Source organism: Cryptomeria japonica, chromosome 1, assembly GCF_030272615.1.
Source record: "Cryptomeria japonica chromosome 1, Sugi_1.0, whole genome shotgun sequence".
NCBI lineage: Eukaryota > Viridiplantae > Streptophyta > Pinopsida > Cupressales > Cupressaceae > Cryptomeria > Cryptomeria japonica.
Window position 1 is genome coordinate 97,027,924 of NC_081405.1, and position 144,179 is coordinate 97,172,102.

The 144,179-nt window shown below is 35.8% G+C and overlaps 1 protein-coding gene across 1 annotated transcript; it reads left to right on the forward strand.

The window, feature by feature from the left end:
• Positions 1–57,200: 57,200 nt before the first annotated feature.
• LOC131041975 (peptidyl-prolyl cis-trans isomerase FKBP16-4, chloroplastic) lies at positions 57,201–102,502 on the forward strand. Its single transcript, XM_057975258.2, has 9 exons — positions 57,201–57,524; positions 60,319–60,374; positions 60,497–60,552; positions 74,826–74,883; positions 100,566–100,640; positions 101,085–101,174; positions 101,538–101,615; positions 102,247–102,287; positions 102,387–102,502. The coding sequence occupies exons 1-9, from the start codon at positions 57,272–57,274 to the stop codon at positions 102,412–102,414; spliced, it is 735 nt and encodes a 244-aa protein (XP_057831241.2). The 5' UTR covers positions 57,201–57,271; the 3' UTR covers positions 102,415–102,502.
• Positions 102,503–144,179: the final 41,677 nt, after the last annotated feature.

Genomic DNA, 144,179 nt, shown 5'->3' on the forward strand with positions numbered 1-144,179 from the left:
CCTCTTTTATAGGTTGGCAAGGAATATCCTTATCATCCAAGGCCTCATATTTACTTAATGTTATGTGGGTAGATAGATCACGAATAAAATGCATAACATATTCTTCTCTACAAATGTTTTCATGGTTAAGATAAGCTCTAGGAGAATAAGGGGGATCTAGAGAGATTGAAGCACCAATATTTTGACCTTGCCACCCTTGTGCTAGGGTATGTGTATGGAAAGAAGATGGTGCTATATTTCTCTTCAATGATTGATCTCCATTAGAGATATCATTGATAGGGGTGTTCACTCTTTCTTCATTCAAATGAGATACCCTAGGAGAGGTACAAGTATTATGTTTTTCACTACCATCTCTAGGATTATGATCTACAAAATATTTTATGTGATTTATGCATGTAATTCATTTTCTTAAAAATATCACCATAAAACAACATGCATCATGAATGAAAGCTTTGAGATTTAGTTGATTAGTAGGAAACTTTGAAATTCTAAAAATGCTATATGCCAAAGTTCTATGAATGAAAAGAAGCAATGTAAAGTGAAAGAAATTATTATCCAACACATGGTTTTGATAGATATAAGTGAAAAGCAATGTAATAATATGTGAAATCGCAAATAAATCTGATCTATTAAGTTCCATTATGAATTCCTAAGATCACATTTTAAAACAAAAGTTACAAATTATGCAACCCACAAACCAAATTAATCAAAATAAATTAGTTTTTATGATTTTAACCTCTAAATTTATATAATTTGATTAAAAATAAAATCAATAAGTGAAAACTTGAAAATTAAAAAGCCTATTAAATATATCTGAGAGCACAAATCAGAAATAGTGGTGTAAGAAGTCGGGTTCACTAAAATGTAAAGGTGGAAAATTAGGGTTAGGGTTAAATTAAGATAATAAAACCACTACATATCCTAATTAACCCATTACATTAGGAAGGAGAGGAATATAATAGATCTAGCCTTGCAAGACCAATATAGGGCCTTCTCCTCCTTGAGTTAAATTGATTTGGATTGTTGAAGATTAGGGAAAAATAAGCGATTATTGAAGTGATCTAGTAGAAACAGTGAGCTACAGATGTTGTATGGAGACACCAACCTGGATCTGGGTAAAATAAGATGTCACGGATCTGTTTCTAGAAGTTTGGCCTATTTTTTCGAGACCAGGTAGTATGAATTTGCCATGGTCCTTTGAATTTATCATCGTCGAAAGTTGAACTTGTTCATCTCTATTAACTATGTCGATCGAATGCAACTCTATACCTATTTCTTGCACATAGAAAGAAGGGAGAAATTATTGGGAATAGGGCTTTTCCTAAGTCAAACCCAAATTTAGGAATTAACCTTGAATGAAATAACGCAAATACTGAAATAAATGTTGAATAGATATACCTTAGATTTACAATTGTCGATGGTGATGCTTTACTCTTTGAATGTAATCACAAATATTGTATGAAATGGCATGATAAACACAAAACCCTAATAATAGACATATGCTTGCATAAGATTGATGTAATTTAGCTCCACAATGGGTGATGAATGAATATGTAGCCTTGAAGGTCTTGGAAAATACTTGATAATGAATGCTTCACGGATGCACAAATACTTTAGGTAAGTTGTGGATGGAGACTTAGATTGCTTAGATGAAAATGAGTTGATAAAATGTCTTTATATAGGGGTTTCTACGTAAATTACCATTTAGATCGACCTCCAATGGTCATGTGAAGCCATGGGGATCAAATATTACCAATGAGATATAGCCCCTACCCCATTTCAAATTGGGGTCGGATTGAGTGGGACCATGGCATTTGGGGCGACATGGTCCAAACTAGGGCATTCCACACCTCGTCCCACCACAATAAGGACCAAAATAATTCTGAAAGAGGGTGGGTATCCCATGGTAGGACCCACAAAAGGTTGTTAATAGCTTCAAAGCTGGAGAATAGGCACAAATGACTAGAAAGGCGATGAGGATAGGACACGCTAAAGTAGGGGCACAAACATGAGGTGTAAATTGGACCGATGACAATTTATGATGCTACACTTAGAAGAAAGTATGATATATTTATTTAGTTTAAATATTTTAAGGCTCTTATTGAAAATCAAACTAGTAGAAAGATTAAGTATTTGAGGACTGATAACCGTGGTGATTTTTTCTTAACAGATTTTGACGGGTTCTTTAAGGATCATGGGATTAAGAGACATAAGACAAATCTATTCACCTTTCAATAGAATAGAGTTGTGGAGAGGATGATCACAACATTAATGGAGAGGACTAAGAGTATTCTTAGTGGTGTTGGCCTTGAAAAAAATGTTTTAGGCCAAAGTTGTAACCACTACCTACAATTTGGTAAACAAATCTCTTACTTTAATACTTGTTGATAAGACAACTATGGAGGTGTGGTCACAAAAGAATGCTTCAACGAGACATCTTATAGTATTTGATTTTTAATCGTGTGCTCATGTTCGAAGTGAAAAAAAGATCTAAGTTGGAGAATAAGGCTATTAAGTGCATATTTATCAACTGAGGTGTTGGTGTAAATGGGTAGAAGCTTTAGGATCTAGTGACAGAGAAGGTTCTCTACATCAAAATTTTTATTTTCAAAGAGATAAAACCTTCCACTATTGAAGTTGTTGCAACTAGAGAAAGAGGAGATATAGAACAAGGAGGTAGTTTAGGTTCCTTCTACCCCTAAGAAAGAAGAATTATGAGCTCCTAATAAACTTAATTATGAGGAGAGCTCGAGTAGCTCTAAAAGTTTAGAAGAAGAAGAAGAATCTCAATCTCATCCTTTAAGGAGGTCTACAAGAACTGGGTGAGAATTGGATAGGTTTAGTTATTCATTGTTAGATTCTAGTTGTATTTTTTCTTTGACTGCTAACAATGATGGGCCTATAATTATTATAGAGGTTGTGGGCATGATTGATGTAATTTATTGGATGAAAGACATGGATGAAGTGATGAAATCTTTGAAGATCAATAATACATTGGTTTTGGTACCTTTACTTGAAGTACATAAGCTTGTGGGATGCAAATGGGTGTTCAAGAAGTAGCTAGGTCTCAATGGTAGTGTTGAAAAACAAAAAAGCACAATTGGCCGCGAAGGGGTATTCCTAGGTCGAGGGAATAGATTATGGTGATATTTTCTCTCCCATTGCAAAAATGACATCCATTGGGTTCTTGTTACACTTGCTATAGCTCATAACTAGGAAATAGAGTAGATGGATGTGAAGACAAAATTCCTTCATGGTGATTTGGAGGAAGAAAACTATATGCCATACCCAGATAGTTTCATGGTGAAAGGTAAATAAAATCTAGTTTACAAGTTGAAAAAGTCTTTTAGAGGTCTAAATTTGATCATTGTGTTTACTTCAAAAATGATAATGGCCGCATTCTCATTTTTGCATTGTATGTGTATGATATGTTATGCTTTGGGAATGGATTTTTTATTTGTAACTTGAAGTTTCAGTTGTCAGCACAATTTGAAATGAAAGATCTAAGTGCGGCTAGGTACATTCTAGAAATGGACATCATAAGAGATAAAGCTAATAGAAATATTTGGTTAAGCTAGAACAAGTATGTGCATTCTTTATTGGAGAGATTCAATATGACAATTTGTAAATCTATGATAGTTCTTATTACACGAGGAACAAATTTATCTATAAAGGATTGTCCAAACCCTCTTACGGAGGTGGGGGACATGGCCAATGTACCATATACAAGTTGTCACTATAAAAATTACACCATTTTTTATAGGCTAATGTCTCATGGGTTCCATGGCAAGGCATTACATATACTTATTCCATTATTGAGAAGAGTATATGTGTTTTCTCTCTCATTATGCATAAGTTTCTTACCAAAATTGTAGAGTCTTCATAATAGAATATAACACATTTTTATGGGCATGATGTTATGCAACACTTTGTCCCTGTATGTATATGTATGTATGTATGGATGAACTTCTATGTAAAATAACATGTATATATATACATAAAAATAGATCTATATAAATGTGTTATGTATATATTTATATAATTTTTTGTCTTCTATATAAAAACATCATGTATGTTTGTGATATTTTCTATACCTTAAGTCCTAGTGTGTTGTTGAGAAATACTTATAAAACTCTTTTTTTTTCTATCCATATGATTCCCTATTATATGATCTCTACAACATAAAAAATAAAAATTATGATGATGTTTATATATGTATTCTCACACACACATACACATACACATACACATACACATACATGTATACACATACACATACACATACACATACACCTACACGCGCACACACACGTACACGTACACATACACATACACATACACACACACAGACACATACACATACACATACACATACATATAAGAATCAAATTTACATGAAGCTTTTAGGAAAGACCTAATCTATTGGGCCATGAATAAAATTAGACTATAGTCTAACACATGTTCAATTTTTAGACATATGAAATAAAGTGTATAGAATACAGATTTACAAAGATAGAATGAATTTGATGTATACACAAATTGTCTAATGATTCCAATTATGAATTTTAACTATAATTGACCTACAATATTTACCATACAATAAACTAATAAAATAAAAAATAAAATATATAATATGTATTTGTGATAATATTTTTGTATCATAACTCTTGACAAGTTCTTGAGCAACACTTATGTTCTCATATATTATTTTGTAGTTCTATGCTTCCCAGTTTTTTTCCCCAATTCTATGATTTCTACAAAATAAAATTTAAAATACAATAATGATATTTATATATTTAAGCTCATCCTTATATATGAAATGGTATTCAACAATAATATTTACATATAAAAAATTAAATAGATATTTAGGAAAGGCCTAATCTATTAAGCCATGAATTAAGCCAAGCTATATTCATATACATGTTCAATTATGACACATAAAATGAACTACATTTGCAATGATAGAATCTTAAAGACATCATAATATTTTAAGTTATAAATTTAACATATAATTCACCTTTTATATTTATCATGAAATATAAAATATTACAAGCCTATTAATCACATATTAAAAAAAAATATAGATCATCCCTATATATGTGTATATAATTTTTTAATATTTATAAATAAAATGGTTTAAAGAATTAGATTTATATTTTGTCATCAATTTATAAATAGAATGAGATTAGTTTAACTTCATGCAATCAATTGGTATATAGAATGATATGAGCTTGATTGTTAAAATCACATAAGTGTTCAAAGTGTAAGATCAAATTGCAATCTATGGGGGAGATGGCCCATTGATGGTGTTCCCTAACTACATGGGTGTAGAGAGTGGCATACATACCATTCCGGGAAAAAAATTGCAGTCATGTAGTGAATGTATTGACATTTTCACATTATTTTGAAATTAATTTATCACATTATTTTTTATTTTCACCATTTTCAAAAATGATTCATGCTCACCCTAGTATCAATATATATAAAAAAATTGAAACCAAGAACCATTAAAAACCTTTATTATTCATGTCAACTAACTAACCAACCTACCTATATTATACCTAAATATTATTTATAATATGTTATTATTTTTTTACAAGATTAAGATAAATAATGTTATAGAGAACAACTAAAGAAAAGTAAAACTTGAATAGTTATAAGACAATGACAAAGACGTTATAGAGGGGATTTAAATGGAAACAAAAAGAGTACAAAACATTATCATCTATTACTTAAAAATGGGATGGTATTAATATACTAGCATTGATAATCAATTATAATTGTATTAAATGAATTCAACATTAAGGTTGGAAATCAAAAAGTTAATTGATAGTTGGATTAACAAAATTGGCTATTAAATATTTATTTTACATTATAGAAATAATGTAAAATATTTTTAGCTATAATATGTGCAATAAATTGGAATTATTGTTAGAAATGTTTTAAATGTATATTTGTGTTTTACTAATAATTTATTAGAATGCATAAATTTACCTAGATTCTATTATTTTCAATCTTCCTAGATGAAGAATAAGGTCCAAATAAGTACTGGACATTGTCCAAAGAGATTAATAAAGATAAGTCATTTGCAAAAAAGAGGCATAAGACTACAAGCTAATGATGGTATTGAATATGTTCCCAAATCACAACCAATTGATGATGTAGGTCAAGTGAAAGAAAATATTATGTTAAAGAAGATTTCATTGCAAAAAGAATGGAAAATAAATGATATTTACGTCGTCATTAAAGATGTTGAGGATAATGGACTTTTTAGTAAAGATATAGCTAGAGTAATTAGTTGTTTGGCTTAAGACTCGTAAAAGGAAAGGTCATCCAATAGTTGTGAATACAAATGAAGAATTCAAGATGGTTGAATGGTGTAAGGAGATAGTTGAAGTTGGACATAAGCTTGAAATAATATATCTGAAGGTAGAAGCTACACAAATATTTTAAACAAGGATGGACTCCAAAGAAAATCTTGTTTGATAAGGTTTAGCAAGTAGCATTGTGATCTTTCTTAGGATAGTTGAAGGGCATGCAAAAGATAGAGAACTAAATTTGAGGCATATAATTGTGATTTTTTTGTATAATGAAACATTATCAAGAGATTATGGTGTTAACCCTAATGGACCTTGCAAATTTGAAATTGTGATGAGACTAGTATTCAAGCTAGCCAAAATGAAGTTGAATATGAGTACATGCCAAAAGAGATAGAAAAAAGTAAATGTAATTAAGATATTTAGAAGTATAATATTTAAATATAAATAAGTTACTGAATTTCTATTCATATTGATTATATTAAAAAAAATAACTTGATAGAATTTATATAGATAAGAACATAGTTTTTTTTCCAAGAAAAAATTCCCAAAGTTCTTGGGTAGGTGACCTTTTTTACTACAATGTTTTAAGCCTCTTCTAGTGATGGAACACTAAAAAAATTGATATAAAAGGACTTTCAGTTACAAGATTGACACTATGATGAAGAATAATAGATAGTGGAGTCAGAATCTTGTTTGGGTATATAGACCTTGTTCATTCTATTAATTTTTATATTATATTTTGAAAAATATAGCAAACACATTTCCTTTTTTCACTTTTGGTATTTAGTTATAGAAAATGGAAAAAGTAATTAAATGTAATTATTTTAAATAAAAAATTATTATTTGGGATCACTAAACAATTTTCTATAAAATTACAATTTGTAAGGAGGTAAATCTTTTATTTATATGAATGGAAAACACAAATTTCCATCTCAACCACTAAACTTTTCCTTTGTAGATTTATTGAATCTAATCTAATATATTGTGACATTTATATGTAAATGTAGACTCAAATCCTGCATCTTATCTTTCTATAGAATTTGGTGTGGTTGGATGTGAAATATTATGACCAAGCATATATGTCTATGAATTATGAAGGTATGAATACCTGACTAGCAAGTAACACATCCAAATAGAATTATGATTAAAAAAAAAAAGATACTCTATTACTAAAATTGTCCAATACTACAGAAAGCCTCTATTCACATGTATAACTCCAAGCTCTCAATTTGAATTTAACAATTCAATATCCATTTTATTTGTTTAATTGTCATGATAAAAAAACTTGTTCTAGATCTTGACATTTGGAGAAAATATAAAATATCAGTTAACATAGTTGTTCATACTTTGCGTAAGGAATTATGGTCTCCCCTAAATAAGGATCCTATCCTTTTAGACTATTATGTAAATAAGAGTAGCTATCATTTTTTTGTACAGTGAATTTTTATTTAAATCATAAGTTTTTATGGTAGATTTATATCATCCACAAGATTGTTTTAGTTACCTAATATAGGAGCACGAGCCTCTTCATTTTTTACTTTAAGAACTTATCATAATATGCAGAGCATAGTAGGTTGCTTGTATGAATATATGTTGGTTTGCTATTGACATTTCAAATGGCCACCTTAGATGCATAGTGGGTGAAATAGGTGGGATGGATGAATTCCAAAACAAATTAAAATCAAGTACTATAATAAATTTTATAGTGGAAAAAGCTTATTAATAGGATTTACAAGATTGATAATGCCATGTGTAGAAATCGTATAACTGATTAAGGTCGAGCTTTAGAAGGAGAGTGTGCAACTAAAACTGAAATTTGAACTGCTTTTGAAACCTCACATGTTACATAAATCTGATGTGTCCATATCATCAAATACAAGAATAATGATAGAAAAAATTAACGCCAAAAGATATCAAAATAATGCATGATATTGTTTTTTAAACCAGTGTTAAATATAATGTACACAAATTCATTGATTGAATGACAATATATTTTAATACTTTAATTTTGAACTTTTGTTATATACTAATATTAAAAACACCCATTAAGTTTGGGTGGACAAGCATATAATAATAAACTTTCTAATTGGATTAGTTTTCCACTTTAAATTTATTTTCCACTTTATAATAATAATGATGATTTAAGTTCCTCGTGATATTTTGGGGGATTTATGGTCTTCCATCAATTTGTCGGCCAATCCACATGTTGTATTAAAATAATTACTTAAAAAGGTTAATTGTGTTTTCAGTGGAAGACTTTTTATTACATATTACACATTATGCAATGGTTTGATAGGAATAATGGGGAGATGCCAAGTGTTATTATATAAATTTATGGACCACTTTGTTTTCTCAACTTTTATATATTATTATTCAAATTAATTCATAAAATATTTTGTTTTTGTTGTGGATAATTTTTCTATCAATATTAAACATTGCATAATTTGTTAATGGTGGGAAAACTTGAATTTAGAGATTATTCTAAAGCAATTGCTTCCTCATGATCATTATAATATTATATATTTTTGTAGGGAAAGAAGGCTTATCTTACAAATTAATTTAAGGTGTATATATGGGTTAAGTCAAGGAGATTTAGAAGAGTTGTGAGGAAAAATGATTGATTCGACATTTTAGGGTTTTACAAGGAAAAGTATATGATGACAGGGGAAAAAAAATTTCTTTATGGTTTTTTAAAAGGAATATGGAATTGGGTTTTGCTTTTGAGTCAAAGTGGGAAGAGATGTTTCTAAGTGGTAGGATGCATTCTAGTGGTAAATATCCAAAAGTTCTCACTAGAGAATAAGTGTGAGTATCTAAGTTTCCATTTGGTGGTTGAAAGAGGCTTAGAGTGTTTGATCTTGGCTCCATCTATTGAAGAGTGAGTCTTATTGATGTATTTATTCTCAAGTACCTACTTTTTGTTTTCTCCTTTGAGGTTATTTTACTCTAATTTTAAAAAATAAAGAATCTTGAAAACCCTTCTATTGGTATTTTGGTATGGTTTTGTCATTGATGTCAACACCTATAACACTTATCAACTCTGACACTTTGGAGGATCAACAATGTTCACCGGCAAGCAAGTGACTTATGCACAGTCACCAGTATCTGGTACACCGACAGGATATATTGTTCACCAACACTTGTAATGACATGGAAAACATCTGGTTATGTCGAAGACATCGATTGGACACTTTGTCTTGGAGATTTGTTCATTGGCATATTCATCTTTGCATATTTGTTGTTACCGGCAAATAGGTCTAGGTTATGCACCGACAAGCTTATCTATTCCAGATCGGCACGACATGCTTTGAAGATGATTTTGTTGTTATTGTAAATGCATTAAGCTGACATGTTGAATCGGATATTGCATCGATTATTGATTTACTTGTAATTATTTTATTGTAATATCTTTTAGAGCCGACCTACTAAAATTGGGCTTAGGTTATGATATATATGTAAGATCAATATGTGATAGGGATAAAGAATTGTAAGAAGGTATATGCGAGAATAAGCAGAGCTATACACGCAGACATCATTTGAAGGTGAAGCAAGGTTTTTGTAAAGACAATCAGAACTACACCGGTACTAAATCCAGCATATGAAGATGCTATTTTGAGCAGTACATCATTATTGGGTTTAACCATCCAATCGTAGTCAATGTGACTCCTATTTGTGTTTGAGCAGTGAGCTCTATGCGTTTGGCCTTTCTGCATGTGCAGACCCCATTTGTATACACATATTATCTGCAGTAGTATCATCTGATTGTGGGTAAGGTTTCCCATCATGGTTTTTCCCCTTACAGGGTTTCCATGTACAAATATTGGTGTTATGTGTTGTGGATGTTATTGTCTTTTTGTTTCATGCATTAATCTTTACCGATACTTTAATTAATTGATAAACTGTCTACCGACATAAAGTTTTGTTTACCGGTATTAAGCATTAAGGTTGGTTAAGTTATTTTTGGTTTGAATTTATTTGACAACTGATTCACCACCCCACCCCCCTCTCAGTTGTCTTTGGGACCTAACAATTGGTATCAGAGCTTACTCCTCTTTTTGCAGAAGTTTAACAGCTTGAGGAGATCCAATGTCTACTAACTATTTCAAGAAGGATAGTCCTAAACTTGATGGAACCAACTATGGTATATGGAAGATCAGAATGGAGACACATCTAAATTGCATTGGAAAGGACATCTGGGATGTTACAAAGAATGGCTATACAACTCCTACATCCAGTCAACCTAATCCACCTACCTTAGGAAAAGATGAAGAAAATGATTGCAAAGCAAGAGAAGCACTTTTGAGCGCATTAACAGATTAGTAAACCATGGGATTATCAGATACATCTACTACTAAAGCTTTTTGGGATCGTTTGGAAACATTGAATGAAGGAGATTCCATAGTTAAAATTGCAAAACTTGAAAGCTTTCCGGTCAGGTATGAAAATCTGAAAAATAGAAGAAGATGAAAGGATTTCTGCTTTTATGGAAAGAGTAAATGAAATTATTTTGGGTATTAAATGTTGTGGAGGAACCTTAAGTGAAGATGAAATTGTTTCAAAAGTTTTAAGAGGATTGCCACTGGCATATAAAATGAAAGTTACTGCTATAAATGAGTTGAGAACAATGCCTAATACATCAGTAACTAGGGATACATTGATTGGAAAACTTTCAGCTTTTGAAATTGAGGAATTTGGTCCTGTTGCAACTATAAAGACAGATTTAACTTTTAAGGCATCAACATCATCTGCACCATCTTTTGACAAATCTGATTGGAAAGCCTTTTATGCAAGAGAACTTGAGGAAAGCAGGAGAGAAAATGAAGAACTTGAAGCACTATTTGCAAGGAAAATGCCTAAAGGTCCAGTTGGAAGTAAGTATGAAAGTAAAGCACCCTTTAAATGTTTTAACTGTAATAAGATTGGTCATATGGCTTCAAGATGCCCTGATAGACATGCTAGACTAAGAGAAGAATCTAGAAGAACATACAAGCCTAACCCTAAATATCAGAGATACAAATTTAAGAAGAATAAAGATAAATCTTGTTATCTTACTGATGAAGGAGTCACTGACGATTATGATGAAGATCTAGTAGATAATGGATGGGTTTTTGTTGCTATAACAGAAGATCAACCGGTAGAGAAGGCCCTGGTAGCTAAAGTTGAAGTTAAGGATGAATGGATCATTGATTCAGGATGTTCACATCATATGACTAGTGATAAAGGTAAATTCTCAAACTTTCAGGAATACAATGGAGGTCTGGTAAGATTTGGAGATGATAAAGCTTGTTTGATCAAAGGAAAAGGTACTATATCTCTTGATGGTAAGCATAATACTGACAATGTTTACTATGTAGAAGGTTTAAAGCATAATCTTTTGAGTGTTGGTCAATTAGTTGAAAAAGGATTTCAGTTAGAATTCAAGAATGGTAAATGCAAAATTATGAACAGAACTGGTTTGGAAATTGCAACCGGTAATCAAACTAGAGGTAATATCTTTCATTTGAATAACAATGAAAAGACATGCTTGATTACACACATTGATGAAAGTTGGGTATGGCATAAGAGACTCTGTCATGTAAATTTCGATTGCATGGTAAAAATCAGTACTACTAAGGCAGTTAGAGACTTACCTAAGATTGTTAAACCTCACAATCCGATATGTAAGGAATGTCAATTTGGAAAACAGGTTAGAGCATCTTTTAAAAGTATTCCAGAGAAATCCAATAATGCTCTTAACTTAATTCACACTAATTTATGTGGTCCAGCTAGAACTAAAAGCTTACAAGGTGATAGATATTTCATGCTAATCATTGATGACTATTCTAGAATGTGTTGGGTTACTTTTCTCATAGAAAAATTAGAAGCACTTGGGAAGTTCAAATTATTCAAAGCAATGGTAGAAAATGAAACCAGCAAGAAAATCAAATGTCTGAGATCAGATCAAGGAGCTGAATTCACATCTAAGGAATTTAATACATTCTGTGAAGTGAATGGAATCAGAATACAATTATCATCACCCCGGACACCATAGCAGAATGGAGTTGTAGAAAGGAAAAACAAAACTATCTTGGATGCAGCCAGAAGTATGTTATATGAAGCAAATCTACCACATTTATATTGGAGAGAGGCGGTAAGCACAGTGGTCTATACATTCAACAAAGTTCACATCAAAGGAGAAACCAGTAAGACCCCTCATGAACTATGGTTTGGTATTACTCCTACTCTTAAATATTTCAGAATATTTGGAAGTAAATGCTATATTAGAAGAGATGAGTATATTGTCAAATTTGATCCTAGAAGTGATGAAGGAATATTTCTTGGTTATTTATCTAAGAGAAAAGCATATAGATGTTTTAACAAGAGATTGCAGAAAATTGTTGAGAGTACAAATGTGAAGATTGATGAACAATTTAGAGGAACTTCAAGGTATATAGACTGAACCGACAGCAGAGATACTGACAAATGAAACTACATTGAATCCACCGGTATAGAATGAAGATCCAGTTACCCCGGTATCATCTGAAAATTCCACTGTAACTAAGGAACAACAGCAAACAAAGACACCCCGATATGTAAGATTGAACCACTTTGAAAATCAAATAATTGGGAATAAGTATCAAGGAGTTATGACAAGAGGAAGACTAGAAAATGAAGAGGTATGTCTTATTTCTCAAATTGAACCATCATCAATTAATGAGGCATGTGAAGATAAACACTGGATTAAAGATATGGAAGAGGAACTAGAACAAATTGAGAAGAATAACACATGGACATTAGTTCCCCGACCTAAAGACAAAAATGTGATTGGAACAAAATGGGTATTCAGAAACAAACTTAATGAAGATGGTAAGGTAATCAGAAATAAAACAAGACTAGCATGTCAGGGATATTCTCAGAAAGAAGGAATTGATTATAATGAAACCTTTGCACCGATAGCTAGAATTGAGGCACTTAGATTATTCTTGGCTTTTGTAGCACACAAGAACTACAAAGTATATCAAATGGATATTAAATGTACATTTTTGAATGGAGATCTTGAAGAAGTAGTTTACATTGAGCAACTTGATGGATTTTCTTTGACAGATAATAAAGATATGGTTTGTAGGTTAAGGAAAGCTTTGTATGGGTTGAAGCAAGCTCCAAGAGCTTGGTATGCTAGATTGGATAAATATCTTTTGAAGATTGATTTTTTTAAAGGTAATGCTGACATCAACTTATACTATAAAGTGACTAATGATGACATTTTGGCTATAGAAGTTTTTGTTGATGATATAATCTTTGGAGGAGAAGATGGATTATGTAAAGACTTTTCTATTGAAATGCAACATGAATTTGAAATGTCTATGATTGGAGAGATAAAATTCTTTTTTAGGATTGCAGATTTCATAGACTGATAAAGGTATATTCTTAAGTCAATCCAAGTACTTGAAGAAGTTACTAAAGAAATTTGGGATGGAGAACTCTAAACCGGTAAGCACACCTATGACTACAAATGACAAATTATCACTAAGGGATGAATCTACACCTGTTAATCCGACTAGGTACAAATCTATGATAGGAGGCCTACTGTATTTGACTCAAACAAGACCTGATATTATGAATGCAGTATGTATTGTTTCAAGATTTCAAAGTAATCCTAGAGAAAATCATGAATCAACAGTAAAAAGGATTTTCCTGTACTTACAAGGCACTACGAATCTTGGCTTATGGTATCCTAGAGATGAAAACTTTGAATTATGTGCATACACAAATGCAAATTGGGCAGGAGATGTGGATGACAGAAAAAGCACCACCGGTGGAGCATTTTTTTTTGGAAGTGGATTAATTTCTTGGTTGAATAAGAAATAAAGTTGCACATCTTTATCAACAACAGAATCAGAATATGTTGCAGCAACAACTAACTGTACATAGGTATTATGGCTTAAGCAAATGTTGAAGGACATAAAGGTAAAATGCAAGGAACCTATAACTATGTATTGTGATAACACTACAACAATTGATATATCTAAGAATCTGGTACTTCATTCTAAAACTAAACATGTTTCTATCAAATTGAATTTTCTGAAAGAGAATGTTGAAGCAAAAGAAGTAAAACTGGTTTATATGAATACTAAAGAGAAGATTGCACATATTTTCAGTAATCCTTTGCCTAAGGAGACCTTTGAATATCTCAGAGACCATCTTGGGGTCATACCCCCACCGGTAGAGACTTAGACAGTTGATGTTTGTCATCAACCGACAGAATTAACAGAGAAATCTTTTACTCTGGCCTTGATGAGGAGAGCTACTTCTCAGGGGGAGTAGTTGGCATACTGAATTGGTTGGAATTTTGTATTTGAACCTAGCTTTTTGGCTTTGGCATTTGATGTCAAAGTGGGAGAGATTGATATGGAAAAACACAAGGAAAACACATGTTACTCTCAAGGGGAGAGATTGTTACTTTGGAGAGATTGATTCTGAATTTTGATTTTTGGGAGATTATTGGCTTTTGGCATTTCTGTTTTGGCACTTTGATGGTTTTTCCATCTTGTGTTGCCATCAATTCCAAAGGGGGAGATTGTTGGTATTTTGGTATGGTTTTATCATTGATGTCAACACCTATAACACTTATCAACTTAGCAGTTTGGAGGATCAACAATGTTCACCGACAAGCAAGTGACTTATGCACAGTCACCAGTATTTGGTACACCGGCAGGATATATTGTTCACCGGCACTTGTAATGACATGGAAAACATCTGGTTATGTTGAAGACATCATTTGGACACTTTGTCTTGGAGATTTGTTCATTGACATATTCGCATTTACATATTTCTTGTTACCGACAAATAGGTCTAGGTTATGCACCGATAGGCTTATCTATTCCAGATCAGCACGACACACTTTGGAGATGATTTTGTTATTATTGTAAATGCATTAAGCTGACATGTTGAATCGGATATTGCATCAGTTATTGATTTACTTGTAATTATTTTATTGTTATATCTTTTAGAGCCAACCTACTAAAATTGGTCTTAGGTTATGATACATATGTAAGATCTTATTTGTAAGATCAATATGCGATAGGGATAAGGAATTGTAAGAAGGTATATGCGAGAATAAGCAAAGCTATACACGCAAACATCATTTGAAGGTGAAGCAAGGTTTTTGTAAAGACAATTAGAACTACACCGGTACTAAATCTAGCATATGAAGATGTTATTTTGAGCAGTACATCATTATTGGATTTAACCATCCAATCGTAGTTTGTGTGACTCCTATTTGTGTTTGAGCAGTAAGCTCTAGGCGCTTGGCCTTTCTGCATGTGCAGACCCCATTTGTATACACATACTATCTGCAGTAGTATCATTTGATTGTGGGTAAGGTTTCCCATCATGGTTTTTCCCCTTATAGGGTTTCCACGTACAAATATTGGTGTTATGTGATGTGGATGTTATTGTCTTTCTATTTCATGCATTAATCTTTACCGGTACTATAATTAACTGATAGAATGTCTACCGACGTAAAGTTTTATTTACCGGTATTAAGCATTAAGGTTGGTTAAGTTATTTTTTGTTTGAATTTATTTGACAACTGATTCACCCCCCCCCTCTCAGTTGTCTCTAGGACCTAACACCTTCAAAGGGAGTCTATTTTTATTGAAGGCAAAAAAGCAAGTTTCTAGAAGTAAAGCTCGAGGTTTTCCAATTGTAGTGTCTCTTCCTCCTCTTTTGACCTATGTTAAGGCTTTATAGGCTTCCATTAAAATTATAGAGTAGACAATGTTTGGAATTATCAATAGGAATCTAGAGGAGTTAAAAGAGATAGATGTCAACTCTCATGTTGTTTGTGCATTCCTAAATAGAAAGAGATTTTGATATATGTCTACTAAACAAGGCTATTATATCTACAAGTAGAAAGGTGTATGAGCAAGAAATTGACTACAAGGATGTTTTATATCATTGTTTTGCATGTTATAAAATTGGTAATGTAGCATATGAAAGTATTATCAAACCTAGGTTCTCATATTAGGTTCAAAAGAAAGAAGAAAAGGGTAGTTTTAGCTAAGATGCAACATCCTAGCAAGTTTTGACTCTAAGATGGGAGTTCATAAAACTAAGGAATTGTGAATGCCTCCATATGTCTCAATATTTGGCATTAGCCTAGGGATATTTTGAAGCATCTAAGAGAAATGATTCATTTATGTCCTTGGATGAAGGTTTGGTGGATTGAGAAAGCTTTGGTCCTATTTTAATAGGTTCAAATGATGAGTTGCACAATTAGAGTGGGAAACTCAAAGAGATTTGTCTCAATCAAAGATTTTAAGAGGGATTCATGAATCTCCTAAGGAGGTGAAGGTGAGGATAGAATAATAAAATAAAAAAAGAGAAGAAAATTCGATTTGAATTGATATGAAAAAAAAGCTAAAATGGATGTGGAAGAAAGCACACATTAGACATTATATGGATTCCGTATAGATATTGATAGAGGAAGGGGAAGTGTCCGGCACAAGACAAATTAATGGCATATCATATAATGTTAGAGAATATAATTCATAGCTAAATTATAATTGTGTCATGTACGTGTCAATCAAGATTCATTGACATGTCCAGTATTCTCCAATTCGTTGTTAAGAGTCTTCTATTAGTTATCATATTAGTTAACAAATTTGTAGCAAAATTGTAGGATGTAGTTAAAGTTGTTGTAATATGTATTATCTAATGAATAAGTTAGTGCGTTGAGTTAATTTGCTTCTTTGTTCCAAATTTTGATTTGGTATCAGAGATGTTTGATTTGTTGCACCAACTACAACCAAACAACAATGTAGATATAGTGAGATGTTCACCTATGCATGCTATCCATTAGAAGAAGAAGAATCTAGAGAAGAGTTGGAGACTTGTTGTTTTAGAGGAAGTGCACAACATCATGCATTTCACCCACATAGGCAACCAACCTTGGCATGGTGGAAGAAACCATATTCATGTGTGTGTAGGTTGCATGTAAGTGGCTTCAGTTAGCACCATATGTGATTGTAGACAAGGCAAATTAGTAGTTTGAGTCCATTATTTTTTTCATGTTTGAACAATTGTGCTTTTATATCTTAGTTTCTATGTTTAAACAATGAGAGAGAAATCCAAGTTGTTGCATTAATTTTTTGTTGGTTTGCTAAGCTTTTCTCATTAACTGTTATTGTTGTGGAGTGGTAAGAGTGCACTTTGTTGGAAGCCACCACCAAAGGGGGTAGTTAAGAGAATATGATAAGTAGAACTATGTGTTCTCAATTAAAGAGCAACTCAAACCACATGTTGATGCCAACAAAGAGAATTGTTGCGGTGAAATTAGTAAAGGTGAAAAAGTGTCAATGTACTAAGTTTGAGAAGAAGACTCCTATCAAATTCTCTTGAAAAGAAACTTGTTGTTGAGTAGTGCACTACAACTATAAGACCTAAGAGAATGTCAATCATTGTTGAGGAACCATCAGATGGTGATAATGATGATGATATCATTAAATATGAATTTGCCATATTTTGAAGAAGCCAATGCTTTGAAGATAGGAAAGGATGTAGAAGAGGCTAGAAAGATGCTCAATAGTTTGAGGCTAATGAGTCAAATAAACTATACCTCATTGGGGTTATGAGGCATACATGTGAGGATTGATGTCCAATAGTTCAATTGAGATATCCAAAAATCTATAAGTTCAACATTATACATTTACGAAGGGGATGAGACACTTCATGTGAAAATGGTGTTCAATGATGTTGGGAACTTAGATGATAGCTACATGGATATACCTATAGTTGAGGAGAAGGTTGAAGAATTCTTACTGATCCAAGAACTGTTTTCAAAAGATAGCTTCTATATAATGTACTATTTTGTTTTATGTTGAGTTATGTTTGTATTATGTAGAAATGTGTTAGAAATTTATCAAAATTCAATTGTTCATTAAGGGGGAATGTTAGAGAGTATAATTCATAACTGAATTATAATTGTGCCATGTACTTGTCAATCAAGAGTCAATAACACGTGTTGAATATTCTCCAATTTGTTGTTAAGAGTCTTCTATTAGTTATCATCTTAGTTAAAAAATATTGACATAGTCAAGGGAGGGAGATCCAATGAAGGACAACCCAACCTTGCAACTAAACACATAAACCATGCAAAGCATACCAATATCTAGTAATAAGGTGCCAAAAATAGCAGAAAGAACAACCGGTAACAACATAGAATAGATAATCGGTAAACAATATGAATGAATCTTATTACAATCTGAAGAATGATACATGCCACATGCTAGATCATAGTCCAGGATACAAATAATGCTTACAATACAATTACAAGATCCGCAGATCATCCTCATAAAAAAATAGCCTCCGATAACATTCTATTAGTTCTATCTTAATCCGGACCTGAGCCTTCCGACCTCAGTCCTATTGGATCAAAATCCAATCAGTTCTACATCTTTGCTTAGTCTCAATGCTCTGTATTCAATCTTCTAACTTCTCTGATAGAAGGCTCTGTATTCAATCTTCTAACTTCTCTGATATGTCTTCTATCTTCAAATGATTCACAAGCTTCCATATATATACCACCCACAAATAATTATAACTTAATCAAGTCGGCCCAAAGACCAACTAGTTCAAGAAATGTGCAATGGTAACATGTCGGCTCAAATCACTTAGGAACAATATCCAAAACATAAAATAATGCACAGACCTCTGGGAATACCAGCCAAGGCCCAAAGCAACACCTCAAATGATCCACAAGTCACAAAGATCAACCGCAACCTGAAATCATCTTCGCTCAACACACAACCAGGCTAACCGGTAAGCACATCAACCGGGACAATACCAGGATCCACATACTATTGAAAACAAGGCCAAAAGCTATGAAAATCGAACACAACAATGACCAAACACAAGGGCATAAACCCAAAACCACAATGCTAAACACTCCAATGTGAAGAAATGCCAAGCTCTCAAGCAACTCCACCAAAAACTGCTCAACTGATAAGAACTAGATAGGTGCTCCTACATCAAATATGTAGTAGAATTGTAGGATATAGTTAAAGTTGTTGTAACTATTTATATGTGTCATCTAATGAATAAATCAATGCTTAGAGTTTTGTTCCAAATTTTAATTAATGCCCCTAACAAAAAGAAAATTGATTAAACATAAACTCTTAAAGCATAAATTCATGTTTTTTCTTCTATAAAAATGTAATTTAGCATTAGATAACTTCTCTAAATTTAAAAAATCTTTTAATTTTTTACTAGTAAGGGATTGCAATGGAGACTAAAGGAGCTTTGAGAGGATTTTGCATTTCATGGAAACCGTAAAACTAGTAGTAGACTAAGTGGTATGATCCTAAAATTGGGTCTATTGTTCTTTTAAGTCACATAGAATTAATATCTCAAGTTTTAAAAAAATTTCTATAGGCCTAATGGTATCCAACGAGAAAAAAAATCTCTAATCAATTGGTTATTTTGAAAGATGTTAATGTTAAAATAGGGGGGATTTCAATATTGTCAATGGGGATAGACACATAACAAGAGTGAAGCAAGTTAATCAATATAATTTAATTTTAGGGCATTTATAGAAGGGAGTGAACTTTTAAACATGTACCCAGAAAGAGCATGTAAACTTGGTCAAATAAAAGGTTGGGCTTCTATTACATTACTAAGTGTATTCATTGTTTTATGGTATCTCCATCAGGGTTGCTTCTATAGTGCATGTCTAAGATTGTGCTCTTTGTAGTAGTAAGATCACATCATTTCCTTCTTAGCATTTATATTAAATCTAGTGTGCATCCTTCTACTTATCCATTCAATTTTAAGCTTGTGTTGGTTCTCTCTTCTAACATCAAAGATCTTTTTTATGCCTAGTGGAAGGAAAGTCCAAAACTTTTAGGTTCTCCTATGGATTGTTTTTCATAGTAATTAAATGTAATTGAATAAAAATTAATATATCATTAGATAACTTCTCTAATTTTAACAAATATTTAGCTTCTCACTAGCAACGAATTACAGTGGGGGTTAAAGAGCTTTAATAGGTTTGGGCATTTTATAGAAAATATCTTCACTAGTGGCAGACCTACTATCAAGTTCCTAAAACTATATCTACTATACTTTTAAGTTGCATAGAATAAATATCATTCTAGAAGATTATCTAATATATTTCCTCTTTCAAAGAAATCTTTAGTGTTCTATTCATCAACTTTAAAAAAAAATTATTTGCAATTTTCTTATATGTGTGGGTCATATCTCTCTATTGTGATTGGATTCGTATTGTTTTGTCCTTAGAAACTACTTGGTAGGCCAATATGTTCTGCAAGTCATTCATTTTCTATCCAACAATATGGGAGGTATTATTTCTTATGGAAAATGCATCATAGTTCACTCCACATCTTTTCTTCTTTCCTTTTTGGAGGTTTATCTTATCATTTCTACACTCGTATCATATAGGATATATGAGTCTTCTGGTTATTAGTGACATCAAAAAAAGAAGTTCACATCGCTCATTTATATGATACTAGATTCCCCCAATGATAAAATCCTTGGGGGATTTGGAGAGCCCCTCATAGATAGAACCTTATGGATTGTGCTAATTTTTGATCTAGAGTAACATTTGATAGTTTGAATACTCTCAACCTTCATCATATTTGATCAAGATAAACCTTCTCTCCAACAATCTTCACATAGGAACTCTAGCTTCTTTTTCTCTACCCCAATATGATTTACTAATATCAATACCAAATTTGCATGACCCTCTCTACCTAATGTCTAGTGTGTGTTGAAATCACATTAATGTTCATTGGTCATGAGGTACCTCTTATCATTCATAGTAATATATGAATATTAATTCTCTGGAATACCACCAAACTCTATGTCCTCAAAAGTTAGAAGTGAGATTTTCATGTGAAGGAAACTATCATGATTTTTTTGTTGGAGTAAGCCAGAATTTAAAAGAACAAAAATAAACTTCCACTAGTGAAATGATAAACACAAACGATATCTATCATATAATATTTCAGAGTGTATTTCTTGCACATATAGGCAAGGTAGATGAGGTAGGAAGGTAGGATTGAGCAACTAACTGACCCTCCAAATGTGCAACACTTGTGAGCTCACTTGACAAGTGTGTGAGCAAGTGACAAGTATGCATGCAATAGGTCTATCAAATTATGAGGACACATGTCTCATTCATATGAAGCGAGACAAAATAATTGAACAACCTAAGTAAATTTAAGCAAAAATGAATAGGTAACTAACTAGACATATGGATAGTTAATTAGTTGCATAATGATAATATTTAAACATTAACACCCCCCTTAAATGCAACTTAGGAAGTAACATATACAAGATGATGAGTCTTGGCTAAATTGGGCCATGTTGAGTACTTATGTATACATTTATCATAAAGTGGAATAAAGGAGAAAATCCAATGGGAATAAAACCCCTCTCAAAAAGTGAAATGATGCAAAAGCAATGAAATGTACAAGTGCATGAAGAAGAGAAGTGATAGAAGGAAAGACTTGTAATGACCCTCAAAGGACTATTTCTACCAAAATGTACAAGAAACTTCTCTCTATAGGAAATAAGTAAGAGAAGGTCATGTGACCCATCCCCACAAAAAATTGAGAAGGAAACAATTTCATGCAAAGATGCTTCCTCCAAAGGTTGATAAGAGAAGAGAAACCATGTGCCATCCCCTTAGAATGATGCCTATAGTACTAGTAGATGCTTGAAACTAGATGTTAAAGATGATCATTTAATGCTAAACATTATTTATCCCCTTGGGAATAAACAACACCACAAAGATGTGAAAGATAATGTCTCATTCTTGATAGGAAGATGTAGGAAGTGATATAAATGTCTCTAAATTATGTACATGGTCCAAATAATAATATAATTCCCATAATGAATTTTCAAAGATATCCAAGCCAATGTTGTGAAGTGAAAGATGTTGCTATGATGGATCAAGTACCACATGAGACTCAAGAACATGGAGCATGGATGTATGGTGATAGTTGAACCAACATGAATCTGGTACTCTCAAGATGATGATGACTTAATTGGATTAAACTAATGAATATCTATTGAATTTGTCATAATATAAGTTGATGTAGGAAAGGAAAGAGAGAGATCTAAATATATAAATAATGATGCAACTTCCTCGAAGCTAACATCAAAACACAAATATCCTCAATAGTTTCATCCAAATCTTCAAGGTGGGATTGTACAAACAAAGGTGTGGTGTTTGATAGATATGCATCCCAATCTGAGTGATCCAGAAAGCCAATGTTAATGTACTAATAGATAATCATTATAACTCATGGATGAGTTAACACTAGATTTGAATGTAGTAACAAGCATTTTAGGTTTTGCAATCTTGGATAAAAGTCGAAAGAGATTCTATGAGAAATGAGGGGTTTATCCACATGTTTATTAATCCTACAATATGTGCACTTCATTTTGTGATTTATATACATGGTTTAGTAATAAGAAAATGTGAAATACAAGTATACGCCCCCAAATGCAATATTAGGTGACCCATCTTGATTCAAGATTAGGTGACCCCCCAAATATTGACACTTTATTAATTAGCACATTTTACAATCCAAATGGGTCTAATGTGTGGGTGATGTGAAAACATTAAAATTTGCAAAAACTGGTACTCAATTTCAAGTTGTCGATCAAAAGTTAATAAATAATTTATTTCCCCTAAAATTAGCCTATTTTAATACATTTGTACTAAAAAAAAAAAAAAAAAAAAGCTCAAGGTAAGATCAGACCTAGCCTTTCAGTGACTCATTGTACTCGAAATGGAAAGAGATTCCCAACAACTATTCACACTTCAAATTTTAACTCCTCATTTGGAAGATTTCCTTCCTTACAAATACTTAATGTTTTCTATAAATTACTAACCCTAAAAATAAATTTGATATTTAACCAAAACAATTACCAATAATGGTGAGAGATAAGAGATAAATGCTAGTGGTTACATTAGCATAAAATGGGAAATCAATGCAAAATCACCGTGTTGACTAGGTCTATAGGCCACTGATGAGAGGTGGAGGAGACCATTGCAAACGATGGGAGTTGTAGAGTTTGTTGCCAAAATGAATACTTTTTGGATGAAGCATATCCACCAATTATGCTCAATTAGGCCAAATGGACATCAATATTGTTAGACAAATTTTAGAGCAACAACAAATAATACAAATAATAGCCACCTAGCAAAAACAATGTTGGTCTTGAGACCCATTGGAAACTACATGGAGGGGGAATGAGATATTAATGACTTCTCTATTCATTGAGGCTCGAAGAAAATCTTTTATTGTGATATGTGACCATGTTGGCCAAAGAGAGACACCTTTTTTGTTACCAACAAAGTTGGCCTTGCTCCTTGTGCAGCCTAGTGTCAAAATTTGGCAATAAAACCACCAAGTGTAACAGAAAGATGACAACCTTAGAAGATAAACAGAAAATACTAATTAAACCATACAATATAGAGAGGCACAACATATTGATGACCGAACAAATTGTAGGAAAACTGTAAAAAAAATGACCACTAAGGTTGCAAATCCCATATCATTCTACTTGTTAGGTTGCTGAAATATAGCACTGTCAGGCAAGTGAGAGCTATCCATGTGAAGAATCTTGGTGCAACTGCTGATAAATTGGTTTGGCTACCTTGTACTTGCTTACAACAAAAGAGGTCACCCTGAATGATGACATAGCTATATGAAAATCATTGCTCTTGAATGAAATTGTTGAAAATAAAAATATATAAACTGAAACACCTTGAGAGGTGTTGGTTAAGGGTGCTGAGATTGGGTCACGAGTTGGTGATGAAAAATTTGGAATCTTCAAATTTATCAGATTTTCACAATCCATGTTATTGATAGTGATAGATTTTAGGATTCAATTATGTATGATTTTTTGCATCATCAGGATGAAAAGAATAGTTGAAAGAGAAACTGTAGTTTCTCCTTCAATTGTTCTTTTTATTTTGATGATGGTTCACAAAGTGTGACCCAAAACATTGATACAAAAATTCCTACACAGTTGAATCCAAAAATCTATCACCATCACATCAAAGCTTCCTTAGGTATCCCTAATTATGATCTATATTACAAATAGAGGTAAAGTGATGATGGCATGCTAAGCGATAACCCCTTCAAAGGCTTGCATTGATTGAACCCTTGCCTTCAAATTTGTGTGGGTATTGCATGGGTAGTGGCAACCATGATGTGTCAAGAATCCTCTATGCAAATCTTATAATATTGCTCTCATAGTCAAGATAAACATTGGATTGGCATCTGAATATGGCAACAAGCTCCAAAAAAGTGTTGAATGTCATTTGTGAGTTTGTAAATAGGTTGCAATAGTAATAGAAACCCATGAAATAGGTCAAAAATATTTTTGCAAACACAAGATGAAACTCTCCAAATAGGTTGGATAGGCCAAAATTTTGTTATTTGATGCAAAATAAAAAATGGGCACATGGAAAATCATCCCTCTATATATGTTTTTTACTACTTTGTACAAAAGCAAAAATTTTGTAATAACTAAAAATTATTAAAACTGACGAAATTGAAGGTATTTCTTCATTTCTCGAGTGTTCTAAACACAATGAAAATATCTGTTTGCTCTACAATGCTCCAATTATAGAGCAATGTGTGGGAATCGCTTTGATCTAGGAAGGAATATATTTTTATGGATCTAATACCATGTTGGAATAAGCCAAGATTCTAAAAGCACAAAAACAAACTCCCACTAGAGAAACAATAAACATAAAGGATATCTATCATATAATATGAAGAGTGTGTAAAATGTACATAAACTCCTTGCATATATAGGCAAGGTAGATGAGGTGGGAAGATAGGACTAAACAATTGACTAACCCTCCAAAGGTGCAACACTTTCGAGTTCATTGGACAGGTGTGTGAGCAAGTAGCAAGTATGCATGCAATAGGTGTCTCAAGTGATGAGGACAAATGTCTCAATCATATGAAGTGAGACAAGCATAAATACCCTAAGTAAACTTAATCTAAGTGTGAACATGTCACTAACTAGAAAGGTGATAAGCTAACTGGTTGCATAATGATAATATTTACAAACATTGCTCTCCCACAATTGTAATTCCTAGCCAATGTAGTGTGTAAAATTCATCATTAAATCAATCAGAAATAAAGGGAAACCACGAATCCCTATCTAATCAAAAAATTCTAAATAAACCAGTGAAATAGCACAATCAATCAAATAGGAATGTCAAATAAATCAATTAAAACTCCCTATTCCATGATCGCATGTAGCTTCCATTGTTCTTCTCTTCTTTGTGGTATGATGACTCTCAGATATTGTGCTTGCAACCTGCAATTGACACAAAGATTTGAAGTTCTTGATTGTTGAGAATAGAGATTGATTGCTCAATTTATAGATTATTGGGTGAGATTGATTGATAGGTGGAACAAATTGATCAAGAGGTGGAACTCAAGCGAGCTCACATGTTGATTGGTAGTTGAACTGCTAATTTGGAGGTGGAACTCAATTGATTGAATAGATAATTGAGTTAACTGATTGAGAAAAAAAGTTGATTGAAAGATGAAAAAGAAGGATTGGAGGATAATTAATTGATCACAAAGAAAGCTTTATTTAGAAAAAGCTAACTAGAAGATAGAAAAAGAATGATTGGAGGAAATAAAGAAATGATGCAATTAATTAATTAATTGAAATAATCAATTAAAATAGATGGAATAGTTAACTGATTGAAAGCTTTTTGAGAGCTTTTTGGAAAAAAGCTAACTAAAAGATAGAAATAGGAATTGAAAAGATAATTGATTTAATTAATTAATTTAGCATGTGCTTGTACGTTGACTTGGATTTTCAATTTAATCTTTGCATGAGATTTAATTCAAATATTGAATTTATTTTAAATTCAAGTTGTCATTTGAATATAATTAGAACTTGACTTTGATTTTCAATTTATTTTTTGAAATCATGCACATGTATTTGAAATTAGAAGAAATTAGAAGAATATGAATTTTAATTTGAATGAAATTAAATGAAATTAGATGAAACTAGATGAAACTAGATTGAATTAGAAGAATTAATTAGTTAAATAATTTAAAGAAACTATTTAATTATTTAGAAATGGACTTTAATTAAATAATAAAGATTATTTAAATTAAAGGATTAAAATCATAATTAATTAAATAATTAATATTTAGAAAAGGGGTGAATGATTAATTGAATAGAAATAGAGAATGAATTTATTTAAATAATAAAGATTAATTAAATTGAGAGATTAATAATCATAATTAATTAAATAGTAAATATTTAATTAACATTAGAAAATGGTTTAAATGATTAAACGATGATAAAATTAAAATTGGAATAATTAGCAAGATGATGAGGAAATATGAAATTAGAAGAATAAGACTAATTAACTTAATTAAATAATTAAAGAATTATTTAACTAATTTAGACGAATAATTAGTACATGATCAATGAGATATTTTTAGGTGTCTACATTTGCCCCTCTTTGAGACAGAGTCGGAATGACATTGTTTCAAAGAAAACAAAAAATTTCTTGCCCCAGTATGCCTTTGTGACACTTAAGGTTTAATGCCCCCACTAGAGATTGTTTGTGCATTAAAGGTATGAATGATCTCTCAAAAGAAGAATAAAGTGATATAGAAGAATTGTTAGTTGATTAGAGATAGAGATAGGTGATGTGAAGATAATATTGAGATATAATATGCGAGAATGAACCTTAGAATGAAATAGAATAATGTTAGATGATAGAAAATGATTTAGAAAGAGATGATGAGAAAAGAATCAGCAAACTAGCAATAAGCAAATGAGATGAAATGAGAATGATTGATTGACGAACCTATGTCATTATTTATTGCGTAACATATATTCATCACTGAGCCTTATTATGGAACAATGGAGCTTAGCACATCATGGTATAAGGAACCAAGATGTAAAGATATCTCATTGAAGAAACAAACACGTAGCATACAAGGAGTGAAACCCTCCATTCTAGTTGTAGTGCGAGGGGTCGAGGTATGTGGGATAGTCATAAGCATAAATATCCTTGAATTTTGCATAGGATATTTGCTAAATGAACGTACCAACACAGACAACCACTGGAATTATTGCCCCAGAACTTCATTGGTTCACACCATAAACAACAAACAAAGAAAAAGTTAATGCCCATCCTGGCTCCTCTAGTCACATGTGGACATCCTTGAGTAGCATAGGAACACAATCTGTCACCAAATGATAAAAGATAAAGACTGACCCGGACAAAATTCAGCAGCTATACTGACCTTGTGCCTTTGTTCTCAGTTGCTTGATGTGATAGTTCATAATGTCTGATCTCAGAAAGTTGTGGACCTCATTTAAGATTGACCTGTCTGATTTCAAGTGTATCTTCTTCTGTTTAAGACAAGATAATGATCACTTGATATGGATATGATACGATTGATAAGACAGTTTGATCAATTGATTGCAGATGTTTGACTGGATAGCCATATCCTTTGTTAACTTCATGCGAAGCATTTCTTGGATATCTGCTAGGGTATTTGTTTCTTGCGAGATATTTTATTGCAAGTTTTTTGATTGATTTTTTTATTATTTTTGGGATGGTTTTGTGGATTTATATTTGAATGTTTCTGGATGATTTTTTCAGGACTTTTTCTAAATGTTTTTGGTTGATTTTTTCAAGATCGTATTTGAATGTTTTTGGTATTTTTTCATGATCATATTTGAATGTTTTTGGTATTTTATGTTTTTCACTATTTTTGGATTTTATGTTTTCACCGTTTTTGGATTTTTGAAAGATTTTTTAGGATTTTTTGCAAGACATTTTACGATTTTAAGGATTTTTTCTATTATGCCCCTAGTGTGCAAACCTATACGATATGATGATCTGCAAAATGCATGTGGAGATAATGAATTTTTGATATGACCTATGCTAATGCAATATGCATGACGAAGATGCAGTTCTTATTCGAACAAGGATGACTGTGTTTGTTTAGCATTTTGTAATACACCCATTGATTTGGAGGTACAAAACATTTCATAGATAAGCGGTCAATCAATCCATAAGGTCCCTTGGAACATCCAAATTAACACACTTAGTGACTGGGATTTACAAATGGAGACGCAAAAAACTTCCCCATTGGTTCTTGAAACTTTAATCTTCTTTTGCCCATGTGTGTGCAAATGAGTTAATTCTTTCTCTTGTGTTCACTAAAGATCCTTAGCATCCTATATGACTAGCTACATAGATTATTCTAACTTCAAAATCATCCTAAATAGAGCCTTGCTGCCAGCAAGCTTTTAGAGCTCCAACGAGGTTATAGACTGTAATTTCTCAAATATTTCTCCATTACCAGCAAGCATCCATAGCCCTGATGGAGTTACTCACATGTTCCCATAGTCAAGATTTTTGTCGCACTTTGTATGTGTGATATTTTTGTTATATATCATTTCTGTTTTGCCTTGTGATGGATATTTGGCATAGCACTTTTTCTTTTTCTTTTTTTTTTCTTGCCTGACTTGTAAGTAATGAAACCTACTTGGATGTGACAATTATAGCGGCATTGAAGTAGAATTTTAGATTTTTCACTAGTAATATGATCAACCAGGTGTTTAGAATGAATTAGATATTTTGTTAATGTGTTTGAGATATAGCAATTGATGGATTTTGGGTTAACAAGTCTCAAATAGTGAAATCACTATCCAACCATAAGTAAAGTGTCATCATAGGGTGGTGTTGAAAATGAATGACCTTAGGACCTCAAAGACTTCATGTCCGAATATCTAAGAAAGGAGATGACCCTTGTTTCTCTTGAATGCAAACAAATGATAAACTTGGACATTTGCCTTGTTTTATTGATGTTGCTATATGTAAATGCAAAAATTTTACAAATGCAATGCATTTGAAAAAGAAACTATATGTGATATAGTGCTTTGAATAAAATGAGATGCAATGCGGAAAGAAAAATCTAAACTAGCCCAACCCTTAGATATAATATAGTTTAAGGTGCATGTTGTTAATAGGGTCAGGGAGTTTTGTGTAGGTAGTTAATTGGTCTTTGTTTGAAGAGTTGGATAAAGATGTCTTTTCTAATAGGATATAAGGACTCAGCTGGGTGTATTCTGTGTACAGTTTTTCCTATAGCCTCCTTATTTTCAAACCAATCCAGTTTTGGTAGATCTTCTTGCCCCCAGCCTTTCAAGTGTGGGTGTATGAGACAAATTGATTTTGGTTTCTAAGTTGTGACATGAGAAGGTGCTATGCCTTTTTTTATTGATGCACTTGAAGAGTATGGTGAAGCCAACCAGGTGTCGATCTCATTAGCTGGTGTTATGCTTGTGCATGAAGAAGATGATGGAACAATTTGGGTGTTGATTTCATTAGATGGTGTTATGCTTGTTTCTATCACCACATTGGCATGTGAAAATGACACACATACAATCATTGATAAAGTGTTCTTTGTAAGATGATCAGGATTGGTGATTTCATTTATAAGGGGTTCATGAAAAACTTGTGTAGAGGGATAGGGATCATGAGGTGGACTAGGAGAAATGGTAAATTCATTTGAGAGGGAATATTGTGAGGAACATGGAGGATTATGACATGGAGATGAAGGGATGGAGGGATCTTGATCAGGATTTGGAGAAATAATGGGATCTTGTTTAGGACATGAAGGTAAAGGTATGCTTTGATCTTGACTTGGAAAGGGATTATTAGGAAGGATGGAAGGGATGTCTTGATCTTGATTAGGAGGTGGATGTTGGATGGAAGGAAGCTTTGATCTTGAGATGAAAGGGTATCATTATGAATGGAATAGAAAAGAGAGAGGGGATCATCATAAGATTCTTAGTCATTGGGATCTTGATAAAAAATTGGGTAGGATGGAAGGGGTTGTTCTTGATCTTTATTTGTTTCAGGACTCATTTCTTCTGATTTTAGATCATCCTCTTAATAGGGGGAAGGATTTTGGATACGCATGGGAGATTCTTGGAATATTTTAACATATTGGCTTGATGAGAAAGGATTTTTAATGGGACTCTTTGTGATAGGAGTATATGATGTGATTGGGTCTTGAATTTCTGAAGCATGGAAAGGACTAGCATTGTGACTTGGATTAGATTGGATTTGTATTATGGATAGTGCTGGCCATTTGGTGGAATTAATTATGTGTTGCATTGATGTTTTGTCATTGATGCCAACACTAGCTATTTGGATGCTTTACCAACACCCTTCTAGTCCCGGTAGGTCGAGTGGTTTCTGGTTGATTTGGATCTAACATGATCCAGTAGAATCCAATATGATTTGGTGATGAAATTGGCTTGTTCATGATACTCATGCTCATATTAGGTTAGTTGGTTTTGGTTTGGTGATCGGATGCTATCCTGTTTTCTTAGAAGCTTAGTTTCTAGTTCCGGCGAGGGTTTCATCACCAGAGCTTTTCATGAAGATCTTTGATAAATTGCATAAGTGGTGTTGGTGTAGCTTTTGGTGGAGTTTCAAGATTTTGTTGGTGATCATGTTTGAGACTTGGCAAATGGAGATCATTGCTATAGCGTGTGGACCTATACTAGGTCCCGATTGATCTAGGTTATGGACCGACTTTAATGTAACGTGTGGATTGGACCTCTCGATGTATTTCTGGGATGTCTTATGTGTTGGATATTATTTGTTTGGTCTAAGGCCAACATGGTTTGTAATTATGTAATTGGTTTATTATCTAGTGGCCGACCTAATTGTTTATGGTCGAGGGTTTGTATATATAGATGTAAGATCTTATTGTAGATCATTATGGTTACGTTAGAGGTCATGGTCAAGGAATATAATGTGTGAATAATGTAATATCATTCAGGCAGAGGATTTGGTTGATCATTGGAGATCAAATTGGGTTTATGTAAGAGGATTCAGTCCTCCGATATTGAGATTAACCGGAACTGTACTCAGGCATAGGAGATGCTATCTTTTACAGTTCAATTCTTCTCTGGATTGTAGTCTGGATTTCTATGTAGTTAGTGAGGCTCCTTTTGTTATGAGTAGTGCGCTCTACGTTGTTGGCCTTCCTGCAAGTGCAGACCCCTCAATTGTAATTCACATACTTACTGCAGAAGTATTATTTGACTATGGGTAGGCTTCCCATCGTGGTTTTTCCCTTTATCGGGTTTTCCACGTATAAATCTTGGTGTCATATGGATGGTCTTTATTCTGTGATTATAGTTTATGCTTAATTAGTTTAACTACTATTCCGGTATTTGGTTTAAGCATTCTGGTATTAATATTTTGGGTTCCGGTATTAAAGTTTAAATTGCTAATGGTTCTGGTAATATGTGAACTGATTCAGCTCCCCCTCTTAGTTGTCTTCTGGTTATTTAAAATGTCTAACAGATAGCCCTTAGGAGGTTGCTTTATTAGATAAAAATAGGGTGGAATTATCTTGTGTGACTTCAGGGTATGAGGAAATGATGGAAGATATGGAGGCTACTTGAGGTGCAAAGTCTTGATGGGAAGAACCATTTCTAGACATGGGCAAATGACCTTGTTGTATGATAGGTGACACATTGACCATGTTCGATTGATGTCCAAAGGATGATATGTTAGTAAATACACTTGCATTCATTTGGGGAACCCTTGGTGGTGTATTTGAAGATATAGGAGGATATTCACAAACATGTGATGTCACCGAAGGCAAAATTGACTGTGTGATTGTGTGTGAATTTGGTAGTGGTTGACTTGTTTGCACAATTTGTGGTGTTGAGAGTTGTGTTGTTTGTTGTATTGGTTGTTGGACTTGCATTGTTGGATGTGTTTGTTGTTGATATTAGTTTCTCATGTTTATTTGTGTGAGAATATCTGGTATGTCTGATTTTATAATAAGAGCTCGCACATCAACTAGCTCTAAATTTGTAATGGGATCTCCAAACTTTTGAAATAGTTTGAACATCTGGGATCTACTCTCTTCACCTTTTTTAACGTTTTGTTCCAAGCTCTCTATTTCTCGAGCTAGTTTTTCTTCAAGTGATGGAGAAATAGGTATGACACTTGTTTGTTCCTAATAGGTTTGATGCACATTTTGGGACATGTATATGTTGGATTGAGATGATTGATTGTTTGGTTGCAATGACATGGTCCCATGAAAGTTGGAAGTTTGATAAGGGTAATGTTGTCTCCTAGAATTTTGAGAGCTTGTTTCAACCATTGCACTATATGCCATTTTGTTTTTGGATTTTTGAAGTTTAGGGATAAAATGCAATGCAACTAAGGGATGAAAATGCAACCCTATTTTTTTGAATTTTTTGACAAATTGGATTAAGGAATAACAAGATGAAATCCTAAAGAACGACAATGCAACTTTGGACTTGGACTAGGGAACACCCTAATTTTGAAATAATGCAAAATGGAGATAATGATTTGACCCTATGTCTTATGAGGATGAAGACTATGAAAGGACTAAAATTGGGATTATGACAACTATACAAGGACTTATGCAAAGATTATGACGACTATGCAAGGACTTATGAAAAGATTGTGAGGATGCTAATGGGATACAAATGAGGACTTTATAAGGACAATGCAAGGAATTATGCAAATTATAAGGACGTAAATGAGGATTGCGATGGTGATGATAATGAGGACTATGATGCAAAGACTTCTTCTAAGGATGATAATGAGGACTATGCAAAGACTTCTTCTAAGGATGATAATGAGGACGTAAATGAGGACTATGCGGGGACTTCTTCTAAGAATGATAATGAGGATGTATATGAAGACTATGCAGGGACTTCTTCTAAGGATGATAATGAGGACGTATATGAGGACTATGCAAAGACTTCTATGGTCACAAGTGTGTAAAATTTTGGACTTTGTTGGACTGTCTGATATTTCAAGATAGACTTTGTTTCAAGTAACTCTATCTGTAGGACAAGTCTTTTGTTTTTCAAATCTGAGAACATTGTTTGAAGATAGGTATAGCTGACTAAACTATGTTCTGACAAACTTTGAGAATTTAGAGATACGCAAGGTAGGGCCTAAAATAGCCTAAATACTAACTCAATACTGGTCTGATACAATGATATACATAAAAGCACAAAAGACAATCTTAGGCCGGAAAGTGGAAACCATTCAATGAGGCCCTCACAACAAAATACCAAAACAAGATGAATAGATAGAGAGTCTGGCAACACTATCTCCACTCCACGACACACACTTCTCGGGTATTCCAGTCTCTCTTACCCTGAAGATCCGAAGATCTTATCACCGAGGGATTTATGTCTCATAATGTAAGGTACATGAAGGGTATCTATGGGGTATGATCCGCACTCCTGGAATCACTGAATGTGGGATTTGGGCTACTAAGTTGGTTCTTATTGTAAGTTTCGAGGGGTCCCGATCCAGTGATGGATTCTCAGAGCAAGCCACTTAAGAATTTAGTTAAGCTTATCGGTGCAGGGAAGGCCCCCACATACGTCAAATTCACTCAACACTCTAGCCTCCTGACCAGTATATTTATATAGCGGCTCAAAAAACCCGCTCGAGAGTACGCTGGGAGAGACGATATCCCCAATGCATCCCAATTCAAACTACCTCTGTGGGGTGATGAAATCCCCAGTCAAAGATACCCCTCACTACCAAAATGAAAAAATGGGTGTTGTTATCAACTTCTCCCTTTCTCCCAAGACCTCAAAGGCAGGTGGAAAGGTAGTTGATGCAACAGTACAGGTCCACCCCAAACACAATAAAAAAGTTCTTTACCTTAAAAAAAGCAAAGTGTGAGTTATTCTATTGAGAAGCCTGATTCGCGTTTATTTTAAAACCCAAACTTAGGTGTGAGATACGCATGTGCGTGCCAAATTTAGACCACAAAACTGAAGTGTGAAAGCATGCATGCCAATTTTAACCAGGTTCTATTTTAAGCCCAAAACTGAAGTGTGATAATATGCATGTCCATTTTAACCAGGTTTGTTTTAAGCCCAAAACTGAAGTGTGATAAAATGCATGTCCATTTTAACCAGGTTTATTTTAATCCCAAAAATGAAGTGTGATAATATGAGTGTTTATGATTCAGTAATAATCTGATCCTCTGTAAATTCACCACATGTTGCAAACAAATTATCAGTAACCCAAGAAAATCCACAAAAAACAAAAAACCTAACTATGAAAAATACGAATGTGTAATGATACCTGAGCGAATGTGTGATATAGTATGTGATTGTGTGATCCTAACAGAGTGAATGCGTAATTCTGACAAAGCAAATGCGTGATACTAACAGAGCGATTGTGTGAAAATATCTAGGTGAATGCGTAAAACACAAATAGACTATAAATAAATAAATAAAAAGTTTAATTTCAATCTAGAACCTACAAAATAGATTGTGATGCCCTAGCAAGATCTCTCATCATCCATTCTATATGAAGAATATTGTATTTTACTCTATATATGAGATAACTAGGTTGTTGTATCTATCAATGGCTAGTTGGTCCTCTAGATCTTGTATCTTCTTTTCTGCCTTTAGGATTCACTGATAGCGTCTGGCTTGTCTTCTTTGTTCCTTCGTCCTCCTGGCACCTGAAATCTTGAATTGTACATTACGCTCCATAAGATGTCACAATTAAAGAATGCAATAAGGGTAAACCATATTCAGATTTAACGAATTTAGTACAGAATCAAGACAGAACAGAGCGCAGATAATGAGAAAAATAAGATAAACATAATGCATAAACCAACCGATGAATACATAACAGGTTTTGATCTATTGCGTTTCAGGATTTAGACGATTGCGTGATCGGTTCCGCACGAATGCGTGACCCTGAGTTATCGATTGTGTGATCCTATCTATGCGATTGCGTGATTTTGTAAACACGATTGTGTGATTGTTGAATTTGATGTGCTATCCGTACAAAACCTACAAAAAAATGAAAATTTCGTACGATCTGCAAAAATCACACAAAAAATAGAGAAGGTTAATTAGCTATTGTTCACGTTGGGTTCACCAAAATGTCGTATGTAAAATTCATCATTAAATCAATCAGAAATAAAGGGAATCACAAGTTGCCAGCGCAATATCTGATAGCCATCATACCACAAAGAAGAGAAGAACATGATTGTTGAGAATGGAGATTGACTGCTCAATTTATAGATTATTGGGCAAGATTGATTGATAGGTGGAACAGATTGATCAAGAGGTGGAACTCAGGTGATCTCACATGTTGATTGATAGTTGAGCTGCTAATTTGGAGGTGGAACTCAATTGATTGAATAGATAATTGAGTTAACTGATTGAGAAAAAAAGTTGATTGAAAGATGAAAAAGAATGATTGGAGGATAATTAATTGATCACAAAGAAAGCTTTATTTAGAAAAAGCTAACTAGAAGATAGAAAAAGAATGATTGGAGGAAATAAAGAAATGATGTAATTAATCAATTAATTGAAATAATCAATTAAAATAGATGGAATAGTTAACTGATTGAAAGTTCTTTTAGAGCTTTTTGGAAAAAAGCTAACTAAAAGATAGAAATAGGAATTGAAAAGATAATTGATTCAATTAATTAAATGATTGAATTAATTAATTTAGCATGTTCTTTCTCTTTGACTTGGATTTTCAATTTAATCTTTGCATGAAATTTAATTCAAATATTGAATTTATTTTAAATTCAATTTGTCATTTGAATATATTTAGAACTTGACTTTGATTTTCAATTTGGTTTTTGAAATCATGCACATGTATTTGAAATTAGAAGAAATTAGAAGAATATGAATTTGAATTTGGAATTTGAATGAAATTAGATTAAATTAGAAGAATTAATTAGTTAATTAAATAATTTAAAGAAACTATTTAATTATTTAGAAATGGACTTTAATTAAATAATAAAGATTATTTAAATTAAAGGATTAAAATCATAATTAATTAAATAATAAATATTAAATTAATATTTAGAAAAAGGTTGAATGATTATTTGAATAGAAATAGAGATTGAAAATGAGAATGAATTTATTTAAATAATAAAGATTATTTAAATTGAGAGATTAATAATCATAATTAATTAAATAGTAAATATTTAATTAACGTTAGAAAATGGTTTAAATGATTAAACGATGATAGAATTGAAATTGGAATAATTAGCAAGATGATGAGGAAATATGAAATTAGAAGAATAAGATTAATTAAAGAATTAAAGAATTATTTAACTAATTTAGATGAATAATTAGTACATGATCAATGAGACATTTTTAGGTGTCTACAACCACCTGCATGTGTCATATTTTTTATTGATTTGGTATCAACTAAAGATTATCTTATTTGCATTGTGACCCTTTACACATTTATATTTTCTATTCTTTCTCCATTACATATTTTATTTGAATGTTCCTATGCTCTTTCATTGCAATTGCATGAATAATTGTATGGTGGTATAAGGGTTTTGCTCTATTGTAAATAAGTAACTTTTTATACTCTATACTAAAGTTTTATTGGTTATAGCTTGTTAGCCTGTAACAAATATGATTGAGTTAATAACATTTTATATTTCTCTACTACTTGTCTCAAAGATTTCCCCTTCGTTCCATTTCATGAGCAATTGCACATTTATCTACTTATTTCCTCAAACTTAAAATGATTACTTATGTGCATTAAATATACATTAGCCATGAATGTCAATTAAAGGTGTTCTATCATAGGTGAAATTATGAAGAGTTGATAAAACTATGCCACAAATATTTTCCTATTCATGAAGGAGGATTAGTTGCATGTTGTAGAGAAAGTTAACAAGTCATCCTACTTCGGTGATCCTTCTCCCACCCTTTTTCATTTATTTATAAATAAACCCTAAATTTTTTTGGAACCTATATCCTCCTTATATCCCTTTTACTTGAGCTAATAATTATAATATAGGTTATATGTCAAAGTAATTTTTATCTTTCATCACCTCTTAGTGATATTAGTACTATGTATTTAGTTTCCTTTAGGCCTAGGTGTAGAATAGAAAAGGAAGTTAGCCTTAATTAAAGTATCTTGTTTTTTTACTTTAAAGAAAAATATTGGTGTGTGAGATCTATACCTATTTTAATAACTTCTCGAGTACCAACTACAATTAACATATGCATAGTAAGTAATGGCTATAGATATAGAGGTTCAAATTAATAAGGTGACTTGGTGTTCTCCTCACATGTATACAAGCATAGATTCCCCTTCTTATCTACCCCTTTCCATGGGAACCTTTTCTCCAAGTTTCTACAACTAAAAATCCCTCACCAATAGTAAACATTGTATCACTCTTAATAGGACTAAACTTAATCCTCCCACCGGTTCTAATATTTGAACTCATATTATTCCATGATTCTTCCTTTTTTAACTAGATATATCTTGGCTTTGGTAAGTAGTAGGAGATATTCTTCTTTCTATTAAGTTATATTTTCCTAGTGAATTAGTGGTTATAACACTGTCATAGATTATGTTTCCTTGCATGAGATAAATCATCACTAGGTCTCAAGTAAGATACTTAATTCTATGTAGTTATAAACTAAAATAACTTCCACCCATAAGGAGAAATACTAGACAACCACCTTATCAAGTCCCATCTCATTTTTTCCCTATCTTTGTTCACTAATAATCATGGCTACTTTTATGAGACACAAATATTTTCTTTTATGCAACAATGGCGGTCATCTCATGATTACAAATTGGGATGAAATACCCCCAACATGGTAAAATATCTTCATTTTTTTAATGGGGAAACTTATCACACCTAAATAGTGCATTAAAGATCTAATTAATGCAATACATCATTTGAAGGACAAAGGAAAAACTTGATAGAACAACTTTTAAAATTACCATACCACCATAGATACTACAATAACATATCACACTTGCATTGCAATGTGCATACAAGTACATCACAAGGAACACTATGACATAGAGGTGACAACAACACAAATGATCTCACCATTGCATAAGAAAAATGACATCAATAGAAGACACACAATCATGGGACAAGATCACCATGATCAACATGAGAGAGAGGATGACACCTCAACAATGATCGGGTAATACCCATGATCACATTCTCTTACAGAACTGCACAAGCATGAGATGAGGGAAACGTTAACCTCTAATCCACATCAAACCATGTACTAAAAATTCTAACAATAAGACTACAAGATAAAACTGCTTGACTAGATGACAACACTATCAATTTTTGAGATAAGGATTAGGATGAGGGAACATTCTCCTCCAACCCACTCAGTAAGACCAAAGGCAATCCTGAAACATAAAGGCCAACCTACATAAGAGGTTTCCTAAGTAAGACCTGTCTTACTCCCTCTCAACCTCATAGGTCCTTGATTTTGGAGGTTTTACTTATCAACATTTTGCCTTACCTCCTTTGTAAAATAGAAGAAATTCAAGAAGAAAAAGATTGAGGCCCAAGGGCCATTAAACTTGATCAGGTTTTTAGATTTTGGAGTTCTAGCTTACTCTTTTCTACTCAAGGACATAGAGAAAAGGTACAAGTTTGAGGGGAAAAATCAAATGCACTAGACTCACACAACACATGAACTTATTGGAGGTTAAGGCTCAAGTTTTTGGGTTATCTTGTTACCCTATAAATATAATTATTAAGGTTAAACCTCAAGGTTCAAAGCACAATAGCCTTGGAAAAAAATAATGCCACTAAGGGCTCATCATCAATTGAGGTTTGACGACAAGCCTTACCCCTTTCACAAAGTTAAAGAAGCCCAAAAAGAAAATACCCAACAAGTGAAGCCTAAAACACAATTTTTTTTATGAATTTTAAACAACTCAATGAGGTTCAGGGATAGGATGTAATTCTTGCTAAAGGGAAAGAACATGCAACTCTTTATGAATATCACAAATATTTTCAAGAGAGTCCAATATGGCCTAAAATGTCCCAACACTCTAGGCACAACATCTAGAGGTGAGATGACACTCATGACAGATTCACAACACCATTCAAGACCAAGATGCAATTATGTTCATTTTCTAAGACCAAAAGAAATGTTCCTACAATCCTTTTACCTTAACAACATGAAATCATAAAAGAACATGATGCATTCATGTTGGGCTCCCACGCTAAGTAACTTAAACTAAGTCTAGATTCATTATCACTAACATATCCATTTACAATCCATCTCAAAGAGAGGTCCAATAGTTTATATTAGAATTGCATTGCAATGAGACTTAGATGTCCCTAAATTACACTTTTGCACATAATGGAAACTAACTCAATGCATAAACAAATTTCACCATGCCACACAACCATGTGAAACCAAAAAGGTCCACTCCCCAATACTAGGAGATGTCACAATGCCCAAACACACATGCAAGACACAAGGTGAGAGGGAAATCACTCATGTAAGACATATAGAATACATTCCATCCAAGTATACGACATGGATCACTTCACAACACAAGAGAAAGGTAAGGTGCCACTCTAACATTTGAAGGAACTAACGTGAAGAGAGAGAAAATAGGAAGAGACATTATAATGGTCTTAAGTATTCACCAATTAGAGTATCACACTACATTTCACAAGGGACAAGGTAATCCACCCAGATAAACAAACCAAGGCCATCAAATGACTGCATAAGAATCATTACACCAAAGCTCTCATGAGTAGCTCCAAGATAAAAACGAACCATAAACTCATCATAATTCCTATTGGCAGAGGCATAGAATGTAATGCACAAACATACTTTTTCATGAATACAAAACATGTATTTTTATTGATATTATTGAACATTTCATGAAGCTCATATTCGATCCCACATTCTAACATCATAATTCACATAAAACATCCAAACTTTTCAATTTTGAGCAAGGCATAAAAAGCAATGCACAAATCATTTTTTTACAAAATTTAATATTATTTCAACGGGTTTCATTAAACATTTCACAAAGAATGCCTCCATTCCCACATTCTAAAACATCATATTTCATGAGAAACTTTAAAAATCTCATTTTTTGCAATTGCATTAAAAACCAAAAATTCATCAAAATAGCTTGAAAATTTACCAAAAAAATAAATTTCAAATTTTGAAAATCAAAAGACACCCTTTGATACCCATTATACACTCTCAAAGTTAATATTTATCCATTTCTCAAAAATCTAAGCATTACAACAACATTTAGGAGGAAAACAATTTATACATCAGTGGGTTCATCGAGTTCTTTGAAAGTTTTTGTAAGATCATAATCACTAGATGATTTGTCAAAATCCCATTCCCATTCATTTGGATTTGTATAATATGGTCTCTCTTGTCATTGGTCACTAGTGGAAGTGGGATGAGTGATTTGCAATGTTGCTTGGGAATGAAGACCACACAATCTCAATGGTGAAAAACCAAGTCCTTTTGTTCGCTATTTCTTTGTTACTAATTCTAGTTGCAACAGCTCAACAATACCTTTATTTTGTAGGCCAAGTGGGTCTGTGCCATCATATCCCATCTTTTGTAGAAACTTGAAACTTTTTCCATAGTTCTCAACTGGTATTGTGATGATATCTTGATTAGGTTGTTCTTCTAGTTCCTTATAAAGAATTTTGTAGATCTCTTCTTCTTCCACTTCACCCCATTTCTTGAAAATAGTGGGACCCCATTTGATAATGATTATTGATATCTTTTTTGAAGGATGTGATCTACCATATTTCTTAAGAGAATCCATTAATTTCCTTAGATACATGGTTTTGTTTAGGTTATATTCTCCCATGAATTTGTCCTTGAATTTTTCTTTAAGCTCTTCTTTCTTTGAGGAGGAGGCTCCCAAAGATGCTAGATCAATGTATGCCAAAGATGGAGCAACCTCTCGATTGATTGGGACTATTGTTTTAGGTCTTGGCTAAAGATTGTTGCAATATATGTATGGATTTGGGTCACCTTTGATTGTGACTTCGGATCCACTATGTGGGAACTTAATGCATTGGTGATATGTCAAAGGCACTGCTCTCATTTCATGTATCTATGGTCATTCCAAAAGTATATTGTATGTGAGATCAAGATTAAGGAATTGGCAAACCACATCATTCATTATTGGCCCAATGCTTAGTGGTAGAGTGATTGTTCCTTTTGAGGAGCGTTATTCATCATCATAGGCCTTTATGGTGATCTTCTTTCTAGAGCCCACAACATTTTCAGAGTATCCCAATTGTATGATAGTGTTTAATGTACAAATATTGATACTTACTCCTCTATTTATCAAGACTTGTTTTATGCATTTTTTTATGGAGGAAAGATTCAATGTGAAGTGGTGCATTGTGTGGTTGTTATGGAGATGCATCATCTTCTTCTATGAATGTAAGGCAGTGGAGGGTAGAAAGGTGTCCCACCATGGCTTGAAACTATTCCATGTTTAGATCGGTAGGAACAAATGTATCTCTCAAGATTTTGTCCAAAATAGACTTATGTGAGGGTGAAATGCACAAAAACTCAAGGATTGAAATAAGAGAGGTTGTCTTTCCTAATTGGTCTACAAGGTAATATTAGCTATCGGACGAAGATGAAGTCATTTTGGGTGCAACACCTTGTAAAGTGACTTTACCCCTTCGAGTAGTAACATTGCACTTGGGGGCTTTGCCTTTGATAGTTATGGTACACACATGGTTGTCCAATTTTGAAATATGGTTGACTATGTAATCATAGGCTACAATAGTATAATTAGCATTATTGTCTATTTTAGAGGATTTCCCCTTATCATGTTTTGGAAATGGTTCCTTAAACATCAAATGTCCTTCATTGGAAGTATGATCATCAACTTCTATTGCGCCATTGTCAATAAGATCTTGGATAGGATTTTTCAATTTGTGACAATTACTAGTCTTGTGTCCCTTGCTCTTGTGGTAATTTCAAAATTCATCATCATTCCATCATGTAGGATTTACCCTTGGTTCAAGTGGTTGATTATCTGGAAATGTAATGAGCTTATTGGCAACCAACTTCTTCAATGCGGTTTCAATTGGCTCTCCCAAAGGAGTGTACTTCCTTGGAGGTTTGTGTGCTTTTTTTGTATTCACTTGATTGTTGGACGAACTAGCACCAGGGAAAGTTAACTTTGGTTGTACCATATTAGCATCTACAACCTCATCATTGATGGTATTCTTGTTCTTGTTCCAAAATTGGGGTTTATCTTTCCCATTAGAATCATCTTTATTGTCTTTAAATAACTTGATGGTGTCTTGCTCAATAAGGACTTTCTCAATCGATAAACATTTTTCAAAGACCTCTTTGAAGGTAGACACACAAGGCTTTCAAAGTTCATATCCAATTTCTTTGTTCAAATTTTGGGTAAACATCTCAACCATTTTTTTTTATGGAATTTGACAAGAGCAACGACTACCCAAACTTCTCCATTGCTGTAAGAATGACCTAAAAGATTCCCCATTTTTCTGCTTTGTGTTGCGTAAAGTAGTCACTAATACATCAGTTTCAATTTTGTATGAAAAATGTTGTATAAAAGCCTCTACCAATTCACCCCATGACTTGATCCCAAGTGGAAGTTGTGAAACCCATCCCATGGCTTGTCCACCTAAACTTTGTGGAAATAGTCTCATTAAGTAGGATTCTTCTCTCACCAACTCTATGCAAGCTGTGAAAAACTCTCTAATGTGTGCGTCGGGGTCTCCTTTTATTTTGTGCTTATCAAACTTTGGTGCCACAAAATGAGGAGGAAAATGAGGCACTGGTATGCTTTTATCATATGGATAAGGACATATGTCATTGATCGTGTAGACCTTTGTTGGTGTTTACATGCTTGCTATCTATTGTTACAAATCCTTAATCTATTGTTACAAATCATTGTTGGGTGGTGCTTTATCCTTTTGACAGATTCCCATGCCTGAGCCACTAGGAGGAGGAGGAATGTAATGCATGTAAGAGTGATATTGGTCATAGATATGCTCATATGGGGGAGGTATGTAATTATTAGAAGGGCCACTTGGTATGGTATTATAATGAGGAGCACTAGTCCTAGGATGATTGTATGTGTCATGACTATGGGCATAATTGGTATTATAAGCATGATCTTGAGCATTTCCCCAAATCTAATAGGTGGTCTTCTTGCATAAAGTTGACGTGATCTTGGGTAGTCTCTTGTTGATGAGTATATACATTGGTATTCCTTTTCCCTTGTAGAGGACGAATAGAGTATTCATGAGTATTTCTAGCATCATTGGTATAAGCATGAGTATCAATCACTTTGGGATTTTGAAACAAGGATGAGGGTGACTCAGGCATGGTAAACTCATGTTTATGTCCACCATCATGACCACTAGCATTAGGTTGATTTGATCCTCTTCCATAATTTGTGACACGCCAAAGTCATGGGGTAATCTTACACCACTTTGAATGAACATTTGTAAAAAGTATTGATGGTCTCTTCTCATGATTTCTTCAACCACTTTATTAAATTGTGCATCGGATATAGTGCCTTGAATGTTTGTTGTAGGAATGGACTCATTATCAACATCTTGTGTATTACTGCAATTTTCAAAAGATTGTGGGTTGTAAAATTCATCTCCATCAAACTCATACATACTCATGTTGAGATAACTTTGAGCTTCTTCGACTTGTCTGTTACTACTTACTAAGTTTCCATTAGTTTTATATCCAAAGTCATTCTATATACTCTAGTCGGTTACTACTACCGAAATATTCAGTCGGTAAGCACATAGCAGTCGGTTATAGAAGAAAGTAGTCATAGAGCCTAGTATACACCGAGTTGTCTACCAAGTATCACTCTATGTCTACCGAGAAGCAATAATGATACATCGAGTTCATATACACCAAGTGAAACATTTTACCAGATTCATTGAACCTAGAAACGTGTTACAAGATCGAGGAGCAAAGAACCATTATCACATTGGAAATTGCACTTAAAGATTTTGTATGATTTTGAGGTCATCTATCCAATGAAATATTTTGTATGGTTATTCATTCGATGAATCATGTTTGTAAGATCGAAGCATGAACAGATCACCGACATAAGAGATATATTTATATAGCATGAATTAAGGATCAAACATATAGAGGTGTATGAAGCAAGACATGTGTAATAGATAAGGAAGCACTGAGTATTGTGACTGTCAGAGACACATAGGTCATCGAGAAGGATTTCAGAGAACATTCAAGAAACAGAGTAAACAAAAGGGTTTACCAAGTTAATCTATGGATTACTGAGGTATGCTATAAGCAAGGTAATCTCATTTTGAGCACATAGAATCTATAATAACATTCTAGATGTGAAGTTGCAGATATTTTGTAAAGATTTTATTGTTATATTTTGAGTTGTAAAAGAAACCTTTAACAGGGTAAAAGACTCTAACAAAGTCTATAAATTGTAAAGCTTTTAACCAGGTGCAACATTTAGAATAAGTGTTGTAAAATCCTTTAGCAAGGTAGATCTAATGATCTTGATACTCCTAACAGGGTAAGCTATCAGAAATAGCTAAACATGTAGCTCTAACCGAGCAACCTTTATTATTGCAGTAGTGAAGTTGTGGGTGTCATCCCCACCACAGTTTTTCTCTCTAACATTCTGCGTAACCAAAATATATGTGTTATGGAGTGAATCATGTATGACTGTTATTTATTTGTTTTAGCTTTATGTTATGTTACAATAGTTTTTGGTTTATGCATAACAGTAAAATTATTGTTGAAGAAAGGATTTGAAGTACTGATTCACCCCTCCCCTCTCAGTACATTAGATTTCCATATTGGGCCTAACAATTGGTATCAGAGTTTGAATCTTGGAAAAGGCTTTAACAGCCTAAAGAAAAAGATCTTATCAATGGAAGGCTACAGACAATCTCAGAGGATTGTGAATCTTCAAAATGAATTAGATCATGCTAATCAAGTGATTGCTGACATGTAGAAACAAATGCAAAGATCTTTGAAAGTTAGAAGAAGATTATCTGGTGATTTGTAGGACTCTCAAGAGTTAGTAGAACAAATTGAAACATCATCTGAGAATAGTATATCTGAAGAGACTGAAGAGATTATTGGAGAACTGAAAGAAAAGAACAAAGCATTGACTGATCAACTAAAAGCAATGAAAAGAGGACATGAACATTTCAGCACACAGATGACTGAAAATCTTGATGCATTGAGGACAGTTGAGGATAAAGTAAGAGATCTAGAAAGAGAAAAACAACAACTTGAAGCATTAGTATCTGAAAAGAATGATGAAATCACAAGGTTGACTGCGATTCAACAATATCTGTTAGATCAATTAGGTTACGCACATCATGAAGCACATATGAAAGATGATGAGAATCAAGAATTGAAACTTGAAGTATCAAGGTTGACCAATAAACTTGAAACAGAGAAGAAATCCAAAGAAACACTAAAAAAGAGTTATGAAGCATCAAAGATGTTGGATGAGTAACTGAATACAAAAAGACCCAACAAAGTTGCAGGACTCGGTTACAAAGGAAAATACTCTACTAAGAAGGGAATCCACGCTACCGAGAGAGGAGAATCATCAAAGCAAGTTGGAAACAAGAAGAACATCAAAGGAAAGAAGCCTATTTGCAACTACTGTGGAAAACAAGGACATACTGCTAATATGTGCCAAATCAGAAAAGGTAAGCAACCGAATGTCACAAGGTCTAATGGTTATTGTTACAATTGCAATAAATATGGTCACACATCTAACCAATGTAGGACAAAGTCTGCTAGCAATTATCAAAAGGCAAAATTCAAAGGATTTTGTAAAAACTGTAATAGATATGGACATAGTACCGAGAAGTGTTGGTTTAAGCAAAAGAACTATATGTGGTCTGCACACCGAGCAAATACTAGAGGCTACCGAACACACACAGATCCTAACCAACAGTATTCTGCAGTACCATGGGATTACAATACAAGGATATGGTGTGAATGTTGTGGAAGATATGGACATATAAGTGCCAACTGCTTTATAAGGTTTGGAATGAACAACCGAAGATCATGGAGAAATCCTGGTATGACATGTTTTCATTGTCACAAAGTTAGACACTTGGCTAGAGATTGCAGAGATCAACCTAGAGGAGACACCGAGGAAATAAGAAGCAAATTATAGATGATTTGGAAAAAGAAGGAATTTGTGTCAAATGAAGAAAGTACCTTACCTACCGAGTTAGGTGCACCTATTCCAAATTAATCGGTAAAGGTATGAAGGGACTGCATTCTTTCAAGGTTAAATCTTAACAGTTCCTATTTTATCATGTACTTAATTCAAAATCTGCATAACTAAAAATGCATTAGGAAATTTGAAAATGTTTATCTAGTCTTCAGGAAGCCTGTCAAGTCGGTAAATACAGGAAGTCTAGGTACTCGGTAAAAGCATAAAAAGGAAGTGGTACCAAGTGAATTTAATGTTTTTGACCTAATTGCACGGAGCCCCGATAAGGTATATTGTGTACTTAAAGCTTTTGCACGATCATTTTACACTTACCAAGTTTTCAGAGAGCAGAGCAAAGCGATTCAAAGGTGATAAAACCTCCTCCGAAGCGAAATTCAAGGTATTTACACATCGATCTCAAGCATTTCTAAGAGCTAGCTACCGGGAAATATCAGTGTGATTATCTATTTTATATTTGCTAAGTGGAAAGTGTCTGTCGTTTAAAAGTCTTCAAACCCTAAGAATCTTTTGTTAGTATTTATCCGAAATTTGCAATGGCACCTAAGATCCAAAAGCCCGTTGTTGTTGAAAACATTGAAAAACCGTCACTGAAATACTCTCTAACTCCCAAAGTAACATCTGAACTGGATGATAAAACTGCATTTTCACTCATTCCGGATAGGGTTTTACTAGTGAGGATGTCAGATTCTTCACTAAGTGTCGTGTTGAGGAACTAGGTCATGTTGAAATCAAGGACACATATGATGAATTGTGTACCGATGGGAAATTGGATAGCAAGTATGAACACATCAAAATCAAGGGATTGACCGAAGCACTAACCTATCCCCATGTCTTCAAACCCCAATGGGTCAAGTTTGTTCTAAGCAGAGTTCATGATGATTTCATGTGGTTAGAGGAGCAACCATTTAAAATCACCAAGGAAATCATTCATTTGATCACCGGTTACCCTATTTTTGATCATGCTCGAGCTCAGAAAATGATATCACAGAAGGAATTGATCACTCTAACCGGAGTTGAATCTGATTGCAGAGGACTGAAATTGAACAATGTGACAAATGCAGAGCTGAAGTTTGCCATTAGAGTCATAGGTTATTGTTTCTTTCAATCGGCAAGGGAAAACAATGTACCCTGTGCAGTAGTCAATTTAGCATATAAAATTGTGAAGAAAGGAATGAAAATTGATCTTTGTGAAGTATTGTTGAAAAACCTGTTTGAGAATCTAAACACCATAAGGAAGCCGAAGAAAAATAACTCAGCTAACACACTGAAGTTTGGATCACTTTTGGTATGCATGTTTTTCTATTTTGAGAAATTCTTTCCATCAGTCAGTAATGTAGTTGGGAGCTACACCGACCAATCACCCATCAAATCAATGATTTCATCAAACGACTAGGTGATAACTTTAATGATATTATGGATGATTACTTTAGCAAGTTTCAAGAAAAAATGCATAACAGGTATAGAATTCCACCCAAGTTTGTAGAGAAATACAAGGATGACATATGCTTTGAAGTAGACACCGACTACTGCTATGTTAATGTTGTGGAACCGAGAACTCAATCTTTGCCACCTATGGGTTATGAGATTGATTTTGACATCACATAACAACAAATAGATGATTTTCTTACATTACCAAGGCATGCTACCGAGCTGAGATACGGTACATATGAAGAAGTTAAAAAGAAAGTAAAGATGAGTATTGTAGTACCCAAGGCTACAAGGAAAGCAACAAAAATGATCAAGGCATTAACGGAGAAATTTGGAGAAGGTTCTTCCTCCACACCTATCAAGGGCACTCTAGTCATCACCGAGGAGGAATCTGAAGCCCAAGAGGCAGCTCTTACATTGAGCATTGAGTTGCCTAAAGGGAAAGTTTTGAAAAGGAAGAAACATGATACATCAAAGGTATCACCAACTCCTTCAGTAAAGTGCCCAAACACAAGATCATCTGCAGCGTCACCGAGTAAGAAACCAAAGAATGTTGCTGCACCAAAGGTAACAAAAACTTATAAGAAATCTACTCGGAGACTCATTTTGACTAAAGAGTCCAGTGACACCGAATCTGAAGACAAAAACAAATTTCAGATTGTCAAGAGTAAAAAGGTAGATGTACATAGTGTTGATAATTTTTGTGCTAATCTGAAGCAATATGGTTGATTTGGAGCATTCAGATATGTTAAGTATGAATCCAAATCTAATGATAAAAAGAGACAAATAGAAGAAGCTGTCATCTGCACACTTTTGAAATTTCGATTGGTCCCATTGGAAGTAACTAAATCTCTTCCAAAAGATTTGTATTTGCATATTGATAACAAGTGGAAATATGCCACGGACTTAGAGAAACGAATGAGAGAAAGAAGTCTGGTACATCTCTTTCCAGACATGTCGGTAGATGAGATCAATGAACATCTGAAAAACTGTCACACAAACTTCCTAGTCAAGCAAAGAGCCTTGAAACTGATGAATGGCCTTTATTTGGATGTAGAGAATGAGACCAAAGAAAAGTGACGGTAAATCTTTCGAATCAAGAATGTTGATGAGCAAGTTGAAGTTGAAATAGTTGATGTCACCGAGAAAGATCTTGATATCATCGAGCCAGACCCTGTTGACACTATACAAATTGATGAGGATATCATGGACACCGAGGCACAAGAACAGGAAATGATAGAAGGGAATGCATATGCCAAACTGGTATCCAGTGAGTCAGTTTTGGAACAAGTTCAGCCCTATCCTCCGGTCACTCAACCTATTTCAATCGAGGCCCCTTAGGATACTAAACAAGGAATAGAGGATCACAAGTCTACAGAAGGAAAAGCTACTTCTCAGGCCACCAGGGAACAGACCTCTCAAGCTCCTTCTAGCACTGAAAATGTTACAACCGAGACCCCAAGCACAGAAGCACCGAAAAACACAACAGAGGCTACAGGAACCAACAAAAGTGTTGCCTCTACTTAGCAACCTACCGAGGGTCAACAAGCCTCCCAAGCCATTGTATTAGTTCAACCGGTGAAAGCAAAAGACAAGAAAATGAAAAAGCATAGTTTCAAATTAGATTTGTCAAAACCAATAGTGTTGCCAAATGTAGACATATCCAAATTAAAAGGGCAAGCACTCATTGAATTCGGTGAACTATGCAAAGCCAAAGCAGAACAGGAAAAACAAATGGCTATTCAAAAGAAAAACAAAGTACTTCAGAAGGTGAAAGCACTATTAACAGATATGCTACCTGAAGCTACAGTGACAAAAGATGCAGCCATCCATATTCAACTGGATGAACTCCTAACTAAAATAGAGACATCTGGAGTAGACGCATCTGAATATTTGAGCAAATTGAAGGACAAAGAGCTCATTGCAAAAATGATTGAAGAGGTACAGAAAGCTATTGCTATTGGCAAAGTAAAACTAGTCAAATTTATTGTTGAGTTGTCCCGTCAACTCAAGCATATTCTTTATTTATTTCAAAAACTCTGTACATTTTCTTTATTCATTAAAGACATCAAAAATAAAATAGAAGTGATTGAGAAAGAGATCACCGATCTCTCAAATAAGTTGACCACTAAGCCAAATTCTATTCAGCATTTCTATACAAAGTTACAAAAGCTCATGGGTCAACAATTGGAACTTAGGAATGAAGAGCGCAAGATTAGGATGGATATAATGACTCTTTAGACATTATTCATTCCTCATCTTTCATCCGTCCAAGAGAAAATCAACAAGGCTACCTCCCTATCCACTCAACAAGAGGGAAGCACTTTAGATGGACTAATTTCACTGTTAGCTGACATTACAGCTCATAATTCACTCATGGATAGTGTCAAGGATGCCCTCTCTGCCGCTCTTACCGATGCAAGGACAAAGTACAAATCCATTTTTGATTAGTTGCCTCCACCGAATGGTAACTAAGTTTTGATGTTTGTCAAAAAGGGGGAGTATAGCATCAAAGTATCAAAGGGGGAGTGTAGTATACAGGGGGAGTATACCGAGCAGAACAGAGTATCCACATGCACAGTGAATAGAGCAGTGAACCGAGCAGTGTCAACCGAGCGGTTAATACAAAATATTGACCATCGAGCATGCAAAATCAAAGTTATGTACAGTATATTGATAAGGGGAGTATATCTGAATATACTATTTCATTGACAGATGTATATACTATCAGTTTAGTCAAATTTTGTAAGTATATGGATTTTTGAGTTATGACTTTGAAAGTAGTTTTGTTAAACATCTCAACTAATGTCAAAAGGGGAGATTGTTACTACTTACTAAGTTGCCATTAGTTTTATATCCAAAGTCATTCTATATACTCTAGTTGGTTACTACTACTTAAATATTCAGTCGGTAAGCACAGAGCAGTCGGTTATAGAAGAAAGTAGTCACAGAGCTTAGTATACACCGAGCTGTCTACCAAGTATCACTCTATGTCTACCGAGCAGCAATAATGATACACCAAGTGAAACGTTTTACCAGATTCATTGAACCTGGACACTTGTGTGGAAACATGTTACAAGATCAAGGAACAAAGAACCGTTATCACATTGGAAATTGCACTTAAAGATTTTATATGATTTTGAGGTCATCTATCCAATGAAATATTTTGTATGGTTATTCATTTGATGAATCATGTTTGTAAGATCAAAGCATGAACAGATCACTGACATAAGAGATCTATTTATACAACATGAATTAAGGATCAAACATATAGAGGTGTATGAAATGAGACATGTGTAATAGATAAGGAAGCATTGAGTATTGTGACTGTCAGAGACACAGAGGTCATTGAGAAGGATTTCAAAGAACAGTCAAGAAATAGAGTAAACAGAAGGGTTTACCAAGGTATGCTATAAGCAAGGTAATCTCATTTTGAGCACATAGAATCTGCTATAACGTTCCAGATGTGAAGTTGCAAATATTTTGTAAAGATTTTATTGTAATATTTTAAGTTGTAAAAGAAACCTTTAATAGGGTAAAAGACTCTAACAAAGTCTATAAATTGTAAAGCCTTTAACTAGGTGCAACATTTAGAATAAATGTTGTAAAATCCTTTAGCAAGGTAGATCTAATGATCTTGATACTCCTAACAGGGTAAGCTATCAAAAATACCTAAACATGTAGCTCTAACTGAGCAACCTTTATTATTGCAGTAGTGAAGTTGTGGGTGCCATCCCCACTGCAGTTTTTCTCTCTAACCAAGAGTTTCTGCGTAACCAAAATATATGTGTTATGGAGTGAATCATGTATGATTGTTATTTATTTGTTTTAGCTTTATGTTATGTTACAACAGTTTTTGGTTTATGCATAACAGTAAAATTATTGTTGAAGAAAGGATTTGAAGTACTGATTCACCCCTCCCCTCTCAGTACATTAGCTTCCATATTGGGCCTAACATTGTTTTCTAATCCTTTGTGAATGGGTTTCAACCATGAAAGACCTTGGCTAAACTATGAAGAATGAAAGAAATGTGAAGACTATGGAAGACCAAGAGGATTATGATAATGGAAAGTGAATCTAGAGTTGTCTTGCAATATCCCAAAATGTTGTTCCAAGATAAATGTTATGATCTAAAGCAAGGTGTGGCTTCCTAGGAGATGATAGACTCCAAATGGGGTAAGTTGACCTTAACTAGAGATGTCTAAATGGTACCCAAGATGATAAATATTATGCAAGAACCACCTAGAAGTGAAATGTAATGTGTTTGTAAGATATAATAGGGACTACTAAAAAACCTTTTGACTCTAGATGAAAAATGTGAGAGGGGATTGCAAATGATGTCTGAAATGGATGAAAAGCCTAGACCAAATGATGGTTGACCTAAATGAAAACCTTTGGAATTAGCCTTAGAATCTCTTATGATCTCAGAAACACAGACATAGTTTTAAAGTCCAAATATGCAGTTTCACTGTTGTAATGTAATTCTCAATTCTGCTTAGATACATGATATATAGTCCTAGATATGTGCTAATAATTGACACAAACATGATAAGATAATCCATAGACACGGTTTTTACTATTGACAATATTATTTTTTTTAGTTTTATTCAGAAAAATGCCAAAAAGTGACACAAATGCGATAATAAGATGCACAAATGTGACAAGATGAGTCGTATACGCACTGCAAATGGGCACAGATGCGACCATAGAGATCATATACAAGTTAGAAGTGAACACAGACATATATTTGGCAAAATTTTGATTTTTGTCCAAATTTTTCAGTTGTTGATAAGTGACAAGATCTTAATGTTGATGTTTTTGTGGCAAGAAAACACATCAAACAAGAAGACACAATGTTTGAATGTGTTGTTGTCAAAATTTGAGCACAAATGTGTATGTTATGCGGACCAAAATAGCCCAAGTTTCCACAAGCCTCAACACAATCGAAGACACTTGAAAGCATGCACAACCTAGGCTTGGAAAGAGGATACTACTTGTTGAGTCCCCTCTCAGAATTCTTCAAATATTGAAACAAGTTGGATAGAAAGAGACTTGGTGGCACTAGCTCCCCCACCACGACACTCACTTCTCGGGCACACCAAAGGCTCATAGCCTGAAGATCTCGAGATCTTATGAACTGAGGGACATCTATCTCAACAATGGGTAGTAGCATTGTAGGGTGGCTTTGGAGGTTTGACCTCCTGCACCAACAAGCAAAAAGGGCAACTGAAACAATTGGTGTCTAGTAATGTTTTAGGGTATACTCGTGGTTATACGTGTGGCAGTTCGCTTAATTAAGAGGCCTCCCAACCCTTACAGGTTTTTATGCATCATTGTGTGGATTACACATCACACAGATACTGAGGGAGACATCTATCGGTATAACACATCGACACCAGGTGATAAGAAACTTTCATCTAAAACCACAATTATTTATATAGCCGACCGAAACAATGTACCACTTGGGTCGTTCCCTCACACCCAACCTTAAGGGATTCTCGGGAGGTAGGCCTTCTAAAAGACAATAACAATTTCTTTTACACCCAAGGTCCAATGGAAGGAAAGGGGAGATGATACTTTTGTTATCACCTTATGGTTCTAAACAAAAACATGCCAAAAGCACAAGACACTTCAAACAAAGTTAATTTACCCCTAATGAAGATGGTGTGAACCTAATTAAACTAGAAAAATGACAAACACACCTAAATTACCCCTGCAAGCAAATGATTAGTAGTTTTAATGATTACCCCAACCTGCAAGGAAACTCGTTAGGTTAATTTTAGAAATCCCAAAAAGAAATGTGAAAAGAGGTCTTTGATGAAATGATAGAGACAAGTACACCAGTTTGTTAGGCCACAAAGGTTAGACAAAAAACAAATCAAATTTGAAAATTAACCCTAATTGAAATATAAAAAGTAAATGCAAAAAACACAAACGCATTTATATCTGACACAGACGTATAAAGACTCAAACCAAGACCTACAAAATCACACAGAACATATACGCGACAGAAAGATCGCACATGCGACACAAAATATCACATACACATAAATAAGCAACAAATATGCTGCATAAACTAATAGATACACAATTTCATAGAACATAGATGTGATAAAATTAAGTGATAAAAAAAGAGTTGTGAGAGCGCAGATGCAAAAACAAAATGCAGAAACATTGTTTTAGGATACTTATACATGCCAAAATTTAACGAATACGCACCGAAAATGATTGTAGACACACCAATGTCAAACACAGACATGATTTCACTAAACTTGCAAAATAGAAAAATCGAGAGAAACACAAACGTGATCGAATGATGCGTATACCAAATTTTGCTTGGGAATTGTCACTAATCTGATTTGCAACTTGACAAAAAGACTTAAAAATGCAAAATGATGTTAGAAATAAGGGACTAAGGGTCCCACCGGGGTGCCAAAATGTATACGGTGAAAATGGGATGATAAACTATTATAACACCAAATAAGATTCAACCACATAAAACCCTAGTTCTACAATCCAAATCCACCATACACCAATGAAGAACCTAAAACAGGCAAACATCAAAACATGAGAGATTATACCGTTCACATGCTTAGTAGGGTTTGATCTCCATTGTTTCCTATCTCCATTGATCTTGTTTGATATGGTTGCTCTTAGATTTTGTATTGTGCACAAGACCTCAACGAAGAACAAATTGTGGTTGTGTTGATGTTTGGTTGCTTGATCGCATGAATGTTGATTAGATGCATTAGTTAGGGTATGATCACATTAGTATTAGGGTTATGAAAGGATGAAGAAATCTTCTTATATAAATAACACCTTAGAAATGGAGAGCTAAGATTAAGAGGTGAAAGGATAAATGGTCGACTAAGATTAAAGGGTAGGTATAGAAAATGAGAAAATATTACAGAGGTGGTTAAAGGTAAATTAAGAGATGAATGATAACTGTCATGGAGGGAAAAAGCTAATGAATTAAATAAATAAATAAAGACCTATTTAATTAATATAAGAAATGGGACCAATTAACTAAATACAATATTTATTTAATTTAGGAGAAATGATAAAATAAATAAATAATAATATTTATTTAAATATGGAAAGGCTAGAAGAGGTTGTAATGTTCCCTGATCGTATGGTGTAACTGGCAAAGGCGAAGGGACTATTGAACTGGTAGGGGAAAGGTTGTACGGTGGATAGACTGTATGGTGGGAGAGGAGTGGTTGTACCGTGGTAAGAGGAGGGGGTTGTACGGTGTAAATGTCGTACGGTGGAGTGAGAGGTCGTATGGTGTAAGGGTTGTATGGTGGGGTGAAACAAGCCGTACGATGGAGTCAAGGCAGGCCGTATGGTGGAGTCAAGCAAGTCATACGATGGTGAGAAGGCAGGCCGTACGGTGGTGAGAAGAGGAGGGGTGACAGTACGATGGGAGACCATACTGTGAGGGTGCAGAGGTACGGTGGAATACCCGTACGGTGAACTTCAGCAGTTGTGCGGTGATCTTTCGTGAGTAATGGATTCTGAATATTAGGAATTCCCCTTATGCATGTATACCAGATTAATAGATACACAACTGGAGAAAGTAAACAATGATGAAATTCAAGATTTGCCAGATCCAGAACGAGTACAAAGACAAAGTAGGGTGAGAGGTGAATCTCACCGAAACTGCAAATACCAAATAGGGAGGGTCTTCCACCTCCGAAATGGCGGATAACAGAACTCCAACCAGAATTCACACAATAGAGAAAAATACCAAAATTCGCATACCTACAACAATGACTAACACAACCATATATATGGGCTCCGGGAAACTTCCCGAGAGGTTACAAACAGGCCGACACGACCAACCAAAACTTGCCTAATCTAATTAAATAAAAGGGCTCGAAAGATTTGTTATTAAATTTGGGGCCTTACAACAAAGTAATTAGATTTATTATTTAATTATATCGGGGACATCAGAGAGGTTTAGTGAATTAATTAAATAAATAAAAATCTATTTTATTAATGAAAGACTTAGGATAAAAATTAAATAAATAAAATATTTATTTAATTAGGCTAGGACAATTTTAGGTGTCTACAGTACTTTACAGATGTGAGGTATGGGGTAGCAACATTTTAGCAAAACAATGGAGACAGATATAGAGATTATTAAAACATTTAATTACAAACAGCCTCAAGATTAAATCATCTATTCCATATGAGATTAGTCTAGTGGAAGTGAGGGCTTTTCCTATTGAGGCATCAACTATGTTCAAGTTGCTAAGTTATCTAAGAAGATTAGAAAACATGGAGATACATTGTTGGTCAAAAATGACAGTGGAAGATAAACTAGACATAAGGAAGAGCACATGGATGAAGCAAAACATTAAATGGATGAATAAGTGGGATATTAGCATAAGAGATTGTCCAAAATCCAATAGGGAAATACAAAAATATGTGCAAGAAAAATTCAAAGAAAGCATATGTGGACAAGACAACTCGGGAGAAAAAAGGAATACTATATCAAACACTTCAATCCTGCACATGACCATACGTAAAAGAACTATATAGGAACGAAAATGAAATGGAAAGCAAAAATGTTAATTACTCAGATAAGAACCACCTCACATCAACTCAAATGCGAAACTGGAAGATGGATGATACCTAAAGAGGAGTGGGTAGATAGAAGATGTAGATATTTCACTCAAGGAGTGGTGGAGACAAAATGACATTACATCATGGAGTGTCCAACTTACAATGATATTTGGATCAACTATATTGAGACGTTAAATGTAAACACCTTGAGTAAACTGTTTGAAGAAGAAATGATAAAAAGAGTTGTAGATTTTCTGATCAAGATACACAATAGAAGATCCAAGGCGTAGAAGGAAAAGGAGGTTTAACAGACATAGTGTTTTAGACTCTACATGCTTTTCTTTTCTTTGCTAGCTACTCATGAATCTCATAGATTGTTTGGCCTCATAGACGTTATTAAAAACATTCATTCAATCATTCCTTGAATCACTTTTTGAATATTCAATTTAAAAAAAACTCATATGTTAACTCTTTTGTTTGAAAAAATGAACATTATAAAGCTGAAAAAAACCCCTTAATCACACACAAGACTCCTAAACCAATAAATCACATTTTTCTAAAGAGACGAGAAGCCTATCAAATTTCATCTGTCATCAGCAGAAATGCTATGTGGTGGTGTTTAATCAATAAGAACAGAGGGACACTCATCTGTTCTATCTTTTGAAGCAGTTTGCCACGTAGGATGATCCTTTATGAGGAAATGTATGGTGCGTTTAAACTTTGCCAACCACAAATCGCCATGTCAGCAATATCAAGGAGACAGTTTACAATAACAGAAATGAATTGAACAGGGAAGTAGCAAATGCAAGCAATGGCTTCTCAATCCTTGTCTGCTTCATTTCTGCATACCAATTGTCAGAGAAGCTTCGCCTTTAATGTCTGTCCACGCAAGCCAAAAACATCTCCCCCTCACAAATCACGCTGGGGAAACTTTCAGTCATTTGCAGGAAAGTTGGGGATTATGTACTCCCCGAACAACTGCCAATTGCTGGAGGCACCAAACGGATTCGATTCTTCTAGAAGGGAAGCTGCAATCGGTTTGTTGGCTGGAGCAGGTATTCTCTCATCCTTATCTGACATTGATTATATGACAATTCATGAGTATTCATCAGTAAACTTTGCACCAGAAAATCCCTTAAATTTTACATTGTTGCAGCTTTTGTGCAGCCATTTCAAATAACATAGATCACTAGTGTAGCTTGAGTCTTTTTAGTTGCCTTTCATTTGTGATGAACAACGGAAGACAGTGTCGAATCCCTTGCTGGGGTTTAATCATTTTCTTCGTACTTGTCATTCCTTTCTCAAAGAGGCCGGTAGCTCAGGGCTACCGCAATGAGGCATGCTAATGGAAGCTGTTAGCATATATCAATTTTCTCCGTTTTACACCTTTTTCAGTCATCCACAGTAAAACTTGTTTTAATATTGAATGTTAATTCGCAACTTCACAAATTTCAACTGCCCTTTAGATTCTTACCAGTACTGGGCAAAATGTAAAAGCTTTTTCATTTTAGATAAAACATTTTAATAGAATAAGATTTACATATTATTTTAAAATAAAAATAATTTATAGCCTATTAGAAAAGTGGTGGCATAGAATTATACTTCGAAGCCAGACTAAAGAATCAAGCCAGGCATAAAACAGTCTTGAAAAAGTTTGAGTCACGGCATATGCAACCGCAATTATAAAATAATTAAAAAGAACTAAGCAGCTCAATAAAGCTTGCAGTAGAAGAGAGATCCCCATCATCAGGTTTGGGTCCCCAGCCACCATATGAAGGTTTTAGCTTTCTGAAAGTAGCTCTAACCAATATCACCTACAATAGACTGAACATCCATATTTTCGTGAGGAAAGGATATTCATATACACAATTTAGTTTTTTTAGATGATTAGATTCATTGAAGTTGGGTATAACAGGCTCAGTAGTGTGAGGTGTCTAAAGTCATCTTTGCAATTTTATAAATTATTCTAAATTAATATATTTTTTAAATGTGTAATTTGTGTCATTTTTTTTCATACTTATTGAATTTTTTTCCTATTATTCCCATCCATCTACTCCTCCTTCCCATTGAGAAAGAAGAATTCACATGAGTCAACATATAAATTAACAACATTTCAATGTCTAATCACTTGGGTTTTCATTATCAATGTGCACAAATAACAAAATGAAAATGCTGAAAGGCTACAACTACAAAATGACACAATATGGACAATTAGATTTGCTGCTGCTATGGCTTTGGCTTATATTTGCCTAAATCAAAATCGAAGTTTGAATTTGAGTCACTATCAGTGTGAGGGACTACCTCATTGAATGGAACCTCAACCTATGTGGGATCTTGTGGATCAGCATCCCATCATGTAGTTGGAGTTTGTTGATATATAAGAGTTTGCAATCATGAAGCTGCAAGGCACTATACATGGTCACCAACATCATAGCTTTTCAAGGGGTCATCCTATTCCTCTTGATTGACCGAATGATGTTGTATGTAGAATAATTCCTCACTGTAGCAAAGGAACTAGCAACTTGCAAAAGGAGGTGAGTGGAAAACATTCGCAACTCAGGGGTATCCTTGCCATACCATGTCCACCATCCAATAGAGTTGGAGTAAGCTAATGTACCCCTAGTTGTTCTCACCTCAAGTTTGCTAAATATTGGACTTTGAAGATTGACAAAGGTAAGCCACTGCATTCAAAGTATAGTTGCCTCCTTATTGCTATATCATTTGAAGGGCCTTTATGAACCCTTCTTTCACCTCTTGATCATTAGGAGGCACTCTCCCAACTCTTAGTGCATACAATTTGGATTTTAGAGCATATACTACCATATGAAGTGGGGTGTTCATATTGTTTCACTGACTCATCACAATAGGCCAAAAATTTGAGATTGAACAAATAAATTTGCAGACAAAAAAAAAAAGACTCAAATGACAAAGTGTAATGCCCAAAATCTTCAGTTGCTATACAAAGTGGAAAAGTTAGGGATTTTTTTTACTTTAGGTGTTATTGTATTTTTTTTAGGTTTGGGAATGTTGTAAAGGGGTGTGGACATCATTGTGCCCCCCTAGCCCTTTTTAACAAATTGAAACTTTCATAGGTTAGGCCATAGACGTCTCCATGATGGTTAGGGGATGTCTGGGTGTCCCCTATCTATCTTGGCGATGGTTAGCTATCCACAATCATTTCTTGCTGTCCCTTATGATTTTTAAGCATACTAGAAACGTTTTCTTCTCTTTTGTTTTCTGTAGAGGATGGCCCCAAAGATGTTTCCTACCTATCCCCTCATCACCGAAACATCTTTGGTGCTAGAATTGTGGAAATTCCCAAGAGACACATCCCCATGGAACATAGTTTTATACCCATTGTATTATAATTTGTAATACTGCTTAGTGATTTCCTACAGTGATGTGCCTATAAATAATCACACATGCATTAGCGTTAACTGTTAAGCACAAGCAAGGAATATCTTATTGTATTCTAAACAATTTAGTTAATACAACGGATGTTGTTTCTGCTGGGTTTTTCCTAAAATGGTTTCACAAGGTAGATAATTGTGTTACATTGTGAATTACCGTTATTTTATTTCCAATTGCATTAAGATTTTGTTAGCATTGCTTCTCCAACATTGATTTATCAGTATTATTTCTCTTCCAAAATTTCTCTATAAAGTATTTATAATTTTCTTTGTAATTAGAGGTCCACCATTCAGAAATATAAAAATTCTCATATTTTTTTAGAACTTTATAGATGATTCAAAACAACATTTGTCAATGGATAATTTTTAATGCTTTGCTTTCTTTTTCTTGCACTTGCCATTTGCACATACGATTAATGCATTATGTACTGTGCTGCAGCTGTAATCCTCTTTTCTTGTGATGAAGTAGGAGCTACATCAACAAGCAAAAGAGCTGTAAGAATATCTATGCTGTTTTATTCTTGTTTATATTTTAGAATCTTTTATCATGTGGCTAGTGAGATAAGCAATTTTTTTATGCTAGGGTGGTATCTCAATGCCTATTTTGGTTTTTTCAGCTAAGGGCACAAAAGATACCTGAAAGCGAGTTCACAACTCTTCCAAATGGGCTCAAGTCAGTATCATATTCCTCTGGACTTCAAGTTTCAGATATGGGAAAAAGTTGTTGGGGAAATAAATAATCTCATTAACTCTTATGTTAGGAACATTTGACATAGTTCACTGTGTAGATTGTATGCTTTAGCATGTGAATTTGTAAATTTCCTTACCTTTGTCGTTAACTTTCTGAAGGGGCTAAAAGAATTTAATGTCTAAAACTTGTGTGTAAATTACAATAATAGTGAGGGTTTATGTATGCTAGAATGATATTCCCAGTGTACAATGTAGAAATTTCTATGTTACCCTGAGTTTCCAGGATGGGGGGACAAGTTTCCAGGAAGGCAAATTTTTTTGCCAAATTTGGGGACGGGGGGATGGCTATATAAAATTTATAGGAAAATTCTAAATGTTCATATGAAAACATGGATAAAGCATGCATATATACATTATATTCATATGAAAACATGGATACAGCATATGTATGATACTATGAAAACATTTTAAAATGTAAACTTTGAACATACAACATTGTCAATAGACTCAATACTCAATATGCACTCATAATTCAGGATTTCAATTGATTCACATTGTCAATATGCATATCATAATAGATATTAAAGAAATAACATACAAAATGACCAAAGGCTACACTGCTGCCATATTGTTTCATTGTCAATTATAAGTTTATATTGTTAAGTTTTAAGTTTTCATAATATATATATTATAAGTTTATATCGTTAAGTTTTAAGTTTTAATTATATATATTATAAGTTTATATTGTTAAGTTTTAAGTTTTTATTTTTTAACTTATGAATTGATATTTTATTATTTTGATTTTCTATTTATAATTTATTATTTATTAATTTAAATGTTTAACAATTAATTTAACAATTTAATATTTTCTATTTATAATACGAATTAATTTTAAATGTTAGATATTTTATTAACTATTCTACAAAATTTTCTGCTAAAGATATTGTAAGAAAAATGATAATTAAATAATACTTAAAGATAGATGGCAAAAGTTGATGAAATGCATTGTGGCACAGATATCCATAAGAGAAATTTTAGCAAGGGTAAATATCAGTCTCTAATCTCATGAAATGTAGAGCGTGTGGAATATGAGGCCAAATTCAAGTCTGTAATTTGGATTTCTTAGGTTGTTTCAACTTTCCTCATAGCTGCTTACAGGCAAAAGCTGGAGTGGAAATTATAATTCACAATTATATAGACCTATATCAAAGCAAGTGTGTGGAATTTTTAAATTATTTTGTCAAAACTGGTTAGGGAAAATGAGGAAGAAGAAATCATCATTCATGATTATATATGCTTATATCCTTATATGATGCAACTATTCACGTTCATACTTGTATTTGTATACAAGCAAGACTATATTTTGATATTAAAGGATTTGTGCTCATTGTTTTGTTTTACAATAACTCAAATTCATTCACAAGGTTGAACATTATTTTTTGAGTAGGGTCAAAGTTTTTCTATTATTTATGGTTGATGGAGTATGTATCAAGCTTCCACCTTTATATAAACATGGTCATTTCCCTTGTACGTTTTTGCTATAAAGGTCCTATGTATCTCTCTTTATACTTGAGAAGTGTTGTGTTTGATTTGGGGGTCAACTCTCCAAGAATAATTAGTCAACTTGGAATAACTATTAAAAACGACCATAAAATAAAAGCACTCACATTGCTTTTTCAAACATGAGGTTTTGGGATGGCTTCTAATCCATCAAGGTTTACTACGAAAAAATAAACTACATAATTCTGGTATTTTAAACTGTTCTTGTATCATTGGAGTGATGAGACAAAGGGACACACAGACTGGAAATTCCCTGCTGCAAGCAGCACTTAGAATGGTTGCAAGTTGAATGTAAATTTCTTGGCAATACCCTCTCTTTAAGGACTCTTGGATGACTTGAGAAAGTTGAAATTCTGTTTGCAAACCGGTTGGCTAAACTGCTATTACTTTCTTGTGGAGGTCAAGGCATATGGCAACATTTGTTGAGGAAGTTTCTTGCTCTCAGATTAGGAAAATTGAAGGATTTGAAACAATATTTGGCTTTGACAATTAAGACTAAATTACATGGTTCTATAAAGAAATTGATTCATTTTCCATTGAGGCTCAAGCCCAGGTTCTTTCTTTCCTTGTTGTTAGAAGAATGAATGTGCAATTCACAAGGATTGACAGAAAATTTATGCGGCCCATACTCCAATGTGTGTATTCTGCATTTATTAATGTATGGGGGGGCCACATTGGTGGTTGTAACTTACTTTGTGTAACTTCATTATACATAATTGATGTGTGTGGTTACATCATCGTCATACACAATGAATTCATTTGTACATATCAGTCTAAAATTATATATTCTGATAGCTCCCCCCCTAATGTCCAATTTGGAGACAACCCTAATTTGTTTCAAAATTTTACAAACAAAATAAAACCAAGAGGTTATCTCACTAATCAACAAATTGCTTTTTGAGATGTGCAATGAAAGAGAGAAATGTCTCCAAGATCAGCGACTTGTCGAATATACTAATAATGAATCTCAATGTGCTTGGTATGAGCATGATAAATTAGATTCTTCACCAACTTCAAGATACTCTTATTATAGCATAAAAGTGGAGTTGCATGTTAATATGCAAACGACACCAAAATTTCCGCCATCTTGATCTACTTGCAATGGGATCCAGATATGCTGCCTAGGTGTTGAGTTGGAATGCCTCTTCAAAAATCCGACTTGATGGCTAACCTGCAATGACCCCCTAAAATGCCGATTTGATGTCTAGTTGCAAAGGTGGTGTGAAAAGCTGATCTAAGGTTTGATTGCAATGGTAAACATGAAATTGCAAAGAAGTCAAGAGAATTCAACTCGAAGATTGAGATACAAAGCTACTTCAAATCTTCCCCTTCAAGCAAAAGTTGCAATGGTCACTTAGAAGTCTGATTTGATATGAAGTTGCAATGGTGCCTCCACATGCTGCCAAGGTATGAAGATACAATGTTCTTTAAAGAAGCCGCCAAGATGTTTAAGTGCAATGGGGTCATGAAATGCCGCCACAATCAATACTTGCAATGAGGTCTCAAATTTCCGCCAGCATGCTAAGTGGCAACAAGGTCTCAAATTTCTGCAAAGGTAATCAGGTTGCAATGATCTCCCTAAAAGCCACTCAAGTTGATGACTTGCAATGCTTTCCTAAAAAGTCCGCCTAAGGTGTAATTACAAAGGTGAGTGAAAAAAGCCGCCTTCATGAAGTGGCAATGATCTTCCAAAATAACACCACTAGAAAATGTTGCAAAGGTCATTAAAATTTCCGCCTAAGATCAAAGATTGCAAAGGTCACTAAAAATACCACCCAAGGCATTAGCTTGCAAAGGACTTCTCAAAAGCCGGTGTAATCAAATGATGCAAAGGTACCCGTAAAATTTCTGCCTAGGTGAAGAAGTTGCAATGGTCACCCAGGTCCCAAATATCCGCCAAAAGCAAATCTGGTAATGCCCTTTCAAAAACCCGCCTAGGAAAAGATATGCAAAGGTCATCTAAATTGCCACCACAAGGTCAAGATACAAAAGTGCTAATGAATGCCGATTCAAGTTAAGACTTGCAAAGACCCCCTAAAAAGCCACCAAGGCTGTAAAGATCAAAGATAAAAAAAATAAGAGCAAAACATGAAGTCGGCTCTCTTGAGATGAGTGCCCATCAGCATAAAGAGCAATTTACAGTTTAAAAAAAAAAAATGCAAAGTCGGCCTAAGAGATTCGAAATGGAGAAACACACCCCTAAATCCCAATGCCTATATAAGGGAGTGCATTTGCTTATTTCAAAGGCATCATTTAAGGACATCAAATAACACAATCTGCTCTACAATTCAAGGAGACAACGAACTTCACAAGGCAACATTCAGATTTGCAATCTTGAAAGGTGAGTTTGTCTACATTAGCAAGGCGAATTTTCTGATTTGCATCTCCAAATAGCATTAAGAAGGACGAATTCTCCCTACATCAGAGATTGTGTTTGCAGGATTGATCATTTCATTGATCAAACACTTATTTCCAAGGAGGGAGAAATCAATTTGAAGATCAACATTCAGATTTCCATCTCTGAAATTACGATTTTGAAGGGCAAATTCGTCTACAATCGGCAATTTGATAGCAGGTTTGATCATTACATTGATCAAAAACACAATTGCAAGCACGGCAATATTGATTTGAGGGATTTTATTAGCATTTTTCAGTCCAATTTGAGGGCAATCTGGGCAGAATTATGTGAAGTCACATTGCATCAAACCTATAACTAACCAAAATCAGACATATGAGAGTGAAGGATAAGTGAAGTTACTATGTATTCTATGTACTTGACACACTTTTGTTTGCTTTGCAAGTGATTAAATGAAGAATCGAGGATAAGTCAACATCAAGATCAAGCTCGAGTCATGCAAAGTAAAGATCAACATGAGAAAGTCAAGGCATTGAAGCATGGAAGAGACAACTTATTTGATAAAGAAGGTTTTACAATCTTGAATTCCCTTTGGGAATCCAAGAATCAAAGTTAGTACATTGAGGAGTCTAATCCAACCAGGTGCATCATTTATCAAGTATATCATGAACAAGGGAGGATCAATCAAGGTCATCACACAAAGCCTATATCGAATATGATCAAGGAAGCAAATAGTGTCAGAAGAGTTAATCAAAGATTGTTAGATCATAACGATGCTTCTCATCATCATCACGTTGAGCAAATTGGATAATGTTGAGTATCAAGAGATATTACTCATTACTCATTCATGATGATGAATCAAACCTACAAGCAAGATGAGATGGCATCCTAGTCATCATCCCACCAATCAGAGGAGTTCCACCTTAGCATGTCCGGATTCGATGAACCAAGCTCATCCATGGGGGCACAAACTCCAATGTACCTACCCCACTATTTATTGGTCGAATATTCTAAAGAGGACATGTGTCAAAGCATTGTAATTATTTCATTGGCTGGAATAAGGTTTGTTGTAACAAACCCTAATTAGGGTTTTATTGTAAAATCTTGGCCGTTGATGGGGTTTGATCCTAGCCATTTCTTGTAATGAGCTCTCTCGATATAAAGTTCAAGCTCTTCATTTGTAAAGGTTAATAATAGATAGTTTGGAAGAATAGAATAGAGAATAGTTCAATAGCAGATAGCAATTAGAGTAGAAGTTAGATTAGGTGAAGGCAAAGATTGTTGCCCAAAACCTTTTTGTAAAGAACATATGATTTCATTGAAGTTATGGTGAATTAATGTGTCATTTCAACAAGTTGCATGGTCTCTACTTCTCAATTCATTTGCTTTCATGTTAAATTAGATTGAATGGGGAATTTGTTGAATGCATTTGTGTAGAATCCGTTTAGTCCATACCACTAGCCTCTTGCTGATTGTAAGAGTGGCTTGTGTGGTCAACTGGAATGATATGAGCTTAACTTCAAATTGTCATATGTCCATTGTTTATGCATTAACTTGAATGGTAATCAATGTATGATGATAATGATTTGAACATCTTTGAATTGGACCTTAGAAGATTGCACTGAGCTTGTGTCAAATTGTTCGATTTGATGGTGAGACCTTGCCCAGTAGGATTCCATCGAATCATTCACTCTTCTCTTGCATTCTTAGGATTATAATAGACTCCCTAAACCCTACATCTTTTTCTCTTTTTTTATTCTCCCAACAAATCGTTAGGATCTAAGTTCTAGCGATTCAAGCATTCAACAATTCAACGTAAGTCCCCTTGTGATTCCAGCATAATCACATCAACCATTGTGCTTATCCACACATCGTGACCCGACATATAAGAACCTTGGAGTTATCTCAAGTGATCCTTATGCGAATCTTCAGCATTTGAGAAACTTTGATCAAGAAAGGATAAGATACTTTGGGTATTTTATTCTGTGTTAGATTGTGTATAAAAAACACATCAACACCTAGCAAAGAGAAGCAACAAAATTTCTATTATAAGAATCAGAATGGCAATAAATGCAACAATAAATCATTATTAAATGTTTTAACAAGCCACAAAATGACTGGACATTGCTAATGGTCCCAAGATGTTTGTTGCATGGAAACCGTTGCTGAAATGCATCCTACAACGGCTGTATTTCAGGGCAATGGTGGGGCCATTTCAGACTATTGTCCCCACATTGTGGCCATTTTTTGTTGCAATGTGGGTACAACATCCAGAAACAGACCCACAACCGTGTTGAAGTGTAGGAAGGCTAACATTGCAACACTTAGATGCCAAAAAAAGAAAATAAATAAAACTAACATAAAAAAAGAAACTAGAAGAAGGGGAAAACAAGCAAACTTAAATGTGTAGAAGTTTAAACCAACATAATAATATATTGTTAAACCAGAATCCAAGTCCACAGTTTTACAACTAATGATCATTTTTTGCCTATTCAACATTTTTTATATTTGCATGGTCAAAGCCTTACATGAAGTGACCAATGGACGCTTTACCTGCATTTAAATAGTTATCCTCTATTGTAGTGATCCCAATAGAAAACACATATTCATTAAGGAATTCAATGTATTTTGCCTTTAGGTGACTCTTAGAACAATTATATCTAGAAGGGATTAGTGGTTGCTAAAGAGGTCTACATGTAACCATTGTTTAACTTTTCAAGGAGCACACATTGTCACTCACGTGGCCTTTTGAATCTGTAGTCCATCTTTATGTTCATATTGCCCACTAGCAACCTAGATTCAAACAAATGTTAATATGCGACAATTTGTAGGATCTAAGAACCCAGAACCAATAAATTATCAGTATTCTGTTTTAAATCTGAGCTTATCTAGAATCTATTCTTTTTTCCATAGGAGCACTGACCTCTGTAGAAAGCATTTATTTCCCAGCAAACAATGGATAAGGATAGGTAAAGGACAACGAAGAAACAATGTAAAATTCCTTACTTAAGTTTGTCTACGTATAAATGTATTTGCCCAGTTTACATAAATGTAACATTTAATTTGACTAATTGCACATGTAATTCCAGTTTAACCTATCACAACATTATTGATAGCCCATGCAACCTCTAAGTATTACTGACAATCATTATGCAATATACAATAGAATGTTATACGGGGCACCTGTTTAATCTGCAAAAGCATTCGTGTGGCTGTTAATTGTTGGGTGGTCTTCAGACTCGAAGTTTCCTGATCACAAACTCACGCATGCCTTTGACAAATTTCTGATGTAGAATAATCTTCTGATGCTGGATTCCGCAGTTGTGATCTCTCATGGCTGATGAATTGGCTGTCGAACACTGTCCCGTCCCTCCTATGCCTTGGTCCTCAGCAGCTTGTGGAGTGACTAGTCCTTCTCTTTCACGTCTTCAACGCTACACCAGACTATAACCATACTGAGACGCACACAAGATCGCAATTGGCACCATGTTCATTCCAATCTTGCTACGATTGAATCCCGTCTGTCATTAACACCGTTTGGTTACCCGATATCGAGTTATGGTGCATATTGAATATGAACGCCGTTTGAGGGTGCAGAAAGTATATTACTACCGCCACTTGGTATCTGCAGACCTGCGTGTTACATAACCTTGCCAGAGACCCGCGTTCTTGACCTCACGTGGTTACTGGCTTTGCGTCTACAACAAACCTTAGACGTTATACGATTCTGCAATTATTTTCTAATGTTCACTCTAATAAATTTCTCCTTGTTCTTCAGTTGATTCCAATAGGCCAGAATTGGCTGGCGAAAGGAATGATATAATAACTTTGGTATCCCGTGGACACTCAAACTCTACTTCCAAGTTTCTGTTTATAAAAATTCCATTCTATCTTCAGTGTCACCCCTCCTTTTATTGTCATCAATTAGTTGAGAATCCCGTAATAGTTAGAGTTAATTACGGTTGTAAGCAAATACATGAAAATATTAATTATTTATATAAATGAATGGGGGAATTTATATAAACTAATTAATATATTCTATAGTTTCATTATTCATATAAATGAATGGGGGAATTTATATAAACTAATTAATATATTCTATACTTTCATTATTCATATATTAGGGGGACATGACAGTCTCCCCTGCCTCGTGTTGCTTACCCTCAAGCAACTCCAAAACTCTTTCATTTTCCCAGGTGGCATCATCCTGTAGCAAATTTTTCCATTTGATGAGATATTCTCTGATGATTCTGTTTCGCAGTTTCCTATCCCATGTTCCAGAATTACTTCTGGTATCATTTTGAGCTTCCCTTCATCATTCAAAGGAGGTAAATCTTCAGACACTGACACTTGCTGTCCCAGGGCCTTCTTGAGACAAGACACATGAAATACATTGTGTATCTTACTATCCACTGGTAAATCAAGTTCATAGGCAATTGTACCAATCTTTCGGACTACCTGATAGGGACCATAAAACCGAGGTTTTAATTTTTCAGACCCACTATGCTTGAGAGAAGATTGCCGATAAGGTTGCAACCTAAGAAATACCAAATCTCCCACTTCAAAATGGCGTTCAACTCGCTTTTTATCTGCATAGATTTTCTGTTGATTCTGAGCACATTGCAAATTTTCCTTAAGAGCGAACAAAATGTCTTGGCTTTCTAAAAGCCAATCACGAGTTTTAGGCACATTGCTCTGTTCAAAAGCAAGGTCAAGAAAAGAGAGGACATCATAGCCATATAATGCTTTGAAAGGAGACATACCAATTGACATATGAAAGGTAGTATTATAACAATATTCACCCAAGTATAACCAACGAACCCAAACCTTCTGATGTCCGGCTACATAGTTACGAAGATAACCTTCAATCCATTTATTCACTATTTTCGTCTGCCCATTGGTTTGCGGATGATAGCTGGTGCTATGATTCAACTCTGTACCTGTCAATCTGAAAAGCTCCCCCCAAAATATGCTCAAAAATCTGCTATCTCTATCACTGATAATATTCTTTGGTAAACCATGTAATCGGAAAACCTCTCTGAAGAATAACTCTGCAATCTGTACTGCTGTAAATTCTGTAGTGATAGGAAAGAAGTGTGCAAATTTAGTTAATCTATCAACCACAACAAATATACAATCTTTACCTTGGGATTTCGGTAAACCTGTGATGAAATCCATGGATATACTTTCCCATTTCTGATCTGGTATAGGTAGTGGCTGTAACAAACCGGCGTTTGTTCTGCTTTATTTTGCTGATAGGTGGTGCATTCCTTGACATAGCGTAAGACATCATTTTTTAAGCCTTTCCAAGTGAACCTTTCTCTTACCTGACGATACGTTTTGAAGTATCCTGGATGCCCTGCTAGAGGAATGCCATGCATAGATTGAAGGATTTTTTCTTTTAACTTCGATCTTGGAGTTAAATAAATCCTATCCTTATAACGTCATTAACAATTTTACATTTATCGTCCTGTATATTACCATCTAGCAAATCACATGCAAAAGAATCCTTTGAATACTCGACCAACAATAAAGATTTCCAATCAGCTGTTACAACAGATAAAGCATTGATTTCAGGCCTTCTAGATAAAGCATCGACAACCACATTATTTTTACCTTTTACATATTCAATCTCAAAGTCATAAGCTTGAATTTTATTGATCCGCTTTTGTTGCCTGTCATTTAAATCTTTTTGACCCAAGAAATATCTTAGACTATCATGGTTAGTTTTCACCACAAATCTGCTACCAACCAAATACTGTCTAAATTTTGTCAAAGCATGCATGATTGGCAACATTTCTTTATCATAAATGGAATATAATTTCTCGAGTTTATTAAGTTTCCTGCTTTCATAAACTATAGGATGTTTGTTTTGCATTAAAATTGCCCCTATTCCATCACCAGAAGCATCACATTCCAACACAAAAGGCTGATTAAAATCTGGAAGAGCAAGTACTGGACAAGAACTCATTACCTCTTTAAGCTTCTCAAATACCTGTTGAGCTTCCTCAGTCCATCTGAATACCCCCCTTTTTGGTAAGATCTGTCAAGGGTGCCCCAAGCTGTGAAAAACCTTTGACAAACCTCCTGTAATAACTGCATAAACCAAAGAATCCCTTTAGCTTAGTAAGGTTCCGAGGTGGTGGCCAATCCAAAATGGCTTTTATCTTTTCTTGATGAACCTGTACCCCTGTTGCACTGATCATATGCCCTAAATACAAAATTTCAGTCATTCCAAATTCACATTTAGACGCCTTTGCATACAGCGATTGTGATTCCATAATACCTAGGACTATATCAAAATGTTTCAAATGCTCTTCCCAAGTTTTGCTATAAATCAGTATATCATCAAAAAATACTAGCAAAAATTTTCTTAACTGTTTGTTAAAAATATGATTCATACAGGACTGAAATGTGGCCGGAGGATTTGTTAGACCAAACGGCATTACCAAGAATTCATAATAACCATAATGACAACGGAAAGCAGTTTTATGAAGTCTTGTTCTCTTAACTTAATCTGATGATACCTTGATCTCAAATCAATTTTAGAAAAATAAATAGCACCATGCAATTCATCTAACAATTCATCAATTCAAGGAATTGGATACCTGTTTTTGATTGTTTTCTTGTTAAGAGCTCTGTAATCAATACACATTCGAAGTGTTCCATCCTTCTTTTTGACCAACACTACAGATGAAGCAAAAGGACTAGAACTAGGTCTGATATGTCCCATATCTAATAACTCCTTAATTGCCTTTTCTATTTCATCCCTAAATGTTTTAGGGTGTCTATAAGGAGTAGTAATCACTGGTTTAGCACCTTCTTCTAATTCAATAGTGTGTTCAAAACCTCTATCAGGTGGGACTCCCGGAGGAATATCATTAAAACCAAATGATGTGAATCTAATACTGTTAACAGATCAGCTTGATAAGATTTAGATTCAAAACCTGATACCTTGTTGGAGATTAAACATTGTGCTGACCATGCCACATCTCCATGTCTGAAAATAGCTTCCATTCTTTTCGCATTGACGATCCTGGGGCCACTGTTAGACATACCACGAAGGACTACCTTCTTATCATCAATTTTAAAAGAGAATTCCATTCTTTTAAAGCTCTATGTATATTCATCTAGTGTTTCCATCCATTGTATGCCCAAGACAACATTAGTGTTAGCCAGATCAATCACATAGAAATCATTAGTAACAATGTAATTGCCAAGAGTAATATTCAATTTAGGAACTTTATGAGTGCTAGACAAATTAGTTCCACTTGCTACTCTAACATCAAATCCCTCATGTTTTTTAGTCTGCAAACCACATTTTTCTATGAGTGCTGCATCTATAAAATTGTGAGTAGAACCACTATCAAGCATAACAATTACACGCTGTCCATTCAAAACTCCTCCAACTCTGAAAATATTATAATGTGGGGTTCCTGTCATGGATACTATTACTCCTCTTTGTTTGGTACCTGTTTCTAACTCAATGCTCTGTGGTGCTCATTCTATGTTAGAATCAACATTCTCGTCATCCTCACTGTCAGACATAACCTTAATATAATGAATTTTCCCCTTCCCTAAACATCTGTGTCCCGGCTGCCATGCTTCCCTACAACTAAAACATAGTTTTTTCCTTCTGAGCTCTTCTCTTTCCTCTTTATCTAGCCTGTTTCTAGGGAAATCATCTTTGTTGAAAGGTTGTTTGTCTTTTTCCGATTTAGGAGGTGGTCCTTTGTTAAAAAAATTTCCTTTTGAAGATGGTTCCAATTCTCTTGCTCTTTTGACAGTTGTTTGTAAAGTAAAGGGGTTTAAGGATTTAACCCACCCTTTGAGAGAATCAGACAATCCATCTATAAATATTACAATCTTGTGTCTTTTTGAAATTTCAATAACTAAGACAACCAATTTTTCAAATTCAGAAATATATTGTTCAACAGCTCCAGTTTGCTTAAGCTGAGTTAGATCCTTAAGGTGTAATTCAGGATCCTTAGAATCAAACCTTTCAATAAGTTTCTCAGTGAACTCAACATAAGCACCAATCAAATTGTGGCCCAAGGTTATTTGTCCATGATGCCACCATTCATGGGCTACACCGTCAAGATGTAATGTAGCATATTTAATTGCTTCTTCTTCCATCATAGGGTTTAATTGGAAGTATGTATCTAGTTTTTGCACCCAAGCCCGAGCAGTTGTCTTACTTGAACCATCAAAATAAGGAATGGACATCTTTCCAATTTTTCTTTGTAATTCATTGTTATTTCCTCCCTGTCCTCTTGGCCTATGTTTCATTCGGACATCTAAATATTCTCTAAATGTCATTGATGATCTGAATTCTTCACCGGAACCTAACCAGTCTTGATGTATTTCTTCCTGAATTTCTCTTATTGTAGGTTCATTTTCAGGTGGCTGGTTTCTAGCAGTAAATGTAGGCATAAATGGTCTTGCTATTCCTGTTCTTTCTGGCTGATTATTAACTGACTGTTCATCTCTACCCCCATTGTTTTGATGTTGATTATTCTACCTTCCATTATTTTGGTGCTGATTTACATTATTGGCCATAAACTGGGTCATCAAATGGGTCATTTTGTTAACGATATTCTGCATATCTTGTTGACTTTTGATTAGTGCAGCTAATAAATCCCTATTGTTATCTGAGTCTCCCATGTTGGATTCAAAGATAAGTTCTTCGTCAGTTTTTGTGTGGCTATCCTCAATTTCAAACGGAATAGACGAACTACTTTGTGTTAAAGGAGAATTTGTAAATCTGTTCTGACGGGCCCTAGTACTTCGGAAATTATAATTTCCTTGGTGCATACTCAACTGTGCATTAAGTTTTCATAAGATTTCACTACCCTACAGGTTGGTAGGATTCAAAGCTCTAATACCACTGTAAAATTCCTTACTTAAGACTGTCTACGTATAAATGTATTTGCCTAGTTTACATAAATGTAACATTTAATTTGACTAATTGCACATGTAATTCCAGTTTAACCTATCACAACATTTATTGATAGCCCATGCAACCTCAAAGTATTACTGACAATCGTTATGCAATATACAATAGAGTGTTATGCGGGGCACCTGTTTAATCTGCAGAAGCATTCGTGTGGCTGTTAATTGTCGGGTGGTCTTCAGACTCGGAGTTTCCTGATCACAAACTCGCGCATGCCTTTGACAGATTTCCGATGTAGAATAATCTTCTAATGCTGGATTCCGCAGTTGTGATCTCTTGTGGCTGATGAATTAGCTGTCGAACACTGTCCCGTCCCTCCTATGCCTTGGTCCTCAGCAGTTTGCGGAGTGACTAGTCCTTCTCTTTCACGTCTTCAACGCTACACCAGACTATAACCATACTGAGACGCGCACAAGATCGCAATTGGCACCATGTTCATTCCAATCTTGCTACGATTGAATCCTGTCTGTCATTAACAGCGTTCGGTTACCCGATATCGGGTTATAGTGCATATTGAATATGAATGCCGTTTGAGGGTGCAGAAAGTATATTACTACCGCCACTTGGTATCTGCAGACCTGCGTGTTACATAACCTTGCCAGAGACCCACGTTCTTGACCTCACGTGGTTACCGGCTTTGCGTCTACAACAAACCTTAGACATTATACGATTCTGCAATTATTTTCTAATGTTCACTCTAATAAATTTCTCCTTGTTCTTCAGTTGATTCCAATAGGCCAGAATTGGCTGGCGAAAGGAATGATATAATGACTTTGGTATCCCGTGGACACTCAAACTCTACTTCCGGGTTTCTGTTTATAAAAATTCCATGCTATCTTCGGTGTCACCCCTCCTTTTATTGTCATCAATTAGTTGAGAATCCCATAATAGTTAGAGTTAATTACGGTTGTAAGCAAATACATAAAAATATTAATTATTTATATAAATGAATGGGGGAATCTATATAAACTAATTAATATATTCTATACTTTCATTATTCATATATTAGGGGGACATGACAAACAATTGTTGGGAAAGTAAGCAAACACAACCTCTTTTGAAAAACTTACTGTTCATAACAGCAGAAATTTCTCAATTGTGTTATATAATTATTTTATATGATTGTTATGAATTCTTAGAGCATATCCTAATTAAAAATAATTAGGTAAGAAGAGGACAAAGTTCGATTGATTTCCCTTTCAGATTATGATATCTTTTCTACTCTTGTTTTAGCGAAGCGGTTCTTGATATTCTGTTATATTATTATGCCTGTGAACTAATGTCATAAAAGCTATACAACGGGAAATAATTTGACTTCTAGCTTATTTCAGATATGAGTCATTTTTAATTTTTTTAATCTTATATTTGATAAATTCTTGTTTTATAGATACTATGATATCAAAGTTGGAAGTGGAGCTGAAGCTGTAAAGGGATCACGAGTTGCGGTTTGTTCATAGTTCTTCCTGCAGCCTCTCTTTTAGGTTCGAACATGGTTATCTTGTAAAATAATACTTCAAATCTATGGATCTGTTTTATGGTGAATAATAGAAATCCAGCTTTTCTACATACTCTAATACTGTCAATGACCATCTCACTTGGGAATTATTCATGGCATTTCTTGGTTTCTCCTATCTCAGTTGGCTACTTTCAAATTTTCTCAACCAGTAAGACAAATCAAGGTTTTATTTGTAACGAAAGAAAAGATCTTTGAGAAATTCATGCTCTAGGGTTTTATGCTTTTCATCTTATAAGAGAAGCACAGTTTAGTTTGAATGATAAAAGTTCCTTGAGTTGTATTTTGGCTTAGGTTGATGTATAAAAATTATTATCCCAATTTCTATTGATGTAATCAACTTTTAGCTAAAGACTTGTTAACCATTAAATGCCTTCTCGAATTATTTCTAACAAAGAACTTTGAACTTAAGCAATATGTTGGGATAGCGGATGATGAGGCTATGCCCGTGCAGCACTTTGTTAGGGGCCTTAATGCCCATATCAACGGAGGAGTTTGGGTATTTGAACCCAAGACTATGGAAGTAGCCGTGGAGAAGGCACAATTGGCAAGGAGACATCTCTCATCCCAACAGTCACCACTTTGGGAGAGGACATAACCTTCCAAGCCCGATGAAGGGGTATAAGAGAACAACACCCATGCATTCAAGGAAGGTATCAAAGAAGACCAGATTGATATCAAATATCAACTAGAGACTTGAACAATCACAACAGAGATCATCCATTACAGTAGATTGGATTATTTACAATCATTATTTGTAACAGCAGATTGGTATGTTGTATCTTACCTCATGAACTATATGCTTACTTTCAATAATGTCCTATGTGAATTCTATTAGGAATAATAGGCAAACATATGGTCTCTCTCTCTCTCTCTCTCTCTCTCTCTCTCTCTCTCTCTATATATATATATATATATATATATAGCAATGTGTTGACGTGTATTTTGTACACTATCAAACACAGAATAAAATACCCAAATAGTACCTTATCCTCTCTTGAGTAAAGCCTCTGAATGCTGAAGATATCGCAAAAAGGATCAATCAGGGTGACTTCAAGGTTCTTCGCTGTAGGATCTCTACATGTGGATAAGAACCAGTGGTCGTTATGAATGCTGTTTCTTCAAGGGGTCTTACGCACTTTCTGAGAAAGCTGGTCTGTGTTACTCTCACTTGATTGCAGGAACAGGAATTTTTCTAATACTAACAAATTCTCAAAAAAGATCAAAAGATAGGGTTTTCAAGAGATGAATTCTAATCTAATCCTAAGAATGACTCAATGTAGGCTAGACTTGGTAAGATTCTACCAATTTCAGTATTGCCAAGGAATTACAACTCTACTGAAATTGATGCGATCTTCTAAGGTGATTAGTGAGTTTCAAATCATCAAGAATTATAGATACTACCATAAAGATACATATCAATAGTTCAATAACGATTGAAGGTTCAAGCAATCTAAATATCTCCTGTTGACCACACAAGGCGTCCTTACAATCAGTAAGAAGCTAGTGGTTTGGAACGTGAATCTCACCAAAGATCAAGCACAACACTTAGTCCTTCAAACTCAAATACTACTTCGATCGAGAATGATTCAAGAAAGTAAACAACCATGAAGATAGCCACAAGAATTGCAATAAAACACCATAACTTCAATATTTTATTGATCTCAAAGCCAAAATAGACAACAATTGTTCGAAATTCTTTCTTCACTACTTAATCTTGCTACAAAATAACTTTCTTCTCTCCAAAGCTCTAACTATTATCTATCTCCTTAATATCTAATGACAAAATGAAAATGAGTGAGGGTATATATAGCATCCTCAATTACAATGAACGGCCCAGATCGAAAGAAGATCAATGGCTGAGATTCTGACACCTAAACCCTAATTAGGGTTTGTTACAAAAAGTTCCCTTTTTAGATGAACATTATTAAATGCATAGCCAAATATTTAATTGGCACAAAAATCGAGGAAACATAGACCAATGATAATTAAGATGCCACATCATTCTATAACAACCGTTCTTCTAGAACCTTGTTCCCTTTCCAATGCTCTTTCTTAGCATATGCAACGAATCTGGACACAATTCCTTCAATCTCAGCAATAGGAATCTCGAGAAGATTCTTCATTCGTTCCTCCAAGTGGATAACCTGATCAAAGGCAGTGAGAAGAGCTGCTTCCTATCCAGGTTCGAGTTCTTTGATCTTCTCAATTAGGAGCATAGTAGTGAACATTAGATCTCGTTGCTCATCTGAGATGATATTTTCATCTTTGCAAAAGATGACCTTGACTCTCTCTTCCAACTCTTGGAGGTCCACATCCGTCTCAACTTCGATCCCCCTGCCAAGAATGGTACACAATACTTCAAACACCTTATCCTGAATTGGATGGATGATGCCTTCAACTTGATTGCATTTGGTGCTGATGTCTTCGAAAAGAACCTCTTTCATTTGGAGTAGAGTTGACCACTGAAGTAGGTTATGAGCTCCTCCATCCATTATCTTTTCTTGTGCTAGGATCTTCCTTGGTGTTTGCCTGATTACTTGCAAAACAGGAATGATAACATCTCTAGTGTGAGCGAAAGCGGCTACAGTTATCATTAGATTGTGGACAATCTCGAGGACCTGGATAGCTCGATGGACTGTTTTCATCATTCTTGTTGCAAATTCAACAGCTACTGTGTGGGATTTGTCAATCCAAGAGCTCATAAGCTGAACCAAGCTCTTGACTCTTTCTGCCTCGCCAACGGATTCAAGGGGAAGTGCTTGCACAGGAGATACTGCTGGATCCTGACATCTCAAGGGCTGATTGAGATGGCTAAAGTAGCCTCTCCAAGCACCGACCTCTCTCTCAAGCTTCCTATTCTTTTCCATTTCTTCCTTAAGTTTGCCCTTAAGTGCTTCAAATGAACCGGTTGCCTCATCCATTGCCTATTCAGTAGTGAGTGGACCAAGCTCAAATGTTTCTACATCATACTCATCTGCAAGAATTTCACCTTCATACTTGTCCACTACTGGTGTAGCTATCTACAATTTCCTAGATCCTGTCTCATCCCTTATTACTTTGGACATCTTGGTGGCCTTCCTCTTTTCTGTTACTTCTTGAGAATTTCCTATAAGGCTCTCTAAGTCAATTACATCCTCCTCATCTTCAATCACAATCACCCTTGTCAATCTCTCTTTCAACTAATCTGGAATGGCGGATCTTGTCTCTTTCACTTGTATTTCCTTAGGTAATGGTTCATCTTCTCGGAGAGGAGATGTCGCCTCATCATCATTTTCCTGATCTTCCTGTAGCTCACCAATTTGTAGCGGTTGACTTGATGAATGTTGAGGTGTTTGTCCCTTCTCTAGTTTATCATTCTGTACCATGGATTCCATAGATTCATCAATCTCAGGTACCATTTTCTCTTGACCTTCAGCTTGACTTTCTTTCTTTCCATGTCGAGAAGATGTGCCTGATGGGCGATCTCGATTGGCTTCTTGCTTCTTCTTGGAGGGTTCTCTTTTCTCAGGTCTTTCTTTCCTCTTTGCGCCTCTAGGATGAGAATTGTCTTCACTTACGCTCGCTCCTCCTTCTTCTGGTCTTTCCTCCAAAGTAAAAGTCATTGGTATGTTCTGCTCTCTTAGCTTCTAATGTTGTACATCCACCCATCTGCGAGTAAATGACAAAACTGGAGCCATCAAAGCTCTCAAGTCCGAAATCTCAGGCTCACTCCAATCTATCTTTACTCTCTTATCTTCTTTGTCATAGGATGACTGGAGATGTTTGCCATTGTCCTGAGCTTGATCGGCTACTCTGTAAACTTTGCATTTCCTGATGAAATCTAAAGGTAATCTGGAATGCATCTTTCTTTTCACTTCTAAATCACTTGAGAGATTCATCCAAAAGTCTTCTACCTGAAACTCATGTCCGTACTTCCTAGCAACTGTCTCCTCCATATAACCATAAGGATCAAAATTCTCCTGTGGGGCAAAGAAGGTGAATGAATACAAGGCTAATTCCTTCTCTGCATCCTCCGAAGCTTGAGTATTAGGACATACCTCAATTGAATTCCCTAATATGATAGGTATGGGAATTCCATTTCCATGCTTGAGTTTGGATACCTTTGCACAAGCTACCAATTGTCGGGTTACCTCAAGTAGCACTATCCTGTCTGTCGGATACCTCAGCAACATGTAGGGAGGTGAAGGACACCCCTGAATTCTGATATATGTAAACTTTTGAAACTGGATGAACCATGCACCATACCTCTTCACAAGCTCTTGGGCATCCAGAGATAGTCGATTGTGAATCCCGCCTTGCAATATCCTAGTGATGTTCATCGTGAAGGTATCATTGACTAACTTGTAGTCACTTCTAGGTGGATGATGCAAATGAACATAAGAATCACAAACTCTCACTTCTCCGGGTCCCCTTTCGATCACTCCTCTGTGAGGTAGCCCCGCATACTCAAAACTCCTGATCAAGGCATATATGATATATGAGCTCATGTGGAACGACTTGGTAGGCCTTAGTCTTCTCAACTGCACATCCAGGCTATTGCTAATAATCCTGGCCCAATGAATCGTTCCTTTCCCTTGGACAATCACTTGAATGAAGTAGAACATCCATTTCTCGAAGTAGAAGGCTTGAGGAGCCCGTGTAACTCGATTGAGCAAAGTTATCAAATCTCTGTACTCCTCCTGGAAATCAATCCTATGCAGTGTGTTAGGAATCTTGTTCAGACGAGGATGACTTTTGAGCAACCAATTCTTGTTGATGAGGTTCAAACAGGTGTCAGGATCATCTTCATACATTGACCTGGCTCCTTCTAGGCTTATCATATCTTTATGCTCTAGAAGATGGAGAGCCTCACTTATAGCTTCCTCTGAAAGGTAAGCTAAAGTGTTTCCTTCCTTGGATACGATCGATCTTGATTGTGAGTCATAATGGTGGGCACACTCGATCATCAGCTCATGACATTGGACTGCTGGGGGGAAACTGGCCGCCTTGATGATGCCACTTTCAATTATCTTCTGTGCGACAGGTGATGGCTTGCCAATGTAGGGGACCTCTCGAAACTTCTTCACACTGAAGTTTCCCAAGTTGGTATCTCCGATATTGCTCCATTTGGACACGATCCTGGTCTCCAATTCTTCGTTCTTCTGATCTTCCTTCATGAGAGCCGGGCGACTGGTAGATGCTCCCGCCCTTGGAGTTGCCATCTTGACACCTACACAACATTTCACAATTAGCAATATATCTTGAAGCGTAGAAATATAGAATAGAAAGGAAGATTTAAGATTTTAATTAGGAAACTTCATGATAAATCTTGAGTTATCATTTCCTAATTAACTACGCCAAACTTAGACTTTTCAAAACAAAAGTTCAAAATTCAAATCTTCAACAATGGTGTCAAGATGATTTCGCCATACATCCCTTGAGTATTAAACTCTAAGAAATGATGCAAAAATAGGTGAATTTCGCTAGGCAAAATGTAGATCAAAGCTCTCCCTTGAATAAAATGCGCCTCCTTTAGCCTTCACAAGAATCAACTCCACCTCCTTCTAGCCTCCAACACTTGAAAGAAAATCGCTCCAAGCAAACCAGATTTCGCACCTTCAATTAGCCTTCCAAATTCGCACTTGAAGCAATGATTGAATGATTTGATTGTGAACAAACACCTCCAATATATAGAGCGCTCACCCCTTTGCTCCCTCTAGGCCGACTTGGCAAAAAGAGGTTAAAAAATAAATAAAATTCCAAAAAGGAGGGGCCGACTTGGCAAAATAAATAAAAATAAGACCTTAAGCGCTCCATATTTAATTTTGATTTAATAAAAAATTAATTTTAAATGCCTCCAAGATAGAAGTTCGATTTTTAAGGCTTAAAATTAATTTATTAAATGCCAAAATGTCTTTTATTAAATGCCAATTTAATTTTAATTTTTTCAAATGCCTCAAAATTAGCAATTTTGGCGATCTAATGCAATTTGGAGGATATTAATTTTTAAAACAAGGCTTAATGATATTTCATGAGAATTTCGCCTTGGACCTTCATTGAGGATCAGGAGCGACTTTTGATTTTTAGCCTTGAATATTTCACATTTCAACTTGAAAATCTCCTGGAGGGTAAATTGATATCTCGTTAACGTGTTGCACTTCAAATTTGAGATTTTTTATAAGGAAAAATAGGTGAAAATGCAAATTTCGCTATGGGCCCTCCCTGAGGGTCAGGAGCGATTTTTCATTTCTTGCTCAAATTTAGCACTTTTCCACCTCCAAAATCTCTTCAAGACATTTCAATTAGGTCCTTTCACTGAATTGCAAACTTAGCTCAATCCAATTTTGGAGAAAAGGTGTGATTTTGAAGTTTCTCGCTGTGGGCCCTCTCTGAGGGTCTGTAGCGATTTTTGCAATTTAGGCTTGATTCTTCATCATTTTTTATTCAAACTTAATTCGTCATTTGGCAATGCCTTCCCTTAATCCACTCCAACCAAATTCGTTTTGTTGTTGCAAGGTAAAATGAGGATTTTCAACAATATCGCTATGGGCCCTCTCTGAGGGTCCGTAGCGATTTTTCGCTGTGGGCCTTCACTGAGGGTCCGTAGCGATTTTTCATTTTCTGACCAAAATCATCAAGTTTTAAATGCAAAATAATATGCATCCTGCTCTTGGAGGTCCTTTCTCCTTGTCCAAACCTTGCCTTAGCACCATTTTGAAGAAAACACACATTTTTTGAAAATCTCACTATGGGCCTTCAGTGAGGGTTCGTAGCGATTTTTTGGTTCTAGGAAAATTCCTTTATCTTTTAATCTTCAAATCACCTCCAAGGCATGACATATCACGTCCTCCTCCTGTCCAAGCAAGATTTTATCTCAATTCTTCAAAGAAAGGAGAGAAAACTGAAAAATCGCTGTGGGCCCTCTCTGAGGGTCTGTAGCGATTTTTGTAATTGCCTTCAAAATATTGATTCTCAATGATTCCTTTTCACTTCAAGGCTTTTCAAACATCGTTTCTAACCCATGCCTAACCTTAGCTTTCCTCAAACTTGGATGAAAACTTCCCATTTTAGGTTTCTCGCTGTGGGCCTTCAGTGAGGGTCCGTAGCAATTTTTTCATTTTGGGTTGATTTCCTCTTGTGTTGATCCTCTAAATTATATTCAACGGATAGAACATGCTTTCCTTCATCCCCTCCAATCATAAAATCACTTTGATCTTGCAAGAATAATGCATATTTGAAAATCTCGCTGTGGGCCTTCTTTGAGGGTCCGTAGCGATTTTTATTACCTGGACCAAAATGCTTCACTTTTCGTCTAAAAATCACTTTGCCAAGGAAGATATCATCTTGTTCTTTGCTATGAATAAAAATTCATGTCCAAGAAAGGTCCAAAAATGTGCACACAAAGAAAATCGTTGTGGGCCCTCTCTGAGGGTCCGTAGCGATTTTTCCTTTCCTAGGGAAAACTCGTTCAATTCATCATCTTTGATCAAGTCTGGATATTTTCTATCCTTCATCATGCTCTTGACCTCTCAAATTGACCAAATAAGGCTAGCAATGACCTTTATAAGATTTCTCGCTGTGGGCCCTCTCTGAGGGTCCGTAGCGATTTTTCTGTTTTCAACAAGGTCCTTCATCATTTCTAGCCAAAACTTCCTCAGGTGGCTGGAGAAAGTCCTTTATTTCCCATCTATGATCAAAACTTGGCCTCTTTTCATTGCAAAATGAAGGAAATCAAAATCTCGCTATGGGCCCTCTCCGAGGGTCCATAGCGATTTTTTCCTTAGCTTCCAAAATTCACCATCTTTCACGTCTCCAAACCGTCCAATGCATCAAGTCACGTTCAATCATCCTCCCAGGAGACTCTGCACAAAGCAATTTAGAAAAGTCAGTGACAAATATGTCTTAAACAACATTTTTGCCCTGGGCCCTCTCTAAGGGTCAGGAGTGATTTGTCTGCTTTAGGCATCATCTTGCTTCAAAAATTTGATCAAAACTCACCTAGGCAAGAACACACAATTTCACCTTCAAAAATGCTAACACTTAGTCAAAATTGGATTTTACCCTAAAAACCCTTATTAGACCTAACCTCAGACCTATTTGACTCTCCTGAAAGGCTTACCTTACTTCAATCGTCTCAATTCTTGTGAGGATGCTTAACAACTTTCAAACTTTGACTGGACTCAGTTTGAATAACATCAAAAAGAAACCCTAAGGTTTAGCCCTAGCCCAGACAGACCACTCACTCACTCAAAACCCTAAAGCAGAGAGAAGAACAAGCAAAACAAAGCAAAAAAAGAAAGGGGGTCCCCATTCTAATGGGGCGATGTGTGAAATGGTCACAACACAATGTCAACAAGATTTACATTTGTTAATAATAGGGAATTAAGATTTATATGATATGTATGCTTAATTTCATATGTATACATATACACTCATAATACGTGAGAAATTAGTATATTAATGACCTAATCCTTAATCATTCTCTATTGCCCCTCATTTGGATTCATCGGATCTGTTAGGGGAAAGCAGTATTAATATCTCACAAGGTAGTTGAGCCTGAAGAGGTGGTATGGATGGGGGTTCCTAAAACCCTTAGGGAGCCCAAGAGGTGGTATGGACGGGTGTTCCTGAAACCCTTGGCCCTACTTGTGGAGAATAGTTTTCTATCGCCCTAACATAGTTATTCCTCATCCTCCGTTAGGGTTGATGAGTAGGAAAGAAGTAAGGATTGGGCTTAATATAGTAATTATCAATTGTATTATGAATACTAATGGTTCTCTAGTTTTAATAATTTGATTTAAGGCATAATAAGTATGATGAAGTATGTTTGATTATGGAAAACAGGCATACTCCTAGTAGGGAACATTACACATTTATATTTTCTATCATTGTTGGTGATGGTTTTTGATTGATTGACTTAGGTGCATCATACCACATGGCTCCTCATAGGGAGTGGTACTCCAATTACAAGGAGTGTGATGGTGGACAATTTTTCCTTTGTGATAACAACTTTGTATAGATTGTTGGTTAAGGAAAGGTGGAAGTGTCTTTCATGAATTGAAGAATGAGGTTACATCTATTACATATACCATGTTTGACTAGAAATTTGATTTCTATTGCCAAGATGATTGACTCAACTGTTCATGTCACATTTAATGGAAAATGATGCAAATTGGAAAGAGGAAATTTAGTGTTGGCTAAAGGAACGAGGCATGATACTCTCATTAGGATAGAGGCATCAACATTCTGTAGCGTTGTCGATGTTATTGAACTTGAATTAAGTTTGTTTTGGCATTATCAATTGGGTCATATTGGAGAGAAGGGCCTGAAAACTTTGGTGAAAAAGAATATGGTGGAAATTTTGTCAAACAATTCTATTGGTTATGAATTTTGTCAACGTTGTGTTTTTGGTAAGTAAAATAGGGCTCAATTTGCTTCATGCAGTTTAAGAGCAAGGGATGTGTTGGAAATGATCCATAGTTGATGTATTTGGTCCTATGGATGTACACTTAATTGGTAAGTTTTGATATTGTCTTTTTCACTAATGATCATTCAGAAGGTTTGGATATATTTTCTTAGAAAAAAGTATAAGGTATTTCTTATGTTTAAGGAGTTTAAAGCATTATTTGAGAATCAGGCCAATAAGAAAATCAAGGTGTTTAGGAAAGATAATGGTGGGGAGTATTACTTTAAGGAATTTGAGGCATATTGCAAGCACATTGGGATTTTTAGGCAAAGAACACCTTATGCACCACAATAAAACGGAGTGACGAAAAGGTTGAATAGAACCTTGTGATTAAGCTAGAATCTTGTTGAGCAATGTTGGTCTAGGATAGGATTTTTGGGCTAAGGAAATTAACATTACTTATTATTTGAAAAAACATGTCACCTATGTTTACAATTTAGGAGAATACATCATATAGAATGTGGACAAGTGAGAAGCTTGTGGTAATACATGTCAGAGTATTTGATTGTGATGCTTTTGTGCATGTTCCTAAAGATAAATGGTCTATGTTGGATATGGCAAGAATGTAAAAGGCTATAGGATTTGGAATCAAATAAACCATTAGGTTCTCTATTCAAGAGATGTTATGTTTAGGGAATTGAGAGTTTTGTCTAGAGAAAAGGAAAACTAGTCAAATGAAAATGAGTGGCAAGATGCATTTTGAACACAAATTAGATCAATAAGATGCATCTGGTGGTGAAAATTTAAGTGGAAATGATAGTGTCAATGGAGAAGAAGCAAGCATAGTTGACTTGAACAAACATGTTCAATGCACATCATAGTGTCACGTGATTATAAATTACAAATCCATACTAATATTTTAATAGGATTCATTCTTGGAAAACATGGGTACAAAACATTTAAAAGAAAAAAATGGATGGGTATGGAGGCAATAGTCTAGTGGGGTTGAGTGGAAGTGCCCCTAGTGCAATGTTGAGGCATGGAGCACTTTCTGCTAAGTCCAAATTAAGGCCTTTGAGACCACATAGACCTTCATGGCATATGCTATGAGTTTTTTCATAATTTATCACTTTAAGTATTAACCTATCATTGACAAATCAAGGCAATGTTGTCAAAGTTGCCATCATGTAAATGAGAAAATTTAAAAAAATGCTATTTTTTGGATTAGTGAATTTTCCTACTAGATCCATAAGTTTTTGATTTGTCAACAATCCTTTGGCAAGTTTATAGGTGACGTTGACATGATCTTTTGGAAGCCAAGTTTTCCCATCTAACTCATTGAATTTTGGTGGTTTCTTAGCAATTACTTGCCCAAAACTTGGTAGTGAGTTGTTGGATGAGTAACTTGCTAATCCTTTTTTAGCTCATGAGTTAGCAAGCTACTCACCAAAATTTAAAACTATATACAATCCAATGTGCACCACCCCTTTCACAATTTGGCATGTTCTGCAAATTTCCACAAACTTACACTTCTCTACACAAGTCATGCTAGCAATGTCTCTCCTCCAACATGGCCTGCATCTTATCAACTTTGAAATGGCCTCCCGATCCACCACCGTGGAACCCTTTAATAGAGTTATCCCTTGTTGAACTCCATAGAATAAATACTTGTCTCTAGAACAAAGTACTCCACTAGTGTGAAGTAATTTGCAAATGGGCTTCTATCTCTAGCCCATGGTTCCATGCATTTGCAAAATCAATATTTGTTGCATACAAATCCTTCATCCCCTACATGCCCACTATTTCAATTTTCATTGTGGGCAACTACACTTGCCTTCTACATAAGGCATCTATGATTTGATTTGACTTGCTAAACCTATGTTTCAATACAAAGGAAAAACCTTGCAAGTACTTTACCCACCTAATATGTCTTTGGTTTAGCTTTGCTTGGTTGTTGATGTATCTCAAAGCCTAATGTTCCATGTAAAGAACTAAATCCCTATACAACAAATAGTTCCTTCACTTTTGCAAAGCTTGAACAATGGCGTAGAAATCTTGGTCATACATTGAATACTTCTTCTTAGCATCATTCAATTACTCACCATAGAATGCAATTGATTTTCTTTCCTAAATCCAAAATGCACCTATATCAATTCCACTGGCATCACAGTCAACTTGAAATACCTTCCTATAATTTAGGAGCACCAATAGAGACTCCTTAGTCACTTTTTAAGGGAGCTCAAAATCTTTGGCTGCAATAGAAAGCCAATCAAACCTACCTTTTTGCTTACATTAAATAAGTGGTACACAAATACCATTTGAATTTATTATGACCTGTTAGATACACAATATGTTGAGGTGGGGGGGCGGGGGTGTGAATCAGTATATGCATAAACTTAGCTTCAACCCAATTCATCATTATTAGCATTTACCTATCTTTACTTAACAATCAAACAACTTATGAAATGGTGAAAATAATCACACATCCACACAAATGAACACTAGATATATGTGGAAACCCAAACCATGGTGAGAATAGCTGCTTGGATCCACTACCCAAATCCAAGATGAAACTTACAATGTTTATGGGCACCAAACCACCAGAGACACCAATCCCCTTACAATGAATTTGCATGCACCAACCCATAGGAGACACCAATCCTCTAATATAAAAAGTGAGCATCAACTCAAATTATGAGGCACCAACCTCAAATACAACAAGATATGAATTGTGAGGACCTTCCAAACTCAGACTACACCATTAATCAGATCTGATTTGCTACAAAACACTCTCTCAATGTGTATAGTTGTTATAAATTGATTTGCATACCTTAATTCATCTCTACTAATTGAATAACCAACTTGCACAATCTTTCCCACACTTACTTAGCAGGCACACTTGGAAAGAACCTAGATCAACAATATATATGTTTTACAAATATAATTACATTCACAAGTCAACCTAGAACATAATTACAACATCTGTAAGTTGACTACAACTAAATTCCTCAATCAAACGTGTAGTCAGCTAGGTCCTAAAGCCAACATGTTACTCCAGGAGTAAGGATATGCTATGCATTACCCAACTCAGACTCTACTGGCCCCAATGAACATCCACATGCTTCCTCCAGCTGGCACATGTTATCCTTCTTTGACGCATCAATCCGAAACATCATCACAGTTGGTCAACTAGCACAATGAACACGCTATCACTTCTACTTTTTGTCTGCTGATGATCAACCTCTAAAACTCTGGAATTGGATATATCATATGCAATTTTACTTCCAAACCGAAAATTAGAACTCTCAACTGTTGTTGAATTTGAAGCACAACACCATGATAGTGCAATAGGTGCACATACTATCTCTAAGCAACATACCTCAGAAACTCACTGTAAACACTTCCAGACCTCTGCAAATATGCTATACAATCAAGAACAACTGATATCGGAACATCATGATGACAATAAGAGATCTATACAACATACTTGACACTATCCTTCAAATGCTTGCATAATGTAGCAACTTCTAGATACCTTGACATAAATGACAACACTAACAACACATTTGACCTCAACACTGATTGCACCTTTGACATCAATGACAACACTGTGTCCAACATGAAGTTCCTATAGAAGCTCACTAGTCAATGAAACTTTTCACCTTTGTAGTACTTGCTACTTGACTATTGGTTTCTTTTTGTGGCTCAATCCTCAACTCATCTTGAGACATGACAAATATCAAGTATGATAGCTCTCTATGCATAATACTATGTTTCTTTAGGTTTCTATGCATAATACTATGTTTCTTTAGGTTTATAGTCAACTCCTTCAATTGCATGAAACCTTGCTAGAATTGTGCAAAACTTTCATCCTGTCTTATGAAACACCAAAATATCATCTAAATACATGATCATCAACTTACCATAAATGGTTTTAAGACTTCATTCATCATCCTTATGAATGTGCTTCAGGCATTTGGCAGCCCAAATGACATCACCATCTAATCATACAAGCCACCATTTGTTATCAATACATCTTCCACTCATCTCCTTTGATCTTGATTTGATGATAACCACTCTTGATGTCAATCTTCAAAAAAAGTGTTTGGCTTTGCTCAAACAATCTAGGAGATCATCCATCCACTATAACAAAAATTGTACTTGATGATAATTTTGTTTATTGTCCTAGGGTTTTGTTGTGACCATTTCACACATCGCCCCATTAAAATGGGGACCCCCTCTTTTTGCTCGTTTTTGCTCGCCTTTCGCTTTGCTTTTTAGGGTTTTGGTTTAGTTTGTCAGTTGTCTGGATTTAGGGTCAACCCTTAGGGTTTCTGTTACTGCGTTTTCAGGCCAAAGTCCAGTCAGTCTTGAGAGTTTTTCGAGTTTCCTTTCGTAGGATGCAATTTTGAATAAGGTGAATTCGCCAGAGGCTAAGTGAGTTGGTCTATTTTCAATTGGAATTTTGAATGAAGAGTCTAAATTTGTCTAAGTGTGAATGATGAAATTGCGAATTTTGTCCAATTGAGCGATTTTGACCAAATTTTGAAAATTTTGATATTTAGTCCCGGGCATTGAAAATGACTTGTTTTTACCTTGTGAAGTGATCAAAATCCCGAAATCATGATATTTTGGCCTGTAGGAGCAAGTTCGCTCCTGTCCCTCAGTGAAGGACCGGAGCTCGTTTTCAAAAATCTTACTGTCCCTGCAGGATCAAGATGATTTTTCGAGTGGAAGTGGTAAAGGGAGGCATGATCTTTCCGTTGAATATAATTTGAAGAATTTCATGAGCACGGAGATGCCCCAGGAGTGAAAATCGCTCCTGTCCCTTAGTGGAGGACCGGAGCTTAAAATCAAACATTGCCTTGTCCTTGCAGGATTTAAACAACTTGACGATTTGAAAAGATCAAAGGAGATATGTTTTATCAATTGAATATAACTTGAAGTGCCTTCGTGAAGAAAAACGGACCAAAATGCAAAGTTCGCTCCTGTCCCTCAGTCAGGGACCAGGGCGAAATTCAGTATAGCTCCCGTCCCTCTCCCAGGGACCAGTGCGAAATTCCTCATAGGGCAAAATTTGGGTGAAGATTGATTAAGTTTTGAGTTTGAAGCAAGAAAGGAGGATGAAATGAACCCATTGAAGACAAATTGAAGATTACAAGACATCAACAGGAGACTCAAATTGACCTAGGCGCTCCTGTCCCTCAGTCAGGGACCAGAGCGATTTTTGCCTTAGGTCAAATTTCTCGCCAAGTTTGAATGAATTCCAAGCCATGGATGAATGAAGGGATGCACAACAAGATCGTTCAAGATAAATTTTGGGGTTGGCAAAGTGTAATTGAGCTTGCACATGAAAATTCGCTCCTGTACCTCAGCTAGGGACCAGGGCGAAATGTTAGTTAATTCGCCTTTAAAAGTTTAAGATCACTCCAAGTCAAGAAGTAAGGTGGCAAGGACGATTTGAGGCGTCTCGATGAAGGACAAAGTTACAAGAACCGCTAAAGTTGAAAGAATTGCACCAAATGCCATAATTCGCTCCTGTCCCTCAGTCAGGGACCAGAGCGAAATTTCTATGAGGGCCTAAGTTTTGAAGGTTTATCAAGTTTCTAGTGTCCAAGAGGGATCAAAGGACCTCATTCTACATGGTGAAGGTGATTGCAAGTCGATACAAGCAAGGATGAGCCCAGAATACTCAAATTCGCTCCTGTCCCTCAGTCAGGGACCAGGGCGATATTTACCATATTGGCCAAATCCTTCAAAGTTCAAAAATCACGCCAAGTCAAGGTTGTACAAGGTTGCACAAGTGTCCAGGTGTCTTAAGAGGATGATATACAAATAAATTAAACATCAAAAGGTGATCAATTGAGCCAAGGAGACAACATCGCTCCTGTCCCTCACTCAGGGACCAGGGCGATTTTCACAAGATCATCCATTTTCCTTCAAAATCATGACAAGGCAAGGATACACAAGATCAAGGATATCGTTTGGAAGGCAATGAACAAGAAACAATGGTTACAAAGCGACAAATTTAGGCCAAGATACAAGGTTCGCTCCTGTCCCTCAGTCAGGGACCAGGGCGATAATCCTCCAAACATCAAAGTGCCTTGTTAACGGCAAATAGAACAAGCATGGAACGAAGGGATAACATTGTTTCTTCCTCATGATGAAATTTGGTGATCATAGAAGCTAAGATCAAGGAGAAAACACCAAAATCGCTCCTGTCCCTCAGCCAGGGACCAGGGCGATGATGGTCACAAGAGGCATTCATTTACGAAACCAAGTTAATCAAGTTCGAAATTCCTTGCAAATATGCCAGTTTCAACGTGAAGATGATGGTTTTGAACGTCGAAAGCACAAGAATCAACGTCAAAAGGATAATTCGCTCCTGTCCCTCAGTCAGGGACCAGAGCGATAGGTTCGTATCTTTCCCTTCTCCCAATTTTTGGCGCTAAAACAATTTTTTAAATTTTATTAAATGCTAGAAAAAATCGATAAATCAATTGATAGCATTTAAAAATTGCGCATAAGCATTAATTAATTAATTTTTGCCTATTTAAAAATCGAATTAATTAAAAAACGATGGCATTTAATTAATTAATTATTATTTTAAATAATAAAATGGGGCGCTTGGTGTTTATTTGTTTATTTTATAAAAGTCGGCCCTTGTTGTTTATTTAAAAATCATTTTAATTTCTTTATTTTGGCAAAGTCGGCCTAGAGGTAAATGGGAGGTGAGCGCTTATAAAAGGAGGGTGAAAATTTTCATTTTCACATTATCATTTTATCATTTTCCATATGCGATTTTGGAGAAGTGCGATTGGTATTCAAGTGGAGCGAATTTCCATTCCAAGGAAGGCGCAAACATCATCAAGGGAGTGCGAACTTGAAGTTAAAGTAAGGCGAACTCGCCAAAGACATTAAAGATCACGTCAAAGGCATCCCAAAGGTGGCGAAGTTGCTAGCTTGAGAGAGATCACGTTGAAGTCACCAAATTTCGAGTTTTGCCTAGGCGATTTTCTTCTTTTTTGCATTTTAGAGTTAAGCTCTCAAGTGAGGTATGGCGATGTGATCCCTTGTTTTAAATTTTGAATTTTGATCGTCATTGCTTCAAATTTTTGAATTTTGAAATTTTGAATTTCAAATAGCTCGATCGTTTTTTAGGTAATGATAACTCAAAGACTTATCATGAAGTTTCCTAAAATTAATCTTTAATCTAATCTATGTTATGCATTGCAATATCTAGTTACTTATTGTGAAATGTTGTGTAGGTATGGCGACCCCGAAGGCGGGAGCATCCACCAGTCGTCCAGCTCTCATGAAGGAAGATCAAAAGACCGAAGAAGTGGAGACCAAGATCGTGTCTAAATGGAGCAACATTGGAGATACCAACTTGGGCAACTTCAGTACGAAGAAGTTTCGAGAGGTCCCCTACATTGGCAAGCCATCACCTGTCGCCCGGAGGATAATTGAAAGTGGCATCATTAAGGCGGCCGGCTTCCCTCTAGCAGTACAGTGCCATGAGTTGATGATCGAGTGTGCTCGTCATTATGATCCCCAGTCCAGAACGATCGTGTCCAAGGAAGGAAACACTTTAGCTTATCTTTCAAAGGAAGCTATAAGTGAGGCTTTCCATCTTCCAGAGCACAGAGATATGATCTACAAGAGCATAGAAGGAGCCAGGTCAATGTACGAAGATGATCCAGATGCTTGCCTAGGCATCATCAACAAGAACTGGTTACTCAAGAGTCGTCCTCGCCTGAGCAAGGTACCGAACACACCACACAGGATTGATTTCCAGGAGGAGTACAGAGATTTGATTACAATGCTCAACCGAGTCACAGGAGCCCCTCAGGCCTTCTACTTTGAGAAGTGGATGTTCTACTTCATCCAGGTGATAGTTCAGGGAAAGGGAACAATTCATTGGGCTAGAATGATTAGCCATTGCTTGGACGTACAGTTGAGGAGACTCAAGGCTACCAAGTCCTTCCACATGAGTTCATATGTTATATATGCCTTGATCAGGAGTTTCGAGTATGCAGGACTACCTCACAGAGGAGTGATTGGAAGAGGACCCGGCGAGGTCAGAGTTTGTGATTCCTATGTTCACTTGCATCATCCGCCAGGAAGCAACTACAAGCTAGTTAATGATACCTTCACAATGAACATTATGAGGACGTTGCAAGGCGGGATCCACAGTAGATTATCTCAGGACGCGCAGGAACTAGTAAAGAGGTACGGTGCTTGGTTTATCCAATTTCCGAAGTTCACTTATATCAGAGTTCATGGATGTCCTTCACCTCCATACATGTTGTCGAGATATCCGACAGACAGAATCGTGTTACTTGAGGTAACAAGACAGTTGGCAGCTTATGCGAAGGCATTCAGACACAGGCATGGGAATGGAGTTCCGGTACCTATCATATTGGGCAATTCAGTTGAGGTATGTCCTAATGCTTTAGCCATGGATGATGCAGAGAAGGAGTTAGCTTTGTATTCTTTTTCATTCTTTGCTTTGAGGGAGAGCTTTGATCCACATGGATATATAGAGGAGACAGTCGGTAGGAAGTTTAAGCATGAGTTTCAGATAGAAGATTTTATGATGAATCTCTTAGACGATCTTGAAGTAAAAAGAAAGATGCATTCTAGATTGCCTTTGGATTTCATCAGGAAGTGCAAGATTTACAGAGTGGCCGACCAAGCTCAGGACAGTGGCAGACATCTCCAGTCATCCTATGATCGAGAAAGCAAATCAATAAGGTTAGATTGGAATGAGCCCGAGGTCGTGGATCTAGATACTTTGATGGCTCCAGTCTTGTCTTGCACTCGCAGATGGGTTGATGTGCAACATCAGAAGTTGAGAGAGCAAGGCATAGCTATGACTTTCACTTTGGAAGAGAAACCAGCCAAAGGTGGAGCTAGCGTAAGCGAAGGTAATCCTAATCCCAGAAATGCAAATGAAGGCAACCTTCGAAGTGCAAGTGAAGGCGATCTCCATCCAAGGGGCTCGAAGAGGAAAGAGAGACCGGGAAAGAGAGAATCTTCCAAGAAGAAACAAGAAGCCAGCCGAGATCGGTCATCCGGTACATCTTCTCGACAAGAGAAAAGGACACTTGAAGTGGAAGAGTCTATGGAGTCGATGGTTCAGAATGATAAAGAAGGACAGGTACCTCAAGGGTCACCAAGTGGATCTCTCCAAGATTATGAGTTAAATGAAGACAAGAATAATGACGAAGTAACATCTCCTCACAGAGAAGAAGAAGTATTGCATAAGGAAATACAGGTCAAAGAGACAGATCAGCCATCCCAGATTGGTTGAAGGAAAGATTAACCAAGGTGATCTTAATAGAGGACGAGGACAATATAATTGATTTGGAGAGCCTTGTTGGACATTCCCAGGAAATGACAGAGAAGAGAAAGGCGACCAAGATGTCCAAGATGATTAGAGATGAGACTGGATCCAGAAAATTACAGATAGCTACACCGGCAGTGGACAAGTATGAAGGTGAGATCTTAGCAGAGGAATATGATATAGAGACATTTGAGCTAGGTCCATCCACAGCCGAGCAGACACTAGATGATGCCACCGATTCGTTTGAAGCATTGAAGGACAAGCTTAGGGAAGAAATGGAGAAGAATAGGGAGCTTGAGAGAGAGGTCGGTGCATGGAGAACATATTTCAGCCATCTCAATCAGCCTTTAGGACGTCAGGATCCAGCAAGATCACCCATACAGGCGCTTCCCCTTCAATCAATTGGTGACGCAGAGAGATTCAGGAGTATGGTCCAGCGTATGAGTACTTGGATGGATAAATCTCATACAGTTGACGTAGAATTTGCAACAAGGATGATGCAGACCATTCACCGAGCTATTCAGGTTCTTGAGATCATCCACAATTTGATGATAACGGTAGCTGCTTTTGCTCATACCAAGGATGTTGTCATTCCTGTCTTGAAAGTAATTAGACAGACATCAAGGAAGGTCTTAGCACAGGAAAAGATTATGGATGGAGGACCTCACAGTTTACTTCAGTGGTCAACCTTACTCCAGATGAAGGAAGTTCTCTTTGAGGACATCAGTACTAGATGCAGTCATGTTGAGGAGGTGATCAACCCGATCCAGGACAGAGTATTTGAGGTACTTCGTACCATTCTTGGCAGGAGGATCGAAGTTGAGACAGATGTGGATTTGCAGGAATTGGAAGGTAGGATCAAGGTCATCTTTTGCAAGGATGCTAATATCACAGATGAGCAACAGGACCAGATGTTTGCTACCATGCTCCTGATCGAAAAGACTAAGGAACTTGACTTACATGGGACGCAGCTCTTCTAGATGCATTTGATCAGGTCATCCACTTGGAAGAAAGAATGAAGAATCTTCCCGAGATTCCAATTGCTGAGATCGAGGGAATCGTATCAAGATTCATTGCATATGCTAAAAAGGAGCATTGGAAAGGGAATAAGATTCTAGATGAGAGGTTGTTATAGATGACATGGCACCTTAATTGTCATTGGTCTATGTCTCCTAGATTTTCGTGCCAAATTTAATAATTGGCTATGCATTTAATGTTGTGCAATAAAAGGGGAACTTTTGTAATAAAACCCTAATTAGGGTTTAGGTGTCATAATCTTGACCATTGATCTGCTTTTGATCTAGACCATTCATTGTAATTGAGGATGCTATTTATACCCTCATTTCATTTCATTTTCATAAGTAGATGTAAGAAGAAGATTAGATTATTGATGTATTAGAGAGATTAGAGTTTAGAAGCAATTTACTTTTGTAGCAGGATTGAGTTTTGAGGAAAGAATTCAAACAATTGTTGTACATGATGACTTTGGAATCAATGAAATATTGAAGTTATGGTGTTTTGTTGCAATTCTCTTGGTTATCTTCATGGTTGTTCATTTTTCTTGACACATTCTCAATCAAAGTAGTGTGTTAATTCGAAGGACAAAGTGTTGGACTTGATCTTTGGTAGGATTCGCTTTCCAAACCACTAGCTTCTTGCTGATTGTAGGAACGCCTTGCGTGGTCGACTGGAGATATTGGAATCACTCAAACCTTCAATCATTGTTGTATCTTGGATATGTACCTTCGTGGTAGTGTCTTTGATCTTTGATGTATTGAAAATCATTTGTTATCTTAGAAGATCGCATCAATTTTAATTGAGTTGTTAATTTATGGCAAAATTGAAGTTGGTAGAATCTTGCCAAGTCTTGTCCACATGAAGTCATTCTTAGGGTTAGACTAGATTAGACCTCTTGCAACCCTATCCTTTTGTTATTTCTTGAAAAACTTCTTTAGTTTAGCAAAATCTTCGGTAACGTAAGGCCCCTTGAGGACACAACAAATCACAACGACCACTGGTGCTTATCCACACGTAGAGACCCTACTTACAAGAACATTGGAGTCATCTTAACTGATCCTTCTTGCGAAATCTTCAGCAGTTAGCAACTTTATTCAAGAGAGGATAAGATGCCTTTGGGTATTTTATTCTGTGTATGATTGTGTATAAAATACACGTCAACAGGTTTGTGCACATATATTTTTTACCTCCCTTCTTTAGCACAAGTAGTGCAAGCATTGTACATGAGCTCATTCTTTCTTTGATAAAACTCTTTCCAACAAAATTTATTTGGCAAATTAGATCTTGAGATTTAATCAATACAATGTGAGATTCTTTGCACTAGTGACAATCTCTCTAGTATCTCATTGTTAATAAGTTCTATGTACTCCTATAGTAGCACTACAACTCCTAGCTCCTCTGCATTGTGTGGTAACTTCTCTTTTGGCACTGGCTTGAGAATTACCACATAACACTTCTCCATCTATTTACATTTTCTATTTGTCTCCCTTCTTTGGCACAAGTATTGCAAGCACTACACATGAGCTTGTTCTTTCTTTGATTAAACCTCTTTCCAACATACTTTATTTGGAAAACTAGCTCTTCGTATTAAATCAATACACAATATGGGATACTTTGCATTAGTGACAATCCCTTTTGTATCTCATTGTCGATGATTTCTATGACAATCCCTTTGGTATCTCATTGTTGATGATTTCCATTACTCCTTGAGTAACCCTACAACTCCTAGCTCCGTTGAGTTATGCACTAACTTCTATTTTGGCATGGGCTTGAGCATTAACACATATCACTCCATCTTCTTCATCTCCTTGAGAAACTCTATTGCTTATACAAACATCACCTAGCCTATTGCAGTATCTTCTTTTGCCTTCATGTGTCCTAATCAAACTTCTTAGCATTCTTTGTGATAGTAAAGGTGTTCTTCTACCCATAATGGATTACATTTTTTTGTCATATTGCCACAACTTGCCCAACAACACATGGCATGTATCCATAGGGATCACATTGTGCCATATCTCACCTATGTATCCTTTGATGTTGAATGCAACCTTGCATTGTTTTGTCATAGTGATATGCCATCCCTTTTGCAATCAAGAGACTATATAGTGTGAGGTGTGTGATAATTTTTAACCCCAAAATTTGAACCATTTATACAAACATAAGGCTATATATGCCACTTTTATCAATTGTAAATTTGCAACACCCATTGTCTAACTTGTACTTGGTGTGAAAGAGGCTCTTCCTCAACCATGTTTCATTATCCTCTTTGATTGGTTTGAGCAATACTCTCACTTAGCTTCCAAACACTCTATGCCTAATAACCTGCCTATCCACATCTATAGCTTATTCCTCTAAAGCCATCTCCTTTGCAGTTTGCTTAGCTTTTGAGCTTTGTGATGAACTTGATTCCATTGCTTCTTTTATGCATAGGCTTGTCTTCTAATGCCATATTTTCTTGTATTGTATTTGCCATTTCCTCTTGAATTCTTTTTGTAGGACAACTTCTCTATTCCAAGCACTGTATGGTAGGTCTCTTCTATAGAGTGTATATTAACTGAGTTATCGGGTTCTCCTCTGGACCCCCCTGGTTTGAACTGGTTCGTGGTTTTGGGCCTGGTTCGACTGGGTTCGACCAGGGTTCTTAAAACCCAGAGGTGGTTCATCCTGGTTCGAACCCGGGCGAACCCAGGTCGAACCAAAGAGAACCACAGAGAACCCAAAGCGAACCCGAGCATCTAGGCGGCCCAAAAAGTGATTTTTTATGCCAATTTTTTTTTTTTTCAATTCCACCTAGGTGGTTCGTCCTGTTTTTGCTGTTTGTACAAAATTTTCCATCAGTCATGTGTATCTACGCATGGCACACATGCGATGATTCCTCAACTTTCACCAATGGCAGCACCTATTCCACAAACTTAAACCTAGTTATGAACGATCTGTATCTTAATGCACCTAAAAATTCAGGATTTAACACTTCTTCCCATGGCCAATCTCCTAGTAAGGTCTATGGTCTGCTCTAGTGCGCTGGAACTATATCAGCAGATAGATGCTCAAAATGTGCAGTGGAAGCAAATAAAACCCTTCACGACCTTTGTCCCAACGACATAGGTGGGAAAATATGGTTGGATGACTGTTTCGTGCACTATCACAATTCTAATTTCATTTCAAGACTAGATACTAAAAGAATTCTCTTGGTGAACACGATGGATATTACTAAAAGTAGAGATGCTTTTGAGAACACAACCAGCAGCCTTCTGTCAAATTTGTTTGAGAAAGCTTACATCCCTGCAAATAAGCATTTCGCTGCTGGAACAGCCATATATAATGCTAGTGGAACATTATATGGTTTAGTTCAGTGTTGGAGAGATATATTAGTACAAGATTGCAGAACATGTTTGGCTAGAGCAAGAGCAAATTTGAGCAATTGTTGTTCTACAAAACAAGGAGCCCAGTTTCTGAGCACGAGCTGCAGGGCAAGAAATGAGATCTACCCAATTGAAACCTACTATTGAGATAGGGATACTTGAATATTTTGTCATTTTGATATTAAACTTGATGTATATGATGCTATTATGGTATGATCATGATGCTATGATTACAAGTTTATGTTTGTTTTGTTGTTTATATGATGCTATGTGACATGCTAATCTTAATTCATGCTTATAGGCTGCACACATATTAAAATATATATATATATATAAAATTTACATGTTTTTGTACTAACGAACCCAAACAAACCCAAATGAACCCAAACCCCTTTTCAAAATTTTGCCGTACCGGCATACCGATTCTTCGAACCCGAACCAATGCCCGAACCCGAACCGGCAAGCTAGTATATTAAGAAAACATATTTCATCTTGAACAAATAGGTTCATACACTCTGTGTCATTTTCTATATGACCAGCCCAAATGCTGAGTGTATAGAACTCCTCCATATCCTCTTTAAGAGACCTCTCTACTTGGAATGGATTTTTGAGCTTTTGAGTAGATCCATTATGTAATTCTCTTGCATGAACTTTCCCTCGATCTCCTTGCCTAGGTGGTCCCAATCTGCAATCTTCCTCTTATCCTTCTTAATACATTCATTCTGCCCAAAGTCGCATCACAATGTGGTGTGTCCCTTCAATTTTGTGTTCACATATTTGACACTATGGGGGTTCTCAATCAACTTAAATTCAAAATTCTTCCAAAACTTTGTGATCTAGCTTATAAACTCCTCCAATTCAAGCTTCCTAAATAGGTTGGAAGATCAAACCTTAGTTTGTTTCCAACTTTCTTTACGGCTTCAACATCTTCCCTCTTATCCTTTCTATTGTCCTTCATCACAACCATTTTTCTTCTTTGTGTGGGCGCTGTGATGTTCAGCCTCACTAAAGGGCTCTCAACATGTCAGCAAGGTCCACCACACAAAATTGACTGCCAATTCGGTTGTTTCCTATTTCTCTCTTCCTCTCTTTGCCATAGCTCCTTACCTGCAATTCAACACATGCACAAGTGCACTTTGTTAGAAAGGTCACACAACTCTCACTCATAGAACTTGGGCCCTAGTTTGATACTGCTTGATGCAAACTGTTTGCTAGTTGTTCAATTAACCTGCATGTGGTTTTTGTCACAATATATTTCTGATAAGGAAATATTTTATGTCGACTGCCATTCTTTTAGAGATTAAACTTCTTTATCCTCCTCTTTCTTATCTCCGAAATTGGGTAAGAACCATCAAATAATCAGCTTTGACGTCATAGATGTGTGCATTTTTATTCTTAGACCAACTGTTTTTTGCATGGTTCTTATCATTTGTGATAGAATTTTATTCTTAAAATTGAGGCAGTTTTTATCTTTGCTTGCATTTCTTTCAGATTAGTTATGGCATCATTGTTTGAACTTTGACCAAACCATTATCAACACAGTTGATTGCATGGCTTGAGGATTCCTCTTGGTTAGTTGGGGTAATGTTCCTACCAGTCATGAGTTGAGTTGGATCACCATATTCATCACAGGATTAGGTTCTGTCACCTCTGTAGTTTTTGTGAGGTGGAGAATGATGAACGTCTTATTTTAGGTGCCTGCCTTGCTATGAAATCTGGGGAAGGTGCTATTGTTTATGTAAAGGCTTGGGAGGTTCCTTGTCCACCTTCGATGATTATCTTGACAAGTGGTGTTTGGTCCTTTTCCTCGAGGAGGTTATTGCTCCAATACGTAGGAGATTTCAGGGAATCTCACGAACTCTAATGCTGATCTTTTGTTCAGTGTTTCTCAACAACTGGCAGTTCACATGTCACGAAGATAGTGTCTATCTAGGATATACTAGTTCTCTTTTGCATATAGTAAGCGTTGTCGATACAATGCTCTGCAATGATTTATAAGGAGCTTGGAAACCCATCTAGATCTTACAAGCATTATTTATAAGCCTATCAACTATTTACTAGCAAGCTGCCATTCTTATGTATATATACATGTACTTGCTGACAAGTCAATAATTTCAACTTAATAATAACAATGTTTTTAGAGTACAGTAATGAAATGGTTCTCAGATGGTAGGATTACAACACTACACCTTAGCTTGAACTATCCCATCATACTAGAACAAATATTATTTCACATAAGCTCAATATATAAAATCTATTCAGATTTTAGGTGTAGATTTATCAAATTCTAATTTTTTTATGGGGCTCATGAATTCCTCTTACAATTCTCTATAAATGCCTTTCAATGTATCACAATATAATCTAGATTCTACAAGGATGATGTGGCTTTGTTGATCCTCTGCTATTATTGGTTTATATCTAGGCATTAGTGTATGCCAGGTTTGCTGTATTCAGATGTTTATGAGTCTACTATTTGTTAATTTTAGTTATGTGGCCAGGTACACTATGTAGCAAAATGGAGAGGTGTTACTTTTATGACTAGTAGACAAGGCATGGGCGTTACTGGTGGCACTGTAAGTAAAACTGATCATAGAACTCCTTGTCAGTCCAGAACATTTAGTTAATGCAATGACACTTGATATGAAACATATCAGTTAATTATTTATGTATCCCAACCAAGCTTAAAAAGCATATATTATTTCTTTGATGATATTTTGAGTACTTCAAGAGAAGTGAGAACAAAATAGATATGGTTGTTCTTTAGAAGTTTTTGACCAACGGAACAAAATAATATTACTTTGCTTTAATCTATAAGGGAACACTTTCAGATAGTATGAGCTTCTGTATGTTTTGTATTTGTGTCAGGCGCTTCAAGATATTGAAGGATTTAAGACGTGTTCAAGCATTATGGTTGTTAATGTTATATAATGCCATTTTTGCTAGATGAGTTTGGAAACTGGAACATTTTTAATGTTTGTGACTTTGTTTCATCAAAATTTACTTGTGGACATTTGCAGCCCTATGGATTTGATGTGGGGGCATCTGAAAGAGGAAATGTTCTAAAGGGGTTGGACTTGGGAGTTCAAGGCATGAAAGTTGGAGGGCAGGTGAAAAATAGCATTCTTTTCTGGTAGATCGTTTCTCTTAAATTAATGAGGAATTATTCAAAAGGGTTATTAAACTTGGTGTTGTTAAATAAGTTCGCTTTTAGATATTAGTAAAGGGTTAACATGAATTAGGCATGCATAATATCATTGTGTGCAATGGCAATCAAGAAGTGTGATGTGCAGGGGTCCTTTGCATGAACTTTATCATAGCAACTGTAAAATGGCTAGACTTTGAAGTGAAAGGGAAAAATATTGCTAAAAGATATAAATATAACAGAATACCTTGTCAAAGTTTAAAGTTTGAAACTTCAACATCTGAAATTGAGATTTTCCATTATCTGAAAAAAAATTCATCATCTGCAGCGCTTGCTAATAGTACCACCTGAGCTTGCATATGGCAATAAAGGAATTCAAGAGATTCCACCAAATGCAACACTTGAGGTAATATTTGTTTACCATTAGTTTTGCATGCCAGAACTTATTGAGTTAAATCGTTTCTCAATTCTTCTGAAAATGAATCTATGTGACATTTTCTTTTCTGCTTTAAAAGATATTTTGGTGTTGTAAACTGAAATTTATTCTACATGTAGCTTAGAAGTGTTTCTTCAAAATTTGTTTACAAATGAATCCGGGTACTTTTCTGTAACAATAATGAGATCTTAGGTTTGCAATATTTTAATATGATTTGCATTCTTTTCTGGTAGATTGTTTCTCTTAAATTAGAGAGCTCATTTCCCCCAATATATATCTATCTTTAATTGGTTATTATACCTTAGAAACAAAGGGATTATTATTTGTTGTTTTTAAATTACAAAGTTTAAATTATATATATATATATTCCAATCCCTTAGATGACACTTGAAATGTAAGTGAAGTGAACTTTTAAAGTTAAAGAAAATTTTGTTGTTTGCAATTATCTTTTATCTTCAATTATAGTGAATTTTATTCGACAAATGTATATATAAAATATATGAGACAGTACAGTACATACTCCATATCTTATAGATATTTTAAAAGAAAAAAATGTTGATTTTAAAAAACATTGGAGGCTAATAATATGTTCTTATTGCAGTTTGACTTGGAGCTACTTAGCATTAAACAAAATGCTTTTGGGTAAGATATCAATAATTCCTCTTCCTTATTATAAAGGAATTAAATTCAAATAATATTAATAATCCTTTTCATTAATTTTACTTTTATTTTCATTTTCAGGTCACCTGTAAAAATTGTTGAAGGATAAATACAAGATTTATGTAATTATCATACACTATTCATTGCAGCTTTTTAGCACAATCTCGATTTATTTATAAAATACGTCTTTTGTTTCCTCTTAATCTTTTATATGTTTTGAGATTGAAAGCTTCTCAAAGGTGAAAAGTCTACCTGATCATTGATTTTGTACAATTTAATAAATGAATGTTGCTACACATTTTTCTTTAAATTTGTGGCCAATAGATAATCATATATTATTATTATTGATGAAAAATACAAAGCATGTCTATAGTTTGTGAAATTTATGTAAATCAATGAAAGGACACACTCGAAAAGAAGGTTATAAGACGGGTTTAGTTCCTTGCTTTGTAGTGCTTTTTTTAATGTTGTTTTGGGATGATTAAAGTTGGTAGGATTCAATAGAAGAAAGAAGACTATCTTAAAGCTACCAATTATTTGTATTAGTTCCATTCTTTTGCCTATTGGCAATGAAAGAGTTCTATTAATGTCCATGTGTACCACATTGTATCCTTGCAATCTAATTATGTATCCTTGCAATCTAACTAATAATTAGACAAGACTATTAGCAATAATGTTTGGAACCTAAGTTATTCACCAATTGATGGGTCACATAAGAGACACCTTTCACAATTGTGGCCTTTAAACCAATGTAAATGATCTTGCTTCATAAATTTGTTTCATTTTCCAAGGTATCGGATCCTAAATTAAAAGCCTTGTCAACATTATTTTGGAGTCGATAGTTATTTGTCACTCACTAAATACCTTAAAAGTATAATTTGGATTATTTAAGCTAAAACTGGCAATCCCTTTTTACTCCAATAATTCTTGTTAATTGAGATTATCTTAATTTTACTATCTTTATCTCTCAAAGTTTGTTCATTTTATGTTAGTTTGTGTTCTCATGGTTTATATTTTTGTTAAAGAAACTTAATTTATATTTTATAACTTGGAGGAAAATTCTACAATCACAAATGGTCACGAAAATAAAGATCAAACAAATCTAGTTCCAAACTGATTTTGGAAACTTTACATAATGTATTTCCACAATTTACTTATTGAGCCCGTCCTATAAGAGGGATGACAAATAGCATATCTATTGTTGGACATAAATAGAGTTTGAAGTAAGCTATATTCATTACAAACAAAGAGTAATGAAATATTGGGTAAAACATAAAGATCACGAGACCTTTATTGAAAATCAAGATTGACTTGATTATATTTTATAACTTGGAGGAAAATTCTATGATCACAAATGGTCAAGAAAATAAAGATCAAACAAATCTAGTTCCAAATTGATTTTGGAAACTTTACATAATGTATTTCCACAATTTACTTCTTGAGCCCATCCTATAACAAGGATAACAAATCACATATCTATTGTTGGACATAAATAGAGTTTGAAGTAAGCTATTTTCATTACAAACAAAGAGTAATGAAATATTGGGTAAACCATAAAGATCATGAGACCTTCATTGAAAATCAAGACTGACTTGATTCTTGAGAATGAAATAATTTGCTGGCCTATTTGTTTCAAATTGCAATTAAGTTCATATCCATCTCATCTGAGAGAGTTGCATTCTTCCTCCCTACCATCTTGGTAGAAAAGCACCAATAAAATTCTGAAGTTACCCATCCTGGTAGGAAAACTCCAATATCATTCTCTTGGTTTACTAGTCTATCATTATGGTTCTTCACTGACCCAAGTTTTTAAACTTAGCTGATTTGTTTTTACCAATTGGTGCAGTCACCGGTTGGGAGGGACCTCAAAGAAATCAATCTAGACTGGTCAGCAAGAGTATAACACAATGGAAACACAAGGATATGATGGAGGCAATGTAGAACTGAATGAATTATATCATGAAAATTGTTTACAATCAACTGGTAACAACCGGGTTACAAAAATCGACTCACTGGCCTGCTAAAACATGCTTAATTATAGGACAGGCCACAACTGAGACCTCAAATCTTAGGATCTATCTTCTTTCTTCTATCTCTTAACTTACCTGCATTCTAATGCTCAATTACAATGATTTATACGATCTAAGGGGATCTGGTCGGCCCAAAAAAAGGATCAAATGTTGAAGAACAAGACCTAATGTGTAAAACAACAAGGTTGGCCTCCGCCAAAGAAATTCTTGCAAAAAATCCAAAGGATGAAGTGTAGATAAAAGGGAAGGTCGGCCATATGCCAAAGAACATCGGAATCAACACCCAAGGCTCTGCAAGCTACGGAAGGGATCCAGTAGATTTAGGTCCAGGCAATCGGTACCATAAAACTGTCTCAGAAATCGGTAGCGATAACTTGCCGAAAAATGATCCAAATGCTCCATGGTTTAGGAATAAGGTAGATGATCAAGTCCTCAAGCAAAATACAACTCCTCAAGATCTGGTGAGCCAATGCTAGAACATGCAGAATGAAATGTTGAAACTGCAAAACAGAAAGGAAATCTTTTTGGTTGATGCAAGATTGCCACGAACTGGGGATGCTCCTGCATCCGACATCTGGGGTTGTTGAAAAATCAAGTCTTTCACTTTGCTGGGGTCAGAGAAAAACCAAGGCGGTCTACCTCTTCTTGAGAAATCCAAGATGACTCTTCAACTAGTCTGTCCTTCCACTTTACAAGATACTCCTTATACTGACTGCTCTGGGTACTACTCCCAATCCTACTGTCCAAAATGTCTTCAATCCAATCTGGTTCCTTCCAAGGCAACTGTTTCTCCAAGTTTGCAATACTGTCCTCACTGAATTCTGGTTCATGATACTGATGTAGATCTGCAATGTTAAATACAAGTGAAATACTCAGACTATCCGGTAACTCCACTTCATATGCATTTCCAGGTATGAACTTTCTCAAAATCTTGCAAGGTCCAAACTTCCTCATCTGCAACTTGTTATAAGTTCCAACCAGGAATCTTTCTTTTCTCAAATACACCATCACTTCATCGCCAACTTCAAATTCCTTATATCTCCTCTTCTCATTTATTTTATCCTTATACTTGATGTTCATGTCCTCCAAATGCTTCTTAACTTGAATTTGTAAGTCCTTTATGTGATCTGCAAATTCTTCTTCTTCTGAACTTCTTTGGTTTTCACTGCTAATATCTCTTAATTCTGATACACCTCTGGGGTGTGTTGCGGTAACAATCTTAAAAGGTGTCATTCTGGTACTCCTGTTTACTGAATTACTGTAGGCAAACTCTTCTTGTGCAAGAATCAAATCCCAACTTCCGGTTTTGTCTCCAACTAAGCATCTTAACAAATTTCCCAAGCTCTGGTTAACTATTTATGTCTATCCATCAGTTTGTGGGTGAAAAGTAGAACTAAACTTCAAATTTGTCTTCTTCTTCTTCCAAAGTATTCTCCAAAAATAACCAACAAACTTAGTATCTTTGTCTAAAACTATGCTCCTAGGTATTCCATGCAATCTCACCACTTCCTTGAAAAATAGGTCAGCTATGTGCACTGCATCTGATGTCTTCTTACAAGGTATGAAATGAGCCATCTTCGAGAATCTATCCACTATCACAAATATACAATCATTCCCTCTCTGTTTTTTAGGAAATCCATGCTTATATCTTCCCAAGGTCTCTCTGGTACTATCAAAGGTTTATACAATCCCACATTTCGACTACTAGCCTTTGCAACGTGACAAACTCTACAACTTTGCACATACTTCTTAACATCCTTATGAATCTGGGATCAAAAGTAATGATCACTCACCATTGCTACTGTTTTATCAACACCAAAGTGTTCAGCTAATCCTCCACTATGTTTCTCCTTTATCATATTCTCCCTCATAGAACTCTCAGGTATGCACAACTAAACTCCTCTAAACAATATCCCATCCTGAAAGAAGTAATCCAACCACTTGCTTCTATCCATCGTAACTGGTTCTCTACATGCTCTCCAAGTTTCTGCAAAATCCAGGTCATCATCATACAAGGTCTTCAACTACTCAAATCCTAATATTGTCACTCTCGTCTCTATCAACATATTCCTTCTTCTACTCAATGCATCAACAACTTTGTAATATTTCCCACTTCTATGCTTCAACACAACGGTGTAACTTTGCAAAAATTCTACCCATCTCATATGTCTCTGATTCAACTTACTCTGACTATTCAAATACTGCAAAGCTTGATGATCCGTATACAACACAAACTCCTTCGGCAACAGGTAATGTCTCCACTTCTTCAAGGCTTGAACTATGACATAAAATTCTTGATCATATACTGAATATCTCCTCCCGGCATCATTTAATTTCTCACTAAAATAAGCTACTGCTCTCCCATCCTGACTCAATACGGCTCCAATTGCAATTCCACTTGCATCACAATCCACTTGAAATACTTTGTTGAAATCTGGTAAAGCTAACACAGGCTGCTCAGTCACTTTCTACTTCAACAAATCAAAACTTTTGTTTGCTTCAGTGGTCCACTTGAACTCCTTCCTATCTCCCCTCATTGTCTCAGTCATAGGGTTACAAACTGAACTGAAATTTCTGATGAAATTCTGGTAGAAACTAGTCAATCCATGGAATGATCTTACCTCTCCAATGCTTTCCAGTGTAGACCATTCAACAATTGTTTTTTCTTTCTTAGGGTCCATCTTCAAACCATCCTCAGATATCAGAAATCCCAAATAGACTAATTTTTCCTTCATGAAAGTACACTTCTTAAGATTTATCAGCAACTTTTCTTCTCTTAAGCTCTGCAAAACTTGTCTTAAATGCAACAAATGCTCCTCTTTTGCCTTACTAAAAATCAGAATGTCATCCAAATGTACAATAACAAACTTACCCAAGAATTTCTTCAATACCTCATTCATCAGCCTCATTAAAGTACACGGTGCATTAGTTAACCCAAAAGACATCACCAACCATTCATACAGTCCTTAATTTGTCTTGAATGTTGTCTTGCACTCATCTCCTTCTCTAATCCTGATCTGATGATATCCACACTTCAAGTCTATCTTTGTAAAGTATTTGGCTCCACTCAAACAGTCTATTATGTCATCCATCCTAGGTAATGGAAACTAGTATTTCACTGTGAATTTGTTTATTGATTTGGAATCGATACACATCCTTCATTCTCCATTCTTCTTAGGTGCTAATACTATTGGTATTGCACAAGGACTCAGACTTTCTCTGATCAAACCTTTATTCAACAACTCCTGCACTTGTCTATTCAACTCTTCATTCTCTGTTGGTGTCATCCGGTGTGTAACTTTGTTAGGCAAATTAGTTCAGAGAACCAGGCCCATGTAATGACTGATACTTCTCACATGCGGTAATCCACTGGGTACATTTTCTGAAATGATGTCTTCATACTCTGTCAGCAACTCTTTTATCTCTTCTAGATGTTCTTCTTCATGCTCTGAATTCTTAGTCTTCTTAGGAACTAAGGAAAAACACACATTCTCATGCCTCATTCCATCCAAGAATTTCCTTCCATCCACCAAACAGACTCTAGCATTCGTATAGACTTCGCTCTTCAAAGGTCCTCCAAGCACAACAAGGTTTGCTTCATCCCATTGGCCACAATAGTGTATGCATTTTTTCTCCCATCATGTATTGCCTATCTATCAAACTGCCAAGGTCTAGCCAACAAAAGGTGACAAATATCCATAGGCATAATATCACACAAGAGTTCATCATGATAATTCCCAATTTTCAATTTCACCAAACATTGCTCACTTACCAACAAATTATGTTCATCCTGAATCCATGCTATCTAATAAGGCTTAGGGTGTCTCAATCTTTCCAAATTCAACTTATTCACCATCTCTTCTGAAAAAAGATTATCCGAACTACCACTATCGATAACAACTTTACAACACTTACCGAATACCTTACATCTGGTCTTGAACAAATTCTTCCTCTGCAAGGGCTCCTCATCTCCTCCAGTATGACACAAAGCTCTCCTCATCATCAATAGTTCTCCATCTTTTGGTTTATTAGCTGATCTGGTGGGGCTTTCTTCCACCATTGTTGTTCTCTCAGTATTCTCTATCTTCTTACACTCAAAAGAATGATGCCCTTCTCCTCCACATTTGTAGCAAGTTCCTCTAAACACTCTCTTGTCTTGTCTTTTATCATCTTTTCCAAAATTTTCATTCTGGTAGCCATCTGGTTCTCTCCTCCAATAGAAATTTCTATCATCCTTCCAGTATGAATTACCTTCTTTTCTCACTTCCCTGTCCTTGTTATGATCTGTACAAGTTCCTCTACCTCCGGTATATCCTCTTCCTCCTTGAAATCTTCCTCCGGAAAAACCTTCCACCTCTACCTCTTTGTCTCTGTTCATGTCTTTTGTTCAGCTTCTCTTATGTTTTTAGGGCATACTGGTAAGCTTCTTCAACACTCTGCAATTTGATCAAATCGAGTTCATCTTGTATAGACATCCGCAGTCCATTCAAATATCTTGCAACTTGTTCAACTTCATCATCAACGTGTCTGGATCTGATATTCAACTTGTAAAATGCTTCGGTGTACTCCTTCACACTAGATTCCTTCTGGCTCAAATTCTACAACTTCCGAAACAAATTCACTTGATAATCAACTGACATAAATTTTGATTTCAACTTAGCAACCATCTGATCTCATGTCTTGATCTTCTCTTTACCTCTTCTCTGTCTATCAACTTGCAAATGCTCCTACCAAAGAGATGCATGACCTTTCAACCGGGTATAGGCATATTTCACCTTTCTTTTTCTGCGGTATTTTTAAAATCAAAATATTTCTCCATCTCTGATATCCAATCCATCAATTCATCTGAATCCAACTTTCCATCATATCCTGGTGGGCTAAAATGAGGTTTAACTATTCGCCCTACTCAAAACCCTCAAAAACCTTTCTTTATCAGGATTAGTCGCCAGTGGGTTTACTTGTTCTGTCGGGGATTCGTCTCCTTCATCTTCACTCACATCTGCAATATGTCGGCCTCTTCTCTGGGCTATCTCAATGACCTCCAACCGGGCTGCAATTTCTCACAACATTTCCATCACAACAGGGTCTGCATTCCCACGTGCTCCACCATTCCTATTTCCTCTTTCTGCCATCTTCACGCCAGCCCTTTGCAACTGCAGGTCGGATCCATAGTCCGCCACCCTACAACAAAATTCTCAGGAAAACACAATCTCCAAAATGAAGGAGATCAATCCGAACCGGTAAGAAAGAGTAAACACAACAAAAACACAATGATATGATGGAGGCAATGCAAAACTGAGAATTATATTATGAAAAACTGATTACAATCAACCGGTAACAACCAAGTTACAGGAACCGGCTCACTGGCTTTCTCAAACATGCCTAATTACATCACAGGTTGCAACCGGGACCTCAAATATTCAAATCTATCTTGTATGTTCTATATCTTAACTTATCTTTATTGTAATGCTTAGTTACAATGATTTAAATGATCCAAGGGGATTCGGTCATTCCAAAAAGGGATCAAATGCTGAAGAACAAGATCTAACATGTAAAAACAACAAGGTCAACCTTTGCCAAACAAATTCCTCCGAAAAATCCAAAGGATAAAATGTAGATCAAAGAGAAGGTCGGCCACACACCAAGGAACATCGAAATGAATGCTCAGGGCTTTGCAAGCTACGGAAGGGATCTAGTGGATTCTGGTAGATTACAAATGCAATTAGGTCTAGGCAACGGGTACCAATAAACTATCTCTGAAACCGGTAGTGATAACTTGTCGAAAAATGATCCAAATGCTCTGCGGTTTAGGAGTAAGGTATATAATCAAGTCCTCAAGCAAAATCCAACTCCTAAAGATTCGGTGAGCCAATGCTAGAACATGCAGAATGAAATGCTAAAATTGCAAAACAAAAAGCAAAACAGAAAGGAAATATTTTTGGTTGATGCAAGATTGCCATGAACCGAGGATGCTCCTGCATTAGACATCTGGGGTTGTTGAAAAAGTGAGTCTCTCACTTTGTTGGGGTCAAAGGAAAACCAAGGCGGTCTACCTCTGCTTGAGAAATCCAAGACGAATCTTCAACTGGTCTGTCCTTCCACTTTACAAGATACTCCTTATACTGACTGCTTCGGGTACTACACCCAATCCTACTGTCCAAAATATCTTCAATCTGATCCAGTTCCTTTCGGGACAACTGTTTCTCCAAGTCTACAATACTATCCTCACTGAACTCTGATTCATGATACTGATGTAGTTATGCAATGTTAAATACAGGTGAAATGCTCAGACTATCCGATAACTCCACTTCATATACATTTCCGGAACTGAACTTTCTCAAAATATTGCAAGGTCCAAACTTCCTCATTTGCAACTTGTTATAAGTTCCAACCGGGAATCTTTCTTTTCTCAGATACACCATCACTTCATCACCAACTTCAAATTCCTTATGTCTCCTCTTCTCATCTACTTTCTCCTTATACTTGTTGTTCATGTCCTCCAAATGCTTCTTAACTTGAATATTTAAGTCCTTTATGCGATCTGCAAATTCTTTTGCTTCTGAACTTCTCTCGTCTTCACTGCTAATATCTCTTAATTATGATATAACTCTAGGGTGTGCTCCGGTAACACTCTCAAAAAGTGTCCTTCTGGTACTCCTGTTTACTGAATTATTGTAGGCAAACTCTGCTTGTGCAAGAATCAAATCCCAACTTCCGGTTTTGTCTCCAACTAAGCATCTTAACAAATTTCCCAAGCTCCGGTTAAATACTTATGTCTGTCCATCAATCTGTGGGTGAAAAGTAGAACTGAACTTCAAATCTGTCTTCATCTTCTTCCAAAGTGCTCTCAAAAAATAACCAACAAACTTAGTATCTCTGTCTGAAACTATGCTCTTAGGTAATCCATGCAATCTCACCACTTCCTTGAAAAATAGGTCAGCTATATGCACCGCATCTGATGTCTTCTTACAAGGTATGAAATGATCCATCTTCGAGAATCTATCCACTATCACAAATATAGAATCATTCCCTCTCTGTGTTTTAGGAAATCCAAGTATGAAATATATGCTTATATCTTCCCAAGGTCTCTCTGGTAATGTCAAAGGTTTATACAATCCCACATTCTAACTACTACCCTTTGCAACTTGACAAACTCTACTGGATCATTTCATGGACACATCACATGCACATAATGTGACTAACTCAGATAGATCACATAAATAGAATGCAACTAACTCATGTTTGCATTACACAATGTGACTAATTAATGCACACAACACATGTACACCACAAATGCATCTCTCATTGGGTTCCTAACTCATAGCAAGTCTCATGAAGAGGTGAATTTGGGTCTCATGTGTACAGTTATTCAAAGTTCTAAACCGAAAATAGTTCAATAGGCTCTTGAGTGACGACCTTGGAAGTCATGGATACATAACATCAAAACTTATGGAGAAATAATACATGGGAATTTGTTGACCTTCCACTAGGGAAGAAGGATATTGGATGCAAGTGGGTCTTCAAAATCAAGTATAAAGTAAATGGTAGCATTGATAAGTACATGGTCTAACTTAAGGCTAAGGGCTATGCATAGAAGGCATTGACTGTGATAAAACTTTTTCCCCCACAACCAAAATGAAGACTATTTGCATGGTCTTGGCAATGACAACTTAATTTGGTTGCAATTTCATCAAATGGATGTCAAGAGTTCCTTTCTTAATGAAAATCTCAAGGAATAAGTCTATATGAATCAACCAGAGGGATATATTGCACTTGGCAAATTGCACAAAGTATGCAAACTTATCAAATCCCTCTCTTAAAGAGGCTCCTTGATCCTAGTATATCAATATTTATGAGCATCTCCTTAAAAATGGATTCATTTGGAATCCTTGTCATACTAATCTTTAGATCCAAGAGCAAGGGGGAAGATTGTAATTGTGATTGTATATGTCGACGATTTGGTCATCACGAGAAGCTCACAACAAATGATTGATGCTACTAGGAATGATCACAAGTGATCATTTGACATGATTGAACTCAAGCTCTTGCATTATTTCCTTGGAATTTAAGTATGGTAATAGAAGAATCATATTTATGTATCTCAAATAAAATATGTTGCAACATTGCTTGAGAAATTCAAAATGGAAGATTGAAAAACAATGTCAACATCCATAGAGATAAGTTTGCAACTTTCTTGCCATTATCCATCACCTTAGGTGAATTCTACTCTTTATTGTTGGTTGATTTGGAGTCTTATGTACCTAACTTATATTAGGCTAGACATCAACTATATTGTCAACCATCTTTCTATGTTTATACAAGAACCTAAGGTTGTTCATTGGAAGCAACAAAGTGTTTTTTGAGATTCATCCATGGTACAATGACATATGACCTGGAATACAAGTAGAATGTAGATTTTCTTTTGTGTGGATACACGGATGTATACTTTGCAAGTTTCTTGCTCTTCCATAGAGGTAGAATATTATGCTACAAGTGGAGCTATCTATGAGGTGATACGGTTGTCACATTTTGACAAGTATGGGTCTTCTTGAGACAGGTCCTACCACTTTGTGTGACAATTATGTTGAAGATTTTTCACAATACTAGCTTTCATAAGTGAACGGAGCATATTGCGTCACTTTATTCATGAGCATGTTCAACAACAAATTATCCAACTCCAACTTTGTTTAACTCAAGAGTAGTGTGTTGACATATTCACCAAAACTCTTACAATTGTGAAGTTCGAATCTTTTTTAACTTACTTTATTTGCTCTCTTGGGCATATGATGTAATAAAGAGGGATTGTTAGCAATCATAGTATTTATTATTACATCATTGTTAGTTTAGGAAGTTTGGTTAGTTGGTCTAATAGTTGGTTGATTGTTTTTGTTCAACTGAATGCTCCTTGTTGTTTATTGTAGCTACCGAATACATCTCATGCATTGCCTATTTTGCATATAATTGCTTGTACTTTAATACAATGAGCATGTAAACAAACTTATTTTAGAGTGACATGTTTTTATAAGAAGATTTATTAGTAGATTGAGCATAAAAGTTATTGTATCTCCTCAATAGTATCTCTCCTTTGTTTATGGATGCAATTTGTAATTATTTTGTTGAGAACTATCAAAAATTAATATATTTCTCAAGACTCATCCCTCAAATTTTGAAGTAGTCACTGACTAGGATGGACCTCAAAGAGACCAGTCCAAACCGGTCAGTAGGAGTAAACACAATGGAAGCATAAGGACATGATGAAGGAAATGCTGAACAAATTGAATTATAATATGAAAACTGATTACAACCAATCGGTAACAATCGGGTTACATAAACTGGCTCACATGCCTGCTAAAACATGCTCAAAATACAGAACAGATCACAACCAGGACCTCAAATCTTAAGATCTATCTTCTATACCGAGTCTAAATTCTTGGTTACATTCTAATGATCTATTAAAATGATTTATATGATCCAATGGGATCCGGTCAGCCCAAAAAGGGATCAAAACCCGAAGAACAAGACCTAACATGTAAAAACAACAAGGTCGGCCTCCACCAAAGAAATTCCTTCAAAAAATCCAAAGGTTGAATAATAGATCACGGGAAAAGGTCGGCCACATGCCAAGGAGCATCAGGATCAATGCTCAATGATATGCAAGCTACGCAAGGGATCTGGTAGATCACCAATGCAAATAAGTCTAGGCAACCGGTAACAAAAAACTGTCTCAGAAATCAGTAGCGACAACTTGCCAAAAAAAATCCAAATGCTCCACGGTTTGGAAATAAGGAAGATGATCAGGTCTTCAAGCAAAATCCAACTCCATAGGTTCCGGTGAGCCAAATCTAGGACACACAAAAAGAAATGTTGAAACTACAAACAAAAATCAAAATAACAAGGAAATATTTTTGGTTGATGCAAGATTTCTATGAACCGGGGATGCTCCTGCATCAGACATCTGGGTTTGTTGGAAAAAGTGAGTCTCTCACTTTGCTCAGGTTAGAAGAAAACCAAGGCAGTCTACCTCTACCTGAGAAATCCAAGATGAATCTTCAACTAGTCTGTCCTTCCACTTCAAAAGATGCTCCTTATACTGACTGCTTCGAGTACTACCATTGGAATCCAATAACACTGAACATGCATACACTGATCGGTATACCGGTACATACAGAATTAAAAGAAGTAGAGCAACCAATAAGCCAATCACTAAAATAAGAACCACAACACACATAATTATACATGGAAAACCTCAAAGAGGAAAAACTACAGCGGAATTTGTGACCCACAATATCAATCCACTAGTCATATGAAGAGATATTACAAAATATAAGGGATCTGCACTTGCAAGAAGATTTACATCCTAGAGCACACTGCTCAATCACAAAAGGAGCCTCATTGACTACATATAAATCCAGACTACAATCCAGAGAAGTGTTGAACTACTACTATAGAATCTTCCATGCCAAAATACAATTTCGGTTCAAGCTTTGTCTGTTCCAGTCTGAAACCTTAAACCCTATACCAGAATAACCCTTATATAAATATCCTCACATACATGATCTCTCTGATATATATCGCATCATATCACACCCACATATCTATAAACTCCTATATAAAAAATGATATAATCCAACAAACCTATATACCCTATACATCTTATCATGCCTTATGGCGGCTTACAAAGATTATTACAATATCAAATTACATGTCAGCTAGATAACATAAATACATGAATATCAAAAACAAGTGTCGATGCTGGATCCAAGAGATGTCGACCTCCAATACCAATAATCATATTCTAAACCATGTCGGCCTGCATTGCCGGTAACCAAAGAAATCCTTCTATCCTATCAGTGTCGGTGTCGGTGTAGTTTTTGTGAAGTGCCTGTCGATACACAAGTGAACCAAAACATGAAGCCAGAACAAGATACCATGCATGTCGGTACACAAGTGAACCAAAACATGAAGCCAGAACAAGATACCATGTTGCCATCAATGACAACATAGTGAAACCAACCAATTGAATGTCAATTGCCACCAAATCTCCCCCTTTGGCATTGATGACAACACTCATGTGAAAAATGGTCAAGGTTTCATCTGCCAGTTTTATCCTGCCTGCTCCCCCTGAGATGAATATTCTTCAATGCAAAATACTCTATATTCCCATAGATCTCCATATCTCCCCCTAATGTATACAATTTTTTTTTCACATCTATATCACTCCCCCTTTGACATCAATGCCATCAAAATTTCAAAAAGAATGTCAAAGATCTAAAACTGTACAATGAATATCCCAAAAATATCTTACCGGAGCTTAACAAATTTGAAAGTTTCTGGATAAGCCTTCTCCAATAGCTCAAGATAAGTATCCCAACCAGATTTGAAAGTGTTAGAGATAGACACAAGTCCATTCAGTATATGTGCAAAGGACTCTTTCTCATTTAGCTCTGTTGGTGTGGGCTTTCCAATTATATCCATACATTCCTTCTTATGTACACTAAGTGAATCCAACCGGGGAATCACCAAGCCTCTCAGACTTCTGGCTCTTCTTATGATTTTGTCATTTTCCTTCTCAAGAACAGAAATTTGGGCTTCGAAAATCAAATTTGACCATCAATGGATGTAGTCAATGAAGTCAATCCATCAAAAGAATTAGCTATATTTGTAATTTTCTCTTGAAATTCCTTTATCTTTTTATCCACATTAACTGTAAGTACATCTGTGTTACAACATACCCTATAAATATTTGTACACTGTTTCAAAAAATTGTCTATCAGTTTCAACTTTTCATCAATCTTCTTCTTCTCAGATTCAATCACCTGATCAAATGTAGCTCTTTTAGCTTGTGTGAATCTCTCCAATGCTTGTCGGTTTGAAATTTGCTGTAAGGATTGAAAATCCTTTGAAATGTGCTCAGTAATTGTCTTAATCTTTCTGAATGGGCTTGCTTCATCGTCAATCTTGCAATTCGAGACTAGTCTGTGTAAAATAGAGATTGACTAATCAATAATCCCTTTATCTGTAGATCCCTCCATTAATTTATGTGCAACCATCATGATGAGTTCAGTAGGACTCATCTCTATTATGTTTTTCTTTACAACCAATGAGGTGTCAATTGACAACAATGATGGACCTACTACTGGTTCCTTGTCGGATTCCCCTTTCTTCTCCTCTGACAATTTATCCTTTATAGCTTCCTCACTTCTCTGTAACTGTCAGTTCCTCTGTAGGAATTGTAACCTCAACCTGTACATTTGTATCCAGAGGACTATTATCCTCAATATTATTATCTTGTACATCATCAACCTTTTCACTCTCTGTATTTGTCGGTGTCTCAACATCTGTCTATACATTTGCATCTACTGAGGGCTTAATTTCCACTATCTTAATGTTCTTCAAAATTGAGGGTAAAGTACCCATAATACCCTTTCCTTTTCCTTCAACCGGAGCATCTGCAATGTCTGTCTTTGATTCTAGTAAAGTAAAGAAACCTTTGTTCTCTTCAAAGAACTTAACCCATGCCTTTTGAGTCTCCTTTATTATCTCATTTACCCTTCCTAGCATCAGACTGATTATTCTATGTTTTCTATTAAAGACTTTTCTATTTGTCACCTCGAGTGTCCTTTCCATTTCGTCTAGAGCAATAGTAACACAAATAGATAACAACTCTTGAATTTTAATATGGTTTTCTTCTTGCATTGCTGACAATCTTCTAGCATATAACATATTATATAATTCTTTCGGTATTTGGTTTTCAATTTCTATTAAGGCTTTCTTATAAATATCCAAATATAATAATACTGCTTCCTCTACCTCTCTTTGTTCATCATCCTCTAAATGTTCATAATAAAACTATACATTCTTTAACATGCCATGCTTAGTTATTTCATCAACTAATTCTGCACAAGTTTTTGGTGGAATGATAGTTACATTACCATATGGAATTGCCAGATCAATGTCATTCTTCTTCTTCCTTCTTGTAGTATTGGATGGAGCTGAAGGTGTTACCTTTGGTGCTTTCTTCTGTGCTGGTATTTTGAATGTAACCTTCCTAACTGGTTTCTTTTTAGCTTCTACCTTTATTTCCTATGTTTTCTTCCTTACAACCCTCTTGAATGCCAAGGGTGTGTCATCCTCAGATTCAGACTCAGCTGTAACAGGATCAATGTGTACTTGTAGATTCTTCCTCTTCCTTCCTTTCTCCGGGACAACATCAATCAATGCTTTAATGTCCCGTGAGACCTTCTCAACAAATTTGCTTTCTTTTCCTTCCTTCTTCTCTCTCTTCTTCCGATTGAACTCTGTTTCAACCTCTTGTGATTTCTGCTTTGAAGTACCATGGGGCTTCTCTGCCTCATCAATAGGTGCATCAATCAACATTTTTGCATAAGGATCAAGGATCTATGCATCAACTTCATAGCTCATTTCCTCAATCCAAATCTTTCGGGGCTTAACCGCTTCCATAAGTGTTTCATCCTTCTTCACCACGAAGCATATGTCAGTTGAGTATTTTTCAATAATATGCTTAGGAACCCTTTCCCTGGATTTCATAGACTTCTGGAATCCCTTAAAATATCGCCATACCTTATCATCTCTCTGACTGCCTAAAGTAGCAATTGAATATTTCAATTGTCTCCCTACCGGGATATCAAATGCCCATTGCCTCTTTCCAAAACCGGGAGTGTCATTCATGAAAAATAACATTAAGCAGACAATTAAATTGCCATATCGGAAAGTTCATTTCTTTTCACCTTTAATCTTTCCTAGGTTTATTAATAACTCATCTAACATCCAACTACATAGATCCAATTTCTCATTTTCTCTCATCATCTTATATGCTGCAAAAATGCAAGAACTAGAAACAAAATTTAGTCGGTTTGACTGAGTTACCATATACCCGATGATCATGCTACCAAATCTGATGCCAGTGTCGGCAATAGTGCTTATTCTCATAGATCGCCTGTCAGATGTCATGCCAATGATTTTATTGACATAATCATTTGAAACCTTCTTATCTGGGCGTTGCCCAACCTATGGCAAACTAGTGATTGCCCTGATGCCTTCCTTGGTGATCTTGTAAGGTCTATCTAACCAGATAAATTCTCCATGTACTCTACTCAAAACATACCTAATTATTTCATCTTCAAATTCTAGAATGTCCAAAATGTCAGTAAACCCTAAGTCTTCAATGTGCTTGTATGTTAGTTTGATCTTTCCAGATTCTCCCATCAGTTCGCTCATGTACATGCCCTTTATTTCAGATGTCCCCAAGTCCTCAATTTGACAATATATGTATGCCCTAACATCTTCAACATAAACAAATCCCTACGGAACACACAAAAATGCTTCAACCGAATCTTCCAGGGTAGCCACATGTGGATACCACTTGAAAATTGGCCTGGGGCGGTCCTTGACCTCTACAACAGTCGAATTTGCAACAAAGATAGGAATAGATGATGATCTCGCTTCCATGTTTAAAGATAAATACCTATTAATCGCTTCCGGTCAAAACCCTTAACAAACTCTTCCAGTCGCCAGTGAAATCGCTTAAGAAGAAATCTGATCGCACTGAATAGCCTTTGATCGCTCTGAATTTCTCTTAATCACACCGAATCGCTCTGAATACAAGGTGATTAATAATGAAGTGAATTTGACCTTTTAACCTCCAAGAAAAACCCTAATCTCTCATTGACATAAATGACTGTCGGTGAAAGATACCAGATCTCAAATAGAACATATCCATGCCGGATAAGCATCTCCAATGTATGGAACATCTTCTAGAACCTCTTCCCAAGGCATATGCATCATCTTCATTAATTTTTCCTACCACTAAGGCATCTGTCTCAGTTACCGGATGAGCTACCTGCCAATGCAAGAGCAACCTCCTCTGTTGGATAAGTAACTGGTGCATTCCCATTTGATGATTGTTCTTTAGTCTTCCCAACCCATCTCTAAATATGATCTTGTCATATTTCACTAAACTTCTCTTTCCCTTTCTCATTTGATCCTCCATTGCCAATCGGTGGATTTCTGCTTCTGCAGAATTTAGCAATATGTCCAACCTCATTACATGCATAACATGTAACATTGTTCTTTTGAATTTCTTTGCTAAAATTGGTATAATTGCTTGACCTGCACTAATTAGCCATATGTCCAAATTTTCCACATGAATAGCATTTAACATTCATTCTGCAATCTTCAATCTTACGACCATACTTATTACATTTAGAATATTTACCGAGAGCAGAATCAGGGTTCTGATTTGCTCTGTTGCTACATTTCCTAGCCATGTGACCAAATTTATTGCAAACAAAACATCTACCATTAAATTTATAAGCATTAAGTTTCCTTACCGATGCCTTATGGTTTTTATCTTCATTAGTAGTACCAGAACTCTATCCTTGCTCAAATCCAAGTCCACTGGAATCTCCAATCTGTATTTGTCTCGTCAACAACTCATCTAGATGTGCTGAGCTAATCTTGAATTTTTCTTTATACCCACTTGCAGTAGTTAGATCTTCTCTCAAAATTATCATTTGTCTCTCAAACTCTTGTTCATTACTCTGGGATTGTACTAAATAAGTTCTCAACATATCATTCTCATGAACCAGCCTACCACATTCTTCAAATTTGTTCTTCAGGGATACAACAAGATTTTCTTATTTTTTCTTTTGGTCCTCAATCTCTTTAGACATTCTCATAGTTATAGCTTGCATTTCATTTCTCATAACCATGTTCTCCTGACTCAATTTATGACATTGTTCCTTAAGTGCATTTTTCTCTTCATCATCCTGATTTTGCAAAAGTTCCTTCCTCCTAGCCTGAACAAATGATAGTCTCTCTTGTAGGACAAGAATGAATTCCTTAGTAGAATTCAATTCATCTTGTAGCTTTAAGCTCTTCAACCTTTTGGTATCATAATCTTCAAGTGCCATCTCAAGTTGCTTCTCCAAGCCCATGCTAATGGATTCCAGACTCAAGATCTTCCTCAAGCTGTTAAACTTCCCCCGAGGCACAAGGCTCTGATATCAATTGTTGGAATCCAATAACACTGAGGGGGGTTGGGGGGGTGGGGGTGTTGAATCAGTGTTATACCAGAAAGAACAATTTTAGCCTTATTCAAACATGCATACACCAACTAGTATACCGATACATACATAATTGAAAGAAGTAAAGCAACCAATAAGCCAATCACAAAAAAGAAAACCATAACACACAGAATTATATATGGAAAACCTCAAAGAGGAAAAACCACGGTGGGATTTGCAACCCACAATATCAATCCACTATCCATATGAAGAGATATTACAAAATATAAGGGGCCTGCACTTGCAGGAAGGCTAACAACCTAGGGCACACTGCTCAATCACAAAAGGAGCATCACTGACTACATATAAATCTAGACTACAATTCAAAGAAGTGTTGAATTGCTAAGATAACATCTTCTATACCAGAATATAGTTTCAGTTTAAGCTCTGTCTGTTCCGGTCTGAAACCTTAGCTAAACCCTTTGTTGAAATAACCCTTACATAAATATACCCACATACATGATCTCTCTCATATATTCTGCATCATATCACATCCACATATCCATAATCTCCTATATCAAAAATGATCTAATCTAACTGACCTATATACCCTATACAACTTATCATGCCTTATGTCGGCTTACAAAGATTATTACAATATCAAATTACATGTCAGATAGATAACATAAATACATGAATATCAAAAACAATTCCCAATGCCGGATCCAAGAGATGTTGGCCTCCAATATCGATAATAATATTCTAAACCATGTCGGTCTACATTGTCGGTAACCAAATAAATCCTTCTATCCTATCGGTGTCGGTGCCGGTGCCGGTGTAGTGTCTGTGAAGTGCCTGTCAGTACACAAGTGAACCAAAACATGAAGGAGGAACAAGATACCATGTTGCCATCAATGACAACATAGTGAAACCAACCAATTGAGTGTCAATTGCCAACAACTATGCTCAATCCTACTGTCCAAAATATCTTCAATCTGATTTGGTTCCTTCCGGGGCAACTGTTTCTCCAAGTCTACAATACTGTCCTCACTGAATTCTGGTTCATGATACTGATGAAGTTCTACAATGTTAAACATAGGTGAAATACTTAGAGTATTTGGTAACTCCACTTCATATGCATTCGCAGAACTGAACTTTCTCAAAAATCCAGCAAGGTCCAAAAATTTGCATCTGCAATTTGTTATGTTCAAGCCCAGAATCTTTCTTTTCTCAGATACACCATCACTTCATCGCCAACTTCAAATTACTTATGTGTCCTCTTCTCATCTACCTTTTCCTTATACTTTCTATTCATGTCCTCCAAATGTTTCTTAACTTTAATATGTAAATCCTTCATGTGATCTGCAAATTCTTATGCTTCTGAACTTCTCTGGTCTTCACTACTAATATCTCTTAATTTTGATATACCTCTAGGATGTACTCCGATAAAAATCTCAAAAGGTGTTCTTCCACTGCTCCTGTTTACTAAATTATTGTAGGAAAACTCTTCTTGTGAAAGAATCAAATCCCAACTTCCAATTTTATCTCCAACTAAACATCTCAACAAATTTCCCAAGCTCCAGTTAACTACTTTTGTCTCTCCATCAGTCTATGGATGAAAAGTAGAACTGAACTTCAAATCTATTTTCATCTTCTTCCAAAGTGTTCTCCAAAAATAGCCAAAAAACTTAGTGTCTCTGTCTGAAATTATGCTCTTAGGTAATCCATGCAGTCTCACTACTTCCTTGAAAAATAGGTCTTCTACATGTAATGCATCTGATGTCTTCTTACAAGGTATGAAATGAGTCATCTTTGAGAATCTATCCACTACCACAAATATAGAATCATTCCCTCTCGGTGTTTTAGGCAATCCAAGTATGAAATCCATGCTTATATCCTCCCAAGGTCTTACCGATATTGTCAAAGGTTTATACAATCCCACATTCTAACTACAACCCTTTGCAACTTGACAAACTCTACAACTTTGCACATATTTCCTAATATCCTTATGAATTTGGGGCCAAAAGTAATGTTCACTCACCAATGCTATTGTTTTGTCAATACCAAAATGTCTGAATAGTCCTCCATTGTGTTTCTCCTTTATTAGATTCTCCCTCGTAGAACTCTTAGGTATGCACAACTAAATTCCTTTGAATAACATTCATCTTGGCATTGTGTTGTCATTGATGTCAACCGGCATAGCAGATTACTGATATAGCTTGTCAACAATAAGAAGAGGATGTCAACCGACATTCTAGTCATTGGAGTCACCAATACACAAGTTAGTTTTGGAGGCATAAGTTGGGATGTTGACCAGTGAATAGGCATTGGAGATAGTTGGCATTTTGGCAATGCCAACCGATGAGTGATGTGTTGGCAGTGTATGGTTGTCAACCGACATGCATGTGACCGGTAAGAAATCAAGGTTGAGCTAATGGAGAAAATGCAGGCAACCGGTATGCAGTTGGGTGTCATACAACAAGACTCCCACCAGATGAAGAGATTATCATAGGATGAAGATATGACTGACAAAGTTTGGGTTGCTGCAAGTTAGTAAGGTAGACAAAGGGGATGTCTACCGAGTTATGTGCCTGATTGAAGATATGTCTTCTCAATGTCAGTAAAGTCAGGGATAGTAAATTGGTCCATCTACTCCCACCGGTAAGTGGTCATACTAAGCTTATCTCACAACATGTGTGGAATGCATCCTAACACTCTGAGATAAGACATTCGGAGAAGTTGAAGGCAGGTGATTGAAGGCTTATGTTGGATGACCATAGTGGAACATGAGGATGCCTCAGGTGCATGAAATCAGAGATATGCACCAGTTCAACAAGTGAAATCATGATGAGCTACCGGGACAGAAGAGGAGGAGTACACTGAGATCAGAACCTGACCAATAAAGGAGAAGAAAAGGTCTTGCATCTGCAGACATGGAGCTACACCGAAAGGCAAGAATGTGTTACCAGGATGCAGATGGAGACTAGTGTTTCCATAGTTGGACACAACTGAAGATTGTTGACATGGTGATCCTATGGGTGTCACCAATGGGAAGACACGAGTAATGTCAACTGGTAAACACATATATTGGTACGCAAGAAGATCTGCATTGGAGATTATTGATGTGTTGTGTCAACTTGCAAGAGACCAAAGAGGAAAAGGTGAAAGGCTCTCACCGGATGGAGATGTGCATGATGACTCACCCATGATATCTGCTATGGGTTGGCTTGGATTGATGATCAGTTAATGTGTCCCACCAAAAGAACAGGAGACTGCATGGTTCAAAGGTTAATTGGTTATTATGTATAACCGATAGGGTAAGATAACCGGTAGTGTAAGGGATACACCGGTTGCATGCATGGTCGGTGGCTAAGTCTAAACCAACACAGTGTGTTGAGTTGGATGCCAACAAAGATGACACATAGGATTCACGTGGCTAATGTGCAGCAGTTGGTGAACAGTGAGTCGATGGGGTAGTTGCCGATTGAGTTAGAGATTAAATGTTGATTGTTACTTTCATGGGTCAAGTATAGTGGTTTGCGGCTCGAGGCAAGACGAACAATGGAGATCCATGTTGCACTGATCGACCAAATTGGAATAGGTGAAGGAAACTTTATCATGCGTGTGATTGACAAAACACAAGGATGAAAAATTAGGATGCAATTTCCCAAAGATAGAAGACGTGTGCTAGAAGGAACATATATGGCGGTGAGGCTTGATTTTCTATAGGTTGTCAATCCCCATGTATATGAAATATGATTTGATACTATCAATAGTCGGTGGAAGGAACCCTAGCGTGCCAAAGTTTGAAGTTACGTTTTGGTGGGAATGCTTGGATATAAATATGTAGATCAAAGACCTTAGTTGATTGATGCTGCTAGATGATTTGATGCTACATGCTAGATGTGGGGGTAGACAAAGTGTTGATCAGTCGGAGTGTTGAAGAGCAAAGATATTGAAGCGACTGAGTGCTTGAAGATTTTAACCAGAAAGAAGGGCTTAACCGGCAAGGTGAAGGCAACTGGTGGACTGTCACTGAGTTTGACAATGGTGTGAACCGATGGTGTTTGTTAAGGTAAGAAGGTAGTAGAGAGTGAGGCAAGGCAGAGTGAGAAAATATCAATTGAGTCAAAAGCAGAGCAGAAGGGAATCCGGCCGAGAGGATTGAGAACCGGTAGCCCATGATGCATGGTCTGATAGCCCATCCAACCAGTAGAGTCTGAACTGGTAAGGAAGTTGTAGTGAGCAAAGGAGAGAAAAGAGAGAGTGAGAAGAAGTTAGACATGGCAGAGGCTGAGTAGCAGAAGATCCAGAGAGGGTGAGCAGAGTACTGGTGGTGACAAGTTGCAAAGAGTTTGTGCAATCAGAGAACTGACAGAGAATAGAACTAAGGAAAGGCAGATAACCAATAGAGAACAAAATAGTGTTGAACCACAAGAGAAGAGAGAATCGGTAGAGAACAGTGCATAGGTAAACCGGTGAAGAGATTATATGTAGAGGTTACAAAACTCATTTGTAATTGGGTTATTACTTTTGTATTATTTGTATTCATTGTAATCACTAAGTTGGTGCTCGGTGCAAGGGTTGGTGCCCTAAATCAGGGGTTGGTGCTCCTTGGGTTGGTGCCCTAAACTTTGTAATACAGTGTTTATTGTGAGGTTGGATTGGAGTAGTAGACTCTAGCAACATTTCTCGCTGAATTTTTTCCCATGTTGGGTTTTCCTCCTATATATGGTCTTATGTGATGTGTATTTGTGTGTTCTTGCATCTTGATGTCCTCCCCTATCTCACCGGTATATTTACTTTGTGTTTGAACTACTAACTAGTACACAATTTTAGGATTAAAAGTTTAAATTTTGATAACCATTGATTCACCCCCCCCTCTCAGTGGCATCTTGTGTTCTACAATTGGTATCAGAGTCTAGGTTCCCAGTTAGATAAGCTTTCTCTAGCTTCGGTAGATTCTGGAAGTTTGAACACAATGGTCAGTTTTGAGTCAACCTCTTCTCTAGTATTTAATGGGTCAAACTATTTTATTTGGAGTTGTAGAATGGAAGTCTACCTATCCTCATTAGGCTACGATGTCTAGATGTCGGTTGTCAATGGGTTCTCTAGTCTTGTCATTCCTCCCACCGATTCTAAAGCAAAAAGAAGATACATGTGTAATGATGAAGAAATGAAGGCTATACTCAGTGGGCTCCCAGATGATGTTTCTTAAAAGGTGGACAAATGCAAATTGGCAAAGAGTTTGTGGGATAGATTGAAGAAGCTCTATGGTAATGAACCTAGTACTGCATAGCCGATTTGTGAAAGCAAGAAGATCAATGAAACAAACACATGTGCAGATGATAAAGGTAGATCAGTCAACTATTGCAGCAATGATGAAGAGGAAAATCATCTCTTTATGGCTCAAGAGATAGAAAGTGAGATGCACACATCAAAAAGTGATATTAGAGATCAATCCTACTGACAAGATGTGTTTGGTAGTGATGGTGAAGATGAAGAGGAAGTTGAAGCTCAAGTTGATCTTGAAGGGGAGCTGGTAAGAGCACTCGAGGAGCTTAGTAGAGTAAGAAAATAATACAAGATGCTCAAGAATGTTGTTATTGTGGAACGAATCCGGTTGTTCAAAAGTCTTCAAGAATCAGAGTCAACCATTGCCAATCTAAAAGCACAAGTGGAAGATGCAAAAAGGGTGGGTGTAGAATCAAAATCAAATTTGCATATCAATAATTGTAGGTGCAAAGAGCTAGAATTAGAGCTAGAATCCAAGTATAAAGAGTATCAGCAACTAAAACATGAAATGGAGAATCTCATAAAAGACCTTAAGAAGTGTCAAGATGAGCTCAAGGTAAGGATCCAGTTTGATAGTAGCTCTGAAGCCTTGGACAAAATATTGAAGAAACAAAAACACTCCAAGGATACCAGAGGATTAGGTCTTGATGTCAGTATGTGCTCCACAAGCAAGGAAATCTCCAACAAAGACATTCAGTTTGTCTCCTCAAGTGGAAATGACAAAGGACATACCTTCACTATTAGAAATGCTCCTAGGAAGAAGATAGACCTAACTACAACCGGTGAAAGTATGAGGATGAAGATCGGTGCTGCAAGAAAATTAGTGCTAATCCAAAAGGGAAAGGGAAGCTGAGAGAAGAAGGCTTCATCAGAAATAAGAACATGAGAAGATATTAACATAGAGGATCTCCTGTCAGTAGAGGACAAAGAAATGTTGTTGCCCACAAGACAAGACAAGTGTGGAAAAAGAAGGGATTAGATGAAAGGACTACTAAGTGTGGACAACCCAAGACAAGTCCCCAAATTAGTAGAAATGGAGAAGTCAAACCGATAAGATCACCTCATGTTTGGCAAAATAAATTTTTAAGTTATAAGCCCTCTTTCTCCGGTTACTTTTTTTCATCTAAATATTATGGCCATAAAGCAGATGAATGTAAGAAGAGGTCTAGGAAGGGACAAAATGTTTTTTCTAGGAATAGTAATTTTGTTGGGCAAAGATGTAATGCATATGTGGATAAGATGTCAGAATGTAGAAACATGCATATGCTCTCTCCCGGTTATGCAAACAAGAGTCATTTAGCTGCTCCAAGAAATGCAAATATTGCATGTTGTCAATGTAATGGATTAGGCCATAGAAGTCATGAGTGCAAAAAGAAGAAATTTCAGTCATATGGCAGCCGGTTTAACAATAATGCTCAATATGGAAATAGTTATAGAGCACATGAGAGTCAAAGACTGGCATGGAACAAAAGGAGAAGTGTTCCTGCAAGATCAAGAAATCCACCAGTTCCAGTAGTTGGCTAAAACAACATGATCAGGAAAAGAAGATCAAACCAGTTTGATAGAAGGTCCTCAAATCAGTTGGTTGGCATGAACACAGTTTGCTGCTAAATCAATGTTTTTGGAGCAAGAACCAATAAGAAAAAGGAAGTCAACACTTCTCCCAAGACTGCAAATGAGGAAAGGAGGGAGATCAAGTAGGTATGAAGGAAGAAGGAAGAGAATATTACCATGGACTGACACTGTGCATCCAATGCACAAGTGATATCTCCTAAGGCTTAAAGGAGATGCATGACTCAGGGGGAGTTAGATATTGATCACATCATTCAACCCCATAGTTGAAATGGAAAAATGGAAGGACAAGCTACTACCGGTATAAGGGAAGAGATGAGATGGCAATGTGTGTGGTTGATGCCTTGGATACACATTTACATCTGAGAGATGGATTACGGCTGCATGTGTCAATGGATGGTTCAAATTGCAATTGGGATCAAAGGCACTTGAAACAAGAAGACAAAGGCTAATGGACAAAGTGTTCTAGTAGAGATATTGGACTGAAATGGTAAACCAGTATGTGTAGTATGTTAGTAGTATGGATATTGACCGGAATTGCATATTATGTGAGTCAATGTGTTCTGAGATCATTGCAGTGAGTTCTGTGGCATGGATTGAGGAAATTATGTCAAGGGTGATATTGGATAAGACTTGAATGACAATGTGTTGGTCTGGTAGTTGACCTTATGTGCATGCATTATTTTGACTTAACCGGTTTGGTAGTTGACATGATGATGATATGGTTTGGCATTGTGGTCATGTAAGATCATGTCACAAGTTGTGATGGATATCATGAAAGTGGAACGCCATCGGTAGATCATGTATTCTTAGCTCTACCGGTACAAGGTGTAGATTGGAGCCCCAGTTGAGGACGTAATAGGAAATAATACCTAAGATCTATGGTTTAGGGGGAGCACGACTTTACATACCTTAATTTTTGAACCATATGCTGGCCAAAGAGAGAGAGTTATCTACACGGGGGGAGAATATACATTTGGTATCAAATTGGTACATGCAATTGGTATGAGTTGGCATTTGAGCCCTCTATCTCAAAGTATGCAGTGTATAATGGTCAAAGGAAGAGAAGCAATCGGTAGAAAGTTCTGTCAGTACCCTTTGCCATTGTTGTCAAAGGGGGAGAGAAAAATTGTAGTATACCAGACACTACATGTGTTGACATCAAGGCCAAAGGGGGAGATTGTTGGCATTGTGTTGGCATTTATGTCAACCGGTATAGCAGGTTACCGGTATAGCTTGTCACCGGTAAGAAGAGGATGTCAATTGACATTGTGGTCATTGGAGTCATCAGTACACATGTTAGTGTTGGAGGCATAAGTTGGGATGTTGACCGGTGAATAGGCATTGGAGACAGTTGACATTTTGGCAATGCCAACCAGTGAGTGATGTGTTGGTAGTGTATGGTTGCCGACCGGCATGCATGTGACCAGTAAGAAAGAAAGGTTGAGCTAATGGAGAAAGTGCATTCAACTGGTATGTAATTGGGTGTCATACAACAGGGTTCCCACCGGATGAAGAGGTTATCACGGGATGAACATATGACTGACAAAGTTTTGGCTGCTGCAAGTTAGTAAGGTAGACAAAGGGGATGTCTACCAGGTTATGTTCCTAATTGAAGATATGTTTTCTCAATGTCAGTAAAGTTAGCGTTAGTGCATTGGTCCATCTACTCCCACCGGTAAGTGGCCATAGTGATCTTATCTCATAGCATGCATGGAATGCATCATAACCCTTTGAGATAAGGCAGTCAGAGAAGTTGAAGGTAGGTGATTGAAGGATTATGCGGGATGACTATAGTGGAACATGAGGATGCCTCAGGTACATGAAATCAGAGATGTGCACCAGTTCAACAAGTGAAAGCATGATGAGCTACCAAGATAAAAGAGGAGGAGTAAGTTAAGATCAAAACCTAACCAATGAAGGAGAAGGAAAGGTCTTGCATCTGTAAAGATGGAGCTACATCGAAAGGTAAGAATGTGTTACCGGGATGCAGATGGAGACAAGTGTTGCCATAGTTGGACACAACTAAAGATTGTTGACATGGTGATCCTATGGATGTCACTGGTGTGCAGACGGGAGTAATGTCAACTAGTAAACACATATACCAGTACGCTAGAAGATCTACACTGGAGATTGTTGATGTATTGTGTCAACCCGCAAGAGACCAAAGAGGCAAAGGTGAAAGGATCTCATTGGATGGAGATGTGCATGATGACTCACCTAGGATATGTGCTATGCATTGGCTTGGTTTGATGATTGGTTAATGTGTCCCACCAGCAGAACAGGGGACTACATGGTTTAAAGGTTAACCAGTTATTGTGTATAACTAACAAGGTAAGATAATCGGTAGTGTAAGGGATACATCGGTTGCATGAATGGTTGGTGGCTAAGTCTGGACCAATATAGTGTGCTGAGTTGGATGTCGATGAAGATGACATGTAGGATCCAAGTGGCTAATGTCGACTATGACTTTCATGGGTCAAGTACAGTGGTTTGTAGCTTGAGGAAGGATGAATAATGGAGATCCATGTTGCACTGATCGAGAAGATTGGAGTAGGTAAATGAAATTGCATCATGCATGTTATTGACAAAACACAAGGCCGACAAATCAGGATGCAGGTTTCCAAAGATAGAAGACGTGTGCTGGAAGGAAAAGATGTGGCGGTGATGCTTAATTTGCTACATGTTGTCAATACCCATGCAAATCATATATGATTTGATACTATCCATGGTCACTGGAAGGAACCCTAGCATGTCAAAGTTTCAAGTTACATTTTGGTGAGAATGCTTGGATATAAATATGCAGATCAAAGAACTTAGTTGATTGATGTTTCCAGATGATTTAATGTTGCATACTAGATGTGGGGGTAGACAGAGTGTTGATCAGTTAGAGTGTTGAAGAGAAAAGACATTGAAGCGACTAAGTGCTCGAAGAATTTAACTAGCAAGGTGAATGCAATTGATGGATTGTCACTGAGTTTGACAGTGGTGTGAACTAATAGTGTTGGTTAAGGTAAGAAGGCAATAGAGAGTGAGGCAAGGAAGAGTGATAAAAGGTCAGTTGAGTTAGAAGCAGAGCAGAAGGGAATCAAGCCGAGAGGATTGAGAATCGATAACCAGATGCATAGTCTGACAGCCCATCCAACTGGTAGAGTTTGAACCGGTAAGGAAGTTGCAATGAGTAAAAGAGAGAAGTGAGAGAGTGAGAAGAAGTTAGACATGGCAGAGGATGAGTAGCAAAAGAGCTAGATAGGGTGAGAAGAATACCGGTGGTGACAAGTTGCAGAGAGTCTGAGCAATCAGAGAACCGACAGATAATAGAAGTAAGGAAAGGCAGAGAACCGGTAGAGAATAGAATAGTGTTGAACCGGAGGAGAATAGAGAACCGACAGAGAACAAAGTAGAGGTGAACCGGTGAAGAGATTATATGCAGAGGTTACAAAACTCATTTATAACTGGGTTATTACTTTTCTATTGTTTTTATTCATTATAATCACTGAGTTGGTGCTCGGTGTTGGGGTTGGTGCTCCTTGGGTTGGTGCTCTAAATCAGGGGTTGGTGCTACTTGGGTTGGTGCCCTAAATCAAGGGTTGGTGCTCCTTGGGTTGGTGTCCTAAATCAGGGGTTGGTTCTCCTTGGTCCAATGCCTTAAACTTTGTAATACACTATTTATTGTGAGGATGGATTGGAGCAGTAGACTTAGGGTTTCGGTTATGTAACTGACCTAATTGTAAAGTCTATTTAGGTCATGTTTTAGAAGTTTTATTGTATCGGTGATCAGAGAAGTGTGTGTGTGTCGAACCAAATTGAGATGTCTGCATGAGAGAAGCAGATTGGAGCTGACAAGGATATGTTATAGTAAGCTATGAAGTGTTGAGTCTGGATCATTTATCTATTGTATCCTAACAGATGTAGCAACATTAAAATCCCTCAACTAGGTAGGTCCTAACAGGCCTAATCTTGTAAATCCCTTCACCGGGTGGCTCATTAATTTGAGTTTAAATCCTCCAGCGAGGTTACTCCTGACAGAATAAAGCTCCTAACAGAGCTAAGTTGTAAAATCCCTTGATCAGATGACTCCTAACAAGGTCTTCTCTTAACTGGGCATTGTTGTAAAGCTCCTAACCGAGCTAGGCTCCTAACATGGTGCATTTAGAAAGAGTGCGTATTTCGTGGGTACCAATTCCCACCGTGTTTTTTCCCATTTGGGTTTCCACATGAAAAATCCTTGTGTTAATGTTGTAGATGGATTGTTGAGCTATGCATTTGATGTCTTTACTATATTTTCTTAATTATAAACACTTAAGTTGCTACCGATGATGTTTTAGTGAATCTACATTAAGTGATTGTTTGATCAGCTACCGGTACTGGTTATGAAATGTTTTCTAAAGTATTTTATAGATTGGTGAAAAGTTGTAGTTTATCCTTATTACTGATTCACCCCCCCCTCTCAGTAGTAACTGCATCCTCACAATAACAGGACACTCAACAATTTCTTTTACTTTCTCAAGGTCCATCTTCAAACCATCCTCAGATATCACAAATATCAAATAGACTAACTAATCTTTCATGAAAGTAGACTTCTTAAGATTTATTAGCAACTTTTCTTCTCTCAACCTCTACAAAACTTTTCTCAAATGCAACAAATGCTCCTCTTTTGTCTTACTAAAAATCAGAATGTCATCTAAATATACAATAACAACCTTACCCAGGAATTTCTTCAATACCTCATTCATCAGCCTCATGAAAGTACTCAATGCATTAATTAACCCAAAAGGGATCAACAACCATTCATACAGTCCTTCATTTGTCTTGAATGTTGTCTTCCACGCATCTCCTTCTCTGATCCTGATATGATGATATCCACTCTTCAAATATATCTTTGTAAAGTATTTGGCTCCACTGCAACAGTCCCTTATGTCATCCATCCTAGGCAAAGGGAACAGGTATTTCACTGTGATCCTATTTATTGCTCTAGAATCAGTGCATATTCTCCACTCTCCATCTTCTTAGGTTCTAATACTTTTGGTACTTACAAGATCTCAAACTTTCTCTAATCAAACCTTTCTTCAAGATCTTCTGCACTTGTCTATTCAGCTCTTCATTCTCTATTGGTGTCATCCGATGTACAACTTTGTTAAGCAAACTAGCTCCGGGAACCAGGTCCATGCAATGACTTATAATTCTCATGGGTGGCAATCCATCAGGCACATTATCTAAAATGATGTATTCATATTATGTTAGGAAATTTTTTTATCTCTTTCGGTTGTTCCTCTCCATGCTCTGGATTCTCAGTCTTCCTAGGAACTAAGGAAAAACACACGTTCCCATATCTCAATCCATCCAAGAATTTTATTCCATCCACTAAACAGATTCTAGCATTCGTATAGACTTTGCTCTTCAAAGGTTCCTCCAAGGGCAATAAGGTTCACTTCATCCCATTGGCCACAATAGTGTATGTATTCTTCCTCCCATCATGTATTGCCTGTCCATCAAACTGCCAAGGTCTACCCAACAAAAGATGACAAATATCCATAGGTATAATGTCACATAAGACTTCATCATGATAATTCCCAATTTTCAATTTCACCAAACATTGCTCACTTACTAACAACTTATGTTCATCCCGAATCGATGCTATCTGATAAGACTTAGGGTGTTTCAATCTTTCCAAATTCAAATTATTCACCATCTCTTCTGAAATAAGATTATCTGAACTACCACTATCAATAAAAAATTTACAACACTTACCAGATACCTTACATCTAGCCTTGAACAAATTCTTCCTCTGTAAGGGCTCTTCATCTCTCCCAGTATGACACAAATCTCTCTTCATCATCAACAGTTCTCCATCTTCCGGTTTATTATTTGATCCAGTGGGGTTTTCTTCCACCATTGTTGCTCTTCTGGTATTCTTTGTCTTCTTACACTCAAAAGAATGATGTCATTATCCTCCACACTTATAGCAAGTTCCTCTAAATAGTCTCTTGTCTTGTCTTCCAAAATTCTTATTCCAGTAGCCATCTGGTTCTCTCCTCGGGTAGAAATTTCTATCATCTTTCTAGTACGAATTACCTTCTTTGTTCACTTATTTGTCCTTATTTTGATCTATGCAGGTTCCTCTTCCTCTAATATTTCCTCTTCCTCCTTGAAATCTTCCTCCGAAAAACCTTCCACCTCTACCTCTCTGCCTCTGCTCATGTCTTTTGTTTAGTTTCTCTTTTGCCTTCAGGGCATATTGGTAAACCTCTTCAACACTCTGTAATTTGATCAAACTGAGTTCATCTTGTATAGACACCCGCAATCCATTCAAATATCTTGCAACTTGTTCAACTTCATCATCAACATGTCTGGATCTGATATTCAACTTGTAAAATACTTTGATGTATCCATTCACACTAGATTCCTTCTATCTCAAATTCTGCAACTTCTGGAATAGATTCACTTGATAATCAGCTGGCATAAATTGTGTTTTCAACTTCGCAACCATCTGATTCCATGTCTTGATTTTCTCTTTACCTCTTCTTTATCTATCAACCTGCAAATGCTCCCACCAAAGAGATGCATGACCTTTCAACCGAGTATAGGCATATTTCACCTTCCTTTCTTCTACAATGTTTTCAAAATCAAAATATTTCTCCATCTCCAAGATCCAATCCATCAATTCATATGAATCCAGCTTTCCGTCATATTACAGTAGGGTAAATGAGGTTCAGTATTTGCCCTACGCAAAACCCTCAAAAACCTTTCCTCATCCAGATCAACTACCAGTGGGTTTAGTTGTTATGTCAAGGCTTCTTCTCCTTCATCTTCACTTACATCTTCAATGTGTCAGCCTCTTCTTTGGGTTGTCTCCACGACTTCCAACCGGGCCGCTATTCCTCGCAACATTTACATCACAGTAGGGTTTGCATTCCCACGTGCTCCACCATTCCTAGTTCCTCTTTGCACCATCTTTATGCCAGTCCTCTGCAGCTATAGGTCGGATCCATAGTCAACCACCCTACAACAAAATTCTCAGGACAATGTAATCTTCGAAATGAAAACTCGCTTTAATACCACCTGAAGTAGTCATTGGCTAGGAGGGACCTCAAAGAGATAAGTCTAGACTGGTCAGCAAGAGTAAACAAAATGGAAACATAAGGACATGATGGAGGCAATGCAGAATAGATTGAATTATACATGAAAACTGATTACAACCAACCGGTAACAACCGGGTTACAGAAACCGGCTCACAGGCCTGCTAAAACATGCTCAAAATACAGAACAGGTCACAACCAAGACCTCAAATATTAAGATCTATCTTCTATGCTCATTCTAACTTCTTGGTTACATTCTAATGCTCTATTACAATGATTTATATGATTCAATGGGATCCGGTCAGCCCAAAAAGGGATCAAAACTCGAAGAACAAGACCTAACGTATAAAACCAACAAGGTTGGCTTTTGCCAAATAAATTGCTTCGGATAATCCAAATGTTGAAGAGTAGATCATAGGAAAAGGTCAACCACATGCCAAGGAACATCAGAATCAATGCTCAGGGTGACGCAAGCTACGAAAGGGTCTGGTAGATCACCAATGCAAATAGGTCCAGGCAATCGGTAACAAAAAACTGTCTCGAAAACTGGTAGCAATAACTTGTTGGAAAATGATCCAAATGCTCCACGGTTTGGAAATAAGGAAGATGATCAAGTCTTCAAGCAAAATCCAACTCCATGGGTTCTGGTGAGCCAAATCCAGGACACACAGAACGAAAAATAGAAATGAAATATTTTTGGTTGATGCAAGATTGCTATGAACCAAGGATGCTCCTGCGTTCAAACATTAAACATTTCAATGTTTAAATATCTCACTAGCTTGACATTTAAATATATTGGTTACTAATAAATATTTTAAAACATATGTCAAAAATTAGAAACATGGAGATATAAAAGAATCTTAATATTAAATTAATTCATGTAAAAATAAATCCAATATAATTTATCTTATTATTTTATGATAAATTTATTTATATTATTTATTAGCATATAATTTATCTTACTCTAATCATTTCTATACATACTTATTCTTACACGTATAACCTTAACCTTATCTTGAGACACAAATACTTCAAAAATAGTTGTCTATACATTTTTCTATATCTCACATTTGACACCTATCCATCCACCCACTTTCATATATCCATAAGCTATTTTCTCTTGAATACTTGCCCATCTTGAGACAAACTCATGTGATTGTGGATGCAACCTTATGATCCCAAACTTGTCCCTCCTTTTTTTTAAATTCTAAAATTTAAATCTCTCTCTCCCTCTCCCCCCTTTCTTATATCTCAATCTCTTTCCCATTTTATCTCTTCCTCTCTATCCCCCCTATCTATGTCTCCCCATCCCTCCTTCCCAGTCCCTCCTTTTTTAAAATTCTAAAATTTAAATCTCTCCCTCCCTCTCTCCCCCCTTTATTCTATCTCCATCTCTTTCCCATTTTCTCTCTCCCTCTATCCCCCCTATCTATGCCTCCCCATCTCTCCTTCCCAATACCCTATCTATCTCTCTAGTTATACCTCTCTCCTTTTCCCTTCCCATCTCTCTCTATCTATCTCTCCCTCCCTCTATATCTCATATTTCTCTCTCCCTCTCTCCATCTCTATTTGTCCCTCTCTATCTCCCTCTCCCACTCTTTTTTATATCTCTACCTATCTATTACTCTATCTCTTCCTCTCCATCTTCGTTTATATCTCTCTACCTTTTCCTCTCTATCTCTTCCTCTATTCCCCTATCTATCCACCTTTATCTCTCCCTATACCTCTCTTTCTATATTTGTCTCCCTCTTCCACTCACTCTAACTCTATCTTCCTTTGTCCCCCTCTATCTCTACACACATTTGCCTTTATATATCCATACATCTCTCTCCCTCTCTCTCCCTATACTTCATATACCTCTATATCTATATTTTTTGCCTCTCTATCTCTGTCTCTCCATATTTTCTTTCATCTCTCCTTTTATCTTTATCTCATTATCTCTACATCTCTCTCTCTATCTCTATATCAATCTCTTTCTCTACCTTTCTCTATATATAAGATCCTATCTATATCTATATCTTTCTATGTCTCCCTCTCTAATTATATCCTTCTCCCCCTCTCTATATATTTATCCCTTTCATCTCTATCTATACATGTCTTCTCTCTCCTTCTCTATGTTGGCATTTCATAAGGATATTGAGAAGGTTGTTGATGATTATGGATATAACTCATTAAAGATGTTTTACTGTCTTGATATTATTATTTTGTCATTGATGTCAAGAAATTGATTTTCTAATTCAGTATGATGTTGCCATATCTTGAGAAGTATGATATGAAGATTATAAAGATGTCGGTAAAAGACACAAGAAAGAATATGATGAATAAGGGGATGAATAAGGTATTCAATGGGCAACTACTACCGAGTCAGACAATGATGAGATCATGATGTTTTAGACTATTTTAACATCATACATATGTTGTAAATTGTAAAGGTTAATACTATACTATGTTATCAAGCAAAGAACCTAGTCAGTAAACCCTAAGGAACCTAGTTGGTAAACCTTAAGGTTATCGCTATCAGTTAATAAAGGCGGAATGTCTACCGAGTGAAGTTTAGTATTCACCGAGTTGTTACCGAGTTGTAACAGAGCTATAACAGAATACATTAAATGTTTACATGTGGTATTTAATGAAGGAAGTTGATGAGTTGGAGCGGATTAAATGATTGGTAAGCCGTGGAAGAAGTTTGTTAACGAATCTAAGGCAATGAAAAGTTGGCATGAAGATCTACAACTCAGGTTGAACCGCAATACCCTGGCACAAGTTACAAGACTAGTATGCAAGTTCCAAGGTGGGGTAAAACATTTTCAGATCAAAAGATGCATTAAACCTGGACAAGATTGAAGATCTGATGGCTATGATTGATCGTGGGAAATGTGATCAAGGAGATTAAGCGGTTACCTAATTGTTTATCAATAGGAAACTGTTGATAAACAATGTATGCGAGCAAGTGTATGCACAAGGATGCTACATAGTGATTACTGAGCATAGAAGCTTGAAGACCTGTTTGAATAATAGAGTATAGAAGCCCAGCAGATAGACAAGATTAGTTCTATGTCTAGATTGTATTGAACAAATAAGAATCTTCTTTAGCATTTTAGATGTGAAGTTGCAGATAGATTTTATTACTGTTATTTTGTGAAAGTGACAGAAAATCTCTTAACCAAGTGAACTTAACAGTCTTATATGTAAACCCTCTATCAAGGTGATATTCTGATTGAGTGTTTGAAATCCTTTAACAAGGTCACTTCTAACAAAGTGAAGATCCTAATAGATCTGAGGGAAATCCCTTAACCGGGTCACATCTAGCAATGTGTTGGTAATCTTTAACAGGATTTGCTTTTAACCGAGCATATTCTAGAAGAGTATATTTCTTAGTGGGTCCGAAATCCCACAGTGGTTTTTCCCTATTTGGGTTTCCACGTTAAATCTGGTGTTATGAGGTTTATATTGTTCATATTCTTTTGAGTTTCATGTTTAACAGTTTTGGTTATATTACTGATATATATGTTATCGAGGTTGAATCTGATGTTTTTATGGATGATTAAGTTTGTATGCTTCAACCCCCCCCCCCCCCTCTCATCTTGTTGGCTATTGGATCTGTAATTATATTAAGTATCAGAACTATCAATTGGTATCAGAGCTTTGGATTCTGGAAGCAAAGTTTAAAGGCACTTGAGTTAAAGATCTAAAGATGTATAAGAGGGATGCACTGAAGCTGAACAAGTCAAGTTTCTCTACATGGCAGAAAAGGATAAAGCTACAACTATCAGGAGTTGGAGAATATGTTGTATACTATCTGGAGAATGATTTTGTTGCACCGAGCACCTATCCATTGACTATGGAAGAGATAAGGGCAAAGCAAGAACATATTCAAGCAATGATTGAAATAACATCTACATTAACTGATTCAAAATTTAATGATTTAGAAGGCTGCAATGATGCAAAGGCAATGTGGGATAAGCTCATATCAGTATATGGAGGAGATGAACATGTTCAAAGAGAAAAAGTAGATATTCTAAGAGGACAACTTGAATCTATGAGGATGAATGAAGGTGAAAACATAACTCAGTACAGTACAAGACTAAAGGAGATTGTCAATCAAATCAAAGGAGCAGGTGGAACTATTGAAGAAAAGGATATAGCAAGTAAGTTGTTGAGAACCCTTCTAACAGCTTATGCAATCCAAGTATCTACAATCAATGAATTAAGGTTTGTACCTAATATGCCAGTTTCTTTAGATGCTACTATTGGTAAGCTACATGAATTTGAGTTAAGTAATTTTGATAACAGTGGATCTTCAGTAAATAAAGTTGAATCTGCATTTAGTTCTTTTCATCTTGATGAATCTAATGATTACAATGAAAGAAAATATAAGTACTCTGAAAGAGATCACAGTGGAGCAAGTGAAAGATTTCAGAAGAACATGGAAGAAGTACACAAACTATATGAAGAAATCAGAAAGCAAGAAGAGTTTGAAGCACTATTAGCCAAAAGGTTACCGAGAGGCAAAGGTAAGTATAAAGGAAAACTACCTTTGAAATGTTTCAATTGTGATAAGATAGGACATATGGCTTCTAATTGTCCTGACAAAGATTTTACCGAAAGAAGAGATTACCGAGATGATAGACAGAAAGATAATCATTACAGAGGACACCAAGACTTCAGAAGAAGAGATAGAAAGACATGCTTAATAGTTGATGAGGAATCTAACGATCATAAATCAGATGAGACTGATACAGAGGAAGTAGTTTATGTGGCTATCAAGGATGGCTCAGATGAAGAAAGGTATGAAGAAAAATCCCGAATATCTCACATAAACACTAATGATTCTTGGATTATAGATAGTGGATGCTCACATCATATGATAGGAGATAAACACAAGTTTGTTACATTAGAAGATTATAATGGAGGCTATGTTAGATTTGGTAATGACGCACCATGTCTGGTAAGAGGTAAAGGATCTATAACACTTCTTGATAATGCAAGATGCAATGATGTTTATTGGGTTGAAGGTTTGAAATACAATTTGTTGAGTGTAGCACAGCTAAACAACACAGGTTACTGAATAGAATTTCAGAAGGGAATTGTCAAAGTTCATGACAAAAATGGAAAGTCAGCTACTACCGGGACACAAACAAAAGGTAATACATTTTGCCTTGACTCAACTCGAAATAAGTGTTTGCATGCAAAGATTGATGATACCTGGTTATGGTATAAAAGGTTTTGTCACATCAATTTTGATAATCTGATCAAAATAAGTAAGAAACACAAAGTAAGAGGTCTACCGAGTCTTGAAAAACCTGAGAATGCTATGTGCTGAGGATGCCAGATGGGTAAGATGACAAGATCAAGCTTTACAAGTAAGTCCTACACTTCTAAGGGAATTTTAGATCTAGTGCACACTGATCTTTGTGGTCCTATGAAAGTTCAAAGTTATTATGGTGATAAGTATTTCATATTATTTGTGGATGACTATTCAAGGATGATGTCAATAATATTTTTAAAAGAAAAATTAGAAGCTTTTCAAATGTTTAAATGGTACAAGGCAAGAGTTGAAAATGAAATAGGAAGACAACTGAAATGTTTTAGATCAGATAGAGGAGGAGAGTTCACATCTGATGAGTTCAACTTATTTTGCAAGGATCATGGTATTAAAAGACAAGTCTCTGCACCAAGAACTCCACAACAGAATGGAATAACTGAAAGAAGAAACAAATCTATTGTGGATTGTGCTAGAACACTGATGATTGAAAAGAAGGTGCCACAAACATTTTGGAGAGAAGCAATAAGTACAGTTGTTTACACCTTGAACCGAGTTCAATTGAAGAAAGGTACTTTGAGGACACCATATGAAATCTGGTATGATAAGAAACCTAATGTTAGTTATTTTAAAATCTTTGGAAGTAGATGCCATGTTCATAAAGATGATAGAAATGGCAAGTTTGATCATAAAAGTGAAGAAGAATGCTTCTAGGTTACTCTTCTAGAAGCAAAGCATTTAAATGTCTGATCAAATCATCTAACAAAATAGTAGAAAGTGCAAATGTGAAAATTAATGAATTTGCAGAAAGAAATGATGAAGGAAATTCCAAGGAACTAGAAGACTATGATGAATTTGTCTATGTTCAACTGAGAAATCCTACCGAGAAGACTGTTGAAGAAAATGAAGAGAATATCCAGTTACCGAGTGATGAAGAAGATCATACAGAGCCTACCGAGCCTGTATTAGCCAAGTATGTCAGAAGACATCATGCACCAAGTCAGATTATAGGAGATAAGGATGATCCGGTGATGACAAGGAACAAATTGAGATAGAACACATGCTTGATATCTGAATTTGAACTAAGAATAGTAAAAGAGGCATTTAATAGTGAAGATTGGGTAAATGCTATGACATAAGAGATTGATCAAATCAAGAAGAATGACACATGGACACTAATCCCAAGATTGAAGGACAAAAATGTAATCAGTACAAAGTGGATTTTCAGAAACAAGCTAAATGAAAAGGGTGAAGTCATTTGAAACAAAGCAAGACTAGTTTGCAAAGGTTATGCTCAAGAAGAAGGAATTGATTATGGTGAAACTTTTACACCTATTGCTAGACTTGAAGGAGTTAGAACATTGTTGGCCTATGCTGCTTTCAAGAACTTCAAGATATATCAAATGGATGTCAAATCTGCATTTCTGAATGGAATATTAGAAGAAGAAGTTTTCATTGAACAACCTAAAGGATTTGTTGAAGATAATAATAAAGATCAGGTATGTAAATTGAAAAAATCTTTATATGGTTTGAAACAAGCACCAAGAGCATGGTATGAAAGAATGCACTCTTATTTGATTAAGATTAGTTTTATAAGGACAAGTGAGAACAACAACATGTACATGAAGAATGATGAAAATGGAATACTGATCTCAGCCATATTTGTTGATGATATTATATTTTGTGGAAATGACTCTTTATGCAAGAACTTTGGAAATGAAATGAGCAAAGAATTTGAGATGTCATTAATCGGTGAGATAAAATATTTTATAGGTTTACAGATACTACAAATAAAAAATGAGATTTTCATTACTCAATCCAAGTACATAAAGGAAATCTTGAAGAAATTTGGAATGGATGATTCAAAACCAGTAAGTACTCCCATGACTACCAACTGCAAATTATCAAAGAATGATGAATCTGCATCTGTTGATGAGACACTCTACCGATCCATGATTGGAAAACTACAATATGTTGTTCACAGTAGACCAGATATAGCACATGCAGTAGGTATAGTTGCAAGATTCTCTACAGATCCTAAGGAAACACACATGACAGCAATCAAAAGAATTTTTAGATACTTGAAAGGCACAGAGAATTATGGCTTAGTATATCAGAAAGGAAATGATTTTGATTTAAAATTTTATACTGATGCTGATTGGGCAGGCAACATTGATGATAGGAAAAGCACAAGTGGAGGAGCTTTCTTTTTAGGAGAAAGACTAGTGAGTTGGCTTAGCAAGAAACAAGGATGTGTTTCACAGTCAACAACAGAAGCTGAATACATTGCTGCAGCATTGAATTGTACCAACATTGCATGGATCAAACAACTGTTGGAAGGTATAAATGAAAAAGTTACCGAGATAGTAACTATATTCTGTGACAATACTAGTGCCATTAATATTTCAAAGAATCCTGTTATGCACTCTAAGACAAAGCACATATCTATCAAATATCATTATCTTAGAGAAGAAGCTCAAGAGAAGAAAGTGGTATTCGAGTATGTTAACACAAAGGAGCAAATAGAAGATATCTTCACCAAGCCACTACCAAAGGACACTTTTGAATATCTCAGAAGTAAGTTAGGGGTCCTACCCCTATCTTCTACTCACTGACCGAGTTCGGTGAAAGCATCAATTTGATGACTCTAATGAATATCTTTTGGGAGTTGATGTTGAGTTATACACTTTAGGATGTTTTCTAAAAGTGTACTAGAATTAATACAGGAAATATTACAGGGAATAGAAATTGAAGAAAAATGCTCTAACCAAGACTCAGTTGATACACAATAGCAGGAAATAACTTTTTACAGAAAGAAATTATGTTTTAGTTCTTTACTTTTTGGCATTGTTGTCAAAGGGGGAGAAGACCTACAAAGGGGGAGAAGACTACTATAAAGAAGAGACAACTGAGAGAAGACCTACCAAGGGAGAAGACTAAGAGCAAACTGTGTAGACTACAGATTGGAAAGAAGACAGAAATGAGGAGAAGTCTAATGTATGTGGGAGAGCATTTCAGCATTTCAGAATCACAGCAATCCGAATCTATTAAGGTCAAATCAATTGGTTTAGCCATCAATGCCAAAGGGGGAGATTGTTGGCATTTCATAAGGATATTGAGAAGGTTGTTGATGATTATGGATATAACTCATTAAAGATGTTTTACTATCTTGATATTATTATTTTGTCATTGATGTCAAGAAATTGATTTTCTAATTCAGTATGATGTTGCCATATCTTGAGAAGTATGATATGAAGATTATAAAGATGTCGGTAAAAGACAAAGGAAAGAATATGATGAATAAGGGGATGAATAAGGTATTCAATGGGCAACTACTACCGAGTCAGACAATGATGAGATCATGATGTTTTAGACTATTTTAACATCATACATATGTTGTAAATTGTAAAGGTTAATACTATACTATGTTATCAAGCAAAGAACCTAGTAGGTAAACCCTAAGGTTATTGCTATCGGTTAATAAAGGCGAAATGTCTACCAAGTGAAGTTTAGTATTCACTGAGTTGTTACCGAGTTGTAACTGAGCTATAACAGAATGCATTAAATGTTTACATACGGTATTTAATGAAGGAAGCTGATGAGCTGGAGCAGATTAAATGATTGGTAAGCCGTGGAAGAAGTTTGTTAACGAATCTAAGGAAATGAAAAGTCGGCATGAAGATCTACAGCTCAGATTGAACCGCAATACCTTGGCACAAGTTCCAAGACTAGTATGCAAGTTCCAAAGCGGAGTAAAATGTTTTTAGATCGAAAGATACATTGAACCTGGACAAGATTGAAGATCTGATGGCTATGATTGATCATGGGAAATGCGATCAAGGAGATTAAGCGGTTACATAATTGTTTATAAATAGGAAACTGTTGATAAACAATGTATGCAGGTAAGTGTATGCACAGGGATGCTACATAGTGATTACCGAGCACAGAAGCTTGAAGACCTGTTTGAATAACAGAGTATAGAAGCCCAGCAGATAGACAAGATTAGTTCTATGTCTAGATTCTATTGAACAAATAAGAATCTTCTTTATCATTTTAGATGTGAAGTTGCAGATAGATTTTATTACTGTTATTTTGTGAAAGTGACAGAAAATCTCTTAACCGAGTGGACTTAACAGTCTTATATGTAAACCCTCTAGCAAGGTGACATTCTGATTGAGTGTTTGAAATCCTTTAACAAGGTCTTTTCTAACAAAGTGAAGATCCTAACAGATTTGAGGGAAATCCCTTAACCGGGTCACATCTAGCAATGTGTTTGTAATCTTTAAAAGGATTTGCTTTTAACCGAGCATACTCTAGAAGAGTATATTTATTAGTGGGTCCGAAATCCCACAGTGGTTTTTCCCTATTTGGGTTTCCACGTTAAATCTGGTGTTATGAGGTTTATATTGATCATATGCTTTTAAGTTTGCATGTTTAACAGTTTTGGTTATATTACTGATATATATGTTACCGAGGTTGAATCTGATGTTTTTATGGATGATTAAGTTTGTATGATTCACCCCCCCCTCTCATCTTGTTGGCTATTGGATCTGTACTTATATTAAGTATCAAAACTATCACTCTATTTATCCCTCTCCTTTCCATATTCC

What these genes read in the sequence shown, in the direction of transcription:
- LOC131041975 (XM_057975258.2), top strand. Translation starts at nt 57,272, where the DNA reads ATGCAAGCAATGGCTTCTCAATCCTTGTCTGCTTCATTTCTGCATACC. An exon ending in ACTCTTCCAAATGGGCTCAA is followed by an intron (nt 60,553 to 74,825) that starts GTCAGTATCATA and finishes CTTGTTTTATAG; the next exon opens with ATACTATGATATCAAAGTTG. An exon ending in ATTAAACAAAATGCTTTTGG is followed by an intron (nt 102,288 to 102,386) that starts GTAAGATATCAA and finishes TTTCATTTTCAG; the next exon opens with GTCACCTGTAAAAATTGTTG.